At 33.9% G+C, this 109068-nt stretch overlaps 7 protein-coding genes across 14 annotated transcripts in view; 1 reads left to right on the top strand and 6 right to left on the bottom strand.

Annotated features, from left to right (window-relative positions):
* The window catches only part of LOC110108820 (probable 20S rRNA accumulation protein 4), a 19732-nt gene extending 16522 nt beyond the window's left edge, over positions 1-3210 (top strand). For 2 of the 4 annotated variants that reach the window (XR_002304507.2, XM_020839632.2), the window contains 2 exons: positions 658-757; positions 2845-3210. Coding sequence is in view for 3 of the 4 variants with exons in the window: in XM_020839632.2 (XP_020695291.1) it covers positions 658-744 (87 nt within the window). In the remaining variant the exon portion in view is untranslated. The remainder of the gene's footprint in view (positions 1-657; positions 758-2844) is intronic. The other 2 variants (XM_028698111.1, XM_020839636.2) reach the window with 1 other exon arrangement.
* A 2411-nt stretch (positions 3211-5621) lies between these two features.
* On the bottom strand, positions 5622-7488 carry LOC110108759 (pentatricopeptide repeat-containing protein OGR1, mitochondrial-like). Its single transcript, XM_020839528.1, has one exon. The coding sequence runs from the start codon at positions 7436-7438 to the stop codon at positions 5714-5716; it is 1725 nt and encodes a 574-aa protein (XP_020695187.1). The 5' UTR covers positions 7439-7488; the 3' UTR covers positions 5622-5713.
* A 6465-nt stretch (positions 7489-13953) lies between these two features.
* On the bottom strand, positions 13954-17612 carry LOC110108761 (pectinesterase-like). The gene is made up of 3 exons (XM_020839531.2): positions 16835-17612; positions 15738-16272; positions 13954-14792 (listed from the first exon to the last, which is right to left on the bottom strand). The coding sequence occupies exons 1-3, from the start codon at positions 17261-17263 to the stop codon at positions 14098-14100; spliced, it is 1659 nt and encodes a 552-aa protein (XP_020695190.1). The 5' UTR covers positions 17264-17612; the 3' UTR covers positions 13954-14097.
* Positions 17613-31621: 14009 nt separating this feature from the next.
* LOC110108762 (homeobox-leucine zipper protein HOX21) lies at positions 31622-33135 on the bottom strand. The gene is made up of 3 exons (XM_020839532.2): positions 32902-33135; positions 32450-32823; positions 31622-32312 (listed from the first exon to the last, which is right to left on the bottom strand). Exons 1-3 carry the CDS (start codon positions 33071-33073, stop codon positions 31977-31979), a joined length of 882 nt encoding a protein of 293 aa, XP_020695191.1. The 5' UTR covers positions 33074-33135; the 3' UTR covers positions 31622-31976.
* Positions 33136-35831: 2696 nt separating this feature from the next.
* LOC110108790 (sucrose transport protein SUT1-like) lies at positions 35832-43087 on the bottom strand. The gene is made up of 14 exons (XM_020839583.2): positions 42950-43087; positions 39388-39453; positions 39191-39289; positions 39042-39106; positions 38842-38926; positions 38591-38624; positions 38350-38449; positions 38171-38246; positions 37795-37971; positions 37543-37686; positions 37166-37399; positions 37015-37081; positions 36636-36679; positions 35832-36005 (listed from the first exon to the last, which is right to left on the bottom strand). Exons 1-14 carry the CDS (start codon positions 43085-43087, stop codon positions 35832-35834), a joined length of 1503 nt encoding a protein of 500 aa, XP_020695242.1.
* Positions 43088-55889: 12802 nt separating this feature from the next.
* Positions 55890-74842, bottom strand: LOC110108834 (sucrose transport protein SUT1). Its single transcript, XM_020839665.2, has 14 exons — positions 74407-74842; positions 59908-59973; positions 59720-59818; positions 59575-59639; positions 59402-59486; positions 59185-59218; positions 58823-58922; positions 58646-58721; positions 58390-58566; positions 58178-58321; positions 57834-58064; positions 57687-57753; positions 57510-57553; positions 55890-56163 (listed from the first exon to the last, which is right to left on the bottom strand). The coding sequence occupies exons 1-14, from the start codon at positions 74542-74544 to the stop codon at positions 55987-55989; spliced, it is 1503 nt and encodes a 500-aa protein (XP_020695324.1). The 5' UTR covers positions 74545-74842; the 3' UTR covers positions 55890-55986.
* A 3328-nt stretch (positions 74843-78170) lies between these two features.
* On the bottom strand, positions 78171-100322 carry LOC110108768 (binding partner of ACD11 1). 5 transcript variants are annotated; one of them, XM_020839542.2, is made up of 6 exons: positions 100169-100322; positions 95386-95505; positions 92220-92295; positions 90203-90313; positions 89587-89946; positions 78171-78463 (listed from the first exon to the last, which is right to left on the bottom strand). In XM_020839542.2, the coding sequence occupies exons 2-6, from the start codon at positions 95499-95501 to the stop codon at positions 78395-78397; spliced, it is 732 nt and encodes a 243-aa protein (XP_020695201.1). In that variant the 5' UTR covers positions 95502-95505; positions 100169-100322; the 3' UTR covers positions 78171-78394. The 5 variants fall into 5 exon arrangements, with proteins under 5 accessions (XP_020695201.1, XP_020695199.1, XP_020695206.1 ...); XM_020839540.2 differs by lacking the exon at positions 78171-78463 and having other exon boundaries at positions 89294-89946; XM_020839547.2 differs by lacking the exon at positions 78171-78463 and having other exon boundaries at positions 89294-89943; positions 100169-100321.
* Positions 100323-109068: the final 8746 nt, after the last annotated feature.

The following is a 109068-nucleotide window of genomic DNA, read 5'->3' as shown; positions in this document are numbered from 1 at the left end:
GTATATGAATTTATACTGACATGCATGTCTTGGTGAGCATTTTTTATACATAAAACATGGATATTCATTTTTAACACTGCCGTTGCCAGGTCCCAAGTCCTGGATGAGAAAAGTGGAGGGTTGCGTTAGGTAGTCGATAGCCAGCGTAAAACTTGTCGAACAATAATGACGTTGGAGTAGCTCCAGTAGAAGATAAGATTAGAGAAAGTCGCCTTAGATGGTTTGGTCACATAAAACGGCAGCCTTGCGATGACCCGGTTAGGAGAGTAGAGGTATTAGATTTTACTTATGTTAAGAAAGGTAGGGGTAGACCTAAAAAGACTTGGTTAGAAAATATTAGGAATGACCTTTCTTTATTAGATTTAAACGAGAATTTGACTTTTAATAGGACACAATGGAGAAAAAGGATTCATGTAGCCGACCCCACGTAGTGGGATAAAGGCTTGATGTTGTTGTTGTTGTTGTTGTATTTTTAGCCTTCAAGCATATCAATTTTGTGTGTCAGCATCATAACTTAAAAAATAAGCTATCATCATCCTATATTGAACATAAAGAGTGATATCCTCTCTCAGATATTTACCAGTATGAATGGTTTTCCTTTATGATAAACGTTCTCTTAGCTTCTTTTCTTGAAAATCACAACATTTTGCAATGCAGAACTGTTGTTCCAATTCATGCACAGAACAGCTGAGCAACCATGGCTGGGCCGTGGCTGAAGAGGCAATTGTAATTCAGGATGACTAGTATTCTCAAAATTGTAAGTTTCTTTTCTTGGCAATTTAGTGGCAGCTTCTATATGTTTTGGTTAATTTTGACAATCCTTTTGGTCCGTGATAGCATTTAAAGGTGGTTTATTTCTAATTAAGGAGATCTTTTAGTTCCTATTAAAGTGGGTGTTTAATTATTCACGTGAACCGATTGACTGTATTGATTTTAGTACCCTAAATGAAAATAAAGATTACTGTTTTTATCGGCGTATTAATAAAACCGAAGTTAGAGAGGCTTTAAAGAAAATGAATGGTGAAAAAGCTGTTGGACCTGATGATATTCCAATAGAGGTGTGGAAATGCTTAGGAGAGGAAGGAATTTATTGGCTTACTAAACTTTTTAATACTGTTATGAAGACTAAAAAGATGCCAGATGAGTGGAGAATGAGTGTATTAATTCCTTTTTTAAGAATAAAGGTGATGCACAAGATTGTGTGAATTATAGTGTAATTAAGTTAATTTGTCATACTTTAAAACTATGGGAGTGAGTTATGGAGCATAGGTTGTGGCATGATATTAATGTTTCTCAAAATCAATTTGGTTTCATGCCAGGTAGGTCGACTATGGAAGCCATACATTTATTAAGAGGTTTGATGGAGAAATATAGAGAAAATAAAAAGGATCTACATGTGATATTTATTGATTTAGAAAAAGCATATGATAGAGTTCCAAGAGAAGTGCTTTGGAGAGTTCTTGAAAAGAAAAGAGTTAATACCACTTATATTCAAATAATTAAAGATATATATGCAGGAGCTATTACTTGTGTTCGAACACAAGGTGGTTTGACCAATTATTTACCTATTTCGGTTGGGTTACATCAAAGATTGGCCTTAAGCCTATATCTTTTTTGCTTTAGTCATGGATGTTCTCACTAGACCTTTGCAAGCGGATGTACCTTGGTATATGCTTTTTGCTGATGATATTCTTCTTGTTGATAAGAATAGAGAGGGAGTTGAAGGTAAACTTGAATTATGTAGATCAACCTTAGAGTCTAAAGGTTTTCGCTTGAGTAGATCTAAAATGGAGTATATGGAGAGTAATTTTAGTAATAATAGACCTAGTGAGGGGATTGTGACTTTGGGCAATCAAGTCATTAATAAGAGTATACATTTTAGATATATTGGATCTATTGTTCAGAGCGATGATGAAATAGATGGGGATATTATCAGTAGAATTCAAGTTGAATGGTAGAATTCAAGTTGAATGGTTGAAGTGGAGGAATGCATCGGGCTTGTTGTGCGATAAAAAAATACCCCTCAAACTTAAGGGAAAATTCTATAAGATGGTGGTGAGGCCTGCAATGCTTTATGGTGCGGAATATTGATCATTAAAAGAGAAGCATAATACTAAGTTAAGTGTGGCAGAGATGAGGATGCTCAGGTAAATGAGTGGCTTTACCCTTAGAGATAGGATACGAAATGAGCATATACGTGAAAATGTTGGAGTAGCTCTCGTATAAGATAAGATTAGAGAGAGTCACCTTATATAGTTTGGTTACATAAAACGGCGGCCTTCTGATGACCTGGTTAGGAAAATAGATGTATTAGATTTGACTTATGTTAAGAAACGTAGAGGTAGACCTAAAAAAATTTGGTTAGAAAATATTAGAAATGATATTTCTTTATTAGATTTAAACGAGAATTTGAATTTTAATAGGACAAAATGGAGAAAAAAGATTGATGTAGCGGAAAGGATAAAGGCTTGATGTTGTTGTTGTGAACCAATTGACATTAGTTTGGTAAAAGTATGTTCTAAACAAGAACTGAAGAACATGATTTTATTTTGCCAAAGCACAGTTAGTGTTTGACCAAACGAATGCATGGATGACTAATGTTATGGCAACCCGAGTAATCTTGGCAAGATATTGTTTTGCAAACCTCAAAATTTATAGCCAACAAAAATGCAAGATGTGCGCATTGAAATGAACAAATTGAGGATCTAAAAGAGTAAATAGTTTCTTATTTTAAGAAATTTCATTTTCTGTTGTCTTTAGTTCTTTGTTTCCCCTATTTGCTTCAAAAGTGACTTGTTGACTGCCTTATCATACGGGCTGTTACTGTTCCTTTGCTGTTTTCAGTGATCCCGACTTCTATGGACGCACGGCAACATCGATTATTTTAGCTTCTTTTTCCTGCACCCCTACAATCCTTCGATAGCTCCTTGCGATTTCTTTGTTATGATATTTTTGGGTTTTGTTGGCATATGTGACTGCAACATTTTTGGTGATTTGCACTGCGGTTATTATACAATCCTTGTCTCCCTATGGCTCGTAGGGGTTGGAGATAAGGCTACCTACTTATCTTTTGATTTTTTTAGATGTAAGTTGAGGATTTTTTATTGATATATATACAAACTGTTATCCTTGATTTCTACTTTGATGAAATAAAATTTTGCTTATGTACAATTTCTTTTAGCATCTCCCAATGCAAATGGAGATTGAAGATTTTTAAGAGAAGTTATATCTTTGTATTTAAGGTTTGATGTTATTGTTTGGTGATCACTTTTTTTTATTCTATTCTATTATCTAATTTTTAGTAATTGGTTTAATTTCTTGAATTAATTTTATTTATTCAACATGCTTTGGAAAACAAGTCTAGGCTTTGTTTGGGAAGTTTTTTTTTTTTTTTACTTTTTCTGAAAGCAATTTTAAAGTATGATTTTTTTAATTTTTATACTAGAAATCTGCTTTAAGTAGTAAGAAAGTTGTCCCAAACGAATCTTACTATTATTTTTTTGCTGATTTCAAGAGATTTTTGTAAAAATAATAGCTTTATAAAGCAATAAGAAAGTTGTCTCAAATGAAATCTTTAAAAAAGATTTGTTTATGCTTTTGGTTGTTAGAGAATTGAAGGATGTTGTGATTGAAAGTATCAGTATATCTGATGTGTCAGTGAAGAACTATCTAATTTTAAAAAATTATGCCCTAATGATCTTTTTGATAAAAAAAAATGATATTTATGCATTTGATTTAATGTTTTGATAATTTTGTCTAATTATTCACTTAATAAATAAAGTCAAATGAACATGTTGAACTTAGAAGTTACGCTGATGGTTTCCTTAAAAATAGATTCATTAGAGAGCACGAATCTTGTGCAATTCTTGCATTATATGTAGTGAAGATAAATGAATGTTGTTGAATTTGTATACAAAATAGAGCAATTGGTAAGATTATTATCAAATATTGGTTTTTTGTACCTACATTGGATGATATTGGCGAGTATAATGATTGTAACTTTCTGGCAATGCCTTCTCTACAATCTTTATTTCCTCTAAGGCTTCGTTTGGGACGATTTTCTTGTTGCTTCTTAAAGCCGCTTTTTAGTATAAAAATTTTAATAATTGAACTAGAAAGTTGTTTTAAAAAGCAGCAAGAAAACTGTCCCAAACGAAACCTAAGTTTCTTCTCCATCTGCGTTCTCATAGCAAAAGAAAGAAAAATGTTGAAAACCTTACATCTTTTGTTTTCCCTCCACCATCCTAAAGCTTAGTTTGAGATAACTGTTTTTCTGCTTTCTAAATATTTTTCTAGTATAAAAATTTTTTTAATTAGAAATTTTTTGTAAATTTTTTTTAGAAAATAATAAGAAAGTTGTACGAAATGAAATCTAGGATTTATTTGGGACGGCTTTCTTACTGTTGAAATCAACTTTAGTACAAAAATTAAAAATTTTTTACTTGAAAGCTGTTTTAAAAAAATTGTACTAGAAAATTGTTTTAAGAAACAGTAAGAAAGTCGTCCCAAACGAAGTCTAAGACATAGAGGTGGAGGAGAGGTGACAAGTGCTTTCTGTCAAGAAAAGAAATTGGGTTTCAGAGGAAATACAGAGAAAGAAGACAATAAGCTCACCATGACTTCATTTCTGGCATGAATGTTCCTTTTCTTGTAAACTTGGGTGGAAAAAAATAACTAAAGTTTCGTTTGGGACGGCTTTCTTTCTACTTCCTAAAGCAACTTCTTAGTATAAAAATTAAAATTTTTATCCTAGAAAACTGCTTTAAGAAGCAATAAAAAAATCGTCCCAAATGAAACCTAAAACACTCCCGAAGAACAAGGGGGCTAAGCACATACTGTTATTTGTGTATTGTGATAAATTACAAGGGATACAGTATGCCTTTACAGTAAAACATGAGAGGATAATTTTGTGCAACTTTGAAAGCTTTGGTGTATTGCAAAATAAGAAATTATTCAAAATTTGAAGAACTTCTTTTGCACCTATGAGCGCTGAATGTAAAATATTATTCTCTTCTTTAAAGTTTTGTTTGCCATAATTTTATAGTACAAATTCTTAAAGTAACTTTTCGAAAAACGGTGATAAAGACGTCTTAAACGAAATCTTAGACTTTATTACTACTTTTTAAAATAACTTTCTAGTATAAATTCTTAAAGCAACTTTCTATAATTTTGTAATAAAAGGCTGCTTTAATTTTTATCAAAAATTAAAATTTGATGTAAAAAAAAAAAAAAAAAAGCTGCTTTAAGAAGTAATAAAAAGTCGCCTTAGTTGCTCTAGGAGTTCAAATAGAGTTTCTTCAAATATGTTCAAAATTTCCTCCTCTTGATTGAATCAAATCCATATTTTCTTACACTATATAAATTTTTTACTTGCATTCTGCTAAGAATTGTCGAAAATAATAACTGCAGAAATGGAAAAAAAAAAAAAAAAAAACAATCTGTATATCTATGAAAAAAAACAAAAAAAAAATAAAAAAATAAGTTTGTTAATGTCAATGTACAAACTACATAGCCATAAGAAAAAATGATTTCCATCATATATAATTAAAAGAAATCTAAAAAACAATTATTTGATAATTTAACAAACATGAAAAATCTTCTCATAATCTGGATGACTGGATGGTTATATTGCAGAAGAGTTTAGGAGAAATAAACTCTCCATTAGAGAGTCTCACTCAAAGCTCTAGATTCACAATATCATCACCATCCAAATTCACCAGAAATCTCGGCACGAGCAATCACCGCCCTCAAAATGGTGAAATCGCGCTCGATCACGAATGACAATCACCCGATCATATTCCTTCGATACGAGTTTCGCCACCGTATGACAATCCGCACAAATCCGCAAGTTCTTATTAACCCTTATCGGTTCGCCTTTTGGTATACTAATCAACCCAAATGCGATTGCCAATTTCTCGCTATGATAATATAAGGCATTTTCTTTCTCCTCCTCACCAATATCATGAAGAACATTTCTAGTGTCCGGAACGTATCCCAGCCGTCTGATCCTCGATCCAATCTCCTCCAATTTCTCATAAATCTCACTCAATCTAACATGTTCCTTATCACTATTGATAAACCTGTGAACAAATCCATTCACTTCCATGTAACTGAAGCCTGGTACTTTCCTCACTTCACCTTTCCTCATAGCGTCCCTGACCCGACCCACGTCGGCCCATCGGGCCTTCGAGGCGTATACGTTGGATAACAAAACGAAGTCTCCACAGCCGTTGGATCCCATTTCCTTGAGCTTTGCTGAAACAAGCTCGGCCATGTTGTCGTCGCCATAGGTCTTGCAGGCGCCGAGGAGAGTTTGGTACATTACTGCGTCCGGTGAGAAGGGCATGGTGGTGACTATGTTGTAGGCTTCCCGAAGACGGCCGGCGCGGCCCAAAAGATCGACGATGGTGCCGTAGTGCTTTACTGTACGGGGAATTCGGATGGAATGGAATATGCGGAGGCCGTCCTCTACCAGGCCGGCGTGAGTGCAGCCGCAGAGGACGGCGAGGTAGGTGATTGCGTCGGGTTCGATTGGGGTGGAGCTGAGCATTTCGTCGAACAGTTGGAGGGCATCTCGGCCGCGGCCGTGGAGAGCGAGGGTCATGATGGCGGCGTTCCAGGAGACAAGGGTTTTGGAATCTAGGGAGCGGAAGAGGGAGAGAGCGCGGGAGATGTCGCCGCATTTGGCGTACATGTCGATGAGCGCATTGCGGACCCGGATGTCGGCGTCGAGGTGGAGGGAGTTGGCGTAGGCATGGATGGAGGCGCCTTCGGCGAGGGCGCCGAGTTGAGAGCAGGAGGAGAGGGCGGCGACGACGGTGACGGCGTCGGGGCATTCGCGCGGGGAAGGGGGGTTGTGTTGGAGGCGGTGGAAGAGGGAGAGGGAGTGGTGGGGGAGGAGGGAGAGGAGGAGTGTGTTCCAGGTGGCGATGTCACGGAGGGGCATTTCATCGAATGCTTGAAGAGCGAGGTCGGTGCGGGAGGATTTGGCGTAGGCGTCGATGAGGGTGGTGAGGAGGCGGACGTCGGCGGCGAGGCCGAGGCAGAGGAGGTGGGAATGGAGAGGGGAGATGGTTGATAGAGAGGAGAGGCGGGCGGCAGATTTGAGGGTGAAGGAGAGGGAGAGGGCGTCGGGGCGGGAGGAGGTGGAGTGGAGGAGAAGGGGGTAGAGGGAGAGGGCGGGGGAGGGGTCGGGGGAGAGTGATAGGCCGCGTAGGAGGGCGTTGAAGTCGTTGGTTCTCGGAGCGAGGGTGCAGCGGAGCATCGCGGTGGCGTGGGGGAGATCGCCGAAGGCGGAGACGGCGAAGAGTTCGGTAAGTTTGGAGCGGAGGCAGGGTAGGAGCTGAAAGAGGCCGTGTGAGACGAGTTGGGCGTGGAATTGCTTGAGATGGGTGAGGGCGGAGCAGCGGTGGAGGAGAGAGTCGAGCTGAAGAAGCATCGGAATAGGGCTCGAGCTACATCTCTCGATTTTTACATAAACAGGCGGGCAGCCGGGCAGGCCTGTAAGAGGGAAAATTATTATGTCGCCAGGATTCATCCGAGGTGAATTCGGATGGACCATATCATCTGGATTCTGATACATCCGGATAGGTCCGGATGACGTGTAATAATTTGCCGACTCGTCTGAAGGTGAATCCGGATGCACCATGTCATCCAGATTCTGACACATTCGGATGGGTTCGGATGACGTGGCGCGTCCGAATTCATCTCCGAACGGTTCGGACGCCGAACGTAATTTTCCTGGTAATAGAGGATTCATTAAGTGACTGATATAATGATTTAGGTTTACAATAGAAATAAAGAGAATATGTGATCATATGAGTTTGTCTCTTGGAGGATTGTGATATTGGAAGCCTTTGAACTTGTGAAGCTTAAAGGATTTATGGCAATTTAAGGATGCCAGACAGGTCATAAAAGTTGAATAAACCCCACATGTAATTTTCAAACAAACTTATATAATTTAGATCCTACATGATCAAGAAAATTATATGATTGAGACCACGTTCTAAAGTTTGAATTAAAATTTACATTTTTCTTCACCTTTTGACCTTCTTCTAACATTATGATGGAAGCTCGACATATGAAATTATAATCTCACTTGAAATAGACATCCAACTAAATCCACATAAATATTTTGAAATTCATAATGTTGAAGTCTCTATGCAAATGCAATATGGAGTTAACTTATCATAAGTAATAGGCTAGGCATACAAGCATACCACTACAACAAAGATTATCCCATCATGCGAATATGATGTTTGATATGATTACACATTTTTGATTAGTTATTTATTCAGACAAATATTTCTACAACGTAGACATATTATGCTAGCAGATATGTTTATCAACCATAGGTAATTTGTTGATCTCTATCGAGCACACTCTCAAAGGACAAGATAGTCAATCAAATGCTAAATGCACATTAATAACTCATGTGCGGTTCCATGGTTGATTATTAAAAAATGGCTTAGAGAAATGTCATGCATTTAATTTTGATGGCATTAATTTATTAAGATTAATGTTATCTTATTTACAAGTTAGGGTAAATTATTTAAGATCCTTAAGAGCCAAACTCAATTTATTTTAACAAATAATATAACAATAAAAAGAAACTTAAGAAAAGTAGTGCAACTAAGACATATAAAGTAAAACAAAGATATCTAGATCATGCCACATACCTCTAGCAAGCTTGCATATATTAAAATTACAAAAGAAAAATAGAAGCATAAAAGACATTAGTGCATTTTCATATATTTCAATAAACTTATCATTAGTTAAGCACAATATTGTGTTAAGCAAGCAAATAATGCCTTTGAGGGGCCTACACAATAAGCTTGTATAGGGAGAAAATAGTTATATCATAATTTACATAATTACAACTACATAATATTGCTAACTTATATAATAAATCTGTCACATCCCAGAATCTAAATTAGAAGAATCTTTTTTTTTTTTTAATCTTTTAATTTACACAACCATAGCTACCTAATTTTTTTAATATAAATACAAGTAAAAATAAAATTATCGATCAAAATATCAATATACATATATGTATTTTTTTTCTTCTAAAAATTATATATACTACTCAAGATCTATACAATCTTAATGAGCTAAACGACCCAATAAGTCATTAAAATCTTATAAGTGAATTCAAAGTTGTAAAGGAGCAATATGCATGTAAACAGTCAAATCATAACAGTTGCATTAATATAATCACGAATCAATGCATAAATAGTAAAACACGCATGTAATAACAGGAAAGTGATGTAGTACAGAAGCTAGTAAAGCTGTACAATAGAGAAATCAATAAATCAATCAGTAAAGCAGTCATCGTATCAAAACTATCAATTAGTAGAGAAATCATATAAATAGATAAAACTAAAGCATCAATAAAGACTATCGAAATAATATAAATATAATAAAATCATATAGGAGTGTACACATATTATATAACTATTCAATATCAATATTAATATTAATATCAAATTAGTATATTATGTGCTTAGTATGTCACATAATTAGTATAAGTATAGTGAATCAGTAGTATCAAATAATATCAATGTCTATATCGATAATAGTAACATTCTAGTGGTAGGAGTAATAAAATAATGCAATAATAATAAATTTGTGTAATAACAATAAATTCATATAATAATAGGAATAATTCATCAATAACATGCATTTCAGTAGTCATACTAAACAAGTAAGAAGTTCTGTCTATCATGATATTTTTTTAATATTATATAAGTAAATCGTTGACTCAATAAACGTAGTCGTCATTTTTAATCCGTCGACATAGTAATAACTCATTTTAACTCTTAATCATTGTATTGTTGTATCAGAAGAGGATAACAATCAATCATAGTATCTAAAGGAATAATGCCCATCAACCCACCATGATATACATATTAATCAGGGTAAATCGGTCTTTACTTTTCTTTTACATACACACATGATTATCATAGTATTAATAATAACTAGCTATTACTCAATCACATATCCATATTTATTTCCAATACATTACAATAAATAAAACATAATTATGTTTAATTCAAAAAGCACCAACATATTCTAATGGTAGGCAACAGAAAACTCTACTGAGTAGAAATTCATATTTTTAAAAATTAATCAAATTACCAGAGATTGTCTAACAACATTCTAAAGCTTTAATTGAACAAAATTACTATTTTTATATGTTAAAATGAATTTCTAAATTGATAAAAATCGTTACTTTTTCAAGATCTCCGAGCAAAAAAATATGAAATAAATACTTAAAATTCTCATAATCTCAATCTTCATAACATATAAAAGATTGCACGGTGAAAGTTTTACTTTTACAAATACAAAATCATTTTCGTTTTTGGGTATCAAAAATACAAATTTGACTATAAAAAAAAATTAAATTATTGAAATAAAAAATAAGATGACGATTCTTTACAATTAGACGAACAAATCTTCCAACAGAATCAACTGACAAAAATTACTTAATCTTAACATTTCTTTTTTCCTTCCCTCTCATTTCTCATATATATATTTTATGTTCCTCTGTACAGTTCAGTCGAATGAATGGAGAAAAAAAATTTTTAAATTGATTTTAGTTAATGGAGAAAGATATTTATAAGTAAAAATAATATAATATTATCAAGTTCTCCGAGCAAAAAAATCTTAAATAAATACTTAAAATGCTCATAATCTCAATCTTTATAATATATAAAAGATTGCACGGTAAAAGTTTTGCTTTTACCAATACAAAATCATTTTCGTTTTTGGGTAAAAAAAATACAAATTTGACTGAAAAAATAAAAAAAAATCAAATTATTGAAATAAAAAATAAGATAATGATTCTTTACAATTAGACGCACAAATCTTCCAACAGAATCAACTAACGAAAATTACTTAATCTTAACATTTCTTTTTCCTTCCCTCTCATTTCTCATATATATATTTTATGTTCCTCTGTACAGTTCAGTCGAATGAATGGAGAAAAAAAAAATTGATTTTAATTAATGAATAAAGATATTTATAAGTAAAAATAATATAGTATTATTAATTTAATCAATTTTAATATAAAAATATATATCTTTTTAGATTAAAAAATTATAGAAAAATATCTATAAGATAGTCTAATTTATTTAAAAAATTTTGATGAAATTGATTTGTAAAACGGACATATGATGGTCCCAAACCCTCACTTGTACTGATATCTATCAATTTCTTAAGGATTTGTATCGGTGCCCAAAAATTATGAAAAAATTAATGTAATTAAATAATTATACTATCTATATTATGGCTAAAATAGTTTGTGATGTAGACTTATAATGATTTCTGAAAAAATTATTTAATTGGATTAAAATAAAGACTATTATAACAACTCCTCAAGAAATAGAATTTAAAAGTTGCACGACCTAGTCTTCAAATGCATGATAAAACACCAATTACAACACCTAATATATGCTTAGTTTGTGATAATGACCATCTAATCAAAGTTTGATGTTCTAATTAGAATTGTGGTAAGTGTGTACAAGTTTATTAACCAAATGATATTTTTAATTTAAATCATTAATAGCTTGAATGATTTGTTAACATATTTTATGATTTAATTGTTTGATTATTAAGGGTTATAAAGAATCCAATAGTGATAAGCATAAAACACCCTAAGGTAGTCCTTGTCATCAAAGTCTTCGAAATTATGTAATTTTAAATTGTAGGCCTAAATTGTAGGTTTAAGGGTTATGATGTGTAATATGATGCGAAAAGAGAATCCACTATGGATTTCAAGATCCTAAATTTATGGGTGTAGGATCTACGTTAGGGAATGAGAGGGAAAACATTACTAAAGTCTCTAACTCTTATGAATAAGGCAATTAGAGATTTTAAGAGACCATAAAAATGAGCATATTCTACCTTATGGTGGACTATGTCATCCTAAGGTCATAAGGTCCAATTATGTATACTCTCCATCTTAAGGGTGAAATGCCACATCATTGTTTCGTTGGTATGTTAAACCAAAGCTAATGAATTATTAAATAAACCTAGAAGCTTCTAAGGCTACTTAGGACATGCCACTAATTAGTCAATTAGAATAAACTAAGACATATGACTATCAAAGCTATGTTTAATTAGGGAAGATTAGAATTTAAAGAGTAAGGGGATTGAATACACACCCTCAGATCACTAAAATAATCATCATTAACCTAATTATGACCAACTAAATAGAGAATAGAACCGGGTTAATTATGCACTTAGTGTTAACTAAGGGTTAGCTAGGACCTAACACAGGGTGATCTCTTTGTTGCAATATGTGAACCCGAGCTTATGTTTTGATAATTAAAAATATTATTGGAGTTTATTTAGCTTCTCCTACTTGTTATTATTGCATATATATATTTTTTATGTGTGTACTATTATTTCATGTATATCATACATCAATGATCAAGCATTGCCAAAGGATCATAGCTCAAGACTAGGTACTGCATGATTGATTATAAAGTATAACTAATTTAACAGTACGAACAAAATATTATATTGGATGATCAACTAAATTTGAAACCCCACCATTAAATCTAAATTACCTAAAATAGGCGAATTTAAATTTCTAAATTTAAACTATTTGTACTGTATGATTTAAAATAATTGCCTAATTAAGTTAGTTAATTAATCAATCAATTCAGATCTAATCAATTATAGATCATACTATATGATACTATATTGTACTGTATGAATCGTCAGAGGAGTCTTTGGACGAAGTTTGGTTCATCCAATTCGATCCAAAAATCGTACTGTCTGAATCACGTGAGGGCTCTTTGGACTATTTTTGTTCATCCTGTACGATCTGATCTTGAGTTGAACTAATCACACTATACTATTGTTCATTTGTACAATATGACCAGTTAAATAATTTTAACTGGTCATCATGTAGGCTGTTCATAGTACAATACCACAGTAGGAGAAATGTAATAATTATATTGTACGATCAATATATCGTACTATACAAACAATGACTGCTAAATTAAAAATTAGGATTTTTTGGATCCTTGCATTTAAACAACTCTTATTTCATTTTGAAGAGTCTTTGACAGTTAAGGAGGATAGAGTCTACTATGAGAGAGAGTTTAAAAGGTGAGCTTTGGGTTTGGGAGAGAAATATGTAGAGAGAGAGAGAGAGAGAGAGAGAGAGAGAGAGAGAGAGAGAGAGAGAAATAATAGCCTTGTGGGATCAATGGAATGTGAGAGAGGAAGTCTTCACATGATTTCTCTGGTCATCATCCTCCTCCTTCCTCCATGAGTCAACGTCTTACTTGAGGGAAACTTTGGGAAAAATCTCTTAGAGTTAAAGGACCATTGACAGTTTCGCTGCACTAGGAGGAAAGGGATTCAAGTTTTCTGCCTCATCAAGTGAGTGAAAAGGATTTCAGTTCTTTGTCTCAAAAGGAGGGTAAAAAAGATTTTGGTACTCTGCCGCACCAAGTTGGTGAAAGAAATTTTCGACCTCTGTCGCTCGTCGACTATGGTTCTGCCGACTGAATGAACATTTCAATACTAATTCTTCATATTTTTACCATGTAATATGAAGTACAATATATGCATCAACCTAAGGCCTTCCCCCAAGGAAGAGCCTCATGTGTAATCGACTGCAAATAATAGTGGATTCATTCAAACTGGGCTAGGCCCCGCGATTTTCCCCTTTTTAGGGGTTTCTACGTAAAAACTCTTGTGTCTCTTATGAACACTACGCCATCTTTTATATCTCTTGTGTACTGGATCTTCGTACAAAGCTAAGACATTAAATTTTATATTTATCCACCGCCGCAAATATTCCAGGATGCAACAACAATAATAATTATTATATTAATATAAGGCTATATTATCTATGATAAAAGTGAATTAAATGATCTTAAAACAACTAAATTCTACAATTTTAATTAAAATTTCTGCGAAATCATAAATATAAGGTGACAATAATCAGAATGTCAGAAACCAAAATAAAATCATATCGAAGCAGTCAAGCAGATGTGAAAATCCGTAATATGGTATACAAGTAATCGAACATTAATTAATCGCTCTGTTCTTTCTCCATCATCGCCTCTCCCGACCCGATCACTTGATGAGGGTAAGCGCATGGGGCACGCCGGCGAACGGAATCCAGTTCACACCGGCCAGCAGCGGGCCTGCAGTCCACCTCACCGCCTCCTTCCTGTTAATCACATGAAATCCTTTCCAATTAACCCTGCCACTCGTAACCGATCCCGGTCCCCTGTTGTTATACTCGGCATAATAAAGCGTGTCTAGGGCAAAATCTCCGTTCCACGGCATCCACCCCAGAGGTCTAATAAGATCCCCGATAGTGGATTCCATGACAATAGTGGTGGAGAATTGCTTCCATGGGCGGCCGAGATAGCTAGCGATTTTGAAGCGGTCGGGGAAGAGGAATTGGTCGGGGACGATTCGGCAGTTTTGGATGACGAGAGCGGTGCGTTCGTGGGGAGTGTCTTTGCCGTGTGCGGTGACGGTGTTCTGTTGATTGTCCATTGGGCGGCGGACGATGATGAGGGAGTTTTGGATGACGACTTGGGAGTCGCCGAAGATGAAGTCGATGGTGCCGGAAATGACGCAGTTGCGGACGAAGTGGCGGCCGGATTGGGAATAGAAGGAGTCTTGGAAGCCGTCGATGCGGCAGTTGTAGAGGACGGCGGCGTCGGCGTTTAGGCGGAGGGCGACGGCTTGGTGGCCTTTCGGGCCGGCGTTGTTCTGGAAGCCGATTGATTTGGCGATGAAGCCGGGGGCCAATACCGCTGCAATTATTAACATACAATTTTATTTAATATATTTACATATCTATCACTAAGAATTTTAATATTATATTTTTACCTTTTCTATAAAATTTTAATATCAAATATATCACTTATATGTTTCATTCTTATCACCTTATAAATTTTAATATTTCATTCAATATATCCATATTTATTCTAAGAGTGAAAGGCATGTAATATTAAAATTTTAGATATATATTAGACATTTATTTGATGATTATTGAGAGTTTTCTTTTTATCTGTATTAGTTTTTGGGATATCTACATACATATCACATAACTAAAATTTTATATTTATTTATATAATATTGTAATGTTTCAATTACATTAAAAATATATGTATTAAACTATATATTTTTATTTAAAGAAGTTAATATGATTAATATTTTTTATCTGATTTAAAACTTTTATTGCTATATAAGTAAACATAAATTAGATATTAGATATATAAATATGTACAAATTTAATAATTTAAAATTTATATAGATAAATCTTAATATAGTAAAAAATATTAAATTATTATCTTATATATATATATATATACACGCATTAAAAAAAATTTATGCCAAGATAAAATTAAACATTATTAAATTTATTCTTAGATTAATGATCTTAATATATGAGATTTAATTGTGTCACTTATCTTCCATTTTACATGATGATTCCATTTTTACTATAAAGTGTATTTAAAACTTTTATATATTTGTTTGACCATTTATGATTTGACTGTAAATATGAAAAAATTATTTTGTGCGGATGCCGAATATCATCCAGAAGTCAATCAAAATGAGCCACATCAGTATCGTGGCTTGGTACTGCTCGGTATTGATGACGTGACTCATTATGATTGGTCTTCAGATATAAAACTGCATTCGGGATTCGTACAGAATAATTTCTCGTAAATAAGACCCCAGAGAAGCCTACTTACAGAAAGTGGCGGTCTTGAAGGTCCCAACCCCCTCTGCATAATTCAGCCGGCCCGTAACCAAAGTCTTTCGCGGCCCATCCCCGTAAATAAGTAAATTGGGCTTTGTCTTATCCACAGTAACCTTCTCATTGTACACACCAGCCTTCACATATATCACGTAGCGCCCTCTGTAAGTCTCCGGCATAGCGTTGAGCGCGTCGTTGATTGTCTTGAATTGTCCACTGCCATCCTTCGCAACCACGGCGTTGGGTGGCAGCTTCTGATCGTTCCATCTGGCAGCCAGAAGCTTTCTGTCGGCCGCCGGAACCCACTCGGGATAGTTCAAGAGGCGGCGCCCGGTTAATGCGGCGACGGTGGCATTCAAGTCGAGGTTGAGATCTTTTGTGAGGTCGGAAACGGCCGTAATAATGGCGATGGCGTTGTCGGTGAGCTCGGTGGCGTTGCGGAGGGCGGTGGCCATCTCGGCGTTGAGCTCTTCCGACTCGATGCTGGCTAGGCAGTTGGTGCGGTAGGAGACGACCATGCTGAGCCAGGCCTGAAGAATGGCGTTATATAATGTTAGATTTTGAATTTATTTCTGAACATAAATGATCATAATACTAAATTAAGTGTTGGAGAGATGAGGATGCTTAGATGGATTAGTGGCTTTATTCTTAGAGATAGGATATGAAATGAGCTTATACGTGAAAAAGGTTGGGTAGCTCCACTGGAAGATAAGATTAGAGAGAGTCGTCTTAGATGATTTGGTCATATTAAACGGAGGTCTTTCGATGACCCAATTAGGAAAGTTGAGGTATTAGATTTGACTTATGTGAAGAAAGGTAGAGATAGATCTAAAAAGACTTGGCTAAAAAATATTAGAAATGATCTTTCTTTATTTGATTTAAATGAGAATTTGACTTTTAACATGACACAATGATGAAAAAAGATTCATGTAATCGACCCCACGTAGTGGGACAAAAGCTTGATGTTGTTGTTGTTGTGGTGGTGGTTGTCTAAACATATATAAATGTTATATTATAAAAATTAACGACAAAATTTTCATTTTTTAGCTCCACCGAAGATTCTGATATATCTCGTTTCCTTCACACCGTTACCTGAAAATCATCGAGCCGATGTCCATTATCAGCTTCGGCGAGCACGGCGGCGAGCCGATCGCCGGCATCCACCAGAAGCTCCTTACACAATTCGAAGCCGTCGTTGTCAATGGGGCCCTTAGCCAGCTTATGAAGCTCGTTAGCTTTTTCATTCGCAGCTTCGACGTGAGTTGTGATCACCTTAACGGCGGCGCGGATAATGTCGCCGGCGGAAGATGTGTCGTTGATGGCGCCGGTGAGGGTGCGCTCACATGCATCTTTGTAGGATGTCGGTGCGCAGAGAACGGAGACAGAGGACTTAACGGTGGTGGCGAGTTGGCTGGAAGCAGTAGGCTTGTTGAAGGATCGGGAGGAGATGGCGATGACGCTGATGACGGCGGCGACGACGAGGATGGCGGAGAAGCCGCCGATGGCAGCTTTGTTTACCATTTTTGTTGGGGGTGGAGACCGATGAAGGATTGTGGGGGGAAGGGATGGATTGGTTATTTATTGGGCTTGTTAGAGGCTGTCAACGGTTAGCGAGGGGGAGGGGAGTTGTTTGCGAGGGTTTGGAGTATGTGGTTGGTGTGAAGGTTTGGGTGATCTTTAGGAGGAGTATTCTATTTTTGGAGGTTTATGTTGGAAAAAGATTATGATATAAAATATTGATATAATTTGAAATAGAACATGTTTGGAAAATATTGAATTTTTTTTTTATAGTAATATTGCAATAATTTCAAAGTAAATTTAATTAATTTCAAGCTTATCTCAATGTAAGGATGTATCATGGTGTATGCTTTTGCTGATGATGTTCTTTTGTTGTTGATAAGATTAAAGACGGAGTTAAAGTTAAATGAATTATGAAGGTCAACTTTAGAGTCTAAAGGCTTTCATTTGAGTAGATCTAAAATTGAATATATGGAGTATAATTTTAGTAAAAATAGATCTAATGGGGGGATTGTGATTTTGGGAGATCGAGTTATTAATAAGAGTACACATTTTAGATATATATCTTAGATCTATTGTTTAGAGTGATGATGAAATAGATGGTATATTATTAGTAGAATTCAAGTTGGATGGTTAAAGTAGAGGAATGCATCGGGCTTGTTGTGTGATAGAAAAGTCCCCCTCAAACTTAAGGGAAAATTCTATAAGATGCTTTATGGGGTAGAATGTTGGCCATTTAAAGAGAAGCAAAATATTAAGTTAAGGGTTGTAGAGATGAGGATGCTCAGGCCTTAGGTGGATGAGTGGCTCTACTCTTATAGATAAGATACAAAATGAACATATACGCGAAAAGGTAGGAGTAGCTAGCTATAGTGGAATGTAAGATTAGAGAGAGTTGTCTTAGATGATTTGGTCATATAAAACGACGGCCTTCTGATGACCTGGTTAGGAAAGTATAATTATTAAATTTGACTTATATTAAGAAAGATAGAGGTAGACATAAAAATACTTGATTAGACAATATTAGAGATGACTTTTTTTTATTAGATTTAAATGAGAATTTGACTATTAACGAATATAATTGAGAATAAAGGATTCATGTAGCCAACCCCACATGGGATAAAAACTTGATGTTGTTGTTGTTATTTGTCTATAATGGATAAAATGATTATGCTAAAAACCTGCTCATTGACTTGTAATTAGGGGTGAAGCCATAACTTTTTTTGTTCTTTTGGAGGCACAAATTATCGATTCTAAAAATACTATTAATGTTTTTCTGTTGGGCTTCGAATATGCATTGATGGTTTAAATTGTTTTTAAATAGAGCTGTCATTATAAAACATAATTTAATTATATAATAAAAAAAACTTACAATGAAAGAATATTTGTTCTTCATCTTCTTCTTACATATTACTTAGAATTTCTATCTCCGAGTCTTCATATTTTAAAATAATTATATAATTATTTCATCATTAATACTATTAAATTATAATTCAAAAAATATATTTGATTTTATATATACTTTTCCTATTCTTCTTAAAATGTAACATACAGAGAACTATTTCTTTTAGATATTTTAAATTTTTTTTTCGAGAGAAATCTCAGATTTTCTTAGATTATCATACACCATAAAATTGAACTTCAAATTATATATTAGACTTTATGTTAACAATAACTGCTATAATAATATAAGAATAAATTTATTTTAATAATAATTGCTAATCTACCATAATAATAGAAGAATAAAAAATATGCTTAATTATCACGGGAACTAATTGTAAAAGAAAGAGAAAATGATACTAAATAAATCACAAATTTAATGTTTTGGCTTCTATTAAATTAATATTTTATGACAATGTAGAGAGGATTCAGGCTACACTTAAAAAAAAATAAAAGCCAAAATTGCAGTGTATAAATTAATGAGTACTCACAATTTTTTTTTAAAATTTACCTAAGTCTATCCACACAATAAAAAGAAGAAATTTTCTTCTTATGTGCATTGTCTGAGGCTTCATTTGAGACAGTTTTTTGTTGCTTTGTACAAAAATGTTTTGAATTAAAATTTTTTTAACTAAAATGTTGTTTTAAAAAGCAATAAGAAAGCTCCCAAACAAAAAAAGTTAATAGCGAAGGATAAACTCGAGAGGTGTCATATACTCCATCTCTGATTTCGTGATTATGAACAAACTAGTGAATGATAATTTATACTTTATTTGTTTATTTTTTTGGGATTAAAGCTTGGTGGCTAAAATTTAGAAGTTAAAAGTTTGGTCAAAACTTGCTTAATCTTATTTAGTGATGGTTATATTATTTTGTTTGATTTATGCTTATCTTTATGGTTGACTTTTTTTTTTTCCCTTCTACTTTTGATTCACCTTCTCCTTACCCTAAAAAGAAAATCTTCAATCCCCTTGCCTTTCCAAAAAAATAAAAAATTAATAAGTGAATTAGGATTCAATTTTTCCATTCTAACTTTAGATTCTACTCCTTCCCAAAAAAATAAAATTATGTCTTCCAATGACATCGTTCCAACAACATCTAATCCTTCATCACCCATTGCCACTATCTACCTAACCTAATGGCCCCATCACTACCAAGCTTTTTGAGAGCCCATTAGCACCCTTATTGTCATATTTGAAGGCCAAGCAACCCTTTTCCACCAAATTCAATGCCCTCCTCTAGATCCAACAACAAACAACTTCAATTCTTTAATGATTTAGTCACTAGATCCCCCTCCCCTCTAATTTGTCCCGTTATAACCTACATAGTCTAATTGATACTAACACTAACCCTATATAAAATCTTTCTTATTTTTATACGAAAGATTTTATTTTGAAGGCCTGAATTTTCTCGCTGTACATTATGTTTAACCAGTCATTAATACTTTCGGGGTGTGGTTTCTCTTCCATTATTTTATTAAAGGCTTCCACCTCTTGTTGTTATCATCCATCCTTCTTTCTTAGCATATAAATGCCTTCTTTGGGCTGTGCTTTATGGCAAAACATGATGAATGATGTTTGATCCCAGCTCTATTGGCAAACCAATGGTTGTTCACTTATCAACATCAATGGTTCCTTTTTATAATGTTGTCCATGGATAGTATCCTCCTAAAATAGTGCATCTTCAACTTCTTTCTCACCAAATCAATAATTCTTCTCTCAGTTTTCATACCAAGGTAAATTATTTTTTTAATTCCATATACCATATTTTCAAAATTGTTCGATTCATTGAAATTGGCTTTATTTACTAATGATACATGTTTTCAAATTTGTAGGATCCATTCCATTATTAAAAAATTCTTGAAGCCTACATGCAATGATTAGCATATAGATCCCTATGAATAATTACAAGCTTGAAACTTGATTGTGTGGAGAAGAAAGTTTAAAGTTAGATGTTAGTTGTAAGAAATTTGAAAGTGAGGTTGTATAATTGATTATCATCATCATATGCATATGGACGACATCCCTCTACAAAGACAAATCTAAGAGAGATCATACAAGTGAATAGGTGTCACATACTTCACATCCAAAGAGTATTTCCAAATCCAAGATCAATTTGTCATCTCTATCTCCAAATTAAAATTAATTAAAGAGATTCCTCAATATAAGCGCTTTTCACATGCAATCTACAAACCTTCTCCTTTCTCTTTAAATTTGAATTATAATGTAATAAGAGGATTATTTTTTAATTATGAATGAATTAATCAATGATAATTTATTATATTTTATATAAGTTTTTTGGTATTGAATCTTCATGGTTGAAATCATCAAGTTAGAAGCTTGGTCGAAATCTTCTTTATCTTTTTTGATGATAAGTGTATTCTTTTGTTTGTTTTATTATATTTTTATTTGAGTTTTTTTTTTTTGTTTCTTCTCATTCACTTCCTTCCTAACCCTTGAATATTTCCCATTCTCTTACCTTTCCATTCAAACACAATCTTGTGATTTAGGGCTGATTTTTCCATCCTAAAAACTCTAATTTCTACCACTTTACTGCCCGCAAGCCACCTTTAATCAATATACATATTTTTTGTCTTCTTCTCATTTTACCACTTTGTCTTTCAATGATATTTCACCATTACAATCTATTACCCCCCATTATTGCTCCATCACATACAATCTTCTAGATCCTGCCTAAAAACCCAACACTCCTGTCATTACTAAGTTTTTAAGAGTACATGCATTAGCAATCATATAGACGGATTTGGAATCCAAAGCACTACCTTTTCCACCTATTTGGTGCCCTCCACCAAATATGGTGACCTCCTTTTCTCATCTAACTTAGTTGACATTTATGCCCACCATATCCTACTTATGAAAGTTTTCATCATGAAGGCTTGAACCTTCTCTAATTCATAAGGATGACACAATCATTTCTATTTTCTGAGATGTTTCCCATTGACTATTTCACATAGCACTAGCACATTGCAGTGCCAACATCCATCATTTTTTCACAACATATGAACTAATTCTTTAGGTCTCCCTTTGAGGAAAACCCATTCATGATGTTTGATCCAGTTGTTATTTCTCTACCAATGGTTGTTTTGCCTACCATCACGACCTATTCTTTTATTAATGTTGATTGCAAATATTCTTCATCTCAAATTGTGCATCTTCAACTTATTTCTTACCCAATCAACAATCCTTATTGTGATCTTTATACGAAGGTAAAATTGTTATTTCAATTTTAGATATTATATTATTAGAATTGTTAGATTCATTAATTGAAATTCACTTTTGCAGGTAAGTTCATCGTTCATAGATCTTCTTTTCAAGATGAAAAGGCTATTTTATAAACTACATTGTTCAAAGATTTTTATATATTTTTTTAACCAAAAAATATAATCTCTTAAATTTTTCATGGATTTAGGACTACTTAATTCTTCTTATGAAGAAATCAATATTTGTTGATTTTTCTATGGTGTTATCAAAATAATATTCTTATTTTGAGTTTTTAAATGAATCATCCATTATTTATGCATGAATTTCTTTCTTATCTAAGAGCCCATATGTTTGATAAATCCCTTATTTACTCATTAGGTTCAATATTTTTTTAACTCTTTTTTTTTTCGTGAATTCTCCTTCAACTTATTATTGAGGCCTTCTATTTTTAAGATCTATTTAGAAATCAATGTTTATTCAAACTTCTCATATTTTATTTATATTTGTTCTCAAGATAAAGATTTTCTTTAAAAAGTGATTATTTATAGAAAATTGAGCTTTTATTTTTATTATCTCTTGCTTGGGTATGTGATTCTTGTTTGCAAAAGCATACCAAAAGGCGTGTCCTTCATTAACAACAAATTAATACTTTCCTTGAAAGCTCTTCTTCACTCCAAATTAATGTCACTTCTTATGTTCAATTGAACAACAAGGCACCTTTACCCTCATCCTTGTTGATTATTATTCTTTCTCCAAGTCACATAGATGAAAAGCCTAATATCTTAATGTCCAAATTTCCTCTTCTAAAGTCTTTCACAAGATTATTAACATCGGATCATCGACCAAGTTGTTGTGCATGATTTGGGTTATCTTTCAGCAACAATTGACTTTATTTTAGTTGATGTTACTCATAATCTTTTTCTTATCAATTACTTTATTCATGAAGTTTTTTTCCTACCTCTCTCATCACCTTTGTTTACGTTTATTCTTAGCTGGATTGATATTACAAAAGAAAGATTAAAGTTTATTCTCACGTTAGCTTTTGATGTGATTTTGTTGGGTCTAAACATAACTCAACGTATGCTCATGACTATTTGCTTTTGCCTCCTCACTTGTTATATCAAATGATGATACTCCATTAGAGAACTCTGATGTCTGCACACCACACCAACGCATATCTCACAGGTTAAAAAAAGTTATTGTCAAGCTCCCCAATTATGCTATATATTTTCTAAATCCCTCGTATTGTATGATACTTCAATGGGAAATTGAATATGGCAATTTGTCTTTCTCTTATTTTTTGATTGGCATTTCATAATACTTGTTTAATTGTCATTTAAATTAAGTATATATCTTTTGCTTTAAAAAAGACGCCCCTTTTATCTCTTTTCCAAAACTTAAAGCTCTCTTCATAGTGCTCAACAACAATACCTTTAATTATTCAAACCCAAGCTTTCCACTAAGCACTAGCGCAACTAATAATTACTATTTCCTCGCTTAGCTAACTCTATTTTCTTCAATAGTCATAATCGTAACCATTCGTGAAACTAAGAAAGCGGTAAGACCCTCTATAGATCTGAAGAAATGTCTATATTGTTTATGCATAATTTTGATGAGGTAAGGAATTATCATGTATGATTGCATCATAAGAATTAAATGAACATGTTCTAAATGTTATTTATGATTATTGAGTTGAATATACTTAAAAGTAAGCAAATCAATGTCATAAAAGTCATGGCAAAATAAGTTCAAATGAATATAATTTGAGCGAATTTTATTAAAAATTTGTAAATTTTGAATAGAAATTCATATTCAATTCATTGATAAAATTCTAGTGTCATTGAGCAATTGAGATATTGGTTGTAAGAGAACTTTCAAGAGGAGATAAATTTGTTAGTAATATGAGTACATCATGATCTAGATGAAGATGATGAGAGAGCGGAGAATGACCTTCAATGAAAATTGCCATCATAAAAGGTTGATTCTATTGGATTTGGACCATAAAGTATACCACGAGCAATATGAGGCTCTAAATAGACCTCAATTTATCAATAATTTGATTTTGTTAACAAAAGATTGGGTCCCTAGAAGTATAAGAGGCTAACTTGGGGACAAAGAAGGAGAATGCACAACAATAATTAATTGTATTTTTAGGGCTTAACCACTCGAGAGAGACGGACTACATGTGCTATAGAGTGGTTATATGCATAGTTGAAATTATTCATATTATGACATTTTACATGTCTACATAAGAAGTCCTCTAGCCCAAATAAGTGATAATGAGTAAATTAAACAAGAAACTTTTTCAACCATCATTTTTTGATAATATTCATAATGATCTTATATTCAATTTAGATAAATTTAATAAATCATTGAGCGAAATCAACTTCAACCAATACTCTGGTAATAGATGATTTCTATAAAAGAACATTGGCAGCTTCTGTGCGTAGAGTTTTGTCAACTAATGAAATTAAAGTAAAAAAGAGAGAGAGAGAGAGAATATATTTATATAAAAGATAAACACTTATAAGGTGTAAGAAAATATCCAAATAAGAGCAACTTGACTATCATTAAAATGATTAAATCCTGAAATCATTTGCTAATTCTTATACATGTCTCCTCAATCCTACTAAAAAAACAATAATAGAATACTATTCCACATTTCAAATTTCAACAAAATATTCATGAGATTAAGTAAAGAAATCTAAATCTCACCCTAAAAACAATAAGCTATTAGGGAATTAATGATAGCTTGCAAATGAGGAAGATCATCTAATAATTTGATAATAATAGAAGTTGCAAGGGAGCTTTCAATTTATTCATTTCCTCAAAAATAATCATCACTTCTAGATGATCTTTGAGAGAAGAAAGAATACTAGTAGTAATGAAATCTTAAGCCTACTCCGATGCATAAGCATCAGAATAGTCACTAAAATGAGTTCTACAAAGGACAACTCATGAGACACCATAGAAAAAGTCGCTGAAAAAATAAGAGAGGTTGTATCTCTAAGAAACTTCAGATACAAAGTTAATAGGGCACACCGTCGAATTCACAATAGTTTGAAGTGGATTTTACTAAAGGAATGAGGGTGGCTGACATATGATTCCTATAAATCTTACTTAGGACGACATGAAATAAGGACCCAAATTAAGCTGAACCCATTTGCAGTGACCTACAATAATTTACGTACATAATACTTTCAAATTACTTAATTTCATTTTCATGATGAAGAACTCCTCTTTGGCTCCATCAATTATTGGTCCATCCCTAAGCCCTATATAAAAAATGAAACTCAAATGTCAAATCAATCAAATAGCACAAAATGTCTACTATATGTTGGAACAGCTAAACAGCTAATAAAGCAACGCTAAAAACCAATTGACTACCTTCCTCTTCTTAGGCACTACCATTTGTAAATTCTGACATTCTAACAGTCCTTGATAAACCTGTCGTGACCAAGGCAAACAAGTATATATGCAAAACCACCTGAAAAGAATTCACGTTTTTTTATTTCTTCGATGAAGCCAAATTATAGCTTAATGGGCAATAAGATGGGAGAAAGGGGGGAGAAATACATAAGGAAATAGGTAGCCAGCATGCAAAGCTCGGATTCTCTTGTACATTATTGCGAAGAATCCTAAGTAAAATTAGATATTCTGTGTCCTATTGTTGGCGAGGCATTTGATACCTGCATGGACTCACTTGCAGCACGTTTAAAAGATCGATTCAGAGAGTCTTTTGACTCTTTTAACTTCTTCTTCTTGTCCATCATTTCCGTTGAAAAGACTTCTCGATCGATCGACTATTGGAAAGCTAGCTATGATAAAAGACATACTGTGCCTGTGAACATATTGGGTGTTTCAATTATTCTATTATTTTGAAGATTTTTATTTCAGCTATGTATGTTTTGTATGTTATAGTATTATCGATCGAGAAGGTTATTTATTCAAGAATAAATCACGAATTTTATGATTTTTTATTTAAAGAAAAATATACTCAATTATTTGTCTGATAAAATGGATTAATGCTAAAGAATATGATAATAATATTCTTTCCTTTTCTATCTCCCTTTAATTGTCTCATCCTATCTCTTATTATTATTATATTATTATTTCTTTCTAATCTAAGAAATATTTTTTTTGGAGAAACTCATGCAATTAAAGTTTTCATTGTTGATCAATAATTTGTACATTATAATGTTTACTTAAATGTCATATATTTAAAATTAAGAAATAGTATTTTAAACTACTTAGGGCTTATTTGGAATGGCTTTTTTATTGCTTCTTAAATAGTATTTTAGTACAAAAATTAAAATTTTTGTATTAAAAAACTGCTTTAAGTATTTTTCGTTACCGAGCAGTATTGAGCAAAACCTAGCAATACCCTGGTATGTACAAATCAGCTAATACATAGCAATATTGGGTTCCGGTCCGGGTCGGGTAAGTTAGGCCGTGCGGTAAAGAGTAAGAGCACGTGACGACATTTTATTGGCATCCGGATGTAGAGCTACGTCAGGTGTCCGGACCTAATAAAAATTTTTTGGTTAAAGGTTTAGGCTTCCAATTAAGAGGTCTTGGATTCGAGTCTTTGTGTTTGCGTTGTGTGTATGAGTTTGCATTAAATGACTTAAATGTAGTAATAATAAAAAAAAACTATAAATGTCTCTCTCCACATCACAACCTGTCAAAGGAAAAAATGTCCTTTCCAAGACTGTCAAGTCCCCAACAGCCCAAAACAGCCAAATTAGCTGAGGTTTGCCACACGAATAATCATTAGACGTAAAGAAAAAAAAATAATACCGTGCAGTTTTTATTAATTTGTTCATGAAATAACACTTTTATTTTTTAAATTTAAACCTTAGAATAATAAATTAACTAATTAAATAAAGATGGAGATGTTAGACATATATATAAATTAGAATTTATGATATAATTATAAACCTTCAAAATTTTATGATAACATAAAAGTTTCAAAATAACTACTTTCCTTTTAATTAAAAAAAATATAATTTGAAGCAAATCAATTTTTCAACACGTACTTTTTAGCTTTAAATAATCAAATAAGTACTTTTAAGTGATTACGAAATCATAATAATCATAAAAAGGCAATTATTGAAAAGTTAAGTGGTTTAAATTTTTTTTCAATTTTAACTTCAATACTTCATTCAATCAAAGCAATATAATTTAATAAATTTATATTTTTTTAAGTATATATTTTCAATTTTAAATAATTAAAATAACCTTAAAAAAAAATAAAATCATTAAAGTAAAATTACAATAGAATTGCAATGTAAAAAGAAGATTTAATTATTAGTATAAATAGACTATTTTTAAAATATCATCATTTTTTTCAAGAGATTTTTATAACCTTAAACATTAAAATATTAGAGGGAGCATGGATTGATCTTCTTTTTAAATATTATATTTACACGAGAAAAATATGTTTGATATATAAAGAAAATTTAAATTTTAAGAGGGGACATTTGCCCCCCTCTGACATCCGGCCACTTTTATCATCTATTTTATTTATGTATAATTATGTCAGAATATTCTTAGATAATTTTATCCCAATAAGATTAAAATATATTAAATTTATTTAAAATTTTGTATACCATAAAGACTAAACATATTCAATAGTAATCTCAAACTGAATATTATATATAATATTTGAGCTCATTCAAATACAAATTTATTTAGCATATTCACACATAATTTCCTTTATATATAAATATATAAGAGGAGTATTTTATGAATTATAATACATATAAATCATATTATTTACTATCAATTACATAAAAATTATGCACTCTAGATACAATCATAAAGTAGCTAGAACATGTTGATATTTCTTTAAATTCTTTCAAATCAAACTTAATTTAAGACAGATCGGGCTGTGTTTCATTGTTGATGAAATGTTTCTGTCCTGTATGATCTACATTCAGTGCCCCAATTTAAGATGGATCGAACTGTGGTTCATTGTCAACGAAACATTTCCGCCCCCTATGATCCGCATTCGGTGACCCGTTATCCCCAACTCCAGCCCCGCTTCCACGGAACATTTACGCCCCGTTATTCCCCCACCCAAAAAAAAAAAAAAACGTTACCCCCCCCCCCCAAAAAAAAAAAAAAAACACCGACACACAAGGGGATAAGATTCAACGGATCCATGATTGTGGTAGCTAGCAGCCAATAAAATAAAATAGATCTATGCCTGCTTCAGCTTACGCACTTAACAGTGCTTCGGTCCCTCCCAACGTATAGTTTCTTCTCCTTCCAAATACAGCTTTGGTTTTTTTTTTCTTTTGAAGAGCCTATACAAATCTGAAGTGATGGTTCGAAAGGGAGGTGGGCAAGCTGGTCATCAAGTACTTCAGCAAATTCTTTCAATTATTTTGTGGAATCCAAAGGCAAATAGATTGAAGGTCCACAGTTTTCTTTAGAACAACCTCGCATCATACGATGGATGATTCAATATTTGAAGTTATTAAAATATATAATATTTGATACATTTAGGTCAGATGTCGACATATATTATTAAAAATAATAAATAAATGTTAGGTGTAGTAGATTGTATGTGTGGTGGATTAAAGTTTCATTTGGGATAATTTTTTCACAGTTTCTTAAAGTAAATTTTTAGTACAAAAATTTTAATTTTGTACTAAAAAGATGCTTTAAGAAGAAGTGAAAAACCGCTCCAAATAAAGCATAAGACTTTGTTTGGGACAGTTTTCTTACTGTTTTTTAAAGCAGCTTTTTAGTAAAAAAAATGTGTACTAAAAAGCTGCTTTAAAATAATAAAAAAGCTGTCACAAACCAAGTTTAAAATTTAAATGAAATAATGATGATGAGAATGATTGGATTGAAGAAATGTTAAGTATCGATATTTAGAGGTGTCAATTTATTTAACAAATTGTTTGCCGAGCTGTTTCTACTTACTCGAATTGTTATTTTTTTAAAATATATATATTTTTTAATTTTTTAAACCAGTAAATTTCAAATTATGAGCATAAAACTATAGTCATCTCGTAAAATATTTTTTACTACTGTAATTTTTTCGCTCAAGAAAAATTTATCAGAATATTCTAATAAAAATATAGTATGATAATATAATATATAAATACTTTATTAGAATCATCTGATAAAACTATAATTAGTATTGTGTAATATATAAAAAAATTATTGTGTATTTGTTATTTTTTATTTTTATAAACAATGAATGTAAACTAAGGGTGCAAATGAGTAGAGTAGAGCTCTAGTCAGAGGTTGTACGAGTCTAGCTCAACGATCGAATGCCGAGCTTGAAGTCTAGTTGAGCTCAAAAATCGAGCTCGAGACTCAACAGAGAAAACGAGAATTTGTCGAGCTACTCATCGAGCAGGAGTTCGAGCCGTATTCGCCAGCATCCATGACTTTGCCAGTGTCATCGTCCGTCACAGACGTCGTCGTCCATCCTATCGTCCTTCGCCTCCACCCAAACCCAGTCGTGATTTCAATTTCTCACACGCAAATCCTTTTTCCTGCCAGGCACGAGTTCTGCGAGCTACTCGATGAGCTCGCAAATTCAATGGAAGGGTGTTCAAGCTCGAAATCACGTTCGAGCTCTACAGCTCGACCCTATTATCGAGTCGAGCTAGAACTAACTTGACTCAGTTGCACCCCTAATGTAAGCTCATGATCTTGAAGATAGAATCATCTCTTTTAATTAATAACACAAATCTTTTCATTATTATAACTTTTCTCTAAAGAAAAAAATTATCGGAATTTTCTGATAAAATAATTACGATGATATATTATATAAATAACTTATATTATATTCATTTCAAAATAAAATTTAAAATTTAAACTTACTAGGATAAAAATTTAGTTATTTACCTTAACCTTTTTTTTTTTGTTTTAATTTTCCTCATCTCTTGCTTTCTTTACAGAATAGAGAGAGAGAGACGAGGAAAGTCTATATAATGTGCTGAGGGCACAGTATATGAAGCTATGGGAGTTAAGATGCCATCTTGGCCTAAGATGCCTAATCCCATATGATTACAACTCATACGAGAGGTTATTGTTGCTTATTTTAATATGTTTGTTTCATTAAATATGGGGAGAGTTTGATTTTGGTCCTTTCTAGTTGTAATGCTAATGATAAATATTGTTCTTTTATTTCTATCTCAAAAATTATATCAAATAAAATCTAAGTTGATTGCCTTACAGAGCCCTGTATTGGGTATCCATATCCACACCCACCCATACCTAATGGGTGGGTATGGGTACGCCCATGACCTTATGGGTGGGTACTCAACATTGAGGGATAAATCGATTTGCATTGCTAATCACCGTATATCTTATATTACTGCAATTCTCACAACGTAATGTGCAGCACTTAACCATATTGCGACTACGATAAATTTTGATATGCAACAAGCCTCAAGGTCATCAATCCGTGACAGACTGTGTTCAAAAAGCATGTAAAGTGGGTGGATATAGGTGGGTATGACATCCCGAAAGTCACCATGGGTGGATGTGGGTGGGCAAAACCCGCCCGAGTAAAGCATGTGTACCTAATGGGTACCGAACTAGAACCCCATATAAGACTTTGTTGCCTTACTTCACACTCAAGAATTAAGCTCTTTTGGTCAGCAATTCAGAACCAGAAAGAATCTGGTATTAAAAATTATAAATATTTATTTTTGTAGTTGTCTCCATCTGATCCAAGTCGAAGCCAAGAGAGTTACAGGATAGTGGGTGGCAGTGGGTCACATGGTCCCGTCCAGTCTTATCATGATTGCTGACTTTTCTGAAACTAAAGCTAAGCCAGTACATGGTGGATCCCTTCCTTTTTCATCACCCCTTTTTTACTAGAAAAACTTAGACATTTCCACTTGTTCCCTGCCTCTTCCCTTTTACCTTTTATCTCTACACCAATCTGTGGGAATCCAGCTTATTTTTTCAGGGTGGGCAAAATATTTTTTTAGATGGAGAATGGGCAAATATACTTAGGATTGATAAAATTATGACAAATTTTTTTTTTCAAAGGAGACAAAATGCCCAAAATATTCAAAATATTCCAAAATATCATCTCTAAAAAAGTTTTAAAATTTGTTTTAAGGGTGGACATTTGCCCCCGCTCAATATAATGGGGATCCGCCCATGCACCAACCCCTCTCTTTAGTAACAATAACAGCTAAATTTTCTCTCATTACATCTTCACATATTTAACTCGTAATCAGGGGCGAATTCAGCCTTAATTTTTAGGGGGGCAAACTTATACGTAAAAATATAGTGTTTTTTTTTTTCATAAATATCTTTACAAGTTGACTCCTATTTGTTCATCATTGTACGCTTCACAGATATGTCGGGAATCCAAGCCCCTGGTACCAAATTTTGATTGTAAGGATATTTCTTTGTACTTGATTCATCGTTCCCTAATAATAACATCTCTACACAATGTGTTTAATTATGTTGGGGCAATTTGTCTAAAGACCATAGTATTTTAAAACTTTTACGGGAGACAATTACTTAAAAATCTTTGTAATAAAGAATAAAAAAAATATACGGGGACAAATTACCTAAAGAATCATATAATAATTTTTTTTTTATTTTTTTCGGAGGATAATTACCCTGCTGATCTTAATCTCCCATGCTCGTGACAGTCCATAGTAAACCTGTAATATACACACCAGTAATAAAAGGCAAATCGATAAGACAGTTAACATGAATCGTCAAATCAATTTAAACAAACATTGGCCTGTGAAGCACAGCTCTTCTTGTTCTTCTTTTTTTTTTTTTAATTTTTTTTTGTTGAACAAGCACAACTCTTTTATAAGATTCTTTAGCAATCTCTATGAATGAAGGGGGGTACATTTGTACTGGGAGAAGCATAGAAATACCTCCCTTATTTCAACCTTGTTCTCCGCTAGCTAGAATATTATCTCCAGAAAACTAGCTAGCTTGCATAATTAGGCATCACGCATATCTGATAGTATGATTTTTTAACTTAGAGATCGAAGATGCCAGCTAGTACAGCCAACAAGGCCGGCACCTCCTTATTGCACAATCAGATTTCAATGCTCCGTCCATGGCCAGAAGGCGGATGGCTCGTCGACGCCGCAGAAGATGTTGCAGAAGTTCTCATCATTGCCACTGCCGCCGGCGGCGGCGGCGGTGGGGATGGCATTCTCTATCTTGGGCAATTGTGTCACATTGGTTGTTGGTCTGTAAGAAGGAAAAAATTGACGGCCGGTTTCATTGGGATTCATTGCAGGTCCATCAATGGCTGCTGTTCTTGAGATATCCAAGTTGATGTCACAGCTGTTTTCACTCCTATTGCTGCTGGATCCCTCTGTTTCTTTGTTCAGATTTATTAACTCTGCGCCGTCCCTTCCTTTCAAAGCGGATAGCTGCAATTAATCAATCAAAATGTCATCAAATTCCTCAGATAATTAAATCAACAAAACTAGATCAAATCAGGACTTCCTGTAGGAAAATATTGTCCAAGGAATTGAAAAAGGCCTGTGTAGCTAGCTTCCATTATCACCTCAGCCTGAAGTTTCTTGTTATGGGCGTGAAGAGCATCGTTCTGTGACCTGACAATCTCGAACTCTCTCTTAAGAGCTTCGTAGTCCTTCTCTAGTTGCTTCGTCTTCCACCTCGCCCGCCGGTTCTGAAACCAGATGGCGATCTGCCTTGGCTGAAGCCCAAGCGCCCTTGCGAGCTGCATCTTGCGCTCTGGCTCTAGCTTGTTCCCAAGCTCAAAGTTTCTCTCCAATGTCCGAACTTGCTCCATATTCAGCCTTCTCTTTTTCTCCCCAGGCAAAGAGCAATCATCAGAGAGCTCTTCCTCGCCGGCAACAGCGGCGACCGCCATCTCCTCACTCCACACAGTCCTCTTCCCCAACATTGCCGCCACTCCTGAAACCAAAAACACCAAAAACAAATCAAATCCGAGCCGTTAAAACATCAAAAAGTCTTCAAAAATCAAAGCTTGACCTCCGAAGTCCTGAGAATTGACGCAGGGGGTGGAGGGGAGGATAGGGGAGAGCTGGTGACTCTCGGTTTCAACTGAGGAGTGGAAGAGGAATCCCTGAGGGAAGAAGTTCGGCGGAGGAGAGGAGGGGGAAGACGAAGGGAGTCCATTGTAGGTCATTTGGTTGTGATACATGGGGTCACAATGAATCAAGTTAAGACTGACATTGTGAGAAAGAAAGGGTGGGGACTAATGGGAATGGAAGATATATAAATGCCTATTAACTGATGCAGAATTAACGGTACTGTAGTATTATTAGAAACAGTAACAACAGGAGAATAAAGTGCAATTTGTACCCCAACTTCAAACAGTGTAGCCAGCTTCCAAGAGTTATAACTGTCAAACCTAAATGATTTTTTTCTTCCGGCGGGCGGCGGGTGGCGGACGGCCATCTTTGCCGGGATCGAAGAATCCGATGGTTTCTGAAAAAACACATGAATAGGTGAATGGATGAAGCAAGGAACAAGAGAAGCCAACATGTGGTGGACTCATCATGCTCTAATCATGCTTCTCATTGTAGATACTGAAACGTTATTTGATGATTAGTAGATAATGCACGGATTAAAGTACTTTGCTTAGGACTTAAGCAGAAGGTAAATCACCATGGCTTTTTCTGATTTCAGTCTGTGAGCTTCTTCTTAGTTTTGTAGTTTTTTGAGACAGTTAAAAGAAAATTTTTTTTTTCCTTAATCATTGCGAACGGAAAGATAAATTTAATGTAAATGTGATTAATTTTTAAAAATTTAAAGAAAATTTACTGATTAAATTAACTGGTTGAAGTGAAAAATAACCTTTTTTTACTGTAAAAGTCCTGCGATATATCATCCTCGGTACTTGGGGATGCGAAAGGGTTACAGTAAGGAGAAGCATTGGTGAGCGCACCATCCACCGCTTTGGTTTGTGGTACTGTACAGAGAAGTTGTCGCATTGAGCAGACCACTTTTCCGGTAAAAGGCGCTTTTGAGTATTACGTGTGCAATAAGGTTTATGAGAATATCTAAATGTGTATATAGGGGTGTCAATATTGGATACGACCCGAAAATTCGACCCGAAATTTTCGGGTTCGTGTTAAGGTTTTCGACCCGTTTGCAAATACGGGTCGGGTTGACCTGAAAACCCGAAAATGAACCGCAGCCCGTCCTGATCGGGGCTGACAGAAGTTGCCAGCGCGGAGTCCGAGCCTGATTGAGCGTCGCTTCGAGAGTGGCATCGCTCGTCGCGTCTGCCCGCCGCGCAACTGCCCGCTTGCCCGCACAGAATTGCCAGCTCGCCCGCGCGGAACTGCCCGTTGCGCCGCTGATATATATTAATGTTTCATGAATGTGAAATTAATTATTATGAATGATACTATTGAAAGATGGCATAATGTTTGGATAAAGAGATTTGTGTAATAGAAATAAATAAATTTTTTAAAATATAAATAATATTAGATTTATGTGATGATTCATGATTGTTTAAAATGAAGGAGCGTTTTTGAATTTCTAAGAGATGATGATGAAGATGTAAAATGAATAAAAATGATGGAAAAAATATTAAAAATGCAAGTGTCATATAAAATTGAAAATGTTTAGAGGAATATTTTTATGAAATAATTTTATTTATAGAGATAAAAGATGAGTATTGATTCTACGGGAGTGGTACAAAGCTTAAATGATGAATTATAATTCATCCCTTCTATCATACTCTAGGAAAAGACAGATTCAATGAACTCAATGAACCGGACATCGAGCTGCGTTCAGCCTCTACACAAAATAATTTCTCTAATTTGAGGTTAGGAATCGTTGGGACGACTGTCATACCAATTTGGAGATATCATCCCTTCTATCATACTGTAGGAAAAGGCAGATTCAATGAACTCAACTAAGGCCTGATGATTGCTACCTTTATAAATCACTTAATGTAGGGTTGTAAGCATGTCGAGTCAAGCTTTAGCCATCATCAGCTTGAGCTTAAGCTTAACTCTATGAGTTCGAGTTGGCTTACAAGCCAACTAATTTATTATAAAAGAGAAGATGATTTCAATTCATGCAAATTGGTAAAAATAATAGAAATTAGAGGAGAAATAATATAAAATTACTAGAGATAAGAGATGTATACTTCTAAAAAAAAAAATTCAACAGCTTTATATTTAGATCATTGAATTCTAATACATTTAAAGTGTATTTATGTTAATATTTTTTAAATTAGATGACTTATGAATTGACGAGTTGAGTCAGGATTTGCTCAAATCTGACTTGTTAGTTCATCAATCTCAGCTCACAAGTCATTTATCTGGCCAAGGCAAAGCCATCTAATGAGTTGATCTAACTCGGTTGCATTCTTAGGCTTTGTTTGAGACGACTTTTTTACTGCTTCTTAAAACAGTTTTCTAGTACAAAAATTTTAAATTTTATAATAAAAAGTTGCTTTAAGAAACAGTAAGAAAGTCGTCCCAAATGATACATTAATTGCATTGCATGTAGCTTACCAACTAGAAATAAAAGCTAAGAATATGAAAGTAGACAATCAAAACTAATTAAGGAAAACCAAATAATAATAATAAGATCATGAACAAATAATGAAAAGAAGGTGACTTCCATTAATAAATTCATTAAATTGATACCAAATTGGGTAAATACAAAGTCATGTTACAAATACAATTGTCTAATTTGATGTAACATTTCTACTCTATAGCTGTCCAAAAATTAGAGCAATGTTTATTCGCCTGTCAAAAAAAATTTCTCAAATTCCAAAGTCAGTAGTCACTGTACAAAATTGCAATGCCCAGTAAGTCAAATGACATAAAATTAAGCTAAAAACTCTATTCTTTGGTTTGCTATATTGAGTATAAAATGCTAACTCTTTTGTTTGGAAAAAAACTATACTTCTTTGATTCCTGGATGTAGAGAGAGCATTAGTGAATGGAACCAAAGCTGCTGCTCTTTAAAGAATCCCCTGAGAGCTTCGGCAGAATGGCCAAGCCAATGAAACCACCAAGTAGAGCTAGGCCTGAAGCAAGAGCAAAGGCTGGGATGTTGCCTTTGCCAAAGATGGCATCCCATGGGCCAGCACCTAGAGCAACTATAACCTAAATATCAAATCAGATATGGTGAGTATTGAGTATGATAAATTATTTTTTAATGCGAAAAACTATGATCACTTGTAATTGAATTTAAGGTTTCGATTGGGGCAACTTTTTTATCGCTTCTTAAAATAGCTTTCTAGTTTAAAGATTAATTTTTTTATACTAGAAAGTTGCTTTAAGAAGAAGTAAGAAAGACATCCCAAACGAAGCCTAAGTCTGTGTTTGGATGTTAGGAATTTGAGTGAAAAGAAATGAAAAAGTTGAAAACTCAAATCAACCTACAAATTGTTTAGATTTAGATTTCGTTTGGGACGGCTTTTTTTATTGCTTCTTAAAACAGTTTCCTAAAAATTTTGTACTAGAAAGCTACTTTAAGAAGCAGAAAGAAAGTTGTCCCAAGGCTTCATTTGAGATGACTTTTTTACTGCTTCTTAAAACAGCTTTAGGTTTCATTTGGGAGGGCTTTCTTTTTGCTTCTTAAAGCAGCTTCCTAGTACAAAAATTAAATTTTTGTAAAAAAAGCTGCTTTAAGAAGCAGTAAAAAAATCGTCCCAAACGAAGCCTTAATTTGATTTACTTTTCCTCGAGCCATACAAAGCCTAAGTATGCTCAACTCTTATGCCTGAAAAATACCTGGGGAATGACAATGGATACGTTCAGAACACCAATGCACAGTCCTGCGAAGTCCATATTCTCTCTTTCAGAATTAGAAGTTTCATATAAATGCATAGCATGACAAGCATGGGGCAAAATTTTTTTATTCTGGATGCATCTAATTGCATTGCAAGCCATTTCTTGCTATTTTACAAGATAGCCTTCTTCTGTTTGTAAGATAACATTCAAGAGTGTTTCTAAACAAATGTTGTGTGAGACAAAAAAAAAAAGTGTTTGGCAAAATAACAAAATATCTTATAAGAGAAAATTCCTACGTGCTTAGCCAGTTTTTGCTCAATAATCTTTAGTTAATTTTTTCCCAAGTACAGAAGGGAAAAACGGATCAAATCAAACTAACCTTGTTTGCTGCCTCCCTCATTCACAGCAAGCTGTGAGGCACTAGCAAAAGGAATGCTATAAAGAATCTGCAATGAGAAAATATATCATGAGAAAGGACTGTAAATAAGTGGAGGTAAAATAGGAGTTGGGGATCAGAGAATCGAACTTACTGCTAAAGGAAATCCAAGGGCAGCAAATATAATTAAAGCTCCGATTTTCACTTCATCGTGTCCTGCAACTGCAGAATGGATTTTGCCACGGTACCCATTAGTTGAAATAACACTAAGAACTGTTATGGCAGCCATGGCAAGGAACAAAATAAAGTTGCCAATGATCCACACAACTTTTGAGGTCAATTTCCGGCACATTGGAGCAAGCAGCAATGAGGTTATTGCAAGAACAATCTAGTCGTAGGAAACAAATATATCAATCCATGGAATCTCATATTAATGAGAGAAAGAAAACCAATTGTATCATTTCTACATTATAGCTGTCAAAATTAAAAAAATAGAAACAGAAAAAAGCAACGAAGCGAGAACACTATTACCGAATTTAGCAACAAGCCAAATGCCCCATCTTCCACACCTTTGTTATAAGTATCAATTTCTTCCCTTGTTCCGCTGGGATCACCATGATAGATTTCACGACCCATCCAATCTGTGTCGTAAAGGATGAATGGAAACCAGGCAAGCTGCATGGAGATTGAGATAATCCAAATCAATAGAAATTCTGACCAAATTTTCTTTAAAAAAATGCCATCTTCTTGTGATCGAAACAGCAGTAATGCTCAATAATTTACCCAGGTTAGGGATGTCACGAGAAGCACAGAGGGCATTCCAGTTGGTAAACTCTTCAGAGTTTTGAAAACAGAAAATATTCCAGAACTTCCCTGTGCTGCTTCAGCTGGGTCCAACTCATATCGTGGAACTTCTTTTGCAGTGAGCAGTGTCACTGTCAAACAAATGAGAAGGAACACCTGCATGAACAAGAAGAAATTTATAGCATTTAAATAATGTATACTGTAGCAGTGTGAAACTTGGTTCTGAAGCAGATAAAAATATCCAATTTCTTTTCATCAAACCTCAGTTAATTTTAACCGCTTAGACATGAGTGAAGCAAAACTGTGTCAATTCTAAAAATCAATGGAATATAATTGTCAGGGAGTAAAAGCTTACTATTGCAACCAAAAAGGCGCCCTTTAAGTTTGCGCAGGTTTCACAACAAGAGTTTGTCAATAGAAAAGGAAACCACCTATGAGAATCATGTTAGCTAAGAGGCTTCAACTTTAAGAACTTGTAACAAGTGCATGTGTTTATAGCCATTCAAGCATTATGTAGATTTCATTCCATCTTACTTGTGCCAGCCTCCAGTAGACCCGGAAGAGTAGCCTAAGATATTTCCAAAAGCCATCCAAAAGGCATATATTATATTCGCTGCATTGCATCCATGTTGTCCTATCATACAATAAGGCATTTCAATTAACTATTTCACTAATGTTGTTGGAGGATAAGAATTTACATAACAGAAGTATCTCTGAAACAACAAATTCAATCAACATTACAATGGAAACAGTGATATGTATGCATAGAACTTGCCAGAGAGATCAGCCATCATTGCCCGAGCAGGACCCTGAGATTAGATTAAAGAATGTCAAGGTAATGAACTCAATTTTAATTTTTTTGCATGCAAAATCTCCAAATAAGGTAATGAACTCAATTTTAATTTTTTTGCATGCAAAATCTCCTAATGGTGCAGTGTTTGGGTAGTTAGCATCCAAAATTATTGAGGTTAATTTAAACAAAAGTAATTGGAATTTTGAAATAAACAAACAAGTGGGAAAACTTACCTGCACTGCGTTGTTTGAGAAATCCAGCACCCAAAAGCCAACCACATAGATAATAGCTGCTTTCCATCGAGGGCCAACATAAGTCCTGAACACATTTACCAAAACATATGGCCTTCAGATCCAAAATCGTAGAAACATAGCGGGGTTGCCCAGAAATCTACACATTATCACCAAATTAAAAAGTAATCATAATTATTAACCTGCAGTTTTCCTTTGTATCACCAAGTACAGATCCTATGTCAGATGAGAATCCAACCACAAGCACCTAAATCACAAAATTCACACTTAAATGTTTGATATTAGCAAATATTACATATCAATGAGAAAGAGCAGATGCACAATCACTCACGCAACAGCATATAAGTATGCATCCAGCTAGAATAAAAGGCCTCCTCCTGCCAAATCTTGATTGGCATTTATCACTCCAATAACCAATCGAAGGTCCAACCTAAGAAAATGGAGGAAATATATAAAATGAATGAATTTGATCAATTCAGTCACGTTAACTACATAAAAATAAGAAATCACATGATATTAAGCGCTTACAACAAATCCTGCTACCGGGCCACAGAGCCACATGATGGAAGCCAATGCATGTGGAAGCCCAAGCGTCTGCCACAAGTAAAGCATCAAGAGGAAATGTTACAGACTTGAATTCCTTGAAGGCAATTTTAAAGAACGCTATAATTTACACATTTCTCACTAATTTCCTTCCCAGATAACCAAATCAAATTTCTTCTTAGGTATTAAGATCTAGAACCAGAATCAATTGGAGGCTGCTTTGTCCGATAATATCTGGTATTATTGTCATGTTATTATCAGATGTCACATTTTTTCTGTACTGTAATTTCAATATCATAAATAATATTCAAACCCTATTTAATGAGTTATAGATGTCAATTAATTTTTTCAATGCCCCTTTCCACTCTCTGCTAGGGTTCCTGCCCTAGCAGCTGTTCGATCCTTTTTGTCTCCCCATGGCCATTGTTCCTCTTGGATTTCTTCCCCTGGTGACTTCTCCTCCTTCTCACTGCTTTTCTTTTAGTTTTTGTTTTCGTTTGTGCCACATCCAGTTGTTCCGCGATTTGGATGGCGGTTAACGGATTGATCGACCGGGCTTTCTCGACGGGGATAAAAAATCTCGTTCATTTCTGCAAGCCCTGTCCGGGGGCTTCTCTTTCGTCAGAGTTCCTAGGCCTCAAACCTTCGAACGCATCGACGGCTTCCATCCCTTTGGATTTATGAGGCAAAAATCCTCGCCCTTTGCTCAACCTTTTTGAGTTTTCGTTGGTTGGTAAATTCCCGAATCAAAGATCTCTTATGGAGTTGATTCGTAAGTTTTTCTTCAATGTGAAATTGATCCATAATTGATTCGTAACTGTTTTGGATCCGCGTCACGTTTTAATCAAGCTAGCTAATGATATAGATTACAGTAGAATTTTTTTTACCGTTCTTATTTTGTCTCCAACAACTATATAAAATTGTTTAAGTGGTCTCCTTTTTTTGATATAACTGTGGAGTCGCCGATTATTCAGATTTGGGTTTCGTTCCAAAATCTTAGGCCTTAGCTGTTTTAACCGCGCATTCTTCATGATTTGGGTTCACTCTTTGGCCGACATTTTAAAACTGATAACATGACTGCCGTTGGCTCAAGGCCGTCTATTGCTAGGGTGCTTGTTGAACTGGATATCTCTAAAAGTTATCCTGATGTTGTTTGGATTGGTCCTGATTTAGGTTATGTTTAAAAAGTAGTTATGGAGGAGTTTCCTCTATTTTGTGATCACTGTAAAGCTCCGGGACATTCTAAAACTAATTGTTGTATCATTCATCCCCAGTTAGTTAGGGTCCCATCTAAACATGTTGATAACATGGGAAATGGGCCTGTTGATCATGTTCTATCCGAGGCTACAACTGTTAATGCTTTGCTTCCTCCTGTTGGTGATGGTGTTGGTCTTGTTGTTGCTCATCAACGGGTTCGGCTGATGTGAATGCTCAAGATGCATGTGTTAGTCTTAATACCCTTCGGAACCCAACTCTCGTTGCTAAGCCTTCAGTTGTCTCTGTGGACAACCGGATTGTTTCTCCGATTGACCCCTTATTGATCCATAGCGTTGGGCCTATTAAAAAAAAAGTGTTGGGCCTATTAAGGATTGCCTTATTGTCCCTGTCGAACAAGTTGATCCTTCTCCGATTGCTTATATGACTGCTAATTCACCAATGATTTTATCTAGCATGAATAATGTGGGTGCTATGCCTATTATGAACCATTCAATTTGCCCCATCTCAACCACTCCCCTGCTTGCTGCTAATGTCATGGGCTCTCCTATTGTCCCTTTAGCTTTAGGAAGGGATGAGCCTTCCATTGTTGTTGGTGCTTCTGGTGCTAATATGGTTTTGAATGTCGAAACTGCTCAGGATTCTTGTTAGGTTGTAGATGGCCTCAATTTAGATGTATGTGATGTTAACAAGATTGTTTTGAGTGAGTCGTCTTCTTCTCATGACTCACCGTTGTCTTCATTAGGGCCGGCCTTGCCTCATATTATTGATGTTTCGAAGGGAAATGTGGCTTTTGTTGATATTCCCATTTTGGTTATATCTAACACAGATTTGAAAGCTCAACTAGACTTGTCGTTGAATAACCCTAATTTGGATCAATCAGATTGGTTGTATGAGTCCCTTGCCCCGGCTTGCGGGGAGGCAGGAGATGATTTCGATTAGCATGTGAATGATTTTCAAGATATGAATAGTTTGAAGGTGGGGCACATTGTTGATCAAGCCTTCCCCCATGGCGGTGGTAAAAAACGCATAAGTAAATCTAAAAAGTAGTTCTTTTGGTTGGCCCTCTCTCTTTGGATGACGTGTGCTTCATTTTTGAGCATTTTTTGGTGTTTTGGATGATTATGAGGTTGCTCTCTATTCACCACCTTGTTGGCCTTGGCTTGTTGGCAAACTTGGTGGTCATGCTCTCGTGCTCTGCGGTTGCATATTTGGTTTGTGGGTTGATGCTTGTGTTTTTGTGGTTATCCTCTATTTGGCTTGTGTCTTGCTGCCGCCATTGGATTGTCCTTGACTGGTTTCGGGGTGGTTGCAGGAAGCCTTTATCCATGTCCTAAGTTCGGTTGGCTTCTTTGCCTTCTTCAATGTTTGTTCATTTTTTTTGTGATTGTTTTCCCTTTCTTTGTTGATGTACTTTGGGGTTGTATGCATTTGGGCCTTTATTGTATTATCTTTTTTATTGAATGGAATTTTATCTTTTGGCTAAAAATTATATTAAAAAAATTTAATTTGTCAATGCCCCCTTTCTTTTAGATAAAAGCTGGACGATTATATCACCTTTCCCATTAATAGAAACATCAGATAATAACCTTGAAGTGAGACAGTCAAAAAAATCAAAAGACAACGGAGCAAAGAAGAAGGTTTTTAATATTGGATTGGACATTAAACCAGAACAACATAATGTATAAGGTTCAAATGCTCAACTGAGATTCAATCAACAGACATAAAATTAAAACTATTTTAATAGGATTTGAATGACATAATAATAATACAATAATGATATTTTCACTAATATAACATATAATATTTTAAATCATGAAACTTTCTAAATCAAAGATTTAGAACATTATATTTTGATAGTTTATAAAATATACAACTCCAAATTAGAATAATATTTGGCTTAAAGTTTAAAAAATCAGAGAGGGATCAAACTTGCAATAACTTTTCAATTTTTTATTAAAGTCATTTGATCAAAATCAAAATGTGAGAAAATTGAACTAAATTCGAACCGGCTGGTTATGATCATTTCAAACTAGTCCCATTGAATGTAGTTTTAAGCTGGACTGAATCCACCAATTCATGGCTGATTCGGTCCGGTTTTTATAAATCATGGAAAGAACATAAAAATCGTTAGTTACAAAACCATCAAATTGCACGTTCAAATTTGTCAACATTTAGATTATCTGAAGAGTAGAACAACAGCAATAAAAGCAAAATCTCCTATGCTTCAATAAAATCAATAGATTAATGTTATTATCTAAACGAAGGGAAAAATGTACATAATATCGAGCAAAACAAGCCCTAAAAGTAGGGGAAAGGGGAATAATTAAACCTGTACGTAGGGTGTAAGGAGAGAGAGCTGGAGAGCCCAGCCATACTGCACTCCTCCGGCGACCGTACAGGCGAAGATTAGTCTCACCAGGCTTATTTGGGGCTTCACCGACTTCTCGTTTTCCTCTCCTGAATCCATTTTTCCTAGTCGACGATCTCCAGATTTCTCTGCTTGATATATCTTCTACGAATTCTTTTAAAAATTTTCTCACGATCGGCGTCTGGAAGAAGAGGGTGGTGGGTGACAGGGCTTGGTTTAAAAGGGAAAGAATTCTGAAACCCAAATGTTCCCCCGTTAAGAGCATTCGCATTTTGCCGTGTGGAGAGCTGTCCAACGTGCTCGGGCTCAATTTAAGATCCGAACTTAGCGCTATAACAGAGGCGCCGATGTCTGGAATAGCGAGCGTCCACGTTGGCGGGTTAGGATAAGCTTCATAGCGTGCAATGACGATTTTCTTCGTTCAGATGGCATTTGGCGGGAGGAAATGGCGGTGCGGTTACCTCCCGGTGCGGCTTATCTGGAACACCATTAAACCGTTGGCCGTTGGCGGGTTATCAAAGAAGCAACGGCAGGGCGACGAAATTTGCGCGGCAAGGGATTTTCATTGTTTTTTTTATTTAATTTTCATGATAGCCATTTAACATTAGTCTTATATTGTTTGGAATAATTGTAATATTTTATAAAGTTGATTATAAAATTAATGTGAAAAAAGAAACTTATGCTTTATTTGATATAGCTTTCTTAATTCTATGTAAAATTGATTTAAAAATAATAATTTTTTAAAGCTATTGTAGAAATTAGCTTTCTACTTGTACAATTTTTTTAAAGTAACAAAAAAGAAGTGGCCAAATAGAAATTGCCGTTTCGATTTTTGAAATGCAAAGCAGTAAGAAAGCTATCCCAAACAAGGTCTTATGATCCATTCGGGTTGGCTACGTACAGTTCTTTGTAAAGATGGTTATAAAGCAATTATAGATAAATTAATTTTTTTAAATATAGTATAGAAAGTAACTTCTTAGCATAAAAATTTATTGAAAACAATGAAAAATAATGGTTAAACAAAAATTATGATTCCGATCTGAAAAATAAAGCAGTAAGAAAGCCATCATAAATGATGCCTTGAGTATGCTAGACAAAATACAACTTTCTGTCGCAAAATTTTTTAGAAAGTCGTACGAAAGCATAAAAAAAAAAATTTTATACCCAAACAAAATTGTAGTTGCTATCTAAAAATCAGAATAGAAAAAAATTCGAGACGGTCCCTACGATTTGCTTGAGAAAAAAAGAATAATACTTTAAAAAGTATAACTATGTATAGGTTTCTTAGTTATAGTTAACAATTATCATAAATTTTCATTAATTGTGCTGTTTTATCAATGTGGTGATCATGCATTTTTTTGATGGACTCCCATTCTTTGAACTTATCCAATACAATTGTAAGAAGAAATTTTTTTTCATTGCTTCATGGGCAGTACTTTCCGATTTGATATAAGTAAAAGAGTAGCGCTCTTTAGGGGTGTCAATTTCAGGTCACGGGCCGGGTTTGTGTCGAATCTGAAGTTGACTCGGATTCAAACGGGTCATAAATTTGAACTCGGACCCAACCCGGGTAGGTAAACGGGTCGAAAATTCGAATTCGAACCCGACTCGGTGGGTTGCCGGGTTGACCCGACCAGGTTTCGGGCGACGGCGCGGCGGCAAGCAACGGCGCGGGGCAGCGGGCGGGGGCAGCATCACGAGGCTCGCAGGGCAGCGGGCGGGAGCAGCTGGCAAGGGCGGGAATACAAATTTTTTTAAAATAAATGGGTTTTCGGGTCAACCCGAACCCGACCGTTTTTCAAACAGGTCGGGTCTAATCCGGATTTTCCGGGTCGGGTTTTCATGTCGTGTCAAATATTGACACCCCTAGCGCTCTTCGTTCTCTCTGTTGTTGGAAGCACTATCAATATTGGAAGTCGAGGTGGAAGAAGATGATGCAAACGAGACGGATTGTGGAGTAAAGAATCGTTCTCTGTCCGAATCCATTTCAATTAAAAATATTGGAATTAGTTATTTTGTTTAATATATTTTTTTACTTGAACATCTTTATTTAGTATAAAAAAAATTTAATTTTTATACTAAAAATTTTATTGAAAAAACAGTAAAAAAATCGTGCTAGACGAAGCCTAAGTTTCAACAAAGGATGTATGCATAGGCTAAACTGATGTGGGAGTATTTGGAGCACATGCCCCTATTTGCTTGAGTTTGTTACATTGAATTATCCGATGAAATTTATTTATACTTTTTCATCCTCTTTATTGCATGACTTAGTGTTAGAAGTTTGAGGAACATTTAAAAAGAAAAAAAAGATTAGAGGAACATTAAAATTTAAAAAGTAAAAGAGTATACAAAGTGCAATTATAAATGTTCGAGTGTAAAAATTTCAAAAATAACCATAATATGAGGTTTTGTTTGGGATAACATGTTTAATATTTCTTAAAATAATTTTTAATACAAAAATTTTAATTAAAAAAATTTCAAGAAATTAAAAAAAAAACCACTTTAAAAAGTAGAAAGGAAGTTGTGCCTAAGGAACAATTATTACGTCCGGTGACCGGACGTAGCTCTATGTTCGGTCACCATTGTGTTACTCGGTATTTGCTCGGTATTGCTAGGTATTGCTTGGCAATAATGAGAAATACCGCTATGTGAAGACCAATACCGAGTAATACATTAGAAAATATTTTCTTATTGTAAATCTCAATTGTTGTAGCATCTCCTAAGAAATTTGCCAAATAATTTGTACATTTGATCTCTTTTCTTTTGATCTCTAACAAATCAAGACTACTGTAAAGAAAAATCTGAAGTATGTACTTCATTAAATTAGATGTAACTCAATAGATATTTTTAATGCACTAATTAAGAAAAAAATATATGATTATTATTTCAAAGCTTAATATAAGTATGTAATAAGAGAAATTCTTAAGGATTTGAGTTTGAATAATTATGTTAGTTTTATTATGGTTCCTAATACGTCACCAAAAATTATCTTGCTAAGTACTAATCTCGATGCATTTTGAATTAAAAACTTTCAAAATTAAATTTGGGCATTCGAACTCTAATCATAGCAAACTTACAATCAAACTGAATGTCTCGACAAGATAAATCCAACGACAGCAAAATCGGTCTAATCCGAGTCCAAATGGGCTCAAAACAAGGAAATGAAGCATACTTAGAAGCTTCAAAACATTAATTGAGTAATCATATTGATGTAGTGGATCATCGGAAGACTCGACCTGCAAGAAGGATTTCGATTTTCCCAATCCAAGGAAGGAGAAGAAGAAAGCTCTAAGGATTCAAAGACTAATATTTCATTCAATGAGCCTAAACCTTTTACATTAGCCAACTATTTAAAGAGGAAAAATAGAACTATCTAGACCAATGAAGGTAAACTAGTCCCTAAGCATAATAAAAGCTAAGATGTTCCTACATCATTCTCCCCTTGTGTCAAAAAGGACTCGACTCCGTCGAGACGCGTTATTGAAAAAGAGGTCGTTGTAGAAGACAGGTTCCTGGATCGAAAATTTTGTTCTATGGATTGTTTGATGGAGCACTCCTAATTTTCCTTAGATTTTTTCCATTTTTATGGAGCATGCCACTCCCAAAAATCTATAAATAGACTATTATTCTTCATATAAAGGGAAGGGAGGATGAAGGATAGAGAAAATTAAAAAGAACTCCCTTGCATTTTCTAATCATTGTTGCCAATGACCACCACAAGTTATTGTCACCGACAACCACTATCACCACTAAAGATCAACTTCATAAATCTTTACCATCTCTAGAGTATTAACAAGATTTGAATCTGCTATTAGGTATATTTGTTCTCTTATGGACAATAACTTTCTAAAACCCCTCTTGGAAAAATTAAGCCCTATTGTTGGGTATATATATATTGTCCTTATGTGGACACGATCTTTGTACTCTCCCTCTTCTCCAAAAGTGGCATCTCTACTCCGTTGATCCATCTTGTTGCTACTTAGCCACACTACTAATTGCAATAACTTTATAATTGATCACAACAATGATGCATTGCTCAGCTGCATCAAACTTATCTTGCTCTGTCATTTGCTTTACTTATAATGAGGTATATTAGGCAACTCTTTTTAGTCTGTTGGTTGGGATCTTTTGCTATCAACTAAGAGGTCTTGAGTTTGAATCTTATGTATGTGATATGGGTGTGTGTTTGCATTAATTGGCCTAAAAATAAAAAATAAAAAAAATACAATGAGGTATATTAAGATAGTCACATTTCATCACTTTTCATTATCTTGATTTACTTAATAACTAATATGAATAAAACTTAATTTACAAACTGTAGCCCTAGACTTCAAATGTTGCCATCAATTTTTGGGCATTTGAAGCATAATAATTATTTATACAATATTTTGGTATAAAGCATCCATAGGTGACACAAAAAAAGATAAAATACATGGATAACTCATAGGTGATTTTATTCAACATTAAATTAATCTACATATAGTATACAAAATATTTTTTGGCGGCATTTTTAATTTTGATGATTGGATTGAAAGATACACATATGTAACATGGAATTAAGAAAGAGTTCAAATGATTTTCGAATCATTTTTAAGTGCTTTTATACCACTAAAGCATTTTTTTCATAGAATTTGCTTATTTGTCTAGCTAGTGAATATTTTTTTATACTTTGTGAGTAATGAATTTCATTTTAATTTAAAAATTGTGAACTTTGTACTTGTTAATGATCATAGACCAATTAGGTTATAAAAATAGATTCATGTAAGGACAAAAGGAGCATATATGTAAGAAATTTAAAAGCACATAATTTTTTAAACCACCATCAAATTAAAAATGGAGGATGGCATAGTTTGATTCAAAATCATTTTTGCATATTTAAAATTATTTCATGATTATGCTAGAAGATGGTTCATCAAAGCTAAAAGGATCAATTGATTCCATGAACAAGTAACATTAGGTTGATTAAAATTTCTAGATATAATTATTGAGGTGGAAATGATGGAGGAGATATAATAAACAAATTATAAATTAGGCTTTTGAAAATGAAAAACTCAAATTTAGGCATATTATTTTGATTTAACTTATATATGGATAAAGAGATGAAGGAAATAGATGTGAGAGGGGTAAAGGAGATAATATTCATTATAATTGTAGTGAAACACAATCAATGGTTAGCCAAAGACTTCCATGTGGGTCACCAAGCCTCTATGACTTCCTTCCATTACAAAGTGGAGAGAGGGATTCTTCCAAATACTAAAAAAAATGAATTTTTTTAACAAAATCCACATTTTTATGCTTTTCCTTACATACTTTTACATATGTTAGAAACTAATTTAAAAGTTAAATTTCAAATACACCAAGGTTTCCCTTTTTTGGAGTTGGTTTCATAAAGATAGATACTAGTTGACAACTCCTTGCATAGAGGGTGATTGGACATCAAGAGTGAGGTGTCATGGCGAATCCTTAAGTTGTAAAAAGTGGGGTTACATGTCGCGATCCCATGAGTTGTGAATATTGTTTGCAATCACACATTCATGCTTCTTGGTGTTAGGAAGTGGTTCCTTGAATATAGGGAGTTAGGGTGGTTGTAGGAGGTGGCAAGGTTAGACCAAGCATTGGAGTAGAGTGACAAGGCACCATGAATGTTCGATGATGATTTGGAAGAATTATTGATGTCTCCTTGTTTTGAGAATGAGTTGTATTGGCTATACTTATGAAACTCACATCATTTGAATGCAATTACAAGCCCATTGCGACCACTAATGCCTTGGCTTTGCCTCAATTTACTTGATGCCATCTCTCTCTTGATGCCATTTTTCTCTTTTCATGAAGTAATCATTCTATGATGGTGGAGTGACACATAATTCACCTTTACATGCCTTTTACACACACTTGCACAATGATAAAAGCAATAATAAAAAAATTGTCAATTTTTTTAACTAATACTGAATAACCAACTAACACATAAAATAGATACTATCAAAATATTAATATTATTAAAATGTTCATTTGATATAAATTCCATCTAAACCTTTATGATGTGTGGGGGATCATGCATCTTAATTATTATGTGGAAATGGACACTTATGTAACCATCAATCATGTCCTCCATCAATTCTTCTCCACTTCAAGAACTATACTCCTATAGAATTATATTATTTGTACACAAAAAATTACATAAAAATGATAATGCATATATATTAGGGGGAATAAAAGCTGCATATTGATGGTGGTGATTGGTGACTAGATAGAACAAAGGGGCCAAAATTAATGGTGTGGCTTTCAAAATATTAAAAATAAGATTAAATCTTTATATATTTTGATGCTCATTGAAGTATTGCAAGGAGTTATAAAATGCTACTCCAAGTACACAATATCTTCTCCACAGCTTCCTTTTATATTCTCACATATCTCTAACATTACAAGCCACACTTAGCTCAAGAATTACGCTCTAATTATTCTTAATCTGTATAGGCAAAAATCCATGAATGCAAAATAACAAGCATTAGATGTAGCAAAATATACAAAATTAAATATAAATTTGACGGGTTGATTATTACAAGGCTCGTCTAATTTTCAAATGATACAATAAAATTGAATATGTCAATTATCAAGATTTTTTTTTTTCTTACAACTAAACTCACTATTCTTAGATTCCTACAAATTGTTGTTGCAATATGGAACTATTGTACACACCAACTAGCTATTTAGAATGCTTTCCTTCATGACAACTTATAGGAAATCTTATATATGAAACTTCCTCTTGGTCTTCACAAAGATGGGAAGAATGTTATATGATGTAACAACAAATTCCTCAGTAGACTCAAGCTAGCAAGCCTTGATGAATTAACTTGCTATCTTATCTATTCAAAAAGTTGATTATTGCTAGGCAAAAAGCCTAACTCACAAATAGTTCAGATGCCTCATTTTTATAATTCACATTTATTCTGATGATATTTTTCTAACATGATATAATCTTCAAGAATTCTTGTAAAATTTAGGTTTTGTTTGAGACCTCTTTCTAAAATAATTTTTTAGTACAAACAAAATTTGAACTAGAAATTTTTGTACTAGAAAATTGCTTTAAAAAATAATAAAAAATTGTCCCAAGGTTTCATTTGGGATGTCGTTCTTACTGCTTCTTAAAGCAGTTTTTTAGTACAAACATTTTTTAAACTAAAACTTTTTATAGTAGAATGCTGCTTTAGGAAACAAAAAGAAAGTTGTAACAATAAAGTTATAATCTCATATATTTTCACATTAAAAACCTTGGAAACTTGAAGTAATTTTATGGAATTAAATTATTCCCTTCATAGAAAGGTTACCTTCATGTCTCAAGTATTGGACATCTTACAATTTTTCGAGTGCATGCCAAACAAGTTCATGATGGAATAATTGAAGCTCACTCGTGCCGTTGAATTAACTAACGAAATATAAAAGATTGATTGAAAGATTATTAAAACACATCGTCACATGTTATTACTTTTTTACCTTAAAACTCTCTTATCACATAAAATTTTAAGAAGCAAACAAATGTTATAGAACAACATTTAGAATGCTTTCCTTCATGTACATGCATGGATGACTAAACTACAACATAGAAAGTAAAAGTGAACTAATTCATGAAGAAGCTCTATTGAGTATTTTTCTCATCTACCCAATACATCTCACCGTAGAGTACTAAATACAAGAGTACTCATTAGTTTGTTACAAATCAATGGTTGTAATGAAATCTTAGTATAGAGGATGAAGCTATTTTGTAAGAGGCAAAACCTATAGCATGTGAGTGGAGCAGAGAACTTTATAGCACACAGAACTTAGCAATTCTCACTTATCACTGCCCCTCAAGTTAACAGTGGTCTCTTGAATTGTTAACTTGCTCCTGAGTTGAATAAAACGGGTAGAAGTGAAAGGCTGGGTGAAGATGTCAGTAGGTTGATCTTGAGAAGAAATATGATGAACTGAGATGTGGTTAGATTTAATACAGTCCCTAATAAAGTGATAGTCAACCTTGATATGCTTTGTTCGTGCATGAAACATTGGATTATTAGCTAAATCAAGTGTCGAGACATCATCACAAAATAATGGAGTAGATTGTGTGACCAGAATATAAAAATCAGTAAGTAAGTGTCTTAACCACATAATATAATAGGGGCAGCAACATCTACAACTCTATATTCAATTTCAGTGGAGGAGCGAGCAACATAAGATTGCTTCTTAACACACCTTGACCTTCAAATCAAGGTTTGCCCAAGATAAGTGCAGAAGACAGTAATGGAGAGTTGGTTTGTTTTGTTAGCAGCACAAACATAGTCAGAGTATACCTGCAAAGTAAGTGTATCACCGATGATGGGAAGTCAATAAGAAGTGGTACCACATAAATAACATAAAAGCTATTTGAGATGTTGGAAATGCACGAGGAGCGGTTGATGCATATGTTGATAAAGATAATTCACAGCAAACACAATGTCCGGGCGGGTCATGGAAAGATATTTGACAGAGCTGACAAGTTGCCAGTAATTTTTTGGTTGGGAAAATTATGGGAGTTTGTGGTAGATTTAGACATCTTCAGAGGGGAAGGGATTTGCACCAGTTTATAACTACTCAGGCCAGCTTTGTCCAGTAGTTCAGTAAGATATTGAGATTAATCTAAATGGATATCTGTTGAAAGAAAATAACTTGAATGCTTAGAAAGCAGTTTATTGAACCAAGATTGCGCATGAGGTCTAGTTTGAAGATTTTGCAGAAGCTTGTTGATGTCTGTTGTGTTGTTTCCAATGAGCAAGATTTTGTCAGCATACACGAGCATATATAACTTGATAGAGCCATGATGGTATACTAAAAATGAGGAATCCGTCATGCTTGTGATAAACCCATATTGTAGTAGATGAGAGGAAAGGATGGATAACTATTTATGAGGAGCTTGCTTAAGCCCATAGAGAGCTTCGTAAAGACGGCACACATGTGTTGGAAATTGCAAATTGTAAAACCTAGGTGATTGCTGCATGTACACAACATCATCCAATGGACCATGAAGAAAAGCATTAGAAATGTCTAATTGCATAATTTGCCATTTGAAGGTAACAACCACTATAAAAAGGATGTGAATGGTAGGAAATTTTACAAAAGGATAAAACGTGTCATAATAATCCATACCAAATTCATGTTCGTGACCTTTTGCAACCAATCGGGCTTTGTAGCGGGATATAGAACCATCAAAATTATACTTGGTCTTGTATAACCATTTACACACAAGCACATTTTGATCATAAGAGAGTGGAATAAGAGACCATGTGCTAGACAACATGTTTATTTGTTTGAGAGAAACATGTAGGTGTACTAGGTACAAGTTGATGATGTAGGTCAAGGATATGTTTCAGTTTCAAGTGCCCTGTTTGAAATCTGGTGCGCATAGGATGATGAGATTGAGTTGGAGGAGGTGATGATTTCGAAGGTGTATTAGAAGCATGGACTTGTATGGATGAAGTGGAGTGATTTATAGTTGAAAATGGAAAGGGAGGTATAGGTGCAGGCATAGTGGGAGAGTAAGCAGGCGTGGGCATAGGAGAAGTTGAGGGAAGAGAGACATCACCTGAAGATATAGAAGGAAAACTATTTCTAGAAGCATGTATGTAGGGCAAAAGTAGGCGGGGTGGAACATATGTTGAAGGGGAAGAAGTTGTAGGGGAAGTGGCAAGGCTTTTATAGGGAAACACATCTTCATGGAATTGAATATGCCTGGAGATGTGAATGCCTCAAGTGATAAAATCAAAGAATTTATATCCTTCGTAATTTGCTGCACAACCAAGAAAGACACAGGGGGCAGAGTAGGGATCAAGTTTGGATCACATGGTAGAGGGAAACCATGGGTAACTGAGATACCCAAACACCTTAAGATGAATATATGTGGGAGGTTGCTGATATAAGCATTGCTATGGGGACATATTATATGTAGTTTTGGAGGAAAGGCGATTAATGAGATACACTAATGTGAGAAGAGTATCAACCCAGAAAATAGGTGGTAAGTCAGCATGAAAAAATAGGGCACGCCTGATTTTAAGAAGATGTCGATGCTTGCATTCAACAAGTCCTTTTTCTCAGGTGTATAGGAACAGCTATTGCCATGAGCAATGCCAAATTGAGCTAGAGTATGTTGAAAGTTATGATTAATATATTCACTATGAAAGTTATGTACCATCGGTTTGCAAACTTTTAATAGGTTGCTAAAAGTGATGTTCAACAAACAATTTAAATTGAAGAAACTTAGATAAAATTTCATATTTACATTTTAAGGGATAAGCCCAACAAAAATGAGTAGAATCATCAACAAAAAGTAAATAGTATTTATACCTTCGGTGGGATAACACTGGGGATGGACCCCATACATCACTATGAATAAGTTTAAGACATTTAGAGGTAGTAGACATAGATAAAGAGAAAGATAAACGAAAACTTTTTGCATGAGCACATGCAAAACAATGTTACGTAGACGATAGCTTGCTGGAAGGTAGTTGAGTGGAGAGTAGCTGATGAATTGCAGAGGAGGGATGACCTAGTCGTTGATGTCAGACATGGTGAGGCAAGGTAGAAATGATGAGAGATGTAGGAGAGGTGATGGAAGACGTAAAGGACGGAGATGTGGCAGACGTAATAGGGTAGAGGCCATGAAGACTGGGACCCTAAAGAAGAAGCTTGTTAGTCCGCGAGTGCTTAATGGTGAAGCCGCAAGTGTTAAACATGAAAGAACACATATTGTCAGTAACGAGAAGATTTATAGACAACACATTATGAGTGAGACGAGGGACGTGAAAAATATGGGGTAAACGAAGTATATGAGGAGTAGGAAGGATGATGTAACCATAATAAGCGATAGGAAATGTATGACCACTAACAGCACTTGCGATGCACCATAATAAGGCTATAAAGATTGAGCATGTGAAGTATCAGTAGTTAGATGATTGGAGGCACCTGAGTCCAAGAACCAAGCAGCATTGGGAGCCACTTCATGAGCTAAATACACTTGTGGGGAAGATTGTGGAGATGGCTGATAGGAGAGGTCAGTCCAATACCAGCATTTAAAGGTAAAATGACCAATTTTACCACAAATTTGACAAATAATTGAAGAAAACAATAGTTGACCACCTTGAGCAGGAGATGCTCGTCCACCACGAACAAAAAGAGCATATCGCCCTTGACCAAACGTGAGAAAAGGCGCAAGACCACACGATCTTTCACAAAAGGTGGCAAGAGCAAATGCTATGTGAAGACTGGTTTGGAGAGGTATCAAAAGTAATGTTCAATTCATCACTACAGAGCAAGGAATATAGGTTGTCGAGGCTTATAGGTTACAATTTGGTTGGAATACCTATCTTGAATGCATTGTAGGATGGAGGTAGACCATTAAGAGTATAAAAGGATAATGTCTTCTGCATCAATCGTAAAGCAAGCGACAGTAATGGCATCAACCTTTAGTTTAATTTCAAAAATATATTGAACCATGATATTATCTTTGAGTTTTACATGATGTAACTTGTTCTTTCAGTTGTAGAATGTGAGAATGATTTATGGATTGTAATCTCTATTCAATGGTTGTCCAGATAGCATGACATGTGTCAATGTTAAGGACATAGAGAAGCAGAGATGTTGAAATGGTGGAATACAAAGCAACAGCTAGGTTTTGGCCGATGAGCATCTAAGTGTGAAATTGGGGATTGCTACTTATTGTGTCATTTGGAAGAATAAGTTGTTTGAGTGGTTTAGAGCAGTGCCATCTAAAAACCCTTCAAAATCATTTGCAGAAAATAGTTTGAGGATTTGTGATCACCAAATAGGGTGATTGTCGGTGATTAACTATACACTGATCATAGATTTAACATTGGGCATCAAGAACTTGAGTTGAGGAGGTATAACAATACCAGTTAGTAAATGTGAAGAAGATCGGGAAGAAATGGAATCAACAGATTGATCCATTGCAAATAAACAAAATCAAACATGAAGTAGCTAAAAGAAGGGGCCAATAGAGTTGCAGATCTCTGATACCATAATAATGATCTATGATACATGCATAGATAAATAAACTACAGCATAGAAAATAAGAGTGAACTAATTCACGAAGGAACACTATTGAGTATTTTCTCATCTACCCAATACATCTCATTGCAGAGTATTAAATACAAGAGTACTCATTAGTTTATTACAAACCAATGATCGTGATTTAATCTTAGTATAGAGGATGAAGCTATTCTGTAAGAGGAAGAACCTATAGTATGTGAGTGGAGCAGAACACTTTATAACACATAGAACTTATCACTGAGCAATCAAACAACAATATCCATCACTACTAACACCAATTTTCATGATCATACAAAATACACTACAATAAATGGTCATGTGGTTCAAAAAAATAGAAAATATGATTTTTCCTTATATACCCTAGACATAACAATTTATGACACTACACAACAAATTGGGACTTCATGATATTTGGACAACTTTCTTACTGATTTTTAAGACAATTTTTTAGTACAAAAAATTTTAGTTAAAAAATTTATTATACTAAAAAATCACTTTAAAAAGCAATAATAAAGTTGTTGCAAATGAAACCTTAGACTTAGTTTGTGACAGCTTTCTAACTGTTTTTTAAAACAACATTTAGTACAAAATTTTTTAATTCAAAAATTTTTGTACTAAGAAGTTATTTTAGAAAGCAGTACAAACACTATCCCAACGAAGCCTTACTCTCAAACTAGAGAGAGGGAATTAAAGAATTACTGTATTAAAAGAGATTGATTTCATAATAAAAGCTATAATATGTTAGTTTGAATGTTATGTTCTTGCTCTCCAACTTTATTCATATTAGATTCACCTCCAGGATGTTCGATGGTCTGCTAGTTCATTCTTGTTTTTGGCTATATATATTATGTAATATTCTCATCAAATCATATAGGAATTTATGCTCTTTGATTACAGCTGTTATTTTTCCTATATGTTTTTTTTCTTTAACGATCTTGCACAGGCCCATATCCGTAGTTCAAGGATGATGTGGGGGGCTTCGGTAGAACAGCAAGGGCAATAAAGCCTCCTGTTAGAGCAAAAGCTGAAGCCAGAACAAACGCTGGAATGTTACCAGTGCCAAAGATAGCATCCCATGGACCAGCACCAAGTGCAACGATCACCTGCATATCAAATTTCAATTTGGGAAGTAGTCAGTTGGATCATAACAGTACTGAGAAAAATACAAAATCAAGCCTTTGGTCCCACTACGTGAGGTCGGCTACATGAATCCTTTTTCGCCATTGTGTCATGTTAAAAGTCAAATTCTCATTTAAATTTAATAAAGAAAGATCATTTCTAATATTTTTTAACCAAGTCTTTTTAGGTCTACCTCTACGTTTCTTAACATAAGTCAAATTTAATACCTAAACTTTCCTGCCGGGTCATCGGAAGGCCTCCGTTTAATGTGACCAAAACATCTAAGGCGACTCTCTCTAATCTTATCTTTCATTGAAGCTACTCCAACCTTTTCACGTATATGCTCATTTCTTATCCTATCTCTAAGGGTAAAGCCAATCATCCACCTCAGCATCCTCATCTCTGCGAACAATTATTAGGTCCTCCGACCGGACGTAGAGCTACGTCCGGTCGGAGCTAAAATCGCGCCAAAAAACGAGAAATACCGAGCAATACCAAACAATAACGAGGAATACCATCATGTGAAGACCCAATACCGAGTTATACCGAGCTATACCGAGCAATAACGGTATTGCTCGGTATAGCTCGGTATTGGTCTTCAAAGAGCGGTATTCCTCGTTATTATCAAATAATACCTAGCAATATCGAGCAAATACCGAGTTTTTTGGCGGGATTTAGTGCCGACCGGACATTCCTCTACGTCCGGTCGGAGGACCTAATAATTGTTCCATCTCTGCAACACTTAACTTAGTATTATGCTTCTCTCTTAATGGCCAACATTCGGAACCATAAAGCATTGCAGGTCTCACCACCATCTTATAGAATTTTTTCTTAAGTTTGAGGGGGACTTTTCTATCGCACAACAAGCCCGATGCATTCCTCCACTTACACCATCCAACTTGAATTCTGCTGATAACATCATCATCTATTTCACCATCACTTTGAACGATAGATTCAGATATCTAAAACATGGACTCTTATTAATAACTTGATCGCCCAAAGTCACAATCTCCTCACTAGGTCTATTGCTACTAAAATTACACTCCATATATTCAGTTTTAGATCTACTCAAGCGAAAACCTTTAGACTCTAAGGTTGACCTCTATAATTCAAGTTTACCTTCAACTCCCTCTCTTGTCTTATCAACGAGAAGAATATCATTAGCAAAAAGTATATACCAAGGTACATCCTCATGCAAATGTCTAGTGAGAAAAAATGTGTTCTACAGTAATTAACTTTTTATGAGCATAACAATTCTACATGATTCGAGAACGACAATAAGCCATTTTAGGTGCATTACGTGAGCTCAGATTGTAGTCTTGCAACATACCTGGGGAATGACAATGGAGATGTTCAAAATACCAATGCACAGTCCTGCAAAGATCATCAAATAGATAAATTCCAAGCTCAATTTATAGGTTTTATCAGCATTCAGGCATTAGAAGCCTAACGAATATGTTCTTTAAGAAGTAATACAGTGCAAGTATAATGTATATAAATGTCGTACCCTGTTTGGTGCCTCCCTCGTTCACAGCAAGCTGCGCCGCACTGGCGAAGGGAATGCTAAACAGAATCTGCAACCAGAAAATATGACATTTGTATAACTGATGTGGAAGGTTTAGTAGAATTGAAAGCTTGAAAGAATAATACGAACAGCTAGAGGAAACCCAAGAGCTGCGAAGATAACCAAAGCTCCAATTTTTACTCCAAGTTCTCCAAATACAGTACTCATGCTTTCAGCATGTAGATTCTTAGAAATCAGACTTAGAATTGTAATTGCGACCAAGGCAATGAAAACGGTGAAGTTGCCAAGGACCCAAACAATCCTTGAAGTGAATTTCCGGCAAATAGGCTCAAGAAAAATTGAGCTGACCCCAAGAACAATCTAAAATTTGGAAACAAATGTGTCAGGTGAGATTGTTCTGTCTCAACTATAAGATGTCAGATGAAGAATGAATGAAAATTTAGTAGAAGGTTCAACAATGCTAGCTCTATTACCGAATTCAGGAGCAAGCCAAATCCACCATGTTGGACACCGTTGTTGTAAGCATCAATTTCAGCCTTTGTTCCATTGGGATCACCACGGTAGATTTCTCGTCCCATCCAGTCTGTGTCATAAAGAAGGAAGGGAAACCAGGCCATCTACATTTGCGGTGATTCATGTCAGTAAAAGATCTGAGAAAACTAGTAAAAATAGTATAAAAACATACCCAAGTAATAGATGTCACAAGAAGCACAGACAACATTCCAACTGGCAAGCTTTTAAAGGCTTTTAACAAAGAAAGTAATCCATAATTTTCCTGCCACACAGATGCCGGGTCCAATTCAGAGAGAGAAACTTCTTTTGCACATGTTAGACTCACCGTTAAGCAAAGAGACAGGAAAACCTGCATACAGAAATTATAGTTGCAATTAGTACTTGCATAAGCTTATGTTGTAATGAGCAGCAAAAAAAAAGGAACTTACAACTGCAACCAAGAAGGCACCCTTTAAATTAGCACAGGCTTCACAACAAGAATTTGTCATTAGGAAAGGAAACCATCTGTGAAAACTCCGTTAATTAAGAGCCTTATTTGAAAGCTTGCAAACTGTGGATTTACTATTATTGATATAATTTTTATGCAAGCATCATGTCCAACTTACTTATACCAGCCTCCAACAGCCCCAGATAAATAGCCTAGGACATTTCCAAAGGCCATCCAAAAGGCATAGATTATATTTCCTGCATTACATCCATGTTTTCCTAGCACAAAAATGGCAATTTTATCAGTTACTTCAATGATGTTACGCCAGCAAAGCACTTATAAAGCATACTTCATCACCGAAACAATGGAACATGTCTAACATAGGCTTCCTTTGTGTCCGCTTTCTTACTGCTTTTGAAGTAGCTTTCTAGTTCAAAATATTTTAGTTTAAAAAATTTTTGTACTAAAAAACTGTTTTAGAAAGCAATTAAAAAATCGTCTCAAATGAAGCCATATAATGGCAGTAGAATTTGAACTTACCAGAGAGATCAGCCATCATTGCACGTGTTGGACTCTGTAATCAGTTGTAAACAGTTAGGATCGAGACTTTAATTCCACATAAGCTATCCCCAAAGAACGGGGATAAGACTAATGATGATGATAATAATTGCAATTTCACATGCTTCATGATTAAAACGTTTTATAATTCCAAATTTACAGATTATTGAGAAGAAGATTTCCTGAAAATCATACGAACCTGTACGACATTGTTAGCAAAATCGAGAACCCAAAAACCCACCACATAGATAATAGCAGCTTTCCATCGAGGACCAATATATGTGCTGTATGAACTTTCAAACTCATGAGGACTTGGAACCCAAATCATAGAATCATGGATGGGATTTGTAAAAGTATAATAAATGATATAACCTGCAATTCTCCATTGTATCACCCAATGCAGATCCTATGTCTGATGAAAACCCAATCAAAATCACCTACAAGACGAACATCAAATTCTTATGTTGCGTTTGGTAGGTAGAAGAATTAAATCATAAGGGGATAAACAAGTACTCACAGCAACACAGATAGTAATACATCCAGCAAGAATAAATGGCCTCCTTCTGCCAAATCTTGATCTGCATCTATCACTCAATAAACCAACAGTAGGTGCAACCTAAGCATATGCAAAAAGGATTAGATGTTGCCATTAATCCCTTCAAGACAGAAATATAAACTGGAAAAACATAGCTTTAAAATACTTACAAGCAGCCCTGAAATGGGTCCACAAAGCCACGTAACGGAAGCCAAGTAATGTGGTATCCCAAGCGTCTGCATCAAATCAGGAAAAATATGAAGAGGAAACTAGAAGCACTACCTTCAATCTTATATATATATATATATATATATATAGTCAAATTGAACATCTCGAAGAGTTGACCCATTAACACCAAAATCAATCTGATAGGAAATACTTGAGTTCGCAAGTAACCCCAAGGGAATACTTGAGTTCGCAAGCAAACCTATCACTAATTGGAGACAAAACAGCGAGAATTCAACCAAAATCTGGGCGAAATCAGCCCCAAATCACTAAATTGCAATAAGGGAAACAAAGCAAAAGCAATACGAAATCAAGATACAAGTGATCCTCAATTCGAGAGGAGGATCGTCTCTCCCAAATCTCTAGACAAGAGAGTCTAGAGCCCAAAACACCCAAGAAACTCCAAGAAGAAAACAATACTTGCATGCCTCTCTCTTCCTCTTACCTCTCCTATTTAAAGACTTTTTCCACCTCAAATCTTTCCTAAAAATAATTTCAAATAAATTCAAATCCCGTGGACCCCACCCTTAGGCGGTAATTCAATTTGGGCAAGAAAGGAGGCGAAATTGCCTCCTTTGATATACCATGGCCGGCCCTTCCTTCCTGGGCTGAGGCGGTTCAGGGGGAACCGCCTCAAGAGGCAGTTCAGGAGGAACCGCCGTAACACAATCCAATCCGAGCCCAAATGAAACCAAATCAATGGTCCAAGACATATTTGGAGGCTTCAAAATATTAATTGGATAAATAAATAACCGTCGAATATGAAATGCTTATAGTTGAATCGAGCGGCTCGACAAGATGAATCCAACAAGCCCAAGATCATCAAATTCTGATAACATTAAGACACTTAAATGCTCGGTCAATGGTCTATGATCGAAGGAGTTAATATCAGCCATCCATTCTAACACTCCCAACTTGACCTTGATCCTCCCATATTTACAAGTCACGCCACTTCCGCCCATACTTGCCGACGACCACCATTGGAATTCTTCTCGACCACCAACGGACTTCCGCTCGTCGAAGTTCTTCCCGAACACAGTCAGACTTCCACCCATTCGCCAACCACCATGGAGTTCTTGCCAACCACCGTCAGACTTTCACCTATTCGTTGACCACCACCGAATTTCCACATGTTCGTCGACCACCATAGAACTCATTCGTCGACTACCGCCGGAGTTCTTCCCGACCACCGTCGAACTTCCTCATGCTTTTCTACCACCGTTGGAGTTCTACCTATTCGTTGACCACCGCCGGACTTCCACCCATACGTCGACCATTGCCAGAGTTCTTCCTTGTGAGAGCCATTTTTCCATGTTTTCCTTCCAGGATCGTCCAGAACGAAGTTGGATCGTCCTGGGACAATCAGTACATGAATGGCTGGCTGGGAGATTCGTCCGAGGACGAAGTAGGGTTCGTCCGTACGAAATTTCTCCAAAGGGCAACTCCTCTAGGAACGATAACTATTTCGTCTGGACAAAATTCGTCCAGAGGGCAAATCGTCCCGGGACGATTACACTTCGTCAGGGACGATCTGCATGCATATATAATGGTTTGAGATCTTTTTGAAGAGAGAGAAAGCCCAGGAGAGAAAATCGAAGGAAAAAGAAGAAAAAGTAATTTTTGGGCGACTTCGGTCCTTTTTCGTCCGTCGCTGTAGTTGGAAAAGTTGACCGACTCGAGATAAGGCACATTCCGCCTTTCTCAATTTTTAGAAACAAGAATTTTGACGACTTTTCTGTCTCGGATTTTATTTCCGTTAGCGAATATTTGGTTTCGTTTCGCACTGATGAACTTTTTACCGCGTAACTTTTGATATGTTTATGAGATGATATTTGTGCACGTTTTGAGTATTTTCTGGAAGATTTTCACCGGTTATTTTAAATTCTGCGGTGTTTTAATTGAATATGAATTATCATGATGTTGAAAAATGTTGCTTCAGTACAATGAAAGTCTTCCAATGCTGTTTTGTATTATCTGTGGTAATTTGGTAAATTTCTGAATCTGTGAATTCTGTATAAATTCCATATACTGCCGTTATGTCGTCGACGATTTTTTTGACGTAATCCGATTTTCTGATTTGAATGTTTTGTTGTGCTGTGATATCAGAAGGGAGTTATAAGGGGCCGGAATCCTTTGTGATTCCGTTGTCTGGGTCAGGGAAATCTGAAAACAAGTTATGTTCTGAAAATTCTGTATATCTGTTTTGTTCTGGTGTTATAAGCACAAATTGAGACATAAGGGGCCAGAATCCGCTGAGATTCTGTCAGTGTCAGGGAAGGGAGGCATAAGGGGACATAATTCGTCGAGATTCTGTTAGGGTCAGGGGTTATGTGATATGTGATCTGATATTGAAAGGTGATTTTATCTGATTTGAAAATCTGTTCTGTATGATTTCTGATTGTTTTGTACGATTTTGTTGTTTTGTGAAATATGACTTGAATATTCTGTTATATGAATAGGATTCCTTTTTACTGTATCAGTGGGGTGATTTCGGTTTGATCAAGTATCTGTATTCAGTTGACTATACGATTTCTGTAAGATTATTTGAATTCTATACAGTTATTGGAATAACTGCTTCTGAGGTATTTTCTGATGTGTGTTTCTGGAGATTTTGATTGGTAAGTGTAGTTTTGCTGAGCTGTTAGCTCATCCTTATTATCTGCGTGGTTTTCAGGTTCTTGTAAAGGGAAGGAGATCTTGGACTAGTAGTTCTGTGTCTGATCAGTGATTAGGTATTTTATACTTTTAATTTTTGTACAGTCATGACTTTTCTGTTCTGTTCTTTCTGTTGGTAGCCATGCACTGTATTGTACAGGATTATTTTGATGAAAGAAGAAAATGATAGATAAACTGTTATGTATATTTGGAAGTTATAGTAGCTTTGTATTTTATGTTCTGTATGTCTGAAATTTGGAAGAAAATCTGAAGCAAATTCCAAAACTAGATACTGTATTTTTTATTTGTAGCGGCCCGACGCGAAGGGATTCGTTCCGGTCGGGTTGGGTCGTGACAAATTCGAGTGGTATCAGAGCAATTGTTTTGGAATTTGGATTGTAAGACAGAGCTATAGGAATTGATCTGTAAGTCTGTCGGGGTAGTTTCTGTTTGTTTGGATTTTCATTATTTTTGTTTTATATGCATGTGCATAGTTGCATTCTGTATGATTATGGATCTACCAGATCCATATATGACTGATAGGCAGAGTGCTAGTCAGGCAGCTCCTGTGAACAGTACTGCCCCAGTGGTTGGTTCTGATATAGTTTCACAGTTTGCTATGTTGGTTGCTCAGATGATGAGCGAGACTCAGAATAGAGCATCTACTGTTAGATCTGAAGATGTAGATAGACATCTATAAATGTTTCTGAGATTGAAGCCTCCGAGGTTTGAGGGCACTGTTGAGCCCAGAGCAGCTGAGGAATAGTTGAGAAGATTGGAAAAGACATTTGACAGTATGCAATGTCCTCCGGATAGGAAGGTACCATTAGCAGTTTTTCTGTTGGATGGGGAAGCAGAGCGCTGGTGGACGGGCTAGCAGGAGGAGAAATTCCAAGGTAAACTGAACTCTTTGATTACTTGGGAAGAATTTTCTGAAGTATTTCGATCGTAGTTTGTACCCCTTTTGCAAGACAGCAAATACAGGAGACTTTTCTGAGGTTGATTCAGGGGAGCAGGACAGTGATGCAGTACGAGGCAGAGTTTACTGCTATAGCCAGATATGCTCCACAATTGGCCAGTATTTCTGCTGAGAAGTGCTATAGATTTTTGAGGGGACTACGAGATAGTCTGAGGCAGCCCCTGGTACCATTTCATATTTCTGATTTCTCTGAGCTTATTGAGAGAGCTCATCTGATAGAGAACGATCTGATGGCTACTCAGCAGCGGTGGACTGCTAGTAGGAAGATATTCAGTGGTGATGCTTCTGGCAGTAGTTTTTCTAGAAAGAAGAGATTTGTTTTTGGAGACTCCAAGAAGAGTGGACAGTCGGGATCCACTACAGTTTCTGGTAGTGGCAGTGTGACCAGTTCTGGGTCAGTCAGTGGGGAACCTGTGTATCAAACTTGCAGACGACGACATTTTGGCCAGTGCTATAGGATGATTGGTCAGTGTTTCAGATGTGATCAACCAGGACATCGGATTACAGAGTGTCCATAAGCTGGATTTGACCGACAATCTGAGTCAAGATCAGAGAGCTTTGCTAGATCAGCAGGAAGACCGAGGACAGTTCCTCCACGTACTGTTTTTTAAGGCTCATCTGGTAGAGCTGGTGGTTTGGGTTCTGTGGCGAGGAGACCACCTAGTGGTAATCAGAGGGAGTCTGGTAGTTCTGCAGCTCCAGCTCCAGCTCAGCCACGTGTGTATAGTTTGAATCAGCAAGAGGCTCGAGATGCTCTGGATGTGGTGACAGGTATGGTTTACATTTTTGATCATCCCTATCGTGTTTTGTTTGATTCTGGAGCCAGTCACTCGTTTATTTCCAAGCGCTATTTTGATGCTTTGCATCTGGATTCTGTTACGCTACCGGTTTCTCTTTCCGTTCTTTTGCCGGCTGGGAATAATTTGATTGCCTGAAAGTTTTGTTTCTGTGAAATTGATATTGCTGGCAAGAAGTGGAAGTCGTGTTTGATTTTGTTGCTGATTTCTTCGTATGACGTAATTTTGGGTATGGATTAACTGAGTCTGTATGAGGCTCAGATTAACTGTTTGAAGAGACAAGTGAGCTTGCTTATGGATGGTGAAAGATGTGTATTTCAAGTTAAAAAGAGTTTTATCCTGTTTAATTTCTGTGTTGGAAGTCAGGAGAATGTGGAAGAAGGGCTGTTCGGTGTTTTTGGCATCAGTACGGGATATGAATGTAGATTCGGATTCTATTTCTAATATCCCAGTTGTACGAGATTTTCCAGATGTATTTCCTGAAGAGTTGGTTGGATTACCTCCGGATAGAGATGTTGAGTTCTGTATTGATGTTTTTCCGGGTACAGCTTCGATATCTAAGGCTCGTACAGGATGACACCGAAGGAACTTTCGGAGTTGAAAGTTCAGCTCCAGGAGTTGGTGGATAGAGGATTTGTCCGTCCTAGTGTTTCTTCTTGGGGAGCACCTGTTCTTTTTGTGAAGAAGAAGGATGTGACACTGCGTATGTGCTTTGACTATAGAGATATGAATAAAGTCACTATCAAGAATAAATATCCGTTGCCACGGATTGATGATTTGTTTGATCAGTTGGCTGGATCTTCTGTATTCTCAAAGATTGATTTGAGATCTGGATACTATCAAGTGAAGGTAAATGAAGCTGATGTGATGAAGACAGCTTTCAGTACTCGGTACGGGCACTACGAGTTTTTGGTTATGTCATTTGGAGTAACCAATGCACCCGCTGTTTTTATGGATATGATGAACAGAGTATTCAAGGACTATCTGGATCAGTTTGTGATCGTCTTTATAGACGATATTCTAGTATATTCTTCTTCTGAGGAAGATCATGTCAGACATTTGAAGAGTGTGTTGGAGACTTTGAGGCAGCATCAGTTGTATGCTAAATTCTCCAAGTGTGAATTCTGGCTGAAGAGCATTTCTTTTCTGGGTCATATGGTGAGCGGCGAAGGTATTTCTGTTGATCCCCAAAAAATTCAAGCTGTTGCTAATTGGCCAAGGCTTACTACGGTATTTGAGATACGTAGTTTCTTGAGTATGACCGAATATTATAGAAAGTTTATGAAGGGATTTTCTCAGATTTCTGCACCTCTGATGAGACTGACTCAGAAGTCAGTAGCTTTTGTTTGGTCACTGGAGTGTGAAGCTAGTTTTTAGAAGTTGAAGGATTGTTTGACTTTTGCTCCAGTGTTGGTACTTCCGTCAGGTACGTAAGGATTTTAGGTCTTCAGTGATGCTTCACTGAAAGGTTTGGGTTGTGTTCTGATGCAGCATGGTCAGATAATTGCTTATGTTTCTAGACAGTTGAAATCACATAAAAAGAATTATCCGACACATGATTTGGAATTGGCTGCAGTTGTATTTGCTTTGAAGATTTGGCATCACTACTTGTATGGCATCAGATGTGAGATCTTTATGGATCATAAGAGCTTGAAGTATATTTTTACTAAGAAGGATCTAAATTTGAGACAAAGAAGATGGCTTGAATTGATCAAGGATTATGATCTAACGATTCAGTATCAGCCTGGTAAGGCCAATGTGGTAGCAGACGCTTTGAGCCGGAAGTCTTCTGGATTATCAGGTATTCAGCTCACTTCTGATGAGTGCGCACATTTTGATTATTTTCTGAAGAATTTTGACCGGATAGTTTTGATTCGGCGGTGTTTTCTTTTGACTGTAATTTCTGATGATGTCTGAAATTGTCTGGGCAGTAGAATAAAAGTCTTTTAATGTTGTTGTGAATGTTCTCTGGTAAATTGGTAAATTTCTGAATCTGTGAATTTTGTGTAAATTCCGTATACTGCGGTTATGCCGCTAGATTTTTGTACGATTTCTGAAATTGGGAAGGAAGTCCTGGAGTAAGAGTTCAGAGTCTGATCTGTTATAGGTATTTTGCACTTTTGATTTTTGTACAGTCATGAATTTTCTGTTCTGTTTTTCTTTCTGTCTAAAAACCATGAGCTGTATTTGTATATGATTCTTTTGAGGAAGAAAAAGATAGATGATCTGTTCCGCTGTATTTTGATGTTTATAGTAGCTCTGTGTGTCTGTTTCTGTGTGTAAATGTTTGGAAGAAAGTTCTGAACAAATTCCAAAGCCAGATCCTGGAATCAGTTCAGTCAGTTTGAGTATGGATCACGACCCGATGCGAGCGGGATCCGTCCCGGTCAGGTTGGGTCGTGACAATTGAAGCTTGCAAACAATTAAAGGAAGAAATTGAAAGGTTAACACAAGGATATCTTTGTCAATTCATTCAAAATCCACAAGTTAGAAATGAAATTAATTGTGCTGGGGGCAAAATCAATAATAATAACAATAGCAGTCAAATAATTGTCAAATGATTAGAGAAATTGAAATTATTGCTGGAGGACCTCTAATGTCCCATCAGGTTCTCCTTATTACCCCAGAGGAGCCAACACTAGAAAAAGCACGAGCTGATCAATTCCATTATATTTAACGATTCTGACTTAAAAAGGATCCATACTCCACACCAAGATACGCTTGTTATCAATGCTAATATTGGAGATCCATGCTACAATGTCAAAAGAATTTTAATTAATAATGGAAGCTCTGTAGATGTTTTATTCTACTCAACATTTCTTAATATTGGTTTAATCAGAGAAAACTTCAACATGCCGCTGGACCATTATATGGATTTGATAATCGACCAGTACGAGTTGAGGGGACAATTACTCTCCCTATCACATTGGGGGAATTCCCTTAGTATGTTACTCATTCGGTTCAATTCATTAACGTTAAGTCGAAAACATATAACATTATTTTCAGGATACCTTTGCGATCAATTTTTGAAGTTATCACCTCAGTGCCACATCTCAAGATAAAATTCCCAACTCTGGATGGAGTTGGTGAAGTGTAGGGAAATCAACAAGTGGCAAAATCTTGCTATCTTAGGCGAGCTCAACCACGGCCATCTATCACCCTGTATATCAAAAATTATGATTTATAGAATAAAGATGTCCTTCAAGAACCTCCTCTATGGAGGATCTTTGAAAACCTGGAATGTGGACTAAGAATCAAGTGAGTATAAGACTTAAAAAGAATTTCGGAGCCCCATTTAAAAACCACCACCAACATTCGCAAGTATCATGAGTAGTTTTTTTTTTTCTTTTAAATTATATAACCTATATGCTTTGATTATTATGTATACCTCATATCTCCAAGTTATCCCATGGGATCATTATACGACAAAATAGTAAGATTTTATTTGTCCATTATTATTACAATCTTGTTTCATCACAACATAGGCTGAAATAATCTATGAAATCTATCATTCAAGAAATACATTTTATTATATCTTAATCACTAGATGATCAATCTCAAGGGTCAATATGATCTCTTCCACATAGATTAACGTCATTGAACAATATTCTAACAAACAACCTTGAATAGGTCAAACATTCTTGTAGATTTTCTGACCTCTTCTACACATGTTAATGTCATTGTGCATGCTTTGACAAACAACCTTGAATAGATTAAACATCCTTAGCGGATTCTCTCGATCTATTTTACACATGTTAATGTCATTGAGTAATGCTCTGACAAATAATCTCAAATAGGTTAAACATCCTTAGTGGATTCTCTTGACCTCTTCCACACAAGTTAATATTATTGAGCAATGCTCTGATAAATAACCTCGGATAGGTTAAACATCCTTGGTGGATTCTCTCGACCTCTTCTAAACAGGTTAGTATCATCGAGAAACTCTCTGATAAACAACCTCGAATAGGGCAAACATCTCTTATGGGTTTTCTCTATATTTTCAAATTTCAATGCAAGTGAGCGATGCTCTATCTCGAAAGCCTGCATATGAGGTAGCCACAAAGGGAAGCTAGTGGTGGACAAAGTCCTCACTAGAAAGTCTCCATGAAAGAAAGTATTCAACAAGATCACCACTCATTTAAAGATCATAGAAGGCTAGAAGCCTAAAAAGGAACAAATATATCAAAAGATTAAATGTTATTTAAGAAATAAAATTTTATAAATTAGCTACTTCACAAGGGGGGCAACATATCTCGAAAATACATAAATAATTTGGTTTCTCGTGGGGGGGGGGGGGGGATTTAAAAAACTTTTAATTCACAAACATTCTTAAAAGAGAATGAAACATTCATTATTTCAAACAAATATTAAGCTCATAAAAATTTCTCAAAGTCATATACAATGTTATTACATGATTATACATCAAATTCAAACATATATTCTCATCATCTAAAATGAATTATAGGAAGTGAAATACTTTCAACAATTATATCTCGTACATTGTGATGATTCCTGATTGAGTATGAGCCCAATCAGATCTTTTTAGAGCAATGAGTAGCATATATTTTCTATAAACCACCACCAGACCATTAGAAATTCTGCTCAGTTGACATCATGAATATGTTGCAAGACTGTTGAGGTCAACACAATATTCAATTTACTCCATCAAGTTATTCATTTTTTGTCGCCATCAACATACATGTATACTATCTCCAACATAATACTGCTCGATCTTTATCATCGTCTCATTGCTCAACCATCAACAAAAGTCTGCCTGATCATCATTGGACCAACACCTGGATGCTGACCGTCACTGAACTTCCATTCAATCACCAACCATTATTAGACTTCCGTCTGTCTGCTTGTCATTATCGGATTTCTTTTCAAGTGTTGCTACCGCCAAATCTCACTCCAGGAGAGGCCACCGTAGGGTTGTTTCTAACTTTTGCAAGAAAATCATGTTTTGTTCACCATCAACGCCCTCCGAGCTACTAATCCAACGGGGAGCTGGGATCGGCACAAGAGGACAATGCTTTGATCACCTTTAAAGTCCTCCGAGCTACCAAACCAAGGAAGAACCAGCACAAGAGGGCAATGCTTTGATCGCTATCAACGCCCTCCGAGCTACCTATTCAAAAGAAAGGTTTGAATTGTCACAAGAGATTGTGTTTTTTCTCCTACCCTAAGGGGGGGTATTTATAGTTGTAAGGAGGGGGGAGATAAAAAATCTCTCTAAAAATTTCTATGATTTTTTAAAAAATTTAAATATAATTTTTTGAATTTAATAGACAAAAATCAATTATTTTCATTTAATAAATAAATAAATATAAGAATTCAAAAGGTCATTCCAGAATTTTATGAATTTTTTTTATATTTTTTAAAAATTTAAAAAGTAAAAAATAGGGGGGAGATAAAAAATCTCTCTAAAAATTTCTATGATTTTTTAAAAAATTTAAATATAATTTTTTGAATTTAATAGACAAAAATCAATTATTTTCATTTAATAAATAAATAAATATAAGAATTCAAAAGGTCATTCCAGAATTTTATGAATTTTTTTTATATTTTTTAAAAATTTAAAAAGTAAAAAATATACTACAATAATAATAACTTAATTAATATTAATATATGGTAGAGATGCGGGGTGTATTATCATTAATATAAGATTACTTATTGCTAATAAATTGGTTATTAAGTTATGTCTAATTATTAAGTTACGTTTAATTAATATTAATTTAAACATCATTATGTTATCATAGAAGTTATAATATTCAATTTACTAATAATAACACAAAATATATATAATCTTATTTTATATTATATCCTATGTCATTATGACATATAATATTTTGGATTCCAAAGCCCAATATGAAATACATATTATATATAATATATATAAACTGATATATATTTATAAATCAAGTTGATATTTATTTTTGTTAATATCACCTGAATCAACAGAAACACCAATCTTATATACAATCTAATTAGCAGTAGGTCGTAATGTTTATATGTAATTAAAAATTACATATACTTATTTGATCTAATTAATATACTTAATTTTATTGAGGCCGTGTATATATATGGACAACATTAAGGCACTTAATGCTCGATCAATGGTTTATGATTGAAGAAGTTAATATCAGCCATTTATTCTAACACTTTCAACTTGACATTGATCCTCCCCATATTTACAAGTCATGCCACTAAAAAAATTATAAATAGCCCCACATTCTTTACATGAGGAGAAGATGGAGAAAAGGAGAAAGAGAAGAGAGGAATTTAGGAGATTACTTCCCAACAATCACAACCAGAGTTCTTCCCGACCACCACCGAACTTCCACCCATTCGTCGACCACTGTCGGAGTTCTTCCCGACCATCGTCGGACTTCCGTCTATTCGTCGAACACCGCCAGACTTCCACCCATTCGTCGACCACCGTAGGAGTTCTTCCCAATCACTGCCGGACTTCCTTCTGTTTGTTGACCACCGCCAGACTTTCGCCCATTCGTCAACCACCGCTTTAGTTCTTCCAACCACCGCCAGACTTCCTCTTTTTCGTCGAACATCGCCAAACATCTGCTCGATTCTCCAATCTATTATAATTCCATCGTTTCCAAGTAAAGGAGTGAATCACGGTTTGTAATTCATTCAAACTTAGTGGAAATTTCTCATCTGGGCCAGGTACCGTGGTTTTTTTCTTTTTGGGATTTTCATGTAAAAACTTATGGTGTTTTTTCTCCCTCACACATATTTGTTGGTGTTCCAAATATATGTACATCGCTAAGACGTTTTATTCTCTTACTCTACTGCCGCTTATATTCTCGCCCGCAATAGCTACAACAATAATTTCTAAATTACTATTGAAATGGCACCATACAAGGCTTTTTATGTAAAGAAGTGCATATCTCTTTTATGTTAGTTTGAAGTTTGTGAGAGAAAACTCTTAGAACCCTTATTGGTTGATTAGTATATTTTTTTCCAGCAATTAAGTGCCTTAACAATGTCGGAATTGAGCGATCTTAGGCTCGTTGGATTCACCTCATCGAGTTGCTCGATTCTACTACAACCATGTCAAATTTAGAGTTCAGATGATCATGATTTTAATTTCAAAAAATTTTAATTCAAATATTGTCTCGAGATTCGTGTAGTTCATATGATTTTTTTTGGAACCATATTAAAACTTTCTTATAACAAGTTCTATCATGTTATTTGATGGATCATCATTGCTGTAGCAAACTTTTTAATAATTTTATTGCATTCGGTACTTAAGTTTATATTGTAAATCTATAAGTATTTTGGTTGAGTTAGATTTGTCTTTATTTAAATAGATTCTCTTTTGTTTTTGCTTCTTTTTAGTACTATTGTTATAAACTAATGATGTAAAAAAAAATTCTTACTCTTACTGTTTATAATTAGTTACTAATATATGAACTATTTATTATTAATACAAAACATGCTTAACAGATCTTAACTTCTGAAACTTGTTTCATTTGAGGTCAATTCATTCATCGAGTCCTATATTGGTGACATATACTGTCTTTCGAACCCATGGCATGCCACTCATATCTAGCAATCGTCCAAGAAAATGAACTAATAAATTCATGTATTTTTGCCTACGACAACCAAATTAAAGATACAACGTCTAGTTTTGTTATGATGCTTGAGATATGGGTGATATTATTATAATGGAAATCGTTGGATGTTAATGGCATAAATATGGAAGATCTAGATATATATTACAAAGAAAAAAAAATGGGGGGCTTAAGTTGTGAAACCCTTAAATTTTCAATTTATGTTTGAACAAAAAAAATAAAAAATTTTGTGCTGTTAGTACGGGACGAACCGTTTGAACGAACTGAAGAAATGTTAAAAATTTGTATGGTTAGTACGGACGAACTGCCAGTACGAACAGAGAAAATATGCATGTTCGTCTGGACGAACCTGGAACCGTCGGGACGAACCGAACAGAGAGCATTGTCCAGGGACGAAGAAAATTGGAATTAATTTTCGTCTGGACGTTTTGAGTCCAGAGAAGGTCGTCCCGGGACGATCGGACATCGTCCTGGACGATCCTGCGTAATAAATATCTAAATAGAGAGAAAGCTGAGGAGAGAGAAAAACGAAGAAAGAGGAAGAAAAAGTGGATTTTTAAGCTACTTCGACCAGTTTTCGTTCGTCACCGTAGTTGGTAAAGTTGACCGACTCGAGGTAAGGCACATTATGCCTTTCTCAATTTTCAGAAATATGATTTTTGACGGATTTTCTGTTTCAAATTCATTTTCCGTTAGCGAAAAAACTGGTATAACTTCGCACCGGTAAAACTTTTACCGTGTAACTTTTGGTATGTTTCTGAGATGATGTTTTTGCACCTTTTGAGTATTTTCTGGAAGATTTTTACCAGGTATTTTGAATTCTGCGGTATTTTAATTGAATTACGAATTATCTGGATGTTGAAAAATGTTGCTTCAGTATAATGAAAGTCTTACAATGATGTTTTATACTGTCTGTGATAATTTGGTAAAATTCTGAATTTATGAATTTTGTGGAAATTCCGTATACTGCCGTTATGCCGGTGACGAATTTTCTGAAGTATTCGATTTTTATGATTCGAATGTTTTGATGTGTTGCGATATCAGAAGGGAGTTATAAGGGGCCGGAATCCTTTGTGATTCCGTTGTCTGGGTCCGGGAAATCTGAAAACAAGTTATGTTCTGAAAATTCTGTATATCTATTCTGTTCTGGTGCTTTAAGCACATAGGGAGACATAAGGGGCCAGAATCCGTTGAGATTCTGTCTGTGTCAGGGAAGGGAGGCATAAGGGGCCAGAATCCATTGAGATTATGTCTGTGTCAGGGAAGAGAGACATAAGGGGCCAGAATTCGTAAAGATTCTGTTTGTGTCAGGGAAGGAAGACATAAGGGGCCAGAATTCGTAAAGATTCTGTCAGGGTCCGGGGATCTTATATGTGAATTATGTATTATATGATTTTATCCGATTTGACCATGTGCTTATGATTTGTACGGATTTGTACGATTCTGTCTGTTCTGTAATGTGAAGATGATTCTGATTTGAATATTCTGCTATATGAATTCAGTTCTTCTGTATATGTATTCTGTCTGCTTATACGCTTATCTGAATTCTGTACGGCTACTCTTCGGATGTATTTTGGTTGTGTGTTTCCGGAGATTTTGATTGGCTGGTGTAGTCTTGCTGAGTTGTTAGCTCATTCTTATTATCTGCGTGATTTTCAGGTTCTGGAAAAGAGAATGAGGTCTTGGACTAGCCGTTCTGTGTCTGATTTGAGATTAGGTATTTTGTACTTTTGATTTTTGTACAGTCATGGCTTTTCTGTTCTGTTCTTTCTGTCTGTAGCCATACACTATATTGTACATGATTCTTTTGATGAAAGAAGAAAATATGGATGATCTGTTCTATATATTTGGATGTTAATAGTAGCTCTGTGTTTTATGTATGTTTGCTATTTGGAAGAAAGTCTGAAGCAAATTCCAAAGCTAGATCCTGGATTTTAAATTTTTGTCGCGGCCCGACGTGAAGGGATTTGTTCCGGTTGGGTTGAGTCGTGACATAAGTGCAGCACTCCCATATTAATGTTCCAACCAGCGAGTGTGTTTGACATAAATCAAAGATCATTAATGCTAGAAGGCTAAGACAATTTGAATCATAATATCCTAACTAAAATTTGATCATAATAAATTTCAAAATCTTTGAAGTTACTTTGATAAAATCAACTATAAAAGCTTTAGTTTATCATAACAAGTGAAATATATAGATAAAAAATTAAATTTCATATTACAATTATCTCAAAATAAATAAAAACTTTTAAGACTTATTGCCACCAAATTTTGATCAAGATATCCTCACCTAACTTTGTCCCTGTAAGGTCTTGAAATGTGCTATTTGGATCAATAGCAAATACTACAATGGGAATTAAAGGGGCTGATTGGATAGAAAAGGTTAGTATTGTTAAGGGGAATAGAAAAGAAAAAAACCTGGACATAGGGAGTGAGGAGAGAAAGCTGGAGAGCCCAGCCATACTGTACCCCTCCGGCGACCATGCAACAGAAATAAAGCCTAGCCAGGCTAAATTCCGGCTGCGCCGCCACCCCTCCTCCTTTCCTGGGCCCCATCTCTTCCTCGCCGGCGATCTCAACAGGTCCTAGGTTTTGGAATCGGGTTTGAATTCTCCTCGTCTTTTTGTCAATTCGGATCGGAGAGAAAACGACGGCCACCGCCAGAGAGAACACAGAATGCCATTTTTATACATAATGCGCTGTTCCAACGAATTGATAGCTCGTAACTGCAAAGCATTTCGAAGGAATTTTTCGCGCGGCGGATAGTCCATTGCAGTTGGCGTTCCATTCGTGGAGGAAGCTCGTAGCTACCGTAGGTTAAGATCCGTCAGATTGTCCCTGGGCTTCAAGCTGGGCGAAGCAACAGACTAGCGGTCACCATAAAGTGCGGGTTACCGGCCGGTCTCTGCATTGTTATAAACCGAATATATATTTGGATAAGGATAAATGCATCAAAATTGCAAAATTTTAAAATTCTTAATTTTTTTTTTTTAAATAAGCTCAATAAAAATTTTTTATTTTACCAAAAACTATTTCAATATAAAATAGAATAAACAACTTTGAAATTAAAATTGCATAATTTTTTTGCTATGTAATAAGATATGTAGGTTCATGAAATTTTCATATCCTCATCTCAAAATTATTTTAACAATATTCTAATGAGGATTTTATCAACTTCAACTGATATTAGTGATTTATTTGGGACAATTGTAGTTTTTTTATAAAGGTAGTTATAAAGTTGTTATGTAAAAAAAAAATTAAAAAAATTATCGTAAAAAATAGCTTTCATGATCTTTTAGTTGGGAGCTTTGGCTACTAATTAAGAGGTCTCGGTTTCAAAGCTTGCTTATATGATGTGTGTGAGTTTATTTTAATTTAATGGCTCAAATACCTCAAAAAAATAACTTTCTAGCCCAAAATTTTTAAAAACAGTGAAAAAACAGTAGCCAAACAAAAATGGTTGATTTGTCGCCTTGTGCAAGTGATAATTTTTATATATTTGAAATCATGATTAATTCTTCATAAGAGCCGCATTTAATTTCATGATCTTACTCTTTGGCTTAGTTTGGGAGAGCTCTCTTACTGCTTCTTAAAGCAATAAAAAAACCGTCTCAAGCGAAGCATTTATCATTTTAATTATCGTGATATTTATAATATTGTTCTCTTTCTACCATGCATGTGCATCGCTTCTTTATGCATTATATTTTTTGATTAAGAGCCTATGAAGAATCCATTTGAATGCATTGAAGATTGTTTGGTGATTCATTATTTTTTGTTATAGAACTTTGATGAGTTTTTCAAACTTGTATTTTGTGTATTTTTCTTTGTTATTTACTAAAATATTCATTTCATGGCTTCTCCTTCATCAATAAATTTCTTTATTTTTTCAATCCCCTTTTCATTTATGTTGATCCTTGGTTTGGTGACTTGGACTATCCTTTCATGGATGGTTTATTAGATTATTTTTTCCTTGTTATTGATAAAAGGATGTGGCTATCTTAGCTTAAGTTGCAAATTAGCTTCAATTTACTTAACATCTTAGTGCTTACATGTTTTTATTATTAGTACTCTTAATGTGTAACAATTCAAAATCATAACAAGTAAAGATTTAAAATTTTGAAAGGTTAAGATTTAAAATTTTGTTTTTTTAATTCATTTGCATATATTTGGAAGTCTTTTAGTGCATAAAATTTTGTGTTCTAGAATGAGTCCTAAGGGTCTGGAGTGAATTTTAGCAAAATCAGTAAAATTTTACTACTACTTGTTCGAACACCTCAACACTGTGTGTCCGAACATCTTAGCGCTGCTACAGTACTAAATGATAAATAGTGTCATTACAACCACAATCTTATTATATTAGCATTTTCAAATTTCGTTCCAATTTCAACAATTTAATTATGAAGCTTAGAAAACTTGAAAGGAGGAGAGTTGATATAGGACTTTGGCGCCAAAATGAATATTATTTGTCCATGGAATCAAATGGAGAATAAATGAATTATTAATTGTGAGAATCGGGCTTGGCCGATTCAGTTGAACCGACCCTACTGCATACCACGACGAAGCTGGCGAGTCGAGCGGGCAAAATCGCAGGCTGAGGTAAATGGGAAAAATAAGTACTTTCATTGGTACTAATTTTAGATTGTGGCTCCTAACGGTTGTATAATTTAATAGAAAATATAAAGATATGATATATTCATAACATTGATGGTCATGATGTATTTAAATGAAATTAATTTATATTTAGAGATGAGCATACATATTATTTCAAAGGCTCTATGTTACTGTAATTTAGAAATATGATTTACTCTAAAATATTAATTAAGAAAATTAATTACATAAATAATAAATCGAATGATAAACTTTAAAGTAAAAGTAAATCTCAAATATGATAATAAAGAAAATGTTGTTTATATTAAGAGAGAGAGAGAACAAATAGTTTTAAAATTAAATTTTAATTGGTGAATTAACTAATTAATTAAATGCTAGGTTTAATTTCATGGACTCACCCTCAATCATTTAAATTATCTCAATATTTTTATTTGCTCATATGTAGATCTCTACCTCATACACTACATCAAACACACTTAATTGTTATTCATTATTACTACAAGAATCAGAATTCTTCTCAGAATGACTTTCCTTCTCCAATATACAGTTCAAATGAAACCAACACAACAAAAATTATAGCACCATTATAAGATAAAGGAGATTGGGAAAATGCCTACATGAACTATGTAAAGAGTTGTTATGATGATATTAAGGTATTGTTTGAGACGATTTTTTTATTGCTTCTTAAATAACTTTTTAGTAAAAAAATTAAAATATGACAAAAGCTCTCAACACTCAAGAAAATAGTGCATTTTTCTCTTGAACTTCTTAATTCTATTCTAATTGATTCAAACACATCAACAAAAGATATATATCCATGATATATAATTCCTTTCCCAGTACATTTTTATCATTTGTGCTGTTTAAACATGTGAAGTTAACTGCTAGTTTGTATTATGCAGTAGTACTCTTGGCAACAAACAGGTCGCGCCCAAATCCATTAAACATAACAAGGTAGGGGTGTAAGTGAGCCAAACCGGCTCGTGAGCTGACTTGAACTCGACTCATTAACGAGCTCACGAGTCGAGCTTATCTAATCACAAGTTCAAGCTTGAACCAATAGTCAAACTCACATTATACAAGCTCAAGCTCAACTAGATTCAACTCGTAAGCTTGTCAAGCCACTTGTTTAAATTAAAATATATTTAAAATTAATTTTTAATATAATATAATAAAATATATACTAAATATTTCATGAGTCAAGCTAGAGTTTTCTTAACGAGCTCGAGTAAACAAAATGACCTCGAGCCTATAATTTCGAGCGAGCCAAGCTAAAGCTCAATAAACAAGCTTGAGCTCATATAGAGTAAGATACTCGACTTGAATTGTCTCGTTTACACCCCTACAACAATGTATCATATCAAATAACATGGCCTCTCCCACAAAAAAATAAGGCAAGAGCATAGTTCATTTTCCAATAAACCAAACATCAAAAATTTCATCAGCTAAAATGTTAATTTTCTGTGCCATAGTTCTTGAACATGAACATCTTTCTTAAACCTGGCCACATAGCATTTTTCTGGTTCACATATGTTTGAAATGATTACTACTCAAACACTTAATGGTCAAAAAAATTGCAGGTGAAAATAAAAGTTAAAATTCAGTAATTACAAACACAAAAACCAAATCCAAACAACATAGTTTCTTGACAAATTTAAGAAGCAAAATGTGGCTTTAACAGGGGCTATTTCTATAAATCATGCCTTCATTTATTAAGGTCCATAACAAAAGCTTCTACAGCATTTAACACATTATCTACATGTATTATTCAATAAACACTTACTATTTATAAAAGGCTTCAATGTCTAGCACCCCTTTCGCTGAGATCTGCTGCAGCCTTAGCAGCTCTGCTGAGAGCATCAGAAACCAAGAGAGCTCCAGCAGAGAAGTAGCTACTGTTTTTTTTTTTTGGGGAATTTTAAGGGCAGAGCCCGTATATAAAAGAAGGTAAAAAAGAGGTGAAAACCTCCAGTTACAAAGCAGCTCCAAGGAGCAAACAGAAAAAGCTATACCATTGGCCAAAAAACAAAATCTAGTGGAAAATAAAAACAAAACTTCCAACTAGCAAAGGTATAGAAAAAGGAATTGAACATAAGACATCAAACAGCAGGCAGCAAAACTCGTTGAAGTCGCAGCAACCAGAAGGAAGAGCAACCAGTCGTCAAAAATCCACAGGCATGAGATCTTCATATCGCCATTGAACCTGCCAAGACCAGAAAACAGGTAGACAGCAAAGCAGAAACAATCCAGTTAAACTGGATACCAGGACTCAGTATGCAGAGAATGTCATTTTGATTTCCAGCCCACCGCCCCTGGTTGCTCGAAAGCCATCCAAGGGGCACCTGATTACAGGGAACATCATCGTCCATGGTGAAAAACCCCCATCAGGTTTTGTCAAACACATTCGTTCCCGCCTCAAAGGAGAGCCAGCAGATTTTCCACATTTTTCCATTTGGTGATTTTGGTAATAACCACATGCTTAATTTTATGAACAACAGAGATAGCACAATGGTTGCTGAAAGCATATCTTCTCTCATTCCTTTCCTTCCAGATGTAGTAAATTGAGCAACAAATGATGAGATAATAGAAGCATTTCGTGACTTTAGATATGTTTTGAATATCAGATATCCATTCCAGAATATGCAAAATATTAGGCCTAAGCAAAAGGGCAGAAGTGCCCGGAATTAGAGTCAGCAGGACCTCATTCGAGTAATTGCATTCAAAAAATAAATGCGTGGTGCTTTCAGGATGTGAATGGCAAAGAGGACACACTTGGTTGATCTGAATATTTCTCAAATTTAAAGCATCTGCCGTTTTAAGCCCACCAACTAAAGATAACCAAGCCATAGTAGAGAACCTGAGCACATACTTACTATGCCAAATATACTTATACCAATAACATATGGGAAGGTCTTGATAGTATTTGAAAAGGAATTTGGAAAATTTACCAACAGTGTTGTCTTCCCAGAAAATATTGCTAGTAGTAGACTGTAAAATGGTAGTGCCACGAATGATGTTAGCAGTAGCATCAGGGATATATTGTGGGATGGACCATTGGTTACCAACAATCAGCGCCGACAGTTTGGCATTAGAGCCAAAAGTTTGTAACAAAGCATTGCCACCAATATAATTAGAAATTGAGGAGTTATTACACCAATGGTCCCAAAATAGGGAAATATTAGAAGAGGCATTGACCTTAAAAAGAAAAGAAGATCTAGCCAACTCAGCAGATTTGCTTAAGCATTTCCAGAAAGAAGAAGCAGAGCCCGAGCAAGGCTTCCAAGGTGAGTGATATCTCAAAGATAACCAGCTAGATAGGAGGGAAGAGCTGTTGTAAAACCTGCTAATGATAGAACAATTGAAGGCAAAAATAATAGCAGGAATAGACGGCAATCCCAAACCACCAAAATACTTAGGCCTGCAAACTTTATCCCAGGATACCATAATCAACTTCTTAACAGCCATAGAGTCACCACAAAAAAGAAATCTAGAAGAGATTTTCTTAATATGCTTAATAACAATTTTGGGTATAATAGAGCCCCTTATCCAATAGGCAATAGAAATATTCATTTCTTGGCTTCTCCTTCATCAATAAAATATATTTTTTTTTTTCGATCAACCTTTCATTTATGTTGATCCTTGGTTTGGTGACTTGGATTATCCTTTCATGGATGGTTTATTAGATTATTTTTTCCTTGTTATTGATAAAAGGATGTGGCTATCTTAGCTTAAGTTGCAAATTAGCTTATATTTACTTAACGTCTTAGTGTTTACATGTTATTATTATTATTACTCTCAATGTGTAACAATCCAAAAATGTAAAAAGTAAAGATTTAAAATTTTAAAAGGTTAAGATTTAAAATTTTGTGTTTTGAATTCATTTGCATATATTTAAAAGTCTTTTAATGCTTGAAAATGGTTGTCAGCGTTCTAGAATGAGTCCTAAGGGTCTGGAACGAATTTTAGCAAAATCGGAACAATATTACTATTTGAGCCCTTTGAAGCTATTTGTTCTAACACCTTAGCACTACGTGCTCGAGCATCTCAGTGTTGCTATAGTACCAAACAACAAATAATGACATTAAAATGCTCATGCCTCTGTATTTTGGAAAAATGAATTAGCGCCACGATGCTAGGTGGTAACGGTACGTGCAGCGCTAGTCCATTATCTTAATTTTTTATATTTTAAAATCCATTATTTTGATTCATTTGAATGCCGAACCAGGCGAAGTAGAGAGACGATTTTTCAAGAGAGTTTTATTTGAACTATTTCGGGTCATTTTTATCTATTGCTCCAACTATGAAAATTTTCTGAATCGAGGTAAATCACATTATGCTTATCTCTATTTAAAAAAATTTGATGGTTTTAAGATTTCTCTGATTAAATTTCTATTTCCATTATAAAAAATATAGATAACTTTATATTGGTAAATTTTCACCGCGCATCTTATTATATATTATTGAGATTAAGATTACAAACATTTTAATTATTTTATGAAAAAATTTTACCAGGTATTTCATAATTTGAGCAGTTTTAATTGAATAGAAAATATTCCGAACTTTGAAAAATAGTGATTTAATATGATTAAAGTCTTGAAACAATATTTTATGCAACCCTTGGTAATTTAGTTATATTTTAAAATTATGCATTTTTTACTTAGTATGTATTTTATTTAAGCAAATTATTAATACAAGCATTGAGAATGAATATTAGTATATGATTGGATAATATTAATTTAGTCTATATTACTTTCATTAGAATGTGCGTGAAAGACAAGTAAAGATTAGTTGACCAATTGATTGAATATTAATTGACTTGTACAAAATGGTGAGCATATAGATTTTTTTTTTTAATTACTATGGTTTGATTTTATCTGATACAACGATACAATAATTTTAGAGCAACGATTTAGAGTTATAATGAGTTCAATTGATTGCATGATTGTATTGAATGAACTAGTGATTGATTGCATGCATTTTTTTTTGGAGATTTTTAATTGATTTAATTAGTTTATTGGTTTTGAATCGTATTGATTTGTTTTGATGAATTTAAATATTGAATTTATCTTTATTGATCTGTTTTATCCGTGAAAATGTACAAGACGAAATTTTTTTAAGGTGAGGAGATTGTAATAGTATGTATTTTGATCCAAATAAATAAATTTTTTATGAGTTATTTACTTATTTTAACTGAAATTTGAAAACTTTGTTCGCTATAAGATAAATATTATTATGTTTTTATTATAATAAAGTTTTTGTAATTTTTTGTCACTAGTGTAAACCCTTAAGAAATTTACAACTATTAGTACAAGTGCAGATTTTGGGACCATTAGGTGTCCGTTTTGTGAACCAATTTCACTAGAATTTTTAAATAAAATAAATTAATTTATGAATATTTTTCCATAATTTTTAAAGTTACAAAAAATTTATATAAATTTTATATTAATAATTGATTAAATTATATAATTAAGTAATATTATATTATTATTTTAATCCTAAATATCTAAAAACATTATATAACTTTATTCAATTCATTTTCTCATTCCGTAATTTCGAAGTATAATGAGAAAATAAAAGAGAAAGTTAGGAGAGAAAAGAAAAGATTAGATTTGGAGGTTGTAGACCAATTTTCGCTAGTAGGCATCATTATAAAATTTACTCATCTCGTTGGAAGTAAATATTATCTTATTTCTTATTTCAATAATTTAGTATTTTTATTATTTTTAAATCAAATTTGTATTTTTGCTACCGAAAAATGAGAATAATTTATAGTGGTAAAATTTTCTCTGCATAGCTTTTACTATGCATAGGATTTCATCGATATAAGTATTTTGACAAGAATATATTACATTTTCATCGGGTAAATTAGAAGATATGATTTTTTGAAATAAATACATAGTATACAAATTTGATATTTTCATGTATTTATAAATTTCTGCATTTCATACATGATTTTTACTTATATTGCATATAGAAAAGAAATCATTTGCATGTAAGCATGGGAAGTCTAGCTATTAACACTATAATGAATACGAGTTGACTCTTAAAATATAATATACTGCGCATGAGAGTAGGCTGACAGACTTTCCTTAAAATAAAAGGTTGGTGGTATAATCCTAGTTGTAGCATATAACTGACTAATTGAATTACGCCGACGAATAGAAGGTGATGACTCTTAAATGATTATTAAAAGTTATCTGTAAAATAAATAATTAATATAAATAAATGAAATATAATATGAGACTGACAAATGATCAATAACAATGACAAATTATAGATGTATATGGAAGAAAATATCACAATAAAGCTAGATTATCTTGTGTTGCTTTTTATAATTATATTCATGATTACATTTGCATGATAGTATATTGAACTAATTGATAGATATAACTGAAATCATATTTGATATATCATCTAATACCAGCCAAAATCATCACTCTTTTTTGTGATGTCCTGTCTGATAGGGTTTTTCCCCTTCGTGTACCCTAGCCGTCGTCTGCTTTCTCGCCGGTGAGATTGCGTTTCCATGGAAAATAAATGTTTGGATCCTGGTTTTATTGAAGGTACGAACTCTAAATCCTTCAAGGATGTGCTCTCTGGTTCGGTTTCGGCTGTCTTCCCGGATTGTCGTGTGTCTACCATTCGTGGCATGCCGGCGTTATGGTTTTTAGAGGATGAGTTTTTCCATCTTGCTAAACCTTTCGAGTTTGCTTTAGTTGGCAAGTTTCCGTTGAAACGTCCGTGTTAAGTTTCCGACATAAACTGTTCTATCTCCATCCCCTAATCTTCTTTCTAATCCTCTTAATGCTGCTACTACGGAAAAGGGTGAGGTTTCTTTGAAGCCTGGTGTTGGATGTGCTGAGGAGTTTATTGCTCCGTCCACTGATTCCCCTGTTTTGCTGGATGTTCCAATCGGGTTGGGGGTTGATGCCTTACCTGATATTGGTGTTGGTGTTGTTTCGAGCCCTGGGTGTGCTCCGGTTGAGCCTGTTGTTCTGTCTGGTGATTTAGATTTACCTGTTGTGGATGTTAATACTGCTGTGTATGTGCCAGTGGAGAATTTAAGTGAAGTTTCTAAAAGCTCGAATCAGTTCGTCGATGTTTCGGTGCATGCGGTTGAAACGATCAATGTGGTGAATTCTTTAAGTTGTGATAGGTCAGATCAAAGGGATTGGCTAAATGATTCTTTAGATGGTGATTTCGTTTCTGACCAGTCGGATTTTGGTTTCATGTCTTCGGATTTTTGCGGAGGCTCTGACCTAGGGAATGAATTTTCTTTGGTTCGTGTTAATGTTCGTCATTCGAAGGAGTCTCGTGGTAGGGGCCGTGGAAGGGGCTGTGTCAGGGGCCGTCGAAGGCGTTGATGACTTGTTGTTTTGTGTTACTACTGCTATGTTTTTCAGTTTATAGCTTTCGATGTCCTCGCCGATTTTTCCGTTTTGTTCTGGGGCTATGATGTGGCCGGGGCTCGTGCCCTATCTTTTTTCTGGCGGCGACCTTTGGTGCATTTCTTTGTGAATCGTATACTAGACGCTTTTATCACCTTAATGGATGGCCCGTGCGAGCTGGTGGGGCACTGGGAGTCTCAGCCAAATACTGAGCCCAACTACCAACTATCAACTTCCTTCTATTAATGTATTTCATCTTTTTATTTTCTGTTTTGACTACTTGGTGTAACCTCTCCTTTCATCAATAAAATGGTTTTGTTTAAAAACAAAAAATATTTGATATATCATCTAATAAAATCTCATGATCAGATAGGAATCTCAAGGCAAATTTTGAATGAAAACTTCATAATTTAATCTGAGGCCATCGAAACTCTGATTTCAGCAAACTTATAGTCGAACTAAACGTCTCAACATACCAACCCAATGACACCAAATTTAATCCAATCCGAGCCCAAATGGGTTCAAATTAAGGACTTGAAGCGTATTTGGAAGTTTTAAACCATAAATTGAATTATCAAATAATTTTCAATTGTAACATGCTTATAGTCGAATCATGCAACTCGACGAGACGAATCTAATAAGCCCAGTATCGCGAATTCTGACATCATTAAGGAACTCAAATGCCCCATAAATTATTTATGGTACGTCAAGGGAATCAATATCTTTGAACCATTCGGATCACTCCCAACGTGCTATTGATCTTCTCCTTATTTACTAGCCATGTCACTCTCAGAAAATTATAAATAGACCCACATTCTTCACAATTGAGAAGAAAAAAGAAAAGAAAAAAGATGATAGCAAGAGAAATATGAGATATCTTTCCACTAAGCTTCTTCTCAATCACCGCCAGATCACCCCATATCGTCGGACTTCCACCTGGCTAGCAACTATTATCGGACTTACGCTCGACCACCGATTGTTACTGGACTTCTACCCAGCCACTAATTGCCGTCGAATTTACGCTCGACCACCGACCATCGTCGGACTTATGCCCGGCCACCAACTATCGTTGGACTTCCGCCGAACCACCAATTATTGTAGGACTTACACTCATACATCAAGTGACGGCTCTATTTATTGAGTCAATAATTTACTGATATTAATATAATATTTAAAAACATCATGATGCCAGGATTTCTTACTTTTTTTAATCTGACTACTGAATTGCGTTTTACATATTCATTACGATACGAATTACTATTATAGTATTAATTTATTATTATTGCCACTGAATTTACTTGTATCGATACAATCACCGATACTATGATTGAACTATTACTGATACTACTATTGATTTATTGTTACTATTATTAATTCATTATACTTATTAGGAATTAGATAGACTTGCTATAATTATATGAGTCATGAGTATTGTATATGATTTTCAGAGTAATGAATAGAGAAATACATTCATATTTTGAATTATAGAATTTATTTATATTGTTTATTACTATTAAAAGATATCAGATTGCTCTGATTATTATATAATAAAAGATAAAAGAAAAATTCTTTCATATTAGATTCTAGGTATCTTAAGATTCGCTTGCGATAGATTTTTATTACTTTTTAAAGCAACTTTTTAATATAAATTTTTAGTTTAAGAAATTTTTATACTAAAAATTATTTTAGAAAGCATTAAAAAAACTGTCCAAAATAAGCCTTAGTCTTCATATCATATTTGCTTATTATATTAGCATTTTCAAATTTCGTTCCAATTTCAACAATTTAATTATGAAGCTTAGAAATATAAAAAAGATCGAGGATAGTTGATATAGGACTATGGCACCAAAATGAATACTATTTGTCCATGGAATCAAATGGAGAATAAAAGAATTATTAATTATGAGAATTGGGCTTGGCTGGTTCAGTTGAATCGACCCTATTGCATACAGGGGCGAAGCTGGTGAGTCGAGTGGGCAAAATTGTGGGCTGAGGTAAATGAGTAAAAGGAAAATGAACTGAAAAAAGAGTACCTTCATTGGTACTAATTTTAAATTATGGCTCCTAACGGTTGTATTATTTACAAGAAAAGTTCAAAATATAATATATTCATAACATTGATGGTCATGATGAATTTAAATGGAATTAATTTGTATTTGGAAATGAGTATGCATATTATTCAAATTCCTTGTGTTGCTGTAATTTAGAAATATGATTTATTCAAAAATATTAATTAAGATAATTAATTATATAAATAATAAATTGAATGATAAAAGTTAAAGTAAAATTAAATTTCAAATATGATAATAAAGAAATTATTTTTTATATAAAGAGAGAGAGAGAACAAATAGTTTAAAAATTAAATTTTAATTAGTGAATTAAATAATTAATTAGAGAGAGAGCAATTTAAAGCAATAATATTTGAGATTTTAATTTATAATTTAAAATTATAAGTTAGAGAAATTAAGATCAAATTATAAATTTCACGACGGAGTATTTTTCTGTCTATTCCCACCTCGTTAATTCGAGCCGAGTCGTGACATTAACTTTCCATCCCTTCCTCATTTCGCTAATTTTATTTGCATGATTTTCAAAGATAATAAATTTTATATTAAGAATACGCGTAATATTTTAAGAATAGAAGTGAACATTATATGAGCTTATCATAATGTATTATTTAATAATCAAGAGGAGATTAATTACACAAATATTAATGGATACACAAATCTTAATGGATATCACCATGTGGCCATCCACCTTGTTATTTAAAAGATGTGATGATAACCAAGGATGATATAAACTTGAAGCATAATTCATGGCCTAGTTTTAGAAGCTTGCATACCTTTCATTTTTTTAATCATACATAGCACCTCATTTACAATGGGCATGAAGAATTTCGACTACTTATTATCTTCAAGAAATCTATGAGCCATATGGTCGAATTTATGGTGGAATCAACATAGCAATGCTTAATAGTCAACATGGGCATATTAAAAGTCATTTTAGAATGCGAATACAATTTTTTTGAACATTTAGGCCAATTTAGATAAATTCATACACACATCATATACGCAAGACTCGAACCCAAGACTTCTTGACTAGTAATCAATACTCTCAACCAGCAAACCAACCAAGATGAATTGAGAATGTGAAGACTCATATTTAAAATTTTGAAAGGGCATTTGACAAAAAATTTACGATATTTGTCATGTCATTTTCAATAAATACCTAATGTGGATGGAAAAAAAATGGGGTGAATTACATTCTAAAATGAGATGACATCTTGGTGGCTCCATTATCTTTTATCCTTGGCTTGGCTACTAGAATAGGAGAAATTATTCTGTGCGGATACTGGATAGTTCAAAGACTAATTAGAATGCGCCACATCACCCTGTACCGAGCACTGATACCAAGCAAAAAAGTGATGTGGCGTGTTCTGATTGGTCTCCGGATGCCGCCCGGATCCGCATAAAATAATTTTTCCTAGAAGAGAGACCTCTTTTTTGTTCTTTCATTTGGTGACCTACATAAACAAGTAGTTCTTATACATTTGAAATTATGATCAAGTATGGAATTCTCTCTTGCAACTCCCACTCCAGCTTTATTTGGGACAGCTTTCTTACTTATTTATTTTTCAAACTGCAATCATAATTTTTATTTTGCCACTATTTTTTACCAATTTTCAATATTTTATTATGCTGTGAAGCTGTTTATTTCATGATAGTTTTACAACCACCCTTATAAAAAGCATAGATTTTCCAAACAGATCCTCTATCTCCATAAATGATAGGTTTTAATTTCATGGCCTCGCCCTCAATCATTTAAATTATCTCAATTTTTTTATTTGCTCATATGTAGATCTCCACCTTATACACTACACTAAATACACTTAATTGTTTATTCATTATTACTACAAGAATCAGAATTCTTCTCGAATGACTTTCCTTCTCCAATATACAGTTCAAATGAAACCAACACAACGAAAATTATAGCACCATAGGAGAATGGGAAAATGCCTACGTACATGAACCATGCAATGAGTTTTTATGATCAGATTAAGGTTTTATTTGGGATGATTTTTTGACTACTTAAAGTAATTTTGAAGTATAATTTTTGTACTAAAAAATTAATTTAAGAAGCTATAAAAAAAGCATCCCAAACGAAGTCTAAGACTTGGTTTGGGGCGACTTTCTTATTATTTTTTAAAGGAGCTTTCTAAATTTTTATAATAAAAAACTCCTTTAAAAAGTAGTAAGAACGCCGTCCCAAATGAAACCTAAATGTTTAGATCTCTAATTGTGTTGACCCCGAAGAAGATCCTAAAGAGCTTTTGGATGAGCTTTTTTTAGTAGCTTTGATCTTAAGAGATGAATCATCGGATATGGTGTATAGTATGTAGTGTAACAAGCTAAGCACCATATTTCAAAGCTGTAAGAAGTTGAGTGCGCATCCAAATTTTCAAACAAGTTAACAGATCACCAAAGTAATGAAACATAGAGTTTTATTTTGTTTTATACATTAAAGAAAGCTAATTTGACCAAAATGCAATGAATTCTTCATGTCTCTATGCTAAACAGTAAACAAAAATAATAATAATTAGTTTCTGAGTTCTCTGTCTCCAGCATCTCCAACTAAAATCACAAAAGCTCTCAACAAGCAAGAAAATAGGAAATTTTTCTCTTAAACTTCTTAATTCTATTCTAATTAGACAAATTAAATTAACGAGCTCATGAGTCGAGCTTATCGAATCACAAGTTCGAGCTCAAACCAATAGTCGAACTCACATTATACAAACTCAAGCTCAAGCTCAATTAGGTTCGGCTCGTAAGCTTGTCAAGCCGCTTGTTTAAATTAAAATATATTATCAAATTTTAAAATAATATAATAAAATATATACTAAATATTTTTAATTAATTAACGAGCAAAGCTAGAGTTTTCTTAACGAGCTCGGGTAAACAAGCCAACCTCGAGCCTAATGATTTTCGAACGAGCCGAGCTCGAGCTCAGTAAACGAGCTTGAGCTCAGATAGAGTTAGATAGATACTTGACTCGACTCGACTCGACTCGTTTACACCCCTACAATAAGGTATCATATCAAATAACATGGCCTTTCCCATAAAAAATAAGGCAAGAACTTGGTTCGATTACCAAAAAACCAAACATATCAAAAAATTTCTCAGCTAAAATGTTAATTTTCTGTGCCATAGTTCTTGAACATGAACATCTTTCTTAAACCTGGCCACATAGCATTTTTCTGGTTCACATATGTTTGAAATGATTACTACTCAAACACTTAATGGTCAAAAAAATTGCAGGTGAAAATAAAAGTTAAAATTCAGTAATTACAAACACAAAAACCAAATCCAAACAACATAGTTTCTTGACAAATTTAAGAAGCAAAATGTGGCTTTAACAGGGGCTATTTCTATAAATCATGCCTTCATTTATTAAGATCCATAACAAAAGCTTCAACAGCATTTAACACATTACCTACATGTATTATTCAATAAACACTTACTATTTATAAAAGGCTTCAATGTCTAGCACCCCTTTCGCTGAGATCTGCTGCAGCCTTAGCAGCTCTGCTGAGAGCATCAGAAACCAAGAGAGCTCCAGCAGAGAAGTAGCTACTGTTAACAATGGAGTTACCGACAGCAGCTGCAGTTCTTCCAGTTGCAGATAACACAGTCTTTGTTGTGTCCATTACGTGATATCTCTCATCAATTGAGCAAATGGCGTCCACTCCAGCATTTATCTTATCAGTGAGACCAATCCTTCTGCTCATGTCAGCAACCTTGGATGCAGCGGTGGCAGAGACTTGGTAGGATTCGTCGTAGGCCTTTGCCTTGGACAAGGCATCTTTGCCGAGGACATATCCTTTTGCTATCATTGTCTTCACCACCTCTTGTGCCATGCTTATGGCCTCTCTTGGTGTGGTGGTGAAGTGATCCTCATGTGCCTGCTTCGTTTTAGGTTAAGAGAATTTGAGTAAAAGGAGATAGAAAAAAGGGTTCTAAAACATAATCACCTATTGCTAAAATTTCATTTCAGTTCCCACTTTCCATTAATCCAAATAAAACCTTAGAGAAACTCATTTGGGTTCTGAAATTGTTGAAATAAATCTGGAGTGATTGAGGATTTCAGGTTGATTTAAATAAATTTTAAATAAAAAATGATGAAATAAGAAGAGGACATCAATGCTTGGGCACAGAACATACCATTGTCTCATTATCATCCACTCTCCATGAATGCTGGTCCCAAAAGCTCGAAGATTCTTCATGGTGCCCCCAGCGAGCTATGCACACTTGTTGATCTATTATGGTTGCACCCTAAGAAAATGAAATGAAGTTAAAGTGGTTAAAAAGATGAATTTGCAGCATTCAAAAAAGAGAATGCACGTTAGAGCAATGAACACTAGTGACAGATCAACTTTTTATACAGGTTTTCACCATAAGCAATCAACCTCATCTTTTAATACTAGCAATATTCCGGAAAGATTTAAAATTTTTCTTTACCGTTAAGTGACAAAGAGTTTTGTTGAGTGTTTGATTCTAGTTCAGAAAAATCCTGTTTTGACAGCTTTTAATCACGCAACTTTTGCGAAATCCTCCATCTTGACCATTCAATTGTAACCTCCTTGTATGTGTTTCTGCTCTATGCTAGCAAGACCTAAAACATTTTACTTGCAGTCGATTTAGACAACCATATTCCTCAGTAGCTTTTCTTCAGGCTTAATTAGAAATAAGAAACAAACTTCAATTACATCTCAAAGATGGTTCTTATTAAAATCAGTTTTAACACTTTAATGAATTTGGAGATCAACTCTACACAGCAATACAATGGTATTAAGACACTAGATTTGATTCGGAAATGAAGATGTGGAATGTTTTGGATCCAGTAGTTTCATATAAGATTGTTCAAGAGGTATGCAAAAATATTGGATTTCTTATGGGATCAAATACAGTATTTTTTCGAGAATGCTGATATGATCGAAGAGAAAAAAATTTGCTATGAATTGATTAAGAAATATTCTAATTAGGTTCTATCTATGATGTATAGACACAGCAACACGGACACGGACACGAGACATGGCATTTTTTAAAAATATTGGATACGGGTGCGGCGTTTGTTTTCTTATTTTGCGAGGACTTTATAATCAGAGACTACTCAGAGATTTCACTCTCATTTTGCGAGGACTTTATAATCAGAGTTCTGATTCCTATAGGCATAAGCACCTATAGTTCATTACTCATCCCAGTAACGAGAGAGAACTTTCGATTAAGGCTAGTCGTCAAACATATACATAGTATCTGGTGTGAATGTATATTCTCTCTACTCTTCCTCTTATGTGAACTTTCAATTAAGGCTAGTCATCATCCTAGTGGCCGAATTGCGAATTATTCTCAGCTCTTCCTCTTATGTGAATGTATATTCCTTGGAATTAGCCTCTAATATTTGATATCTCCATGCTTAACTTAAATCGTAGAGTTGATTTTTCACTCATTCAATTTCCTTCAAATTTAATATTAACAAACAATTCAGCATCTTTGTTACTTTGGATAAAAATCATACCTAAACTTCTTATTTTAAACCCATTTAACATAAATTAAGGTCCCGCATTAATATCATAGGTCCTCTTGCTTAATTTAAGCTTGCATATATTTTATTGGCCTTGATTTTACATAATTAAAATCCATCTTTATTTGCTTAATTTGCTCCAAGTTCGGCTGATTTAAGATATTGAGACCTCTCGAATCAAAATAAAACTTATCAAATCTCATACCAGTTAATCACAGAAATGTAGTGATTGGTTGAGTCATTGAAATGACAGCGTGCAAACAATTCTTAAGTAACATTTTCAACATATAAACCGCAAAATAATGAATATTTTGTTAAAAAAATGTGTTAACTCTGATGAGCCAAAAAGTAGAACTACTTCAAATAACTAGAAAACTTATTCTTCAAATTTAAATTAGAAATTATTCTTGTTTAATTTTTTTTCATGGCATACCACGAGAAATAACTAAAAACAGCTAAAATGTAACTTCTTTTCTTTCACACCAATATATTAAAGTTTACATGCTCAGAGCAAAACCACAGTTCCAAGTGTAATGAGTTCCTTTGAATGGAACTAATGTCTAACCCGTTCCTCAAACCAAATAACAACTCCATGCATGAAAAATTATAAAGAAGCAAACGTATCATCTTTTTCAGAAAGTTTTTAAGGAAACTTACACTGAGCAAAACTGCAGTTTCCAAGGCATGAGGTTCTTTAAATGTTACATACCCCGTAGAACCATAATCTCCTGATCTGCATTTATAAGAATCAATAACTTTGTTATTAAATGCACATATACGAGGATAAAGATGGATGTATGCATGTTTGCATAAATGCATGCAGTCTCTTTTATTATATATGCTTTCCTAGGAGCTATGCTTAGTACTCTAACGGTCGAGGCTCCTGTCAGGGTTAAGTTAGTGGAAAGTCCAACACAAAACCAGCAGTCCTTCATAAGCTTGAGCCATCCAGATAGCATCTACGTTTTCAATTCAAAAGAACAACAACCTGCCATTTAGGAATGGCTAGTATGCTAAATTAATCTCATTCTTCATTAATACTCTTAAACAAATTTCTGCAAATCACATAGAGCATTTGCATCATCCTCCTTCCAATATAATTTTCTTAGTTTTCGTCATTTTACTATTTATTTATTTGGTTACATTATTTTTATTAGCTCAAATGGAATTTCCCACACAATTTCTTGACTTTTTTTTTTTTACTTTTGGACAAAAGAAAGTGCCACTGCAAATAGTTGCCCATTCACACGAGCAGAACCATAAATTATATTCATAAGGTGCTTGATGTTATTGGTTTTCTGAGGCAGAAGCATTATTTGTAAGGAAAACTTTTGAGACAAAGGCTCAGCACCATTTAAGTAACTTTATCTTGTTCCAGAATATGTAATTTACCATATATTTTCCTTTGATATGTCGATCAAATAAATACATTTTGGCCTACAAATCACACACTACATTGCATCGATTATAATAACTATTATTAAACATTAATATTAAATAATCATAAATGCTTGCAATTTGATAGCATAAAAGAATAACTTTTTTGGGCACGCAAAGACAAACTCACTGAAGAGTTCATTCAATTGAAATCAAATATCGTGAAAATGGAGAAATTTTATGAGAGAATGAAGACAGAGATGGTCTACAGTTAATAGAGGCAAGAGATAAAACAGTGGAAAGATGGATAAAGAGGTACTTTGGGGTTGGGCGACAGTAAAGATCAACTTTGGGGTGGGAAGGTGCGAGAGCTCAAAGAAAGGGTGTTGAAGGATCTTCTAGTGAAGGGTTATAACTTATAAGTGCTTTGAAGCTCAAAATTAAAATACAGAAAAGAGAAAACTAAAAAGTGAGAAGAGCAATATGGTTGAATGGTTTCCCTTTGACCTCCAAAGAGAGGTTAGTTGTTTGAAACATTGGAAAAATGAATTTTAAAAACAAAGAAATAAAGGAAGACACATAAGAGAGTATATGAACTAAAAAAAGGAGAAATATAGGGAAGACGGAGAAGAAAATATACAGCAGGGAGCTAAAGTCTAGGAAACTGTTAAGGCAGATGAATATGTTAGTATAGTCCATAATAGCTGATTGAAAAAATATTGACGTAATTATACCAAATTATTGGCCCAATTTTGATTTCCTTTTGCTTTATACTCTCTAAAACATGGTATTAGAGCTGATGGTTGGACTGAGATCAAGTAATTTATACGATTGTGACTCACATGGGTCTTTCGTGGGTTCTATGAACAAAGTTTAAGAGTGGATCAAATCACTACTATTGCCTCCATGTAGTTGAGTGGGCTATTGGTGAATGATAATTAACAAGCTTAAATTTGATGGATAGTGAGGTAGATGTGACAAGCTCTCACATGAGAGGGGGATTGTTAAGGGTTAAACCTCATATCACATAAAAATATGATGTAAAAATACAAGTGGTTAAACTTCACCGATAGGCTTAAGGCTTTGAGTGGAATATTGGATGTGACCATTGGTTTATCAAGCCCAACTTTGATACAATTTTAGTTCATACTACCTAGCAAAAACTTTCACCTGATTGTAGAGAAGATATCAAACTTGAGCTTTTTTCAAATATTTTAAATTAGAATTAACAAAACTAATAATGACCATTGCTAGGCCCTTGTTGGCCCCAATAGCACACATGCGACAAAAATATAATTGCAAAACATGCACATGCCAAGCTGCCTACAACCTAAATGTGCAAGTGATGTTTATGTCAACATTAACTTGCCTCTTCGGAAGTTTTGCTGTCAAATACACCTATTTATAGGCACATGCAAAACTGCTTTCTTCTGTGCATGTGTGAGAGTTAACACATGCATAAAAGAACACAATTTTGCATGATAAATAGGTGCATTTGCATCAAAACAACACTTTCAAAAAAGACAATCTATACATGCAAGAAGATGCACATCCGAATTAAGGTTTGATGATGTTGTTGTTGCTTATTGATAGCATGAAATAACTTATCAGAGTGTCTGTCTTATCAATAAGTGATATAAAAACACCACTTAAATCCTTTGATTCCGCTTTATCAATGAAAGCCCATAAATAAGAAAATCAAATATATTACTCTTCTTCTAAGCATGTTTTTTCTTAAAAAATTTCTTCTTTTTTATCACAAACTCTTTATCTTGGTTGACAATTCTTGTTTTTCCATATTTGTGGGTCCTTCAACTGTATTTTTCCCACATAGAAGAAATAAGGTGTATGTATATGTATTTTTTTTCTAAGTTGGGCAGATATTTCTAGTCATATTTTCTTTTTATCAATTTCTGCAGTAAACTCTTTTCAGTGTTCAATGTTAAACTTCCTCTGAAGTTCAGAGTTTACCTCAATAGAGCGACAAGCAATTGCATTAACAAATTTCTCAACTAAGTTGATTTCACAAAAACTAATTTAAAACTGGTTTTTTAAGGGTTTACTTCCGAAATCAAATATCATCCAAGTAGTTTTTATTGAAACACCTATAAATAGGTTTTTTCGAGTAATTTAGTGCAATTCTATTGCCCTAAAGCTTACGCACCTATTTGACACGCTCTCTTGGTGCAATTTATTTTTTTACTATCCCAAAGTGGATCCTTTTTTCCCCTCAAAATCCACCTCTAAATTCAGCAGGGTGGCTTTCACATGCATGTACCTGAATGTCTGTATATATGTTGGATGCTACACGTATATACTATGTTTATGTGCCTGTAGGTATACCTACATATGAGTGATGGTCATCATCAATGTAAAAAAGCATGCATGCTGAAGCGTAGAAATGCTGGAAAATCACAGTTTACTAAGACAGTTAAAGTACTCTCACCTGATAATCTCTATGTGCTCAATAACACCAGAAAAAGAGAAGAAGTCATAAAGATCTCTCTCGGTTGCATTTGGTGAAAGGTTATATACTTCAACTATATAAAGATTCTCACTCATGAATCTGCGATGCATTAAATAAAAACAGTAAACAGCTTTAAGCATCTCAAAATTGCATGGCAGCAAAAGAAGTATGATCATCAATGCCTTTATCTGAAGATAAAATAAAATGTAATAATAATGTAATAGGAACAGAAGTAAAGTGTTTAGATGATAATCAAGAAGTAAAAAATATAATTTGTATTAACTTTTGAGAAAGACTGGGCTTGACATCCTTGCTGTGTTGTAGAGCCAATGCGGATCAACTCAAACACTAACGTAATAGACAGCTATGAAGACAAGTCCAATGAAAAGCCACACTCCACCCAGTGTATTTTAACTCAAAATGATACCCCTCCCAAAAGGGACCCAACCTCTCTTTGCCAATTTGTGAAGCCTAATTTTACCCTACAAAGAAAAAGCGCTACACAGACATAACCCTAGGTATTCAATAACTGTAGTTATTTCATTAAAAATATTTTTAAATTTTATTATAATTTAGTTACCCTAAGCTTTTTTAATAAAGAGGGGTATCTGATATTTGTACTTGTATTTTTCTCTAAATTCAAATCTGAGTAAAATTTGTAGTAGCATCAACAAGGCACAGCCAGCTATTAGATGACAACAACATTAACATCAAACATTTATCCCATTATGTGAGGTCGGCTACACGAATCATTTTTCTCCATTATAACCTATTAAGAGTCAAATTCTCATTTAAATCTAATAAAAAAGATCATTTTTAATATTTTCTAACCACGAATTTTTAGGTCGACCTCTATCTTTCTTAACATAGGTCAAATCTAATACATCTACTCTCATAACCAGGTCATCGGAAGGCCGATGTTTTATGTGACCAAAACATTTAAGGTGGCTCTCTCCAATCTTATCTACAACTGGAGCTACTCCAACCTCTTCACATGTATGCTCATTTCACATTCTGTCTCTAAAAGTAAAGCCACTCATTCACTTGAGCATCCTCATCTCTGTAACACTTAATTTTATGCTTCTCTTTTAATGGCAAACATTTTGCAATATAAATCATTGAAGATCGCACCACCATTTTATAGAATTTTTCCTCAAGTTTGAGGGGTAATTTTCTATCACACAACAGACCAGGCATTCCTCTACTTCAACCATCCAACTTGAATTCTACTAATAATATCTCTATCTATTTCACCATCACTCTAAACAATAGATCAAAGATATCTAAAACGTGTACTCTTATTAATGACTTGATCGCCAAAGTCACAATCCCTCCATTAGAATATAAGTATTATTAACCCCTTTCTGTTCTAGAACTCTCCAAAGCACTTCCCTTGGAACTTTATCATATGCTTTCTTTAAATCAATAAATATCATATGTGGATCCTCTTTATTCTCTCTATACTTATCCATCAAACCTCTCAATAAATGTTTAGCTTCCATAGTATACCTATCCGGCATGAATCCTAATTGATTTTGAGAAACATTAGTATCGCGTCGTAACATATGCTCAATAACTCACTCTCATAATTTTAAAGTATGTCACATTAATTTAATTTTTCTATAATTCGCATGCTCTTGTGTATCACCTTTATTCTTAAAAATATGAATCAACACACTCATTTGACATCTTTTTAATCTTCAAAATAATATTGAAAGGTGAAGCATAAAATTTCTTGTGTATTTTTATAATCTTTATCTTTTTTTTTTTCTTTTGCACTATTGATTTATTAATAAGGTATCATCTATGATGCACCAATACTTCTCAAAGAGGAGTGCAGTGTGCGACACGACACGCATCCTGCACACCTCCGACACGTGTTAAACACATCGAAAATGTGTTTAGTTAAAATAATATTAAATGCAAATTAGAGAAGCATGTCAGATACATGTTTCTTAAAATTTAAAATATAAAAACAAAAATTTTTATTTCCTTTCCACAACACCAAATCAATTTCCCGCACTCAATACCCCATCCGGCCCAAGGGCTCGAATTAACTAGGCGGGAACAGACGGTCGAACAGTAGATCAAACTTTCAATTCCTTTAAAATTATCTCAATAAACTTGAAAGAGTCACTAAACATCAAAAATATAAACCGATATAAAATAACTTAAATACCTTTATTCTGGTGTCTCACATTTACGGTACACATTTTCGTTTCTTCTACTCATTTGGATTATATTAAACTTAATGAAAGAAAAATCATAGCAATAACAGTAAGTCAAAACTTAGCGAGTAACACATACTTCTAAACTATAGTAAATCAAGATAGTAGAAGTAATATGCTTGTAATACATGCTTCTTTTCATTTCATATCATAAATATTATTTCATTTAATTATATCTTTTATTTCTTCAAGACTTTAAATGTATAATGTTATGCATAAATCATAAATGCACATCATATCATATTCATCATATTAAATCTCCATTCATCATATATGTAGATATATTTTTTATTTTCATATATAATACAACTGTCACAGAAGTAACTGTCTAATTTAGTATCAATAAAATTTTGGTTTCAAAATCTGGTTGACTCAAAGGCAGATCAACCAAACCAGAACTCATATTATCATGGATAATGTAGACAACCTTGATTGAGCAAGTAAAATAAGGTGTTGCATGTTTTTTTTTATTACTTTTCTGCTTCTCCCACAACAATGATTGTCTTGCGACCAACACTAATGATTGGGATATAATTTTTCTCCCCTTTCAAATGACCTATGGAAGAAAAGGTTAGGACATGAATTTTCTCCACTTTCAAATCTCTCATACTCAAGATTCTCTCACAACAAATGTAAAAAATGATCAAATGTTAGGATAAACAACTCCACAACTTTAAGGATTGGGATATGAATTTTCTTTGTTTCCCCTTCGTCTACCCCACAATTCTCCTTGTTACCCTAAGGTTTTAATATTAGCTTAAACTCATTGAAAATTATTTCATTTGTTACATCATACTCAAAATTTTTTGTTTCAGATTTTCCTAAATTGAAATAATTGTTGCAGAAAACTTTAATATTTGGCATAGTTTATTTACTATTTTTTCACTATATTAAGAAAAAAAGAATTATTCTCGCAACACCAAACATCGTTAGTATTTCATATAAACCAAAATAGTATGAAATATTACTCCAATGAAAAATATAAAAATGAATGATACATCATTATAAGTTGTTGATTGTTTCTTTTCAACAAAATTAGATCTAGGGGACTAAGAACTGCCATCATGGATAATATATTGTAATACAATAAATGCATGTTCTATGTATAAAAAAAAAAGGAAATGTGGTCAGTTAGTTGGTATCTTCCTTTAATTCAGGAGATTCTAGTTTCACAATTCCTAAGTTCTATCATGCTGTATGTTATTTTGAGGTTGATTTTGAGGTTGGATTAATTGTTGTGGGTATAGATGTGTTTTCAAATCCACTCAAAGTAATAAGAGAATTTTTCATTAAAACTTAAATGCTCAGTGTACTGATCAGACCACTAATTTCAAGCTATCAAGTTTTGGTGAATTTGAAGTTTTCTCAATTTAAGTTTGATGAGAAGAAGATATATTACAAATAAGTTTGCAAGCCACAATATCAGTTTTATGGTTCTTTACTAGATAAACACCCGCCCACTAACCAGTAACCACTGATGAACTATAAGCTACTCGTGGGTGAAGCCTATACATCATTATCCTATGCAAGTGATGAAAACAACAATCGTGATAGCATAGCAAGTGGCAGAAAACATCTCTATGCCAAATGGATTACAGATTCAAGACTAAAGTGCTTGTCAAAACTCACCTCAAGGAGAGTGAAAAGCTTTAATTCTAGCTATGAGTAATGACAACCTCCCTGGGCTATTAACCCTAGTGAAAAACATCTTATATCGAGTAACAACCAAACGAAGGATGATAAAATGGCAAGCCAGAGGACTTCATTAAGAAACATATGCATCATCAACAACCAATGGTTTACTCTAGCATCATCGCATATAAACATTCAAATCAGTACAGATTGGCACAGCACCACAAGTAACCAATATCCAGTAAGTTAATTAGCAAACCAAGCAACCTGAATGATCATGGACATGAAATTTATGAGCACGATAAGTATTTCTTTCTGAGAAAAAAACCAAATCAGGATAGTATTCACCTTTGAAAAATAGCAAAGGGTAATTTGAACTTGATCATTTAAGTCAGAAATATCCAAAAAAAAAAAAACAAGAATTTCATGTAGGATACAGCGGTTTATAGTAGCTGAATTACATCAAATTTTCATTAATTTTCAGACGAACTAATTTAAGCAAGTGAATAACCAATAAACATGAAAACATAATTCTCTTCGTTTCCTTGAAAACAACGGCACAACAAACTTCCATTTTTTTCCCTCCAAGAAGAAAGATTCATCCGCAACAAATAGCTCAAGTCATACCAATAAGATTTGCATAATCACACAACTGGACTCTCAATGCTAAAAGATCAAACATGATAGAATCAGCAAATATAAAGCTCCAAATTGACCAATTAACACGGAATCGAGTTAGAAAACGGGCCTCTTCTCTCCAACCTAAACAAACACAATATATATTTCACTGCTAAAACCTAACGACGGCAACCGAAACAATTTGAAACAACAAGACAAGAAATTAGAGAGAGATTCTACATGACCGACGAAAAATTATCCAATTGATGTTGGAAATAGCTCACCCTAAACCCTTGGCGTCGGTTGCCTAAGCTTCAGCGAGGGATTTCTTAGTGTTATCACCCGCTTCGTCACGTTAAAAATACAGACAGGATGATCGAAGCATGTGATGAGCTCGGGTACAATTCAGATGGGTCCGTGTCGGCCAACTTGAAATAGACCTGCTAACTAATTAATAATTAAAAATAGAAAAAATATTACATAACATTTTCATTAACTTTTAATCAGCATAAATTTAATACTCTTAAAATTGTAAAAAAAATTGTAATTTGCTGCAAAAGATTTTATTTGGGACAATTTTTTTGTTGCTTTTTTAAAACAGTTTTTTAGTATAAAAATTTTTTGAATTAAATATTTTTTATTAAAAAGTCGTCCTAGAAAGCTATCACAAACCAAGCCTTAAATTTCATTTGGGACAGCTTTCTTACTGCTTTTTAAAATATTTTTTTTAGTCCAAAAACTTTACAAACTTTAAATTTGTATACTATAAATTACTTTAAAAAATATTAAAGAAGCTGTCCCAAACAAAACCTTAATAAGAAAAAAAATTTTAACATTTTTTAAATAACTCCTCTGAAATTTCAAGTTTTTGTACATAAATATTAATTAATTTTTAATCCATCTCCTTTTGCCCCTCATGATTTAAAATTTGTGAAACTCCAATCTAATAGTTCTTATCATAATTACATCATCACAAATCATTTGTAATGTCCAACAACAATATAGGATAGGATAAGATCCACTCCAAAAAAATCCATCTAACCAAAAAATTTTATTACAATAGTTTTAATTAGCATGTTCTTATGTGGAATTCTTCTTCTTACACTTGGTAGGTGAAATAATATGAAAGTAATTGATGAGATCTTTGATGTAATGATGGATATTATGAGAAGTATTAGCTTTAAGACATATTCATCAAACAAAACATATATAAATTTAATGTCAAGTTGAAGTACTCGAGCATTAAAAAGATAATTAATTCAAAAGAAATGTATATAAGGTTTAAATTTTATGTAGCTCATCTTAGTCTATTGGTTGGGGGCTTTAGCTACAAACCAAGAGGTCTTAGGTTCGAAGCTTACGTATACGATATGTGTCTGTGAGTTTGCCTTAATAGCTTGTGTATATAATATAGAGTTAGTAGATTCAATTCACATAAACAAACTCTATTAAAATATAAGGTGTGCATCAACCTATATGCAAATGTAAGAATGTTTTTATAGATAATGCACTTGACATTCTAAGAACCTTTAGTGAACATAGTAGCATACATTTCTACAACAGAGTTTTTAAACTATATATTTTAGACTTTGGTCTTGAATTGGTTGAAGAATAAGACAATCATTGAAAATGTAATTTTGCATAATCAAAACAAAACCTAGAACCAAATACTTACATCCCACAGTTTGGATTTGAAGCAGAGAAGAGAAAGGACTCAAGGAGAGTGACGCTAAGCCGGAGAGGAGAAATGCCTTCGGTTTGTAGCCCCTCGTCAACCTCACAAACGAAGAGGATACCGCAAGCGGGATAGCACACGAATGAAGAGTGAACGGGAAGAGCAGACGACGGGCAAGATAGGAAGACCTGGAATAGAATTATTAGATTTTTTTACTTTCCTAATTTCTCCACAATACCATATGATTTATTTCCATTGGCTGATATTCGATCTAATTGAACCAGTTGTTTTTTAAAATAGGAGACGGTTTGCTAGTTTCACGGTCCGACCGGTTTTAGCCTGGTTTTTTGTTGTCACAGTTATCTAATGAACCTGAATCGACCGGTCCTGTCTGATTTTAAAAACCTTGTATTTTAACAAATTTAGTCAAACTAATCGCCTCGATGAGACAAACCCAATGACACCAATTGCCGTCTAATTATAGTTGAAATGAGCCCAAATCATGTATTTGAATTTTGAAGTATAATTGAAAAAATCATGGCATAAATTGGATGACCGGATGATTTTCAAACATCATGGCAAATTGGCAATAATAATAATAATAACATGTAGCTCAGCCATTGATATCACAAGACAGCAATAATTGCCCACAATAATTGGAAAGCATATTATCTTACGCACACGATTTTTTTTTCTTTTTTTTCTCAAACAATATGAATTTATAATCTGCACCGGGCTTTACCTGCAAAAGCTGCAAGCAAATAATTAAAAGCTAGTACAACAAATGGGCCAAAGCTAGCCCATAATGTCTCAAGGTGTAAATACTGAATTAATTTTATAAATGTAAAAAATAGCATGATGGTTAAAAAAAAAACTATAATTTAGAAATATTGCCTATACAAAATTTTAATTACTGAGAGACGATCAATCTTGATTGTCCAATCTATTTTTTTATGTCATTCACATAAATAATCAAGTAAAATAAAGAGTGTCATACAATATTTTTTAGCTGCAAATTTTTTTTTGCAAAAAAAATCTATTGTCCTCGTCTTGTTCAACATCATCCACTATTTATAGAAGACTAGTAACATAAAAGCTTCTTAAAGTATCTTTTTAGTACAAAAATTTTAATTTTGTAATAAAAAAGCTGCTTTAAGAAGTAATAAAAAAACCGTCCCAAATAAGCATTTCGTGTGTCAGCAAATCCGACATGAGTGAGATTATAATATAGATTTCGAGAGAGTCAAATATAGTAAAAATGAGGTTGCGACATAGATTCTATATGAAATATTTGCAATGCAATTAAAGATTAAGAAGCAATTATTGATGCATTGATGACAACTTGTAGAAATTCTCAAATAAATCAAGTAACATTTTAAGCTTCGATATTTAATAATCCCATAAGCGGTACAGAAAAATGTCTGTACATAGAATTCAAATTCGCCAAATATTTTTTTTTCTTATTTATTTGGATTATATTCATAATATTTTTCATGATGATCAATAACAAACAATATAGATTATCAATTATTGACAATTATGAACAACAGAAATAGGAACAACGACATTTTCTTTATGCCACCTTAGTTAGCTCGCCCATATCATAATTGCTTGACAACAGGTTATTTGGCGATGATCATTTTCAATCACGTTTCTTATCAACAATTTGAATGTACCACTTAGGCTTCGTTTGGGATGACTTTCTTACTACTTCTTAAAACAACTTTCTAATATAATTTTTTTTAACTTTTTAACTAAAAATCAACTTTCTAATATAAAATTTGAAAGCGGTCAGGCTTCGCTTGGGACGACTTTCTTTATGCTTCTTAAAGTAATTTTTTAGTACAAAAAATAAATTTTTTAGTGCAAAAAATAAATTTTTTGTACTAGAAAACTACTTTAAGAACCAGAAAGAAAGCTGCTTTAATAGATGAGGGCGTGAAGTTCAAAATTCTCAAGATGATTTGCACAGCAATATGCATACAAGCTTCGAGAGAACGATTGTCACGAGATAAAAATAACATATAATCTCAAAAGATCAATAAAAGATAGAATAAATAATTGCATTCATCTTTTAAATACTTTGTAAAGAGCAAACTATACTATTTTAAAAAATAAAAAATATCATTCTAAATATTATCCATCTATTAACTTTATATATCATAACAAATAATAGCGCACATTATTATCTCCAATTCTTGAACACAACAAATTTGTGACCTGTCAAGATATTTATTTATTTTACTAAGTCGTTATCTTAGACGAAAAATAATTTCAAAATTAATTAATTAATTAATCAAAATCCGTACGTGCACTGAACTTAAGAGACGATCGAATGAAAATTTGAAAATTCTGTACACAAATGCTGAAAGAGAAATGGACACCTCAGAACGCTGAATTTCGGCAACCTTATTTGCTGTCGTGTTCGTTGGCTGCTACTTAGAAGATTTCCTCGTAAGGAGCCAACCTTATCCCCAACATTGATTAGGTTGCTATAAATTCGATAAAGCTGAGGGTCTTATTGAAAAATGTGCAATTCAAATAGTTTTATTTTTCCCAAAATATCTTTATTTCAAATCACCAAGCATAAGCTAAATATAGGATTAATTATTTTGTGCGGACGTTAAGTGTCATCCAGAGTCCGGAAATCAATCAAAATACGTCACGTCATTCATTCGCTGTGTACTGCGGCTCGGTACCGCTGACGTGGCACATTTTGGTTAGTCTCTGGATGACGTTTTACGTCCGGCCTTCACACAGAATAATTTCTCCAAATATATATATATATATATATATATATATATATATATATATAAATGGTGAAATACATATTCGAGCGAAGGTTAGAGAAGCCTTGAGGTTTGGAGTTATCTTGAAGAGCTACTTTGTAGTATGTTTGTTCATTCTCTTTTTATGAAGAAAAAAAAAACATAAATCAAGAGGTTCAATATAATCTTAGTGTTGACATTAAGAATTTGAGTTGTTGTTGACATAATGCATCACTTTATTGATGATGTCATGTATATATATTATAAGTTGGCATTGTCCTTGATGTTGATGACATGAATCAGTTTAATAACAGATGGTGTGCATTAATTTTGTAGGCAATAGAATACAATAGTACTATTAGCAATGAAAGTTGATGAAGTTGGAGAGCATTGTTCTGGTCTTGTGATGGTAGTTGGGTGGTGTTGATCAGGAGATTCTAATTAAATGACAATGTTCATGAGATTGTAGTTGGATAACAATGCTTAGACAATGGTAGTCGGGAGATCATAATTGGGTTGAAGTGGTCAAGAGGCTGTAGTTGGGAAATGATGGTTGGATGACAGTGTTCAAGTAGATTGTAGTTGTGTCATCTTCATCCAATTAAAGCCCCCAAGCTATTATCAGCAAACAACATTGCCCTTACTATTGTCATCCAACTACCATAGTTAGGTGATTATGATCAATGAGATTACAGTCGATTGACAATATTTAGGCAGTAGTGCATGCATGGTTGGGCAATGATTGACAAGCAATAACAAATGGGACATGATGACTAAGCTATGATGGATGAGCAATAACTGTTATTGGCATTGATTGTTAGTGTTGAACATTGGGTGGAGCTTTAAGCTCTCTCTAACTCCAAGTCTAATTTCTTACTCAATGCTCCAATCTAAAGCTTCAAGTTCTCTCTGCTTCAAGTGATAATAGGAGTCTATTTATAATTTTATAGGATGCAGATTTAGTTTTATTTCAGCCAAAAATATGAAACACTCTATCAAATGAATCATATTGATGCTCTTGATTATTGATCAACTTTTAGCATATAAATCCCTTAATGACATCAGAATTAAGTGATTTTGGACTTGTTAATTCTCTCATTGAAATATTTGATTTGATTGTAAACATGTAAAATTCAAATATTATTTGGTCATTTAATTAATATTATGAAATTTTTAATTATACTTTAAGTGCTAGATATGGATTCATTTTGGGTTCGGTCCATATCACTTTTTTTGTATCATTGGGTTCATCTCATCATGACGTTCAATTTGAGTATAAATTTAGTAAAATCATAATTTGTATGGTCCTAACTTTAACTTTAAAAGTTTTCATGCATTGCCCTTACTATTAAAATCAGATATTATTCGCTCAATTATGTTATTTTGTAGCGGTTTAAACCGCTGTTATAACTGGAATGTGTAATATCTACCCCAACGATCATAGAACCGCCGCAGAATGCCTTTGCAGCACATTACAATCACAGCGGTTGTGCAACGATTTTCTAATCGCTACAAAAAAAGTTGTGGCTGTTAAAATTGCCAAAAAATATCTAATTTTGTGTTGCAATAGACATTTTTTATGTTTGATCAATTCCAATATGTATCAAGATTCATGCTTGATCCAGAGAATTTTCTAATGACGTATATTGGCTATTTCCATGATTAGAAAAATTATTTAAATGAAATGAATATCAACTTTTTTATTAAGGACATTCTAATTTTTATTTATATTATTTATTTTACTTATTAATAATAATGTGTATTACACCCTCCTATGATCCTTTTTTTAAGAATAACAGTCTATATCAAATATTGTATTAATTAAAATTCAGGCAAAGGACAATTATAAATAGATAGACAAGCACATATATACCCATAAGGCACACTACCAACTATAAATTGTATTCCACTCAAAGAATAAATGATTATTAAGTTTTAAATAAGGTCACAAGCCATAATCGAATCCATGATCGTAGTTGGGCGTACCGATTAAGCTCACTCAAACCTTCACTTAGCCAAAACCTAATTATTCCAATCCCTCAAATATGTGAATGAATAACTCTTTTGGCATGTTTGATTTGGTTTATCCTTTTGCAGGTTTCTATGATGCTCGTCGTTGCAGGTACTCGGGTTGTTGTTTTGCTTCGACACCTCATTGGATTTTTCGGATGGTCTTTCGGGGTGGTTATCTTGGTGGTTTTCTAGTTTTTATTTGGTCTTTTTTTCTTTTGCTTGCCTTTTGTAATAGACTGAATTAACGGCTCATAAGTTTTGCTTTAAATGATGTATTTTTAGAGGGTTGTTGATTCTTAAGGTCTTATAATCTTTGATTTATATTAATGCGTAGATCTAGATTATGAGTTTTATCCCAAAAAAAAGTGAATGAATAACATATGATGTGTGAGAATGAGAATTCTATTATTTTAAATTAAAGTAGCCTCTCTCTCTCTCTCTCTCTCTGTGTGCATATTTATGTATAAGTAAAAAATAGATATTTGAGATATAGTAACAAATAAAATTCTTTACAATAAACTTTATTATGCCAAATTTAAAATATTTTTGAACATTTCATTTATATGTGATATTTCCAGTTGAGACCGCTCTTAGGCTTATTTTGGTTTCTTAAAGTAACTTTCTAGTACAAATTTTTGTATTAAAAAGCTATTTTAAAAAAGAAACAAAAAAACTATCTCAAATAAAGTCTTTTATAAGGTAATGTGCTTTTTGTTTTTAAAAGAAAATAAATCTCACTATTTGTAATCCTAACATCATTGAATATTTTTATCATCTTGACCCTAACTTCAAACATTAAGATATTATTAAGAAAATAACAAACAATTTTAAAAAATTATGACATTTGCAATTTAAAATTCTAAAATAAAATATTTTATTAAAAAAAAAAAAGTCTTCCATGCATTGTTTGGACCTCTTGTTTCTTCCTTTCAAATCTATCCATCACAATAATTGCCATTTGACATCACAAAAATATAGAAGGAATAAAGTCTAGAGGACATAGAATAGGAAGATTCCATATTACATCACAAATTAAAATATTAATTGCATAAATTTCCAAGTTCTCAAGCATCAAATTCACATCCATACCAATTAATTATAATTTATAGCAATGTGGATGGCGTTTCATGTTGGGTAAGCACTAAGCCTTGTTGACCTATTTCCTAACCTATTAATTATTCAAAGTCTTAGAATCTATTGAAAATGTATTAAGCATCAATTCTTTCATTAGGGTTCGAGAATCCAATTCCTTTGATGACAAATACTGTCTCAAAACATTGAATATGATTAAGACTTCATTTGGAACAATTTTCTTATTGCTTTATAAAACAGAGTCTTAGTACAATTTTTTTTATCAATTTTTTTTTTTTGTATTAAAACTCTGTTTTATAAAGCAGTATGAAAGTTGTCCCAAACGAAGCATAAGTTCACTAATTCTATTATGATCAGAAGTAAATTTGAAACAATTAACATAATCATAATTAAGCATAAATCTAAACTGTTTGGGGCAACTTAAGGGTCAGTTTGGGGTAACTTTCTGGCTGTTTTGTTTTTCAAACAAGCATAATATTGTTTAACTACTACTTTAATTTCTTGCTTATTTTTCATTTGTTTTCTTCTAAAATTTTTGTAGCAGAAAGCTATTTTCTGAAGGCTAAGGCTTTGTTTGGGACAGCTTTTTTTATTGTTTTTTAAAACGGAGTTTTAGTACAAAAATAAAAAAATTTGTACTAAAACTCCGTTTTAGAAAGCAATAAAAAAGCCGTCCCAAACGAAGCCTAAGTTGTTTTCCCCACAATAATATCATAACCAACTTTATAAAACACTGTAACAGTCCCAAACAAATCCTAATTCTTTTTTTCTTTTTAAAACTTATTTTTCAACGGCAATTTCAAAAATATTTTCTTTTTTGAAAAATAAAATTTAAAGCCAAAAAATTTGAAATGGAGATAATAAAAACTACCTCACAAACATATATTATTTTCTTACTAACTACAACATAGTTAAAAATTATTTTCAAATAAAGCCATAATCTTTCTAAATATTTGATTCATTAGGTGAAAAACCAAAAAAATTGTTTTGAACTAATTTATCGCTCAATATTTAAAAAAAATAAATATTTATCATCATTATAATATTTCTTTAAAAATTAGAATCAATTTAATGGATCTTAATTAATCATCTTAAATTAAAATTAAATTTGTAAATATTTATAAACTATATTTTTTATAATTTGTTTTGAAAAAAAAATTCTTGAGAACTATTTTTTAAAAACTATATGAAAAGTTTTATTCCAATATGCAAAAAATAATAATAATAATAAATAAAGTAGAGCAAAGTTCTATTCTAATATGCAACCAGCATCAAAATTGTACTTGACATCAACTTTATAAATATTCACCTCATTAACAAAGTATTCCACTCCTTTATTTCTAGAAGAATTTTAAGCCTAAAGTCTACAGCTTTGCTTACAATTGTAAGCAGAGGAGAATATGATGACTTTTTTTTATATATTATATTATATTATATTAGTTTTTTTCAATTTAAGTATTTTTTATTTTTTATTTCAGACAATAGCCGAATTTGTTTTTTTTTTATTAATATAATCCAGCTGGGCCGAACTTGTCAAATGTTTTTAGTGCTATGAATTACTGAGAACTTTCTGTAATGAGTTTTGCCACGTGGAATTCATTTAGCCGTTCGTAAGAATTTTTTTTTAACTGAGTGT

The sequence above is a fragment of the Dendrobium catenatum genome, unplaced genomic scaffold (assembly GCF_001605985.2).
Source record: "Dendrobium catenatum unplaced genomic scaffold, ASM160598v2 fragScaff_scaffold_1056, whole genome shotgun sequence".
Taxonomy (NCBI): domain Eukaryota; kingdom Viridiplantae; phylum Streptophyta; class Magnoliopsida; order Asparagales; family Orchidaceae; genus Dendrobium; species Dendrobium catenatum.
Note: the sequence above shows the minus strand (reverse complement) of the source record. Positions and strands in the feature narration are given on the sequence as shown.

Excerpts from the sequence above, each read along its gene's own strand:
- LOC110108834 (XM_020839665.2), bottom strand. The coding sequence starts at position 74,544 with ATGGGGCCCAGGAAAGGAGGAGGGGTGGCGGCGCAGCCGGAATTTAGC. Across the intron at positions 59,974-74,406 it reads TCCTCACTCCCTATGTCCAG|ACGCTTGGGATACCACATTA; the intron begins GTTTTTTTCTTT and ends GATTTGATGCAG. Across the intron at positions 58,567-58,645 it reads GTGCCTTCTTGGTTGCAGTT|GTTTTCCTGTCTCTTTGCTT; the intron begins GTAAGTTCCTTT and ends TTCTGTATGCAG.
- LOC110108768 (XM_020839542.2), bottom strand. The coding sequence starts at position 95,501 with ATGAGTGAGAATCTTTATATAGTTGAAGTATATAACCTTTCACCAAAT. Across the intron at positions 92,296-95,385 it reads GAGCACATAGAGATTATCAG|ATCAGGAGATTATGGTTCTA; the intron begins GTGAGAGTACTT and ends TTATAAATGCAG. Across the intron at positions 78,464-89,586 it reads TCTCTGCTGGAGCTCTCTTG|GTTTCTGATGCTCTCAGCAG; the intron begins GTTTCTGATGCT and ends GGAGCTCTCTTG.
- LOC110108759 (XM_020839528.1), bottom strand. The coding sequence starts at position 7,438 with ATGCTTCTTCAGCTCGACTCTCTCCTCCACCGCTGCTCCGCCCTCACC.
- LOC110108762 (XM_020839532.2), bottom strand. The coding sequence starts at position 33,073 with ATGTATCACAACCAAATGACCTACAATGGACTCCCTTCGTCTTCCCCC. Across the intron at positions 32,824-32,901 it reads CAATTCTCAGGACTTCGGAG|GAGTGGCGGCAATGTTGGGG; the intron begins GTCAAGCTTTGA and ends TTTTGGTTTCAG. Across the intron at positions 32,313-32,449 it reads ACAAGAAACTTCAGGCTGAG|CTATCCGCTTTGAAAGGAAG; the intron begins GTGATAATGGAA and ends GATTAATTGCAG.
- LOC110108761 (XM_020839531.2), bottom strand. The coding sequence starts at position 17,263 with ATGGTAAACAAAGCTGCCATCGGCGGCTTCTCCGCCATCCTCGTCGTC. Across the intron at positions 16,273-16,834 it reads ATCGGCTCGATGATTTTCAG|GCCTGGCTCAGCATGGTCGT; the intron begins GTAACGGTGTGA and ends GCCATTCTTCAG. Across the intron at positions 14,793-15,737 it reads CTTCAAGACCGCCACTTTCT|CGGTATTGGCCCCCGGCTTC; the intron begins GTAAGTAGGCTT and ends TAATAATTGCAG.
- LOC110108790 (XM_020839583.2), bottom strand. The coding sequence starts at position 43,087 with ATGGATTCAGGAGAGGAAAACGAGAAGTCGGTGAAGCCCCAAATAAGC. Across the intron at positions 38,927-39,041 it reads GATACAAAGGAAAACTGCAG|GACTTATGTTGGCCCTCGAT; the intron begins GTTAATAATTAT and ends AAATGTGTTCAG. Across the intron at positions 37,687-37,794 it reads TCGTGACATCCCTAACCTGG|CTTGCCTGGTTTCCATTCAT; the intron begins GTAAATTATTGA and ends ATCTCCATGCAG.